At 45.2% G+C, this 143,054-nt stretch overlaps 5 protein-coding genes across 6 annotated transcripts; 1 reads left to right on the forward strand and 4 right to left on the reverse strand.

Moving 5' to 3' along the window:
• Positions 1-6,653: 6,653 nt before the first annotated feature.
• Positions 6,654-18,335, reverse strand: YPEL5 (yippee like 5). 2 transcript variants are annotated; one of them, XM_069850581.1, is made up of 3 exons: positions 18,243-18,335; positions 10,465-10,637; positions 6,654-8,807 (listed from the first exon to the last, which is right to left on the reverse strand). In XM_069850581.1, exons 2-3 carry the CDS (start codon positions 10,603-10,605, stop codon positions 8,583-8,585), a joined length of 366 nt encoding a protein of 121 aa, XP_069706682.1. In that variant the 5' UTR covers positions 10,606-10,637; positions 18,243-18,335; the 3' UTR covers positions 6,654-8,582. The 2 variants fall into 2 exon arrangements, with proteins under 2 accessions (XP_069706682.1, XP_069706683.1); XM_069850582.1 differs by having other exon boundaries at positions 18,237-18,286.
• Positions 18,336-43,538: 25,203 nt separating this feature from the next.
• LOC138717557 (ankyrin repeat domain-containing protein 9-like) lies at positions 43,539-45,554 on the forward strand. Its single transcript, XM_069851075.1, has one exon. The coding sequence runs from the start codon at positions 43,801-43,803 to the stop codon at positions 44,689-44,691; it is 891 nt and encodes a 296-aa protein (XP_069707176.1). The 5' UTR covers positions 43,539-43,800; the 3' UTR covers positions 44,692-45,554.
• A 9,927-nt stretch (positions 45,555-55,481) lies between these two features.
• On the reverse strand, positions 55,482-70,538 carry MATN3 (matrilin 3). The gene is made up of 8 exons (XM_069851616.1): positions 70,457-70,538; positions 67,744-68,313; positions 64,271-64,393; positions 63,634-63,756; positions 61,832-61,954; positions 60,383-60,505; positions 57,710-57,817; positions 55,482-56,512 (listed from the first exon to the last, which is right to left on the reverse strand). The coding sequence occupies exons 1-8, from the start codon at positions 70,536-70,538 to the stop codon at positions 56,457-56,459; spliced, it is 1,308 nt and encodes a 435-aa protein (XP_069707717.1). The 3' UTR covers positions 55,482-56,456.
• A 3,025-nt stretch (positions 70,539-73,563) lies between these two features.
• Positions 73,564-87,668, reverse strand: LAPTM4A (lysosomal protein transmembrane 4 alpha). Its single transcript, XM_069850583.1, has 7 exons — positions 87,518-87,668; positions 79,987-80,107; positions 77,751-77,827; positions 77,541-77,663; positions 76,254-76,349; positions 74,858-74,956; positions 73,564-74,348 (listed from the first exon to the last, which is right to left on the reverse strand). Exons 1-7 carry the CDS (start codon positions 87,614-87,616, stop codon positions 74,274-74,276), a joined length of 690 nt encoding a protein of 229 aa, XP_069706684.1. The 5' UTR covers positions 87,617-87,668; the 3' UTR covers positions 73,564-74,273.
• An 8,123-nt stretch (positions 87,669-95,791) lies between these two features.
• On the reverse strand, positions 95,792-119,926 carry LOC138717215 (protein LYRIC-like). Its single transcript, XM_069850584.1, has 11 exons — positions 119,903-119,926; positions 117,278-117,337; positions 115,664-115,754; positions 114,159-114,233; positions 112,047-112,262; positions 110,757-110,831; positions 109,096-109,194; positions 101,476-101,582; positions 100,672-100,791; positions 98,417-98,546; positions 95,792-97,954 (listed from the first exon to the last, which is right to left on the reverse strand). The coding sequence occupies exons 1-11, from the start codon at positions 119,909-119,911 to the stop codon at positions 97,899-97,901; spliced, it is 1,038 nt and encodes a 345-aa protein (XP_069706685.1). The 5' UTR covers positions 119,912-119,926; the 3' UTR covers positions 95,792-97,898.
• Between the last annotated feature and the right edge of the window lie 23,128 nt (positions 119,927-143,054).

The raw sequence follows: 143,054 nt of genomic DNA on the forward strand, positions 1-143,054 counted from the left end.
TATATATCCTTCAAGTCAGTCACAAACTCTCTTCCCCCTGCAATCCCATGGACCTCTGGTTCCACCAGGAATACTGGAACGCTTCAATCATGGATTACACCTGCACCTTTGTTGGGAAGGAGGGTCAAAGTTACTCTGTGAGGACAAACTACATCATCTTCATCAGCAGCTTTGAGCAACCAGGAGAATAACATGAGACTTTTGATGGGAAAAGCTTTTAAGGATGTATGTTTGTCCTGAGGCCCTGATACACTTCTTGGAGAAAGCTTCTCCCAGGAAGGGCAGGGTGCCCACCCCTCTCAGCAATAAGTTAGGCAGGGAGACCTGGACAGGCAGGACCACATCTCCAGGCTGCAGTCAAATACCCCTTTATACAAACTGTATGGAAGGGAGTACGCAGGGCAATCCACCCTCTCCAGCCGCAGCGTGCTTTTTCTATGGTTTCTCAGGCTGAGGGAGGAAAATAATGGCATCTTTATCAAAATCCACCAGTTACCAAAATCCACCAGTTACTATGATTTCATTTCTATTTGATACAATTCATTTATGTATAGACATTCTGTATGCATACAGAAATATAAATATGTATATATATTCCTACTCAAACCAAGCCTGTGGGGAATGAGTGGCTGCAGTGAAGTTAGCTGATGACAACAGGAAAAACAAACAGTGTAAAGGGGAGAAGAATCAGGTTCAAAGTCTTTCAAGCACTGATTATTTGGCAGCTGGTCAGAGCTGGAAAAGGTCACTGCACCAAGCCATTTCTAAGACAATGCTGTAAACAATTTTACTATGTTAAAAAATGGACAAAGCCATGAGCCTCTGCTATATTTCACACAACCATCTGTTTCAGACAAGAAAAGAATAGATGTAGATATTAAAGTACAATAAATGGAAAGGCAAAGAAGCAGTTTTCCATTCCTCTGTCAAAACAGATGCCCTCGTTGGCAGCTGGGTTCTCCTTTCTTTTCTTTTCTGGCAAGCTGAAGTTTCCATGCAAAAAGTGACTCCTGAATTAAGGCTGCCTGGCACTTTCCAGTACAGAGCCCTGTTTGCAGCTGGGTAGTTCTATTTACCAAGCATTAAACACTTTGGCTGAAGCTTTCCATGCTGGAGGTCTGTGTCAGGATAGGTTATTATGTTCCAAAATAATTCATCTAGAAACAGTTAGGCTTTTCTGAAAACAAGACTGAGGGGCTGTATATAATTTTGCCCATTTAAAACAGCGTCCAGTCCCTTTGTTAAGAAGTTTTCGTGACACAATAATTTGGATCAGAGCCCTGACATTTGTTAGGGCTGTCACAGCAGTGCCTGCCATTTGTTGGGAGAGGTGGGTGCTGCTTGTGTGTTTGACGTGTCCGTGTTCCAGCTCAGTTCCTCATCCGCACCAGGAACCAGCCCCAAGCAGAAAGGAAGAGCAGAGCCTTCCCCATTTCTGCTTTTCCTGTGCCCCCGTGCTCCCAGAGGAGAGCTGAGAATGGTAAGATCACCTCACTGGTGCCAGTGTTCTTCATGCCTCCCTGGCACCATGGAAGGAACAGGGGTAAAACCCCAATTTTGGAGGTAGTGCTGATGCACACAAGCCTCGCCTGCTCTTTGCATCACTCCCAGCAGTCTGCTGCGTGTGCTGTTTGCATGACAGCCCCGTGAACAAGGCCAGCAGGGCCTTTCTGTCACCCTGCACTGGTTCACCCTGCGGCCACAGCACCAGCACTGCTGTCACAGAGCAGGGGTGAGGAGCTGAGTCTGGCACCAGAGAGCTGCAGCTCCAATGCCGTGCTGGGAAGAACGAGGTCACCTGCTGAAAACCCAGCTGGGATGCCAGGAGCAGGGCAGGAAGGAGAGAGAGGAACAAATAGCAGCGTGGGGAGATGCAAGAGGTAAGAGCACAGAGTGTAGAAGGAGGAACAAAGCACAACAGGGCTGCAGAGAACAGGGGGAGGAGGGGCAGAAAAGGAGGAAACGGTAAAGGAGACAGGGATCAGCATCACCTTCCCCAAGACACTGGGAGCCACTGTTTAAGCATTGACACTACCTCTAAGCAACCACAAAACCTCTGGCAGAGCATCCTCAGCCTTCTCTGCCTGTGCCTTTCCCTTTCTCCCCCTGGCAGACTTCCACCAGCTTCTCCCTCAGCCTTTCAACATAAAAATACCAATGCTGCTGAGTGAATTTTATGGGGGAAATAGCTTTTGTGTTTATTTTTGGTTTCATACAAACACTAGAATGTTTTGTCCTCAATCTGCACTGGACTGAGTGTTCAAAGCTGTTGTTTCTCTGTGCCTCAGGTTTGTTTTGACAGGCAGATGAAGTTTCCAGAAGCCCTGAGCTTACCTGCAGCCTGAGAGCACAAAGGAAGCAAGGTGAGATAGACAGTAATCTAGCTCCAGCTGTTCCTCCCTTTCCAAGGAATGTGGCACGGGAATCATGGGTCACTTCTCTCCCCAACAGGGAACATGCACAAAGCAGGAACCTTCCCACTTCAGGAAGCTGGAAGCATGAGAGTTAGTTTCTCGGTGGAAAACGCCGAGTAGTTTTTACCTTCCCATCTCTTCCTCCTAAACTCTATATGGAGCAAGAAACTCACCAACTCCAGGCATAAGGTAGAAGAAAGAAAACCCAAACCAAACAATCCCACCCACAACCTAACCAGAACCAGCACATGAACCAAAAATCTCCTGCCCTGTGCTGAGACCTTACATCAGATGAAAATCTCTGAAGCCCAGGTCAGACATCTGCTCAGTCAGCCCTGATGAAACACTTTCCCTGGTTCCTGGTTAACAGAAGTCACAGCCTCAGAACTTAACCAGCAGCAGTTACTGCACCAAGTGCTTCCCAGTTCAAATCAGGAAGCAGCCAGCAATTATAAATGTATCTCTCTAAAGTACTTCCAGCTACAATAAGAAATCACACTAAGAATGCTCATCCCAAGAATGGGGGCTTACTGAGTACATCACTAAGATAATCCCTTCTCAACAGGGAGACACGGAATAGACAATCCATCAGCCCCTTCTGAGCTACAATGAATAATCCATCGTGCTGGTAGAGTGATACTGGAAGTGACCCTCTAATATTGCACTTCCTCAAAATCCATAAACTGTGCTAATTCTGCAGGGAAGGTGCCACAATCACTGCACTGACATGCAGTTATGGGTTTGTTTTTTTTTTGCATGCATTTCAATAGGTACATTTGTGAGTGCCAAATGAGCTAAGGTAGATTTGACTTTCCTCTGAAAGCAGAAAGATTGCCCTAAGGGAGCCAAAGCAATCTGCAGTTGAGGACATGGGCAGCTGCACTGTGAGGACTAAGCCATACTTGCACATGGATTTCCAGACCAAACCTCATAAAAAGGGTAGGATGGAGAGAAAGTTCTGGCTGAATAATAACAGCAGCCAGAGAGGCTGTTTCTGCACCCTGTCCGTGAGATGCACCCAGGTTCTCACCACCTCCCTTGGAGCATCCCACCTTCTGGAAAGTGCACGAGCAAAAATCTACCCCTGGAAAGAAACAAACATCCTCCTCTTCCTTCTGTACTCACCACGCAGTTGTGCTTACAATAACAGTCCACAAACTCTTCAAGGACACACTCAGCTGGTCCATAAGGACGGGTGAAGTAGCGGGGCAGTTTTTGGCTAAGCACCGTGCGTGCAGCCGTCCTGCTCAATGTTCCCCTGGCAAGGCTCGGGGCTCCTTGTCTCACCGACTCCACAGTGTGTCTGCTGTTAGTCTGCCAACAACTGCAGCAGGTTGTATGTGTAACCCAGTAAACTCCTCGCTTCAAACACTTGTCAATGTTTATAATCGTTAAACCAGACGATTCCAAAAGGACAAAGCAGAATCTCATATCTAAAACATCCCTGAATCCCAGAGGGAAAGGGCACTGGACTTTGGTAGCAGGCAAGCACGCACCTCTCTCATGGGCAGAGTCAAACCTAAGGTCTACACACCCTTCTCTCTCCTACCTATCCCTCAATCTCAGACACTTAGAGAATCAAATTAATGACATAGCTTTTTGTTCCTTCTCCTGCTTTTACTTCTACAAGAAATGCAAGTTTCTTATAGCGTTAAATGCTTCAGATAACGGGAACAAAAACAGAGCCTGCTCTAAAGGACAAACACTTTCCAGTGCCTCCACCCAAACAGGCCAGAAACTTCACCCTGGCTCTGCACTTTCCTCTGCTTACATTCCATCTCTGCCTCTGTTTATCGGGGAACCCGAGATCTTCCACAGTGCCCGAGTGATTTCCACTTTCCTCAACCCGACACAACTCAATGAAACAGTGCAAGCTGACTGCTGCTGTCTCTGACTGAGTTTGTGTGGTTAGGGTTAAGGCTTGAATCCCTCCTCATACACACACACAAACATTTTCCGTCCTCTTTTATCAGGGTGTCTCCTCCACAGACTGCCTCCCGTTATGGAGAGATCTTGGCCATCTCTTAGGCAAGTGTCAGCATTTATTTTTGCAGTAATAAGTCAAACAGGAACAGAGCTGCCCCTTCCAGCCAAGAGGAGACAGAGCAGCCTGTACTGAGCTGCAGGTATCTCAGATCCACGAGAGAGAAATGCCACATTTAGGAGGCACAGACTGCCATCTCACAGCCATCTCTTTTTTTAAAAAGAGAAGCTGCATCGCAAGCTTTAGCAGACAGCACCCACCAGAATATCAAATAGAAAGAGACATAGCATAGCAATGGAACGTAAATCTCCTGTGAACAGGATGAATGAGATGTTTACGTTGCCTCTGCCCCGAGCAGGATGCTCAGTCAAGCATCATTCCCAAATAACCTCTGCCTAGACTTGGGATGAGAGAGATGGTAACGTCATGGATACGCCGGTGGAAGCGCCCTTGCCTGCTGACAGCCTGGCACTCACCTAACTAGCAGTTTCACCAGCACCACAGAAACCTGCTCCAACGAGAACCACCTCATTAGCCAGCAAGAAAAGGCTGGAAGGCAAACGTGAGTCGTCCCCTTGTAATTTCCTGTACCTGTCAGAAATCCTTACCCCAGAATGAAGTACCCACGAGACCAGAACAACTCCACGCTGCCGAACTGAGGCTGGTCAGCCCTTGCAGAATGTCTTTGCCATGGAACAGTTGAGGAGATGGGCAGGAGCTTGTTTTCTTTGGCCATAGTATTTCAGATTTCCTGGAAGAAGGAAAAGGCTTATGGAATGACATTGACAATCAGGTCACACCACTCCCCATCACTCATAGTGATCTTTTTAAGCTATGGGGCACTTCTAACACCAGCTTTGGGGCACTTCTAACATCAGCTTTGGAAGAAAAGGGGCTCAAAACTGCTTAGTTCTTTAAAGTTTGGCAAAACCAGGGCCCAGATTGGAGACTGATCCTAATCAGTGTCCTGGTCAAACACAGCATTAAGTATTTCATCCCTGCCAGGCACTAGGGAGTTCACGCAGCCCTCAAGGGCTGCAGCAAAGTGCTTCAAGGAGGAGCCATCAACATGTACGAGGCTGAATTTGCCTGCAGAACATCAAGCTGATGTGGAAGAGAACATCAAGACAGCGATCCAAAGTCTGGTGTCTCAAAGTTGCAGTGGACTGGCTTAAGTCTCATAGGCTTTTAACAGCTTCACCTCAACAGTGTTTCTCACATCATAGACCTAGGGGAAAGGAATCTTTAATATCTCTGCCAAAACCAGGAGCTCTGAACATAGGTTTAGAGCCCCATTACACCACTGTAACAATCCACTCATCTCAACTCTTCAGCTACAGCTCATGAAGCTGCTAGCAGGAGGCTTCCCTCTAAAGTTCGCACACAAATTAAAAGGTCATCGAATTCCAGATAAACAAATTCCCAGTTCACCAATTCCTAAGCCACGCCAGCTTCACACTTCTTGCAGAAGCTGGAGTTTTGCATAGCTGCTTGCTGTCTTTTCAAAGACAGGGAAAGATGTTTGGCACCCTGAATTTCATTAAATAAGCAATGCCCTGGTTTCTTCCTCTCTTTAACAGGAGTAAATCTGAGGCTGTGGAGTGTCCAAGCGGTATGCATAAACCTTTACTTAGCCCCTTCCAAACCCAACAGTGCACTCTTGCTGCCTCTTCCGAGCAAGATGCTCATCAACAGCTTGTCACTGTACTGCAGGAACCACTGCAGGGAACAGAGACAGGTCATGTCATCCAGCAGAGAGAGTCCTGTCTCTCCTGGAGCACGTCCAGAAGAGCAACGAAGCTGGTGAAAGGGCTGGAGAATTTTTATGAGGAGCAGCTGAGGGAACTGGGCTTGTTTAACCTAGAGAAAAGGAGGCTGAGTGGAGACCCTATCGCTGTCTGCAACTACCTGAAAAGAGGTTGTAGTGAGGCGAGTGTTAGTCTCTTCTCCCAAGTGACAGGTGGCAGGACAAAAGAAAATGGCCTCAAGTTGCAACAGGGGAAGTTCAGTTTAGACATCAGGAAAAATTTCTTCAGCAAAAGGGTTCTCAGGCACTGGTAGGGGCTGCCCAGGGAGGTGGTTGAGTCCCCATCCCTCAAGGTATTCAAAAGATGGGTAGATACAGTGCTTAGGGACATGGTTTAGTAGCAGACAGGTGTGGTTGGACTCAATGATCTCAAAGGTCTTTTCCAACCTAGCAATTCTATGGTTCTATGACTCCGTGAAAATGACTCAAAAAGAATGCCAGATACCAATTCAGGACAAAACATACTTTATTGTACTGTAATGTCAGAAGTACAAGAAAAGTACTGCAGAGAACCATGCTAAGGGGGCCGTCTGGGGCGGTGAGGGACAGAAGTACAAGGTAACGGGGCACTACTGTACTCAGTGCAAAACCGATTCATCTGAGGCACAAGTACACTATTGTTTAAGCAGCTTGATTCAAGCACAGCTCTGGTATGTGATCTACTCTGTTTTCTTTCTACGTGACAATTCTATGGTAAAGCTACTTTTACATGAAACAGGCAGTAGATTCAAGTCAGGGGTGTCCAAATTGCCACTTGGCAACCAAAAAAACTTAAGAAATTAACACTCTGCATAGTCATCCTCCACATTTTAGTTTCCAATATGGAGCTGTGGCTAGCGAAGAAAAGTTATTCTGAACGGTAAGAGCACAGCCCTGTTTGGCTGGGTGTGGAGTTTTTCCCCCATTTTGTACATCTGTGGGTAACTTATTTTACGTTGACCACAATTTGCTTAGTAGGAAAAAAAACAAACCCCACAAACTCATATCTTTGATAAGGAATTATACATATCCAACATTCAAATAAATTTCAGCCCTTGAGATCTTAACTTATGGCTTAAGACACAATGAAAGTGTTTGGGCACCCTTGAGTTAAGTTAATGAAGAGCATTTTTGCTAACAAGGCAAGCAAGCTCACTGGTTTAAACAGAGCTGACCTCTACAAGAAAGCAGGAATCCCAAGTCACTTGTTACCACTAGGTTGACAGGTTCTGCTGCCTGCAAAGAGAGAAACGTAACATCACAAAGAAAAGGTTCAACAAAGTTGAAAGATAAAGGTTTCAACACCAGAAGCAGCATTTGAAAACAAGCTGTTTAAGTTAATCTTTTCAAGAGATGCGGATTGCATAACTCTAGGCACAAACACATGCTGGCAATCTTCTCATTTTACACAGCAGCTGTGTTTAGCATAGGAAGTTCTGGGTTTAAAGAAAGCTACTTGAAGAAGAATTAAGATTTGCAATTCCCTGTCTACTTAATGAGATTAGTAGAGAAACGAAAAAAAACATTACTACTGAAACAGTAGTTTCTCCAAAGATCCCTATCATTACAAACACAGCTTGATTTGTAAGCAACGCAAGACTAAACAGACAACTATTATTTTATATTATTACTATGCTTATAAGTTACATCCATTAAATAAAAAAAAAGCCAAGCGGTTTTGCCCTATTTCAAGAGTTTCCAATCAACACCAGTTTACATGGTGAATGGGACTTCACAAATAAACAAGGAATGGTGACAATCTCTGGGTCAAGAATGACAAGAAATAATGGGCTCTGTGCTACCAATCAACCTCAACAAGAATATGGCACATGGGCCAGCCCAAGCCGTACCAACACTGAACCTTTAGCACTCGGCACAAATCTGGATCTCTTCACTTTAGCTCGCAAATCAGGTGAAAAAACTGGGTAAAAAAAACCAACCCAAACCTAACTAAAAACTTAAGCCAAAAACTGGAATATACTTCTTAAAAAACATCGGTAGTTTTAAAATAACTTTATGCTGGCGTCAGTTTGTGCAAACTAAAAACTCATTGAATTTCTCTCTAACAGAAGACAAATCCCCCAAATATTTTCCTTTTAGCCCACTGCATCTGTAGGTACAACCTCAAATCTAACAGATGTAACTGCAAGAGAGAAAAAGTTACAGCATCTGCACAACATTCTTTCTACAAACAGCTGCTGGAGGGAAAGTAAAATATAAAAGGAATAAAGAAAGGAAGGTTCCATCTGAAATACTCTCACAATCTTTCCCACTCCGTAGTCCATGAATCCGACTCTGATGCTAAGGTGACAGTGTATGTAAGCAGATTTTTTTTTTTGTTGATTTTACTATTTTTGAGTTTCAATCAAAGAGAACCCGAGAAAAGGCTCAAGTCTCTTCAGGAATTGTCGGACGGAACATGCTCCTCAAATCCTTCACTCTCTCGGACCAACGCTCTTTCCAGGATAACACGGCCCTCCTTGTAGCGCTGGCTGTCTTCGGTGGCAAACTCATAGATCCAACCCAGTTTGCTGTTGCAGTTCTTGCAGCTCACGTCTCGAACCATGTGGCGCCCGGTGAGCATGACCCGATCCTGAACTTCGCTGTACTGCAGATTTACCACCTGGTACACACACAGGGGACAGGGAACAGAGAGGATTAGTCTGCCGAGAGCAAAGTTTGGTAACCATGTGCGTGACTATCAACATTTTGAAAGCAAAGAGCCTGGGGCATTCCAGATGAAAAGAAAACTACAGTATGGTAAGTTGACGGCTCTTCAGAATCTCCTGCTTCAAAGATGTGCTCCACAGGGATGCAGAACCCTCACTGTTGAATTGAGAGACATGAAATGCCATCACGAGATGTACGGGAGCACACAGCGCCATGTTCAGCTTTGGGTGAGAAATTCCTGCTGAACAGCTTGTAAACTAACTGACATTAACCCACTTGTAAGAGAGTAAGCTATTTCTAGCAACTGATGTGATCACTTATTCCCAGAAATCAGAACTGAAATATTGAGGTACTCCCTTAAAAATCTTGCGGTGCTTCTGAAACAATCAGCTAAGAAAAAGGAAAGCTCAGTGGCTGAGCATGCAGGCATTAAATATTCACCCTCTTTTGTGCGCTATCTCAACAGTTTAAAACATACTTTTAAGTTGTTTGGGCAGCAACGCCACAGAACCAGAATGTATAACTTGCTGAGAAGTTGATGTCAGAACTATGTCCAACCAGTTAATAGGTGGTATAGGCTAATATGTGCTAATAGGATCCTAAAAGATTTGCTGCACTGCGTTCTCAGCTTTCCACCTGTGTGCTGGCTGGCCCTACTCCTGCTGTGAGGCTTCTGACAGCAGAGATGTAAAAATCAAACTTCTGGGATCAAACCTCACTATGCAACACAAGAAAAATGCGAACCCCAGGATCCAGGGCTGACTGGATGAGAAGGAAACCAGACACACAGCTCTTCCATATAGTCCAAGGCTTATATAGGAATACTAGGAATGGGATTCAGGATACCAGAAATCCCAAGGCCAAGCAGAGTTCAGGGAAGACTTCTCTGATGCCATCACCAAGTCTGCCAACGGCCAAATGGCTTTCAAGAAAAATCCCAACCCCAAACACTCCACTAGGAACTTGGGGAGAAAGCAAAGGATGATCACTGTCTTTCAAAAAGGCTAATGGGCAAGTCTGTATGGGAAGGTTAATACATAATGCTACAATTCACTCAGAGTTATGGCTTTCATATTTCAATCTGCTAAATTAAATCAAATTTGATCAATTAAAAAAAAATATTAAACTAAGCCAGAGTATTATTGCCTATAAAAAGAGGTTGTGGTTACCTACAGCTGCCAAAAGACCATTAGCACAACTGCACTTTAGAAATGAAACAGAATATTATCTAGACTATTATTTTGACTGAGTGGAAGTGCAAACGCCTTTAAAACTCTTTGATAGACACAAGATACTCTCACAGTGAATTTGAGGTTTGTATTACAGAAGTTTCCAGAGTTAAAACTCCATGTGTTTTGGCACAATGCCTCTATACACACCATCTCCTTTATAGTCTTTTAGAATTGCAGATAAACCAATTCAGATAGCTTGCCATCAATAGTAAATGCCTATTTTGACCTCAAAGACAGTTGAACAGAACAAAATAATAGCTAAAATAATAATTACACAACATTTTAGCCGTGAAGTTTTTCAGTTTTGATGACAGATCCATATCCCACAATCTCATCTTTCAAAAGCAAAGGCTGTTATCACCTTGGCTTCTTACCAACCTTGTTAAAAAGAAAGGCCCTTCCTGTGGCCCCCGTGAAACGCGTGGAGATGAGCTCAGAGCGGTTGGTCAGAATCGTGTCGCAGTTTGCACAGGAGAAGAGGCGAGTGCCACCAATATGATCCAGAAAAATTCTTCCCATGTTGAGAACGTACGGAAGTTTATACTCAAGACCTGAGAGCAAAAAAGAAAGATCAGGTACACGTAAAAAACATACTCCAGCAAAAATAAATATAAACCCCCCATATATCAGGCAGAACGTTCTGCAAACCCTCTCAGCTAATGATCGCAGGGGTTTATTCTTCCACAGATGAGATATGGAACCTACAGACAGCATCCCTCCCTCCCCATCAAACCAAGCGCTTCCCCAAAGTGACTGCCTTACCAATAAGACGACACACCCAGATGCAAACTGATTGCATTAAATGAGCAGAACATTAACTGAAATCTTTAAAGCATAGCCTAGATGATTGCAGACCACTACTGGACCATACCATTCTCAAACTCAAAAGCCACTTCTTTCCCATTTTCTTTTCCTCTTTGATGCAACCCTGGAATTCCATTCTACCCTATTCCAAACGACTCACTCATCTTAGTCAGCACTGGCAATAAAGCACTGAGAAGTATACTGAGTCACCAAGACAATTACAGTTCAATTTTCCCAAGTCATCCCCCTTTTCAAAATACATATTTTGTCACTTCCCTCAGCTCTGCACGATTTTTAACATGCAACCACACACCACCACCATCCAGGATGCTTCAGGCTTCTCGTACAGCAGACTGGGCTACTGGATTTGACTCAACATTTACTGGCTTCATACACACGACACGGGAAAGGTTCAGATGCTATTTCACACAATAAACAACCCACCCAGTCTCTGCACCAGACACTTTTGATATAGAAATGTTTAAAACTCTCTAACCTGAATATAAAACATTGTGCTTTTCACCCCAGCTATTTCCAAAGCATCATCACTGAAATACCTGAGCAACTCCAGTGAGGAGGAGAAGGGAGCTTAGGAAGTTTATATCAGCAGATCTGCAGTACCCAATAAATACACCTCTCACTACTTGGGAAAATTAAAGTATCCCACCACCTTTATACTAATGAACACAAATTACTCACAGTTAAATAGCGAGTAGGCACAGCACATACCAGAGAACTGAAAGCTTACATCACGAAGGATGAGGTAACATGACAAAGGCATTGAATAATGAGGTTATTACCATCTCAACTGCAGAGTTTTTATGACTAAACACCTATAGTTAAAAAAGTTAAGCATACCTCCATTTATAGTTCAGGTGTGGAATGAGGAGAGAACATTGTCTGCCTGTGTCATGCACAACGACGCACAGTCAACCTGACACACCACGGCATTGAAGTTGTGTGGGTTTTACTTCTCAAAGCAGGAGACAGTGTGCCGCTTGCAGAGAAATTAATCAAACTTTCATCAAACTGAATATTCCATGTCAAACGCCTTTAAGAAGTGCAAATACCTAGATTAAACCCATTTCAAGTTTCAGGGGATCAGCTTCTTAAAGCTTACTCTGACATGCACAAAGCAAACGGACTAAAACACAAAATCTTAAATACCATTCTTACATGTACACATCATAAGTCACTGACAATGATTTTTTTTCAATTGCTTTATTTCACTGTGTTTTCTTACAATACATGGCAACAAAAATGGTTCCTGTATTGAACAGAGTGATTTCAGCACAAGTTCCTTACAGTCAAAATCACCATTAGATTTCTACATCCCATCCGAAGGATACATAAAAAAAATCAAAGCACAGGAATAACTTCTTCTGTAAACGTGATATGATACACATTTCCCTTCTTGAAAGGAAAAATAAAACAGGCCTTGAGTTTGACAGTCACATTTCCAAGCCTTAGCTGAGCGTAGGGGTATGACAGCTCATGACTGCCCTCAACACACAGGAAGCATTTTCCTCCGGTTTCCCTAAGCATCAGACATTTCTAACATTCCTTCATATTTCCTAGCAAGAGGGCAACAGGAAAAGTTAAAATATGAACAGTGACAGCATGAAGGAAAATCAGCAGACAATGAGCATGACTAAAGAGGTATCAGTCAAAGTCTCCAAGCAGCAGAAACCACAAACACAAGCAACAGAAGCAATTGTGACAGATATGCCCATAAGGCACTTGGATGATCCCCATATGCCAACCTTACTAATTTTGGATAGTGTTATTTTTGTATTGATTTATTGTAGACTAAAAACAATTCACCAATCATAAGTCATTGCAAGCACAGAATCAACATCCAAAGGGGTATTTCTTTCAGGGTAAACAAAGTGCTTACCCAGTCAGTATTTTTAGAAGCAAATACAAACTAGCTCCAAACCATCCCTCTCTCTTACCAGGAGTGACACAAACAGGAAGCCTGGTCAGTGACAAGAGCAGATCCATTACACAGACCAGCCTCATAAAGCATGCCATGTTGAAAAAGGTGCATCTGAACCCTCCCAATGCAAATACATCACCTATCCAAAACCATAATTCGTATCACTGCACCCAGAAATGGTGTAATCCAAAGCCACTAAAATCAAAACGTCCATACTGCAGAAAGTGCGAGCGCAGTAATCATTTCAACTAAAAGAGGAAAGGCTTATACTAGATATTGGCAAGAATTTTTTGCTGAGGGTGGTGAGGCCCTAGCGCAGGTTGCCCAGAGAAGTCACGGCTGCCCCATCCCTGGAAACATTCAAGGCCAGGTTGGGTGGGGCTTTGAGCAACCTGATCCAGTGAAAGGTGTCCCTGAGCATGGCAGGGGGTTGGACTGGATGGGCTTCATGGCCCCTTCCAACTCAAACCATCCTATGATTCTGCACAGCACAATATCATAAACAACTTCTCCAGAATACAGCATGTAAGAAAACAGGTATTCTTGAAATAAACACCTATACATCTAAAAATTTGGAAAATGGAATTCCACAAACCACACTGTAACAGTCAGCATGCTCTAGGGCTTGAGCGTGTTTTTTTAAGAAACTGCCCAAATAGTGTGATCCTACCAGAATGCCAAACATTCAAAACAGCCCCTGCACTGATCTGCCCCAGCAGACAGCAGTCAGACCACAGCCTCCTGCCGTCACCATCTCAGGGTTTGACTGCAATGGGGTTTCAACGAACTGGAAGAGTCCAGCTGAGGGTTTATGAAACCAGTTACCTTACAGTAGCCCTTATATTGCTCCTTATGGCAGTAACAAGTAGGAGAATAGTTACAAACTGACTGCTAGTACGGCAGCCTTCAACTGCCCCCTTTGGTCACGAATCTTCTAAATCAGCTAATAGGAACTTCTGCTTTTTCTCCTCATATAAGGCATGAGAAATTAATTTCAACTTGGAATCATTCCACATTCTCCCCTCCCTTTTCCCCTCCCCTGCAAGCTACGTAGACCAACTCGGGAGGTACTAGCTGTGGTTAAAGACCATTTTCTCTTTACGTAAGGATTCTGTATCCTGGAGGCTATACTCATTGTGCACTGGGGAAAAAGGAGTGGAAAAAAGCAATTCCTATCACTCTCTGGCTCACGCTCCTCACATACGGAAGCAGTGTGCACAAAGTAACCCAAAGGAACTGTGTAATTTTTTTTCCTATAGTTTTCACTTCCCACGTGAAAGGTGTGGGTGTCTATTTACGTTCACACATGCATAAATGATCTGAAAAAAGCCACTTATAGGCAACTTTCATAGGCAGTGGGAGGGCTCTCTCAAATGAGGAGAAGCCAAAGAATTGTGAAACATTAAGGCATATCTAAAGCTTAAGATGTTTGGACCAGAGAGAGGAAAACGCAAGAAGTGCACTTACCCACTTCTCATCCACACTTAAACACAGTGAAAATAATTTTCCGAGGTTGAGCACCAGTCAGCTTCCCTGCTGCTGTTCACAGCCCTGGAAAGGGACACTACCCTGTCATACTGGTCCCATCATGCTGCTAGCAGAGTTTTCAGAAGCAGTGAACAGGAATCTTCATTATTGACAAAACCAAACACTGTGCAAAGAACATAGATTTTTTTTTTTTGGCCCATGACTTCATCTTTAAAGTCAGCTACACATTCTTTGGTGGGTATGTGTCAGTGACAAAGCCCTAATGACCCTGATCTCGTGCAAACTACTGAACAGAAATCACAATACGAAATTAATGGCTGCATTTTAAAACGGCAGACTTACTTACCTTCACTAGTGGAATATAAATATCTACTACTTGTCAAACTTAGACAGTTTAGAAAGAAAGGCACTTGTGTAAACTGAGAGATGATACTGCTGTGCCATCAGTCAGCACCCTGACTACCACCACGACTCGCCTTCTCAAGATGACCTGCAGCAGAACAGAGCTTGTTCACATTACCTAGCTAGGACAGCTTGCCAAGAGCACGGTATTTTGACAGCACAAACCTTGACACAACCTCTCAGTCATAGTGTGAAACATTTCCTGTCTGCACGCTTCTCTCTGGAAAAACAAGAAAAGCGAGCTCTGTGGCTGGGCTGTACTGTGCAATCCCAAAGCGGTTGTGCCTCAAACATCCACCTCTCTTTCAGTGTTCATTGTGGCCACACTGAGCAGTAACTGTCAAAGCGCTGACTTTAAAAAGCTCAAACCTCATCATTCTGGAGCTGAATCCACTGGAAGCACTGCTTGGTTCGCATCTGTATCACCCGCATCTGCCTACCTTCAGAAGCAATAAAGAAAAAAGTAACACAAAGAATAATTTATTAAGTTCTTTAAAACTAACAGTCAGCGCTTTCTTGTCCCAGAGTGCATGTCTTGAAGACAGAAGGCCAGCAACAACTGGGAGAGCCAGCAGACACCTTCTATATACGCACTGGACTGTGGATATTCCAAGAGCCTCAGCACCATCTACTGCATCTCAGACCTACAACAGAAAACAGCTGCTGGTTAAAGGATAAAACATTCTGACAGCCTCCCTCTTGCCATTTCCCCAACTGAAAACATTTTCCTTTTTATGAGGAGCCAACAAGCACTCTCCCCGCCTTGAAAAAGGGCTGTGCACTCCCCTCAGGACAATAAGACATTCTCAAGATCTACTTACTCTGAAACCACGCTTGAACTTCATCTTCACATCTCAGGAACTGGGTGTAAGCTTCCTCTTCTCATATCAGAGATGGAGAAAAGAGGAAAAAGAACATTTAGCACAGCTACACAAGGCCATGCGTGAAAGAATCACTGGCTAAGCAAAATAAAACAGAACTTGCTCCTTACCTTCCCGGGTTTCCGCTGTTCACAGGTTTCAGCTGCTCTGGAAACACACAAATGGTCAGACTCTTCAGAGGTCTGAGATTCAGCCGCCTGTCACTGACTTCTGCAGTTGCTGCAGCAAGCAGGGCCCAGCCTCCGCCGGCACACAGAGTTCGTTATCAGAGAGCACATGCAGCCAAATGCGACGGCAGAAGATGAACGAGAACAGTGCTATCTGTGCTCCCTGGAGCCATCCAGCTTCAGCAGCCAGCTGCACACGGCAGGACAGCCGGACGATGGAGGAGGCTCTGGCACAGGAATGGCAGCCGCGTCCGACCCACTGCAAGGTGGGAACCTTGCAGGACAGAGCCACAGCTGTGCCAGTGACACCAAGGTAATGTCCTATCGCAGTGACACCAGGGGAATGGCCTGTGTCCAGGCAAGCTGAAAGCTTCATGTTGGGATGTTCGCATTTCAACACTATGCTGGGGTCTGCAAACACTAACACAGGGCGGTCTGGAATTTGCAGAGAGCAGAGCCGTACAGCTGGGTGCTGCTTTCCACCACCAGCCCCACATCTCGGCACCCTCCACAGTAACTTACACACTCACAATACTCTGGTAGAGAACACATAAAAGTACTAGTCTACAAACAGTATCAGACTCAGATTAATTTTCTTTCCCACTACGACATAAAGAGTCCAAAAGCAGCAACTATTCCTGTTTCCTCATTTCTTTTCCCTTCCCTAAGACAGGAAAGGGATCACCTTCTCCTCTCTCAATTCCTCAACTGTTTTTTAAGAGAGCTTTATTTCCTGGTTTGTGATAAACTTATTCTTACCCTAATGAAGTAGGTAAGACAACTTTTGCTTATTGATCCATTCTGCAACTTTCAGAAAGTGAAACTAATTCAGATTTTCTGTTTTCCTCACTTTAGTGCTCAAGTGACACAAATCTCCAGCTGAAGATGACACTGGCTTAATGTGTCGTAAACAAATAAAATTCAAAGAAATGAGTTTTAAGGAAATGGTGAAAAGACAACATCATCTGAACTCCCACACAAACTACATCAAAACAACTGGCAGTGAAGGTGCTACTGTGCTTAGCGCACTTCATTGAGACACTTTTACATGAACTAGGAAACAAGTTCATAAGGCAGATAAAGGCTCCAAAATTAAAGATGGTCTTGCTACCGAACATTGATGGTAAGCAGGCATTCCCTAAGCATATTTAACAAGTATTTCCAAGTTATGTCTTGCTTAAGGGAATTGCGTATTTCAGCAAGAGCTGAGCAACTCAGATTTCAACATAGGTCAAATGATAGTAAACAAACATGCACGAATGACCGTGCTGGGACAGCCCCGATGATGACTACCAACAGAGGGAATGCTCTCTCTCTTTCTCTCTCTCTATATGTATACATTTGTATGCATGGGTACAACTCTCAGTCTGTCAGGCAACAAGGAACAAATCTCATTGGCTTTTGTCAGCTACTGGGTTTTCAGGTTCCTTTTGCCTTGTCCTCACACACTTGGCAGTTATCGTTATTATCAAAACCCCTCTATAAACAATTAGCTCTGCGGTCTATACATTGAGTACTTCAACAGCTACGGAAGTGAAAGTAACAGATGACAGATGCCTCCAAATAATATTTCTGAAGATCAACATTAGAAAAAGAAAGTAACAGCTAAAAAGGAACAGCTGTTTGTCACCGACATTGGTTGAAATCAGCTGTCCCAAACGAATCTCTAGTTAAAAGCACTAATCTGAGTTACACTCACAGTGAATTTACCGCCAAAGAATCATAGAATCACCAGGTTGGAAAAGACCCACTGGATCATCGAGTCCAACCATTCCCATCAATCACTAACCCATGTCCCTCAGCACCTCATCCACCCGTCCCTTAAACCCCTCCAGGGAAGGTGACTCAACCCCCTCCCTGGGCAGCCTCTGCCAGCGCCCAATGACCCTTTCTGTGAAAAAATTTTTCCTTATGTTCAGCCTAAACCTCCCCTGGTGGAGCTTGAGGCCATTCCTTCTTGTCCTGTCCCCTGTCACTTGGGAGAAGAGCCCAGCTCCCTCCTCTCCACAACCTGCTTTCAGGTAGTTGCAGAGAGCAGTGAGGTCTCCCCTCATCTTCCTCTTCTCCATGACAGGAGCTCCCCCCTCCCTCCCCCGCCCTGCGCGCGCGCTCAGCCCCGCGCGCCCCCGCTGAGCGCGCGCCCAGAGCCGGGGTTGGGGGGGGCGGGGAGGGGGCGCGCGCACCGTCAACCGTCGGCGCCGCCTGAGGCGCAGGCGCCCGACAACAAACAAACGTCGATGGACCAGCTGACCGGAGGGCCCCGCCGCTCCACATCCCGCTCTGGGGCGGGACACGGGGCCTTCGCCCCCTCTGCGCGGGCCGCGGAGAAGCTGCCGCGGTGGCGGCGGGGAGCTCGGCGTCTGGGCCGCGGGGGAGCGCGGTGCGAGGCGCTGGCGCTTTGTGCCCTCCCCCCACCCTATCACCGCCATCTCACACCGCCCGGTGCCGCCGCTGGCGCTCGCCCCGCACGGTTACCTGGCGCAGGGCGGCGGCGGCGGCTCCGTGCCCGGTGTCTCCCCCCGCGACCCTGCACAGCCCCGACGCTCCGGCTCGGCGGCCCCGCCCCGCGCTGGTCGGCGCCGCTGCGGCCCCTAGGCCACGCCCACGACGTAGTAACAGCCAATCAGCGTCGCCTCCTCAAGCAGACCACGCCCACTACCCCGGCCCCGCGCCGTCAGCGCCGCTATAGCCACGCCCCCGCCGTGCCCACAGCCAATCAGCGTCGCCTCTGCCGTTAGGCCACGCCCATCTCTCCGCCCCTCTCCAATCGGCACCGCTGTGGCCACGCCCTCGTCGCCCCGACAGCCAATCAGCGCCGCCTCCGCAGTTAGGCCACGCCCAGCAACCCGCGCCACGCCCCCGCGGCGCCGCGCGCCAATCAGCGCGCGTTTGGTCACGCCCCCTCCGTAACGCTGACCAATCAGCGCCGCGTTAGCCACGCCCCTTCTGTGTCGAAGCCAATCAGCGCCGCCGTGGCCACGCCCCCCGTGCCCGCTCCATAAGGAGGATACTGAGGGGGTGGAGCTGGAGCAGGGAAGGGCAGCGAATCTGGGCAAGGGGCTGAGGGACCCGGGGTCTGCAGAAAAGGAGGTTGAGGGGAGACCTTATCCCTGCCTACAACTGCCTGGAAGGAGGTTGTGGTGAAGTGGGTGCTGGTCTCTTCTCCCAAGTGCTGAGAGGGAATGGCCTCAAGTTGCGCCAGGGGAGGTTCAGATTAGACAGCAGGAGAAATTCCCTCACAGAAAGGGCTCTTGGGCACTGGAACAGGCTGCCCAGGCAGGTGGTTGAGTCCCCATCCCTGCAGGGCTTTAAAAGACACATAGAGGAGGTGCTCAGGGACATGGTTTAGTCGTGGGCAGGTACAGTTGGACTCAGTGATCTCAAAGGTCTTTTCCAACCACACATTTCTGTGAAAAGCATGTGTTGGCTTTCAGAATATCCATTAAAATGCCAGCATTAAAGGCACTGCCTTTTGCAATTCACCGTTCATTCCATTACATGTTCTTCAAATCCTCCCACAACAATCACACTCCTTTGAAATACATCTGCCTTTTTTTTTCAATCGGTGTAAGGTTTACCAGGAGGCAGGGTACGAATCTCCTCATCGCTTTCTCATAATTTTCATCATTTTCATTGTGACATGATTCTGTGATGCCCAGGTTGACCGAGGTGAAACATGAGAGAAAAAAGGGATGAAGCGTTTGTGTTTCTTGGCTGTTGGCTGCAAGTGTTATCGGTTCCCTGCCAGTCTGAATGGCTCAGTGCTTGCACACAGACTGCATCCTTGGCAAATCGATAGCGGTCTTGGCAAAACACAATGAAAAAAAATCCTTTGGAGTTGTTGGTTATGAAAAAGAAAATGGAAAAGACATGAAAGGGTTGTTTTTTCCTTCTATTGGAACCAGCCATGCCATTTTAAGGATTGCCATTCCAATAATAGCATATCCATGTCAGATAAAGTGTATTTTTTGTGTACAGTGACTCCTGTGTCTCTCCGTGTGGTATCACCAAAGAAGCTGCAGGCACTCCAGGAAGGAATGAATTGGCAAAGGGACATCCCTGTGAATGTATGGCCAGCAGCTCATCCTCGTGCCCAGCTGTACTTCAGCTTGTGTCTTCTTGCATGGATTCCTTTCCTGTAACTGGATAGAGGAGCACACAACCGCTTGCGTGAGGGTAGACAGTCAGTGATGGGCCAACATCAATGTGTCAAGAACTGCTGTTTCCTTTGGGCAGACCTCCAAAACATCACGTCTCGTCAGTGTTGTCAGCTCTGGCCTCATCCTGCACAGAGCTAAGCATGGAGATTTCATAGAATCATAGAATCACCAGGTTGGAAAAGACACACTGAGTCCAACCATCGAGTCCAACCATTCCCATCAAACACTAAACCATGTCCCTCAGCGCCTCGTCCACCCGTCCCTTAAACACCTCCAGGGAAGGTGAATCAACCCCCTCCCTGGGCAGCCTGTTCCAGTGCCCAATGACCCTTTCTGTGAAATTTTTTTCCTAATGTCCAGCCTAAATCTCCCCTGGTGGAGCTTGAGGCCATTCCCTCTCATTCTGTCCCCTGTCCCTTGGGAGAAGAGCCCAGCTCCCTCCTCCCCACAACCTCCTTTCAGGTAGTTGTAGAGAGCAATGAGGTCTCCCCTCAGCCTCCTCTTCTCCAGGCTAAACACCCCCAGCTCTCTCAGCCGTTCCTCATAAGGCCTGTTCTCCAGCCCCTTCACCAGCTTCATGGCTCTTCTCTGGACTCGCTCCAGAGCCTCAACATCCTTGTGGTGAGGGGCCCAGGTCAGGTCTCATGGACCTGATCAAAAGCCTTGCTTTGATCATGCAGAGGAATTGGGAAGTGGCGGAGCAGCCTGTCAGACAGCAATCACCTCAGTTAATGGCATGGGGACAACCGAAACATAAAGAATATTAGAAGGAAGCCAGAAGCACTGTGCCTAGGGTCCCATTTTCCATCAGCAAATGGAGGAAATAACTGTTCTGACATGGCCTGTTTGTTGGCAGATTGACCTGATCTGCAGTTGTGCCTCGGTGAGCAACTGTGAGCTCAGTCCCTCATGGATCTGCTCAGTCTCATCACAGAGGCTGTATGAAGGTCCACGCCTTAATCGTCTTTGCAAAGCTCTCGTGGAGACCGCTGTAAGCAAAGCCAAAGCAAGAGGACAAAGAAAGGCAAAGCAGTGGTGGTCAGTGTCAGTGACTGGGTCTTATCCAGGCACCTGTGACCTGCATCCATATATCCCTGAGTGAGTCAGACAGTTCTTTTTGCCTCATTTTCCCTCTGTAAGTGGGGAGCACGATGCTACCTTCCTTACCGGGGGGCTGTGTGTTTGCCTGAGCGCTGTTCTCCAGCCCGAGCCTGTAGAGGGGACGTGTATTAAATCCCCAGCAACAGGAAGGGTGGCTGGACCAGTCAGAAAGAGAGCAAACTGGCCATGAGACAAGCAGGGACTGGATTACCCTGTTCTTGACAGATGGTGCCAGGGACTGATGTGTTTATTTCCCTCACCGAAGAGCTTAGTGGAGGGGGGACAGGGCGGGTGAGGCAGGAACACATATTGAAACGCAGCAGCGCGCTGTTGCAGCTCCACTGACAACCACCAAACATGCCAACAGCCATTCCCAATCGGGTTGTAAGGGGCACGCTTCCCATCCACTACAGGAACAGCAATATTGTGCCACATGGTGCTTTTAATTTTTAAAGCGACCTGGAAACATTCATTAATCCTCATCTGACACAGGGAAATGCAGTGCAGTCAGCAGTTTCTTCCTTTACTTCTTATGCCAGGATTTGGGAAGACCCTGAGTCTTTTCCATAGCTGGTTTGTATCACAAGAGCTCGCAAGAGCTCAGATGAGTCTGGAGGAGCTGGTCCTCTGTGCAGCACTGCTGAGCAGAAAGGGCTGTCTTAGGCCACAGAATCACAGAATGACCTGATTTGGAAGGGACTCTAAAGGATCATCAAGTCCAACTCCTGTTCCTGCATAGGACAACCCCAACATTCCCACCTTGTATCTGAGGGCATTGTCCAAATGTTCCTTGAATATTGTCACACTTGGTGCCATGCCTACTTCTCTGGGAAGCATTTTCCAGTGCTCCACCACCCTCTGGTGAAGAACCTTTTCCTAATTTCCAACCTAAATCTCCTCTGGCCCCCAGTCTGGATCTGAGTGAACCAGAGAAGGGAGATGCCTGCACCCAAGAGCCTCAGTAATGCTCACTTTTAATGTTTTCGCAACTAAATCAATTGCCCAGAGCTGTGAGCAATGCTACAGGAAGCACTTCAGAGAGATTAGGTAACTGAGGAATTAATCATAGTCTCAGGCAGAATTCTGCAGTGAAACTTGGGCACCAAAAGTTTGATCTAATTAAAGCGTCTGACAAACCTTCAGTGGACTTTAGTGGAACCAGGGTACCTCCCATGGAATTAGTGTTAGGGCTTTGGGGCTGCTTTTGTAGATCTCTCTATAAAGAGAAAATGTTATTGCTCAGTGTTTGTTTGTTTGTTTATTTGTTTGTTTTTCTCCTACTCGGTCTCCAGAACCACTGTTAACTTTCCAGTACACCTGCAGATTCCTGTGTCAAAGCTGATCCTACTAAACCAGGTGTGCCTGAGGTGGGACAGTGATCTAGCGGGAGTTTCCACTGCTGTTTCTCCCATGCCTAGGATTTCTGGCTGCAGAGAGGAGGCAGCTGAAGTAAAGAGCTAGACTCAGAGGCTGTGATCTCTCTGAGTGGCAGCCGGACTCAGATGCACCTCATACACCTTCTCAGCTTTGCCTCACATCAAAAACTGGGTTCCTCCCACTTGCTGCTCCTGGTTTTTTGACTGTGGCTATGGATGGCCTGTGTATTTCAGTGCAGATGGCCTCACCCACAGCTTTCATTCTCATAAAGTAAACCTACTGACATGAAAAAAACCCACTAATTATCTTTCCTTTTCCCTCACATGCTGACACCTCTTGGTTTTTGCTTACCTAAAAGCTGACATGGACACAAGTGTTGTTTACAGACAGTTTTTCAGATGATTGTGTTTTGCTAGGGGGAACTATCTATATGGTTAATCTCAGCATCAGAAGATGCCAGATTGAGGAGGAGGAGGTACCTCCATTCTCTCTCCTTAATGGCAGAGCAGGTTTCATTACCCTGTCACCACACAGAGTAGCTGTTGGCCACATTTTAGAAGTGTTTAAGTGCAAAACCCCAAAGCACCCATGAGCCATTTCAAAGAAGGAACTTAATGTCCAGAGGGGGACTCGGAAATTATGTGCCGTTATTAAGGTGTCAGGAACGGAGACAGTAGGCAGACCTGATGCCAGGGAATCTATAACAGTCTCCTGCAACAGCTAAGAGTCATAATTGCAAACAGCACAGCTCAGGGAGGCTGGCAGAGGGACACAAATCACCCTGCAGACAGTGGCTGCTGCAGTGAGCAGGACTCACTGCCGTGCCCTAGCGAAGAAAGCAAGGTTACCAAGTAGGATGGTGGCAATGCAAATGTTAAAATGAGTCAGGGATCTTGCAGGGGTTTTGCGTGGCTAACCCTTCTTTGTTCAGTCTTCTGCAGTGAAGGACAATTACTGCAGTCAGCTACGTGCTCGTGCTTTCCTCTGCTGCTGTCTCACGGTTTCTGTACGGTGGTAGTGCTCTCATCTTTTGCTTGGGGGAGATCTTATTGGGTGTCCAACACAGGGATGACAACAACCATCTGATTACACAACTTGTTCGCTCAGAGCCTTGGTGTGACACATGTCTGTGGGCGACGATGCGAGATGGCAGTGCTCCACTGACCTAGCTGAACGGGGCAGGCGGTGACCCAGCTGCCAGCGCCCCTGTATTTCACTGTAGGTGATTTCAAGTGAGCTTTCATCCTCAGCTGAGGAGGTAAAGCTGGAACCATTCCTTTGGCACAGAAAAGCATCGCAACGGCTGCCTGCCAGGAGAGGAGAGAAACGTTTTGGGGGAGAACAGCACGTGGACTTGATCAAACAGTCTGGGCTGCCTCTATTGTTTGTGAGCACGCTGAGAACAAAGACAGATTGGGCTAGAAAGGGCCCCACACAGAGACATTCAGAGCATGTACAGAACAGGACACTTGAATGGTGACACTGGATCACCAGTTTTTGTTATAATCAGAGGAATCTGCTAGCTTAGGAATATATGTACACACACACACACCTGGGGCCCAGATGAATTCCCATAGCTGTTTCTTTCCAGTTGCACTTACCGAGAGGTGGAACTGTTCCATTACAATTGTACTTCACAGATGTGAGGGTGAGGAAAAATCTTTGTAGCGCTGTCAGTCTTTCACTGGCAATTCCCAGACCTCTGGGTGGGGTTTCCTAGCTACAGTGTCCAGCTTTGGAACTGATTTGGGATTGCTATCAGTCTTTTAACAAACCACCCTCTGCTCAGAATGCACGCTGTCAGGTGTCCAAGGTGAGCCTGTGTACAGGAAGAGAGACAGCGCTGCTCCAGGCTTACTGCTCTCTTTGTTCATAGATATCTACCCAAAGACAGCTGCCGAAGGTGCTGAGCTCTGAGGAAGCAGAGAGCTAGAGGCAAGCAAAGCCTGGGGGAAGAAACGAGTGGCCAACATAAAAAGAAGAGATGTTGATACCGAAAATGCCAGTAAATAAACTGTCTGAGACTCGTTTTAGAAAGCAAGCATCCTTTATCGGGCTTGGGCATCATGAGGAGTGACATCCATCAATCATGTGCAACAAGACAGAAGCTGGTTACAGAATATATTTCTTACTTACATGCATAAATATACATTTTCCTAAGAAATCTTATGAATATTCTATTACTTTCCAAGTTCTAATTTTAATGTTATTATGAACTTGACAACCATCAAAACTCTTGCTAATTTGGAGCTATGGAGCCAGCTCTCTGCTTGACCTTGTATTTGGGATAAGGAAAGGCTGCAGCCGCGGTGATTACAGAAGAAGAGACATCTGTTCAGCACAGATCACACTCAACACAAGACGTTCTTATCTCCAAAGAATGAACAGTGTCTGGAAAAACACTGTTTGAAAGAAAGCATGCTATCAGAGGGACATTCTTTCTAACTTTCAAAAAAATACAATTGCTCAGATGAAACTTAATTCTATTTTAGCTTAAATAAAAAATATTTCCATTTTTGTAATAGTAACTACTTCTTCTGTCAACAGAATATGGAAGGAAAGAGGACATGGAAACCTACCCAATGAGTAAACTCATCCATAACTCTGAAACAGTGGGGGAGAGGCTTGTTTTGTGATCTTCCTGACAACCTATTGATACTTGGTTGTACTCAAACGCTCCTGTGAGGGCAGAGTGCATGTAAGACCAGGGGGAGAGCTCAGCAGATGTGTACTCATGTTTAAAAGCAGGTTCCAGGATGGGAAAACCTCGAGGAGGCAGACTTCAAATCTGGTTTCTGTCCAGTAGGGTAACAGGTGTGTGGCATCACCTCCTTAAGGGCACAGTGTGCTTCAACAAGTGAAGCTTGTGAAAGGAGCCTGCACCTGGTGAAAGAGAAAATGCCTCGCTACCTTCTTCAAGTGCTTTAGAGGTCTGAGTAGGCTGCTGGCTCAGAGCAGCTGTACAGCTGAATAAACAGTAACATACTTGCTTCTGGGACAAACCAGGACAGATGATGCGTGGTTCCTTCTAAGCATTCCTGAGACCGCCATAGAAGTGAAAAAGGATTTGTTTCCTTCCCACGTATTAACAAAAAGCTGGAAGTTATCTGCAGGTCTTGCATCTGAGCATATTGTGATGAGACTTTGTCCCGCACAGCATCACAAAGATTTTGAAGTGCATTGCTAAGCTGGGTAAGCAGTGCAATCCTTGCTGCACAGAGTATAAAAGAAGCAAAGCAAGTTATCTGGAACCCTTTGTCCTGCCAGAGGGGGAATGGCAGGACTGGGCCAGAGTGCAAGGAAAAGAGTCTTCCATTTCTTGTGCTCTGCAGGCTCCAGTTTGGCTGGGAGCCCAGGGGAAGGATGCTTGGAGGCTTCATATGGGCAGTTGGGAGAGTTTTGCTTGCAAGGAACTTGCTTGGTGGGGTAGCCTGAGTCACTCATAAGCCGGTGAAATAGGTGAAAACAAGAAGAGTAGCAGCACTACAGTTTGAATTCAGGTGGGTCAGAGAACTCTAAACTGCACACAGGTAAGCAGCCCATAACACACCCAATCCAATTCTCCTACTTCACTGGGACTGCACATGCACATTGTCCTCACTTGGCAGAGGTGAGCAAGCTTTCTTCCTAGATCTGCAGGACATGATGCAAAGGGGATGTGGCCTTCACAGCTGATTATGTATCAACAAGTAGATCTCATCAGCAGAGAGCAGAGCTGCAGCAGTCACAGCTTGGCATGGGAGTCAAACACCCAACAGGACATGGGTGGAGGACATAGCAGGTCCTGGAAGAAGAGCGCACTCTGTGCTTTGCCTGGATGCAGAGCAGTAACAAAGCAAACAAAACCAGCCATTTACCAATAAAACATGAAAGGGTGTTCCATCATTACTAGTGATTAGTCAAGCTTCTAGTCATCTGCTACTGTGACAGCTAATTATTATTATTACAGTGTTTAGACGGATTTTAACAAGGCATCATGTAGGTGCCTCACTCCCATTCATTTCAGGGAAGCTTAGGCAGCAGGATTTAGCTCATAGTCCAGCCTCGGCCTGGAATGTGGGCAGCTGGATGAGCTGATCTTCCCTTCGAGAAACAAATATGCTTTCACAGGTGCTCTTTTAAAATCTAGACTGGCTTGAAAAGTCTCAGTAGACTCAACTAACTAACCGGTCAAGCGCTTATTTCAGCAAGAGAATCATCTCTGATCTCATTCCAGTCCCTCGCAGATTTGTTGCCCAAATAGTCATGCCTGGCCGTTTCTAATTCGCTTTCAGGAGATCCAATTTTAGATAGCTGAGAACAAACTAAATCAGGAGCAGCACATCACAGGGGCTGGGATGCTGTTAAACATGATACTTGATTGACCTGTGTTTTCTTCTTTTCCCATCTCCCCAGCACCCATACAGTAGTGATCTCAGAGCCCTTCTGTGCTTTTCCTCCCCTGCCAGATAAAACCTTATCATCAAACCTACCAGGGTTTGGGGTTTGTCTGGGTGTTCTTTTTCTTTTCTTGCTGCTTCAAACTGAGAAGCAAACTCAGGACCTTAGAGAGTGCAAACATTGTGACAGCTTGTGAGCAAAGGGCAACAGCTTCTCCAGGTTGAGAGAGTCCTGAGCAAATGTGCTTCTCTTTGGAAGATTTCTCGTGGGTAGCTCCCAAAGGAACAGAACGGGGGAGTACTCCTTCCCCCAGAATACCAGGCAAACAAGGTATATCCAGTGATGCTTACACACAAAAAAAGGGAGCTGATGAAACAAGTGGGACAACTCAGGACTAGGGGCAGAAGAGCAAAATAACAGAGCCAAGAGATGGATTAAAAATAGGTCAAAATCTCTCTGAAACAGCAGGAAAAGCTTTGCCTGGCAATTTCACTCCAGCACCAGATACAAAACTGCAAGCGGAATTGAACCATGTGCCAGGCAGGTGAGTTTTCTATGTCTGTTTATCACCCCCAGTTTTTGAAGGCACCATTAATGGCTGTGGATGATGTATGAAGCACCATGCTCCTGCCTACACCCCTGACTGCTGGGACAGTGATGCACATTACGTTGCCATACAGCCGCCCTGGGGCAGCCCACATGCTTGTGCCAGCTCACAGCTACTAACAGTTGTCATTTGCTGCTGAAAAATGAGTGTGGTGGAGCTTGGTCAGGGCCAGGGATGTGCGTGTGTGTGTGCAATGAGTCACTGCTACACCCGTGAGCAAACACAGTTAGGCTAGAACAAGAGGTGGTTGCTAGATGATCAGTTTAAGTTAATCAAGACTTCATTATTTTGGGGGCTCTTATTCTGGGTAACTGGGGAGGTTTTCTTTTGTGTGGCATAGCTCTGTTGAGATGATTGACTCATCCCACTTGAGCACAAATGATTCTTAGCCCTCTCTCAGCTATCAAATGATTGCTACACAGCTTGTGTGTTTGATCGCTTCCTCAGTGCTGTGACCCACACTCACAGCCTGATCTTCCATTCCCATGTAGGCCATGGTGAGCTCCACTCTGCATTAGCCGGTGAGCACAGAAGTCCAGGTAATTATAGAGTCATGGAATGGTTTAGGTTGAAAAGGACCTTAAAGCCCAGCCAGTTCCAACCCCTACCACGGGCAGGGGCACCTTCCACTGGATCAGGCTGCTCAAAGCCCCATCCAACCTGGCCTTGAACACCTCCAGGGATGGGGCAGCCACAGCTTCCCTGGGCAACCTGTTCCAGTGCCTCACCACCCTCATTGTGAAGAATTTCTTCCTAATGTCTAGTCTAAATCTTCCCCCTTCTAATTTAAAGCCACTTCCCCCTCATCCTGTCACTACATGCCCTTCTAAAAAGTCCCTCCCCAGCTTTCATGTAGCCTCCTTCAGGTACTAGAAGGCTGCTACAAGATGTCCCCACAGCTTTCTCTTCTCCAGGCTGAACAACCCCTACTCTCTCAGCTTGTTCTCATAGCAGAGATGCTCCATCCCTTGGATCATCTTTGTGGCCCCCTCTGGACCCGTTCCAACAGTTCTATATCTTTCTTATGTTGGGGATTCCAGAACTGGACACAATACTCCAGGTGAGGTCTGGGACGAAGCTGAGTCATGTCATTTAAACTGAAACCTAGAGAAATTTGTCTTGATGCCACTGCTTAAAGTAAGCAAACTGAGCCAGCCTGAGAAAAGGCTGAGGCATCGTGTTAAGACAGGAGACCACCTTATAAAAGAAGCCTTTTATGCGTATCTCACTGTAATATCATGACCCAGGGATTTTCTTACCTCAAACAAAACAGCATTCGGGAATTTCTTACAGATCTCTCCTCCTCACTGTGCACAGTTCTGCACTGCTTTGCTTTCTGTGGGGTCATTTCAGCCTGGGCTGAGCTATACAGTCCCTCCTCTCTAGGAGAGCGGTGTAGAATTATAGACACTCAACATGAGACAGAGCAATTTAGAAAGCAGTTTTTGGCTCATGACAGCAGCTCTCAAACTGAGACCCACAGCATCGAGGAATTCTTTCCTGCCATCTGAGCAGGACTCAGCTTTCCAGCTAACATTGATCTTTGTCCTCATTTCTGGAAACCAGGACATGCCAACTGGAAAGGCAAATGTGGGATATAATTTCCTGATATTACCCTCCTGTTAGCTTTACCTGTAACTGCTGGAGCTGTAGCGAGCCAGAGCTGTGGCTGGGGAGGGAAGAGGGCATCATCTGTGCTATGATCAGCAGGAAAGGGGGTCTCCACAAGGCACAGGAATGAGTCTGTGCCAGGAAAAGGCTGGCAGAACACAGGGGCTTTGCTGTGGGTCCTCCAAGCAAACCACCCTTAGTGCTCTGCATGGTGGCAGAAACCCCTCACAACTGTTTTTTCTCTATACAAACTCAGTAGTAAAGCAGAAGGGAGGTAAAGGAGTGGGTTACATCCAAGCGAAGAAGTCAGGGAGTACACAGCAGCATATACAGTGATGTGGAGAGTAGCTGCAGTTTATATCTCCTGTCTCCTGAGTTCACTGTGGCTGCAGGCTCCTGGAACCTGCACTTTGTCAGGCATCGAGGAAAGCAATCCCAGGCTTCATCAATAGACATTTTAGCCTTTAGACCAGGCTGAGGAATGGGTTAACCTGTTCCCATGGGAGCAGTCTGCAGGCTGGGGTTTGAAGGCAGCAGGGCTGTACCAGATGCCAGGGAACCGATTAACTCACCGTGTGCCCCCAGACCAGGAGGGGCTGTGCATAATTGGTACCTTATTTTAGCAGGGAACCGTTTTTAGAATGGGGTTTGTAATTAAGAGCTTAGATTAAATCCTTCTGGATTTGGAAAAGAGAAGCAGAGCAAACATATGGGACTGCCTGGTACCATCATGGTCTGGGCTTTATCCTTCCTTAAGCTGAAGGAAGAAAACCTTGAGGAAACCAGACATCTCTGTCACAGAATTATCCTGATTTTGGTAGAGGCAAACAGCAGCTTTTCCTGCCCCAAAACAGCGTGAATATTGATAGTGCTTATTTTTAAAAGGAGTGAATCACAGATACTTATTTTTATTTAAAGCTGAATTGTTTTCTGGAGGATTTAAGTCTTCCTTGACAGTGTTTTTAACATGAAATGCCACAAAGCAGGGCTGTCACATAGCAGTCAGAGGATAATACTGACAAGAAGAGAGAGAGGAGCCGGCTATTCTCCGTGGGCTGTTTGGATGGGAAGAAGCAGGAAACAATCTCCAGAGGTCACCTCTGTTGCTAGGCAGGATCTGCTAATACAAGCAGGGAAGGAAAATTAGCCTGAGAAAATAATTTCAGCCTTAATAATTCAGCCTGGCACTGACATTGAGGCACAGGTTTAATTTTCAGATGCCGTTTCTTATTGTGGATGCATCCTTCCCCCCCTTTTTTTTTTCTCCTAGCTCAATTTGCTTTGAGTGGGGAATGGTTTTCAACCCACGCTTGTGATTGATGTCTGGAATCATCATTTGTGCTGGTGGCCCCATCATGATCCCACCAGTGAAACTAAACCACCTGGAATATTCAGGGCAAAAGGCTTTGTGTGGCCAACCCTCCAGGGAGAGAGTGCCGTCCAGTTAATTGGCAGAACATGTTGGTGGGAATGATTGCCAGTTCCATCTGAGGGGAGCAAGCCCAGCTGCATGCTAGAATTTCTGCTACCTGTGCAGTGGAAAACTCTCTTTTGGTCCTCTCAGAGGAGCTAAAAATATTCGCTTTGAAAAACACAGAGGGATCCTGGTTTGGAATGGGGAAGCGAAGAAGCAAAGGAATCTGGGACCTACATGAAGGACACACTGTATGCAAAGTGTTTTCTGTGACAGTCGTTTGCAGGGTTCCGAAGATCATCATCATCTGTCCCATAAGTAATTATCTGAGTGGATTAATCACTGCTGGCTCTTTAATTCAGTTTCCAATAAGAGACTCTGATCTCCAGTCCTACCAAAGCTGCTTGGGGCATGCTGGCCAAAAAAAGGGTCTGTGAGGACAACGTGGCTCTTGCCTTCTGGGGAAGGAGCAGAAGAATATTGAGTGGCATTCCGGTGGGATGGGAGGAGAGCTGTCTGTTCACGTTTGCCTTGGGCTGTTTAGTGCTTGCATTTGGTGCACTGAGAGGCTCCTGGGATCAAGTTAAAGTGTGAAATCTGAGCTTTTTTGGAAAAAAACCTAAAATGTTTCCAACTTCTTGGGTGATGGTGTCCCGATATCAAACAATGGTGGCTTGCATTGGGCTAATGAGGTGGATCTGACATTGCCAGCTCAAACGTTGCTGCTGCAGAGCAGATCAGGTGCCTGCCGGACATGAAAATGTGAGGCTGCCAGCTTGAGGGTTCCTCTTTTCTGAAGTCCCTCCAAATGCAATGAAATACACTGGCACAGTTAATCAGCGTTGATTCCCTGAACAGGATTTAGAGACAAGAGCTGAGCGTGCTGCATTTGCTAGCCATATGCTGGGATATTTTCTTTCAGATCAGGCTCCAACAGTAGCTTGTATTTGCAGGCATAGAAATAGAAACAACACAGACTGGGAGTAAACACCATTCAAGAAGCACATTGAGATCTAGCATCCTTTATTTCAAAGACAGAAGAAAAAGGAAGGAGAAAGAAGAGAATGAGATAAGGGCAGCTCACACCTGAGGCTGTGTGATGAGCCCCAGGTCTCACTGGCGTCCCAGCAAAGAGGAGTTTAAAGGCAGGATTTGAAGGAGGATAATGTGCAGATGTTTATAGAATCATAGAATCATAGAATCATAGAATAACCAGATTGGAAGAGACCCACCGGATCATCGAGTCCAACCATTCCTATCAAATAGGGAAGATGAAATGGTGGCTGTAGAGGGAAATACTCCATGGAGCTGACTGGTTGCTAAACCCCACCATCAAATGACTTCTGATGAATAATATAGTCTGGGGTTATGCCAGAGTTTGCATTGCTTCTACAGGCTCGCAGGATAGAAATAATGAACCAAGCTGCCCTATCCCTTCAGCGCGGCACAAGGCTGCTCCTGTCAGTCCCAATGAGGATGAGCTACTTGCTGCTGCACTCCAGTTCCTCAGCTCAGCCCTCCAAAACCCACTCTGTGCAAGGCTGGAAAGCAGCAGTGCTGGGGACAGGGACAACTATGGAGCCTCCGGGCCAAGTACCCGTCTGAGTCACTGCAGGGAGCAGGCAGCCAGGATGCTGCGTACAGCGAGCAAGGAAAGCAGCTGTGTCGAAGGGCCCTCTTCAAACCTGGATTCCTTGCTGTTACACAAGTTGTGCAGAAATTCATAACTCTTAAGGCTGAGATGAGTGTTTTCGAAAGGGAGGCTCCAAAATGTGTTCCCTGCCTGCCTTGGCTACCTCTCTCTTCCAGCATCTGCCACCCACAGTAATCCCCTCTCCCTTTCCATCTCCAACAGAGTCCCCTTCACTTTACAGGCTGCTGTGAACCTGGGAGCTTTCTCTGCCTGCAGCCCTTGTCTCACTGTTCAACTCTGCTCCAAAGGCTGAGTTCTGGTGGTGCTTCTGTGGGGTTTAGGGACCAGGAGGAGCTGACACCCACAAGGAAGCCCACGCTGGTTAGAATCAATGGGATATTCATTTAGGTTGCTCTCTTTGTGACATTTTGTAGGGATATTGTGATGAGTGTTTGTTGCATAATTAAGTATCATATCACATACCTTATCAATATTTACTATTAAGAAAAACCTGTGGTGTTTGTAACAGGTATACAGTGCTTGGCTACAGCATAACCCACGGTGTATTCTGGCTGCAGCTGAGTTACCTTCTCTCAGAGGCGATCCCTCTGCGTGATGGAGAAGCAGAGCAACTGCGATCTCCAGAACTGGTGTCAGGAAGAGGTGAGGAGGGAGGGAAAGAGGAGAGGAGGAGGCCCACCACATGATGGGATATGCCTTGAGCAGAGTTCTGCACAATGCAGCTGGGATTAGTTGGGGAGAGCAGCTCAGTTCCATAGCTGGGGTGGTGGGATGGTAATGTTCTGTAGAGCTCACATGGCTTTGAAGCTAAAACAGACACGGGCTGTAGGAAGCAGTCGCTGTGCATGTGCAAATCCATATTTGCCATTGTCCAAGAAGGACGGTTTGGTCTGGTTTTCCAAGGAAACAAAGCTCACATTCTCACACTGCTTGTCTATCTGTTTCCCCGTCGGTTGTTCCCCAGCAAACCTGGAACCCCTTGGCCCAGGATGGACAAAACCGACAGCGGGACAGCGGGCGCTTCCCTCTGCGGAGAGCCAAGGGAAGGCTGGGATAATGCAGCTCTTTAATCAAGGAAGGCAGCAGCCAACTTGACGTGAACACTAGCTGGCCTGTCAGCCCAGCTTGGCTCTGGGTCCCCCATGGCTTGTGCCCTGCCACAGCGGCTGGGTGAGCTGCCAGGGGCACTGACTGTGCCAGGTGGGAAGTTTCCTTCCTAAGCACTTCACTAAGCAGCTTAACCCTGCAAGATGACCTCTGAAAAGCTTGAGCTCTCTAAGAAAATGTCTTACAGCTATTTTGTGTTTGGGTGATTAAAAGTATCCTGGTAAGAGATTAAATATTATTTAGTTCTGGGCCCCTCAGCACAAGAAGGATGTTGAGGCTCTGGAGCGAGTCCAGAGAAGAGCAACAAAGCTGGTGAAGGGGCTGGAGAACAGGCCTTATGAGGAACGGCTGAGAGAGCTGGGGGTGTTTATCCTGGAGAAGAGGAGGCTGAGGGGAGACCTCATTGCTCTCTACAACTACCTGAAAGGAGGTTGTGGAGAGGAGGGAGCTGGGCTCTTCTCCCAAGTGATGGGGGACAGGACGAGAGGGAATGGCCTCAAGCTCCACCAGGGGAGGTTTAGGCTGGACATTAGGAAAAAAATTTTCACAGAAAGGGTCATTGGGCACTGGAACAGGCTGCCCAGGGAGGGGGTTGAGTCCCCTTCCCTGGAGGTGTTTAAGGGAGGGGTGAATGAGGTGCTGAGGGACATGGTTTAGTGATTGATGGGAATGGTTGGACTCGATGATCCGATGGGTCTTTTCCAACCTGGTGATTCTATGATTCTATGATTCTATAACCCTAAGTTTCTCAAGAATATGCGTTTTTACCTGACAGTGTTTTAATAAACCTTTGAGGCATGTCTTTCAGCAAAGCAATCACAGTTGTTATTATGAACACGTTACTACGAACATGTTATTAGGAACATACACCCTTAAAAGTCTGTCTGTCTCACCTCACACTGTCAGACGAGCAGGCTTAGCTTCAGGTGGCTGCATGGATTGCTTTAGATCTGTTCATGTGGTGACTGGGATAAAGGGGTCTTAGCTGTGAACATCATTCAGCCTTTAGGAAGTTCCTGCTCACTCATTTGTTACCCTCAGACAGGTGCCCAGTGATGGGCAGACTGCAGCCTGCCTGGCCAACAAGCCATAAATAAAGAGGAGCCTGCAGCTACAGCAGCCTCTGCTCTGCTGCAGATAAATATTTGCCCGTGCAAGTTCAGGGAGGGCAGCTTGCGTTCAAACGGCTGACCACAGATCCCCACAGCAATGGAAACGCTTTGGAAGCACCAGCTGCCACAGGGTGTTAAGACCCCCAGGAAAAGAAGCCCCATTCATTTTCCCAGTGACCTGCTGTTTACCTGGGAAGCCAGTATTTGATACCAGAGACTCAGGAAAGGCAAGTGGAGAAGCCAGCGCAGGACATCGCCAACCTCCACCTCCTACACTGAAGCAGGAGCGAGTGCTCCCAGATCATCCCAAGCGTATTCTAAATAGCTCAAATGGCAAAGATTCCGAGTCTGCCCAGGCAAATCTAATGTTTGTGATACATTTCCTCTCTAGCCTGTGTTCCGTTCTCATTCTCTGATCCGCAGCCTCCCTGACCTGCATCCAGCCTTTAACTTCGATTACAGCTGGACACGTTCTCAGGAGCTGCTCTCCCATGTTACAGTGACTTTCCTGAGCTGTAAATCTGACAGCCTCGGTGGCTCTGTATATCCACCTTCCCTCATACATTCAGGATGGGGATCGCTCCCGATTCCAGCTCTTTACAGGTTTCTGAAATCAAGCGTAGGGAGGGCGTTCATGCAGTTGCAGCTGGATGTCTGGTACCAGCTTCTTCTCTTAAACCCTCCCCAGGTACCCGGGGTTCTTCTGACACTGCGTGGGACAGGATGATAGGATGTATGGTTTGACTGTGCACAGCAGCTCTCTGGTGAGTTTGTTTGTTTGTCTCGGAATAAGGCAGAGCTTTCTGAGTTTAGGTAGCAACATCGAAGCCCATCTAAGAGGCTACTTCAAAACACAGTCTGTTGAGGCAGATTTGGCAGCGAGGGTGTGGGTCGCTTGGGTAGGATGCAATGCAGAGAGGGCAGGGAGCAGGGCACTGAGGAGGAAAAGCGTGACTACACTCCTCCACCATCATCATTCCCTGTTTTGCAAACTCCTCTGTCAGCAGCACCAACCCAAATTTCTTACCTTTGCCTCTATGGCCTCTTGTGGCCTCTTCTCATGCAGTCCAGATGTCTCCAATTAGCCAGTCTCATTGACTGGATGTCCTTTCCACCCTGTACCAGGCAGCAGAGTAGCTCCTCCATTTAAACACTGTGACCTTTAAGGCTATCCTATAAATTCCTTCCTAAAATTCTGTTGTCATAAGCTCTGTGGAAAACTCTGTGGGTGCTAGACCGATGGCATGCACCAAACATGCAGCCAAGCACGTAACAGCTCTGAGCCACAACTTTGAGCGTGGCTGACCTGTGAGGTCGCATCTCTGCTATCTTCTGTCTCACATGGGGCCAGGTTGCTGGCATGTGGTCCACCTTTCTCTCCCCTCCTTGTACAGTGGGGGCCTCAGTACAAAACTGGGCTCTGAGATGAGGTGCAGGTGATAAACGAGTTAGTGGGAGCGAAACAGGCAATGAGGATCAGTCCTTTGCAGGCTCTCAAAGCTTTGTTAACACAGCTTCAGTATTGTTCCTTATGGAACAATCCTGCTTCATCAAGATGACTACCAGACTTTTCCCATCTCTAATTACGATGTAGTTTTATAAAACGGATGCGTTTTCATGTCATCTGGAAACATAAACCAGGGAGGTTAGGGGGTGAGGCTTCTGGATTTAGAGCATCCATTTAGTGGACAGATAAATGCATTGGCTGAGCACCAGCACATTTGTCATAGGGCTGCTACACCTGCATCATTTTCTGGACTGGTTATAAGCTGTTGGTTAATGGGCTAGAATTAGATTTGTACAGAACTCTGTGCCGATGCTTCTCTTGGAAAGCATTTTGAACAGCCTGCCTGTCCAGAAGATGAGATGTAATGTTCCCGTGCTGTCTCAGCGATTGCTCCTCAAGCAGCAGGGCTGCAGCTGTAGCCTCTGGCTCCCCCATCAAGGTTTCTGTGGTAGCACAGAGAGCTGTAATGAAGAGAAATGGCACATTAACTTAGAAGCAGGCTCATAGCCCTCAGATCAGAGAATCACGGCGCGTTAAGGAAAGCTACCATTTGATCTAGAGCAGGGCCGCCTGGCCTGTGAAACCTCAGGTCCAAAATCATCACGTTTTCGAAGTCTGGGTGCCCACTGTTTGGCTTGGGCTCATCTGTCACTAGATGAATCCAAATCAAGAATAATACCAAGGGAAGCGCCTCACAGCAGGATCAAAGAGCTATCCGAAACAATATCAATACTGGGTGATATAAAACCCAACTGGACAAAACACTTGGTATTGAATATGCCTAAAGCTATCCTGCAGGATACCCTGGGGAGGGTGTTCATGCAGTTGCAGCTGGATGTCTGGTACCAGCTTCTTCTCTTAAACCCTCCCCAGGTACCTGGGGTTCTTCTGACACTGTGTGGGACAGGATGATAGGCTGTATGGTTTGACACGGCACAGCAGCTCTCTGTTTGTAGGGTTTGTTTTCCTCTATGAAGCTGCCTAGCCGCTTTATGAACCTCTGTAAAGTTCTGCATCTACAGTCTCCCGCAGCAAGGAGTGTCACAGATTCCTTGCCCCATGAGTAGAAACACTTCCTCTGCTCGTGGAGAGCTTGCCAAGTGTTTGTTTCATTCTGTGATTTCGTACAAGAAAGCCCAGTGAACCGTTGTGCAGCTTTTATCCTCCTCCTGCCCTTCGTGACTGTGTAGATCGCTACAGAAGTGAGAACAAAAGAGAGGACAAAAATACGTAAGCCAGACCAATGCTATATTCTCGTTTCTGTTCCCTGCAGCGCATCACTGCTCATGCTTCATTGGAGTGTCAGCTTTACAGATTGTCTCCTGTCTCCTGATCCCTCCTTCTTCATCTTTACAGCACTCCACCAGTAAACAGCAGCAAGGAATGACTGGGGCTGTAAACAACCATTTTCCTACTCATTTATCTGTGTTCTGGCAATTGCTTAATGGAAAACACAGGATTTACTGGCACACTTCAGACAGTGCTGTCCACCAGTTTAATTCCTTACCTCTGAAAGATGGGCTAACACGATTTCCCTCTGCATTCCTCCAGGTCACAGAGTTAGGAACAGCCACAGGCAGAGGTGCTATCGAGCTCCCCAGCTGGATGATCATCTGAATTTCATTAGAGTCATGAATAGTGCTGCTGCTGAAGGTGTGGGGGGGGGACCAGCTTAATCTGCTAAAGAGCTGCAAAAGAGAGCAGTAATTCTTTCTGAACAATCGCTTTGGCTTCTCGCTCTGCTAGTCGGGTGTTTGTGTTTTTGAGGACAGTCAGTAGGCATCCTTGAGCAACAGTTTTGATGTCTGGTTGATATACATTGTTTACGTGATTTAAAAGCCACCGATCTTGCAGGGAGTTTGACTTTGAGCAAAGAACAGGGCCTGAAGGGAAGGAGGTAACCTGCAGGTTAGGAACAACCAGCTGAGCCTTAGCAAAGCTCACCCTGATTTCCAGAGGAGCTTTGCTTGAACAAGGCATTCAGGCTGGGTCTGAGGGAGTGATACACTTCTAAGTCATCTATTTGAATCCGACACAGGCAGGGAGCCTCCAAGTCCTAAAAATCTTCTTCTCATTCAAGACCTGTTAGAAAAAAAGCTGGTCATTCCACATGAGTGGGAAAACCAACGTGTAATATGGCCAGTGATGTCCTACTAACACTGAAACAAAGGTCTCCCACTCTTCACCTTCTTGACTCAGTTACCCTCAGTCTGTCACTCACTGAGAACAGCGATTGTCCTGGGAAAAAGAGACAATGGTGCAGAAAGGACAAGCAGCCTCTGGATGGGAGGTAGGAATTGTCACGGGGCTGGCAGTGACCCTTGCCAGGGACTTTTCCCATGCCTGTTAGCCTATTCCAAAGCAAACTAGGCTGCACATTTTTTGGCCATGAGGTTAAGAGTGATCTCTGTTTAATCCAGCACAGAGGCGTGCTGGCAGGGAGGCAGCTTGACTGCAGGTCCATCTCACATGGACAAAAGCTCCTAAAGCTGCACATGGAGATGGCCACAGCCCTGCAACAGGAAAGCAGCTGGAGAAAGAAGGAGGAAGCATCCAGGAATCCTTGATCTGAGCCCATGTTGCTGTTGGGTTGTGCTTGGCTACGGCTTAGAAGAACCAGCTGCTTGTGCAATAGGTGAATTCCAGGGGAGCTGCATCTCGACTTGGGTTCCTTGATGCCTCTGAGGAGGCTTTCCCCCTAAAATTATTGAATGGCACCACCTTGTGGGTGCTGGAAGTGATGAGAGTTTTCCAGCTTGTTCCATCAGTTGACCTTGCAGGGGGACGTTTGAACAGTGAGGCAGGCAAAGGCTGATCCATCTCTCACGCTGCTTGTCACAGAGCAGGCAGCCATCAAGAACTGGTTTGCTGCCAGATGACAAGCAGATTGTAGCACTTAGTGGCTGATTTTCACGGCTGAAATGATTTTGCCTTTGCTAGTGGTCTTACTGGAAAGCCGTAACCAGATGAAACAATCAAAACACTGAAATACGTGTTAAAGGTCACCCGTCCCGCGTGCAACGTCTTCCCTCTTTATGAGATGTGAAGTGCATGTGTCAGCCACTCCATGCATCCCAGAATTCACTGAGCTCATGGAATAAGGTGAAAGGAAAAGGAGACACGTGAAAGTAAAAGAAAGAGACTCTTAAACAGAATCTAGGCAGGTGGGCAGATAAGTTCATCCACTGCTGTTGCCCGAGGCAAGAAGTGCAAACAGACAGAAATGCTTAAACTGCCAATTAAATTTTTCAAGCCTGTTTCTCAAACTCGGTTTCAGTTTTGGTTTTCCAGCATTTCCCACCCAGCATGTGCCCACCAGGGCCTCCCCAGGCACCGGTCCATGGAGAGGCCACGCTGGGTGCAGGGCCACATGGAGAACTTTGCGCAGAACAAAGCAGCCACAGTCTCATAATCCACCAAGTGAGGGCAATGTTAGGAAAAAGGGTGAGGAAAGCCTGGCAAGGGGGTTAGAGAGTTTCCTGAGACCCACCGGATCATCAAGTCCAACCATTCCCATCAATCACTAAACCATGTCCCTCAGCACCTCGTCCACTCGTGCCTTAAACACCTCCAGGGAAGGCGACTCAACCCCCTCCCTGGGCAGCCTGTTCCTTTCTGTGAAAAATTTTTTCCTTTATGTCCAGCCTGAACCTCCCCTGGTGGAGCTTGAAGCCATTCCTTCTTGTCCTGTTTCACACTTTCTTATCCCTGACTCCAGAACTTGGTGTTTGTTCACCTAGTGCTGGGGAAGATCAAGGAGATACTGATGTGCTGGTAGGAAAATACTGTCCCTACCTCTTGTCTGAATCCAAGGTAACTATCAAACTATTGGAGGGTGTCCAGAGGAGGCCACAAAGTTGGTGAAGGGTCTAGAGGGGAAGTCGTATGAGGAGCGGCTGAAGTCACTTTGTCTGTTCACCCTGGGGAAGAGGAGACTGAGGAGAGAATTCATCATGGTCTACAGTTTCAATTCATCATGGTCTACAGTTTCCTGACAAGGGGAGGAGGAGGAGCAGACATTGATTTCTTCTCTCTGGTGACCAATGACAGGGGACCCGAGGGGATGGCAGGAAGATGTACCAGGGAAGGACTAGGTTTGATATTAGGAAAAGGTTCTTCACCCAGAGGGTTGTGGAGCGCTGGAACAAGGTTCCGGAGGGAAGCAGTCACAGTGCCAAGACTGACAATATTCCAGAAGCATTTGGACAATGCCCTCAGCCACATGACATGAATATTGGGGCTGTCCTATGCAGGGATAGGAGTTGCACTCGATGATCCTTGTGGGTCCCTTCCAACTCAGGACATTCTGTGATTCTGTGAACTGGAGAGACCTGTAGCATTTTAAAAAAATATAATGACATGGAAAGGAAAGAAATGTTGGTTCCTTATGTTGTTTGGGGGAATCCCTAACTCTGTTTCTAGCTCGGTTTCTACTTTGTGAGGTGAGGGCTAGACAGCAATTCTTCAGTCTTGTGAAGAGCTGCATGGCAAAAATCACAATGACTCTGAAGTACCAACATACTTAAGGCAGGGAACCAGATTTGTTTCTGGCCCTGATATATGTTTATAGCAATTTTTTTACAGTTTTAGCCCCACAGGGCTGGGGGAGAGGGCAGCTCTTGCTGTGGGGCAGGCTTGCTGATAACAATCCCCTTCTCCTGCAGGAGCCGTGCCCATCGCAAGGACAATGCCTCTGGCTGATGCAAAGAAGCCCTCACTTTCCCAGATGCAGAAGGTAATGCATATCACCCATCTGTAATAGCTTAATGCATTTTATTTTATGATGCAGCAGCACACTCAATATTTCCACCTATTTATATGGTGGTTTTAGGGCTGGATTTGACAGGCTTCAATGTAAACATGGCATTGCTGGCACACAGACAGCTTGGGTTTGGCATTGCTTTTACAGCATCTTTACAGAGAATGAGGCGATGTGTGACTCGTGTAAATTCAGGTTTTTTTCAGTGTGAGCAGATGCGGCCCCTCTGTGTAAGCTGAGAACTGTTGGGATTTTAGTTGCAAACCTCTGAGCCAACGGTTTCAGATCTGGGTTAAGTTGGATGCCTGTCTCTGTGATAGATGGCCTCATTTTGAGAAGGACTGAGTCCTGATGATCGAAGCTGGCTGGGAGAATGAAGTTCTGTTTCACAAAGAGGATCCTGTTTTCAGGATACTTTCAGACCCCAGATCATGATCTAAATTGCTGAATTTAAACGTCATTCAGAGGTGAACAACATTTTGTCTTGCCAACATCAAGACTGTAGGAAACCCCAGCTGCTGCTGGTGCTTTGCCAGGCTGCTGGAACAACGAGGAGTCCTGGCTCTGTTGTCACCTGCCTGACAGAGCTGTGGGACAGCAGGAGGGACTGCTGGCAGGGACCCTTAGTGCGTAGTCCCCGAGTGCTCCAGTAGTCAGGGAACACACCAGCCTGTGAACCCATGGTCTGTCCTTGGGACTCAGCACGGCAAGGTTGTGCTAGGGAATCCTTGGGCTCCACGGCAGCCAGGAAGGTGGAAGGACCACCAAGAGGCCATAAAAGAAACTCTATTCTTCATCCCTTCTGGTGTCAGACCCCACCAGAGGCTCTTCTGGAGCTCTTCAGAGGAGTACTATTTCTGTAAAAACATTCCCGTCTTCCCACTGGAGGCTCCAGAGCTTTGAACATCCAGCTGTGATCTTACCGTGCCCCCAATCCAGCCGACAGGGAGAGCTGTCGAATTCCTGCTACTGTCAAGCCTGGATTTTGGATTCCCTGACCACAACTTGGTGCAGAAATGCTAAGCCAGGGACAGGGAGAGGGGAGAAATCACGTTCAGTGTGCAAGGTGAACGTCCACTGCAGCGAGTGCTGCTGAGCAGAGGGGAGCCTGCAGTCTGTGGAGTATCTCTTCTCTGCAAATTATCTCATTTTCCAATAAGAAAAGGCAGCCATGCTGATAAACCACAATAATAATTCCTGGTAATCCATCCACTGTGGAGCAAATCCTCATTGCCCAGCTTCGTATGGTCATTAAACCATCCAGAAGGAAACACCTGACCAGCAGGCTCTGGATTCATTATATGTGGTAGTAGAAGCAATTTGTCACTGTCTGAGCCATCTCAAGCACCCTCTTCAGGGAAGCCACTACTCCAATACAATTCCTTAAAGAAAGCATTAGCGATGATGAAGTCCAGAAGAATCTTACTTGGGCAAATACAGTTCTTGGGTATTTCTTGTTTGATGGCAAGATACGCTGGATTATGTACTTCACAGAGATGCCAATTTACTGCAATCTGTTGATTTATAAGGTGCACCGATGTCCCCTTCCTCAAACACAAGCTGCTATAAAGGGTGCTTGGTTCATTTCTCTTCTGTGAATTTAATTTTCATCAAATCATGAAATGGTTTGGGTTAGACCCCAAGGTTCATCCAGTTCCAACTCCCTGCCATGGGCAGGGACATCTCCCACTGGATCAGGTTGCTCAAAGGCTCATCCAACCTGGCCTTGAACACCTCCAGGGATGGGGCAGCCACCATTTCTCTGGGCAGACAGTGCCTGTGCCTTGTAGTGTAGAATTTCTGCCTTATATCTAATCTAAACCCCCCCTCTTTCAGTTTAAAGCTGCTACCTCTTATCATTTTACTATGTGTCCCTGTAAAAAGCCTGTCCCCAGCTTTCCTGCAGCCCCTTTCGGTACTGGAAAGCTGCTCTAAGGTCTCCTTGAAGCCTTCTCTTCTCCAGGCTGAATAACCCAAACTCTCTCAGCCTGCCCTCATATGAGAGGTGCTCCAGCCCTCAGATCATCTTTGCAGCCTCCTCTGGGCCTGTTCCAACAACTCCATCTCCTTCCTATGCTGAGCATTCCAGAGCTGGGTGCAGGGCTCCAGGTGGAGTCTCACCTGTCCGAGCAGAGGGGCAGAATTCCCTCGCATGCCCTGCTGGTCCCACTGCTTTGGATGCAGCCCAGGATATAGTTGGCTTTTTGGGCTGTGAGCACACATTGCCAGGTCAGGTCCTTCTGCCTCCTCCTCCTTGAGCCTGCAGACTTTGCTCCTGTGTGTCCTGCCGGGGTGTTGCACGAGTCCGACTGCTTCATCCCACATCCCCCATTGCCGCTAGCTCTGACCTCAGTCCTGGAGCCACACCTGAGCTTAGGCAAACCCCTCCATCTGCCGATGGGGTCTGGCCACTAACCTGGTGTTTGTGTACCTGCTGTGCAGCAGAGAGGCTCTTCAGGTGCCTCCTTGCCAAAGGCGGGTGTTTAAACCAGGCAGAATGCTTTATAGCTCTGAACAGGGTTACACCACATCCCAGTTGACACTTCCCTCTGCAGAGATTAATGCTGGGACCTTAACCATCGCTAATGCCTTACAGACAATCCATTAACTTCAGTGTCTCCTACGTGGCCAGCCATACCATTATTTATAAAACAGGGATCCCTTCCTAGTGCTACGACTGCTAACCCATGATTTCCCAAGCATGAAATCGTGTGTGTTATCAGCTGTGGAGCGTTTTACACTGCTACCCATTTTCCCCTGTATAATGAGCTGCTTGTGTGTGTGTGACACACAGAACCCAGACAAATATTGCTGCTGCGCTTGCTGCAGTGTCTGGGCTGGTCTGGTTAGACACGAAATGCAGACAGGAATCTGCTTCACCTCTCAAGCTTATTTTAGTCTCTCCCTGCCTTCCCTCTCGCTGCGTGTGTATGAAATCACTGGCAGCCTGACAGCGTTCCAGTAACCTGTGCCACGCGTGGAGCAGGAGGTGCTCCCCGAGCATCGGCTTGCATGGCACGGGTTAACGGAGCCTGTGGGATTGTGCTTACCTAAACAAACCCACTGCAGTGAGGGGAAAAACAATGGATGGGTGGAGATGAGCAGCCTGTGCAGTACAGCCAGTGCGGGTCCGGCAGCAATGACAGCCTGAAGGTTGCGGCAGCGTCGGGATCTGCATTCCGAGTGCACAGATCTTACAGTCTGGAGCGATTTTTGCGGGGAGCTGCTCTTTATTTGCTGAGCCATGGCCAGTAACCAAGCCAGCCTGCAGGATGATCAGAGCAGGCACTGCAAATTCTTATCCTACATGTTCTACCAGGCTGTGCGAGATCACAAGCCTGTGTGGATGCTGGAAGACATGAGAACTATGGAGTATTTTTACTGGGAGGAGAATGCCAGCTTAAGGACCTACTCACCTTCAGAAGCCCTTCTCTATGCAGTGGTGCATAACCACCTGCCTTACGCTCAGTATCTGCTGTCTCATTTTCCCGAGGAGGCTCTCAAGGTGCCTGGGGAGCACTTCTGCTACTGCCCATCCTCTGCTCCTCACCTGGCCATGGCGGTCACGTACGACAGGAGAGATATCTTAGGGCTTATCATCAAAATTTCACACAAGCTTCCCAGCTTGAACTCCTACATCAACAGGACTGGCTGCTTTCATCTGGAAGATGGGAAAACCCCCCTGCACCTTGCCTGTGAGCTGCTGAGGTCGGAGACTGTCCTCATCCTCCTCGGGAACGGAGCTTCTCCCAGGATAGAGGACAGTAAAGGGCTTACCCCACTGGATGTCATCCTGGAGCAGATGTGGGACTCCAAAGTCAACGTGGCATCAAAGAAGCTCTGCCTCGACTACCTCTTGCTCTTCATGCCCAACCCACAGTTTAAGATGCGGAAAGTTCTGCAGGAGCACCCGGACCACTGGACGGCTTTGCTGGGGGAAGACAAGTTCAACAGCCTGGTGGGGAACACGCCTGCTTCTTTATACCTGCAAGCTATGCAAACTATTCTCCAGACTCTCCCCCCATCCCACTTCCCTAGGAGCATCCAGGAACTCCCCATACCTCAGGCACTAAAGCCCTTGCCATCCTATGGCAAAAAGCTACCGACAAAAAACATGGTAAATGTTTTTCCTTGACTTTATTTGCTGGGTCTTGGATTTTCAAAGGCAACGTAAGGGGGCCAGTCACCCACCACCCTCTGCGTTTCTGTGTGATCTCAGTACTTGACTACCAGGCTGTGCTGGAAAATCCAATGTTTTATGACAAGATTTTAAATGTCTTTTTTAACTGATTGCAGGCACTTTTACAGGCAAAAGCCTCCCTGTTTTCCGTGTTGTTGTGCATGTGAAGGGTTAACTGTAGTTGAGATGTGTTATGTTTGGTTTCTTGGCTGTTGCTGGGGTCCATGTTTCTGAATTTCTCAATGTGATAACCCTGACGTGTGTAAGGCACTGGGGTGAAAAAGAACAATGTGCCTGGTGGGATTTGTAAACGGTGTCACCGTGAGACTGTGTTCTGCTGGAGCGCGAAGGAACACCGTCCTGTTCCAACAGGGTTCTGACACCACATTTCCTTTCTTACAATGTAGCAGCATCCTATAACACCCAAAACACCCGTGGCTGATGCTGTGGGGATGCAGAGCAGCTCTGCAGGGCACCTGATTTTACTAAGGAGGTCACAGCGTGAGGGCAAGAGTTCAGAGAGCGACGGTGAGTGTGAATTCCTGGGGGAGCTGGGATAGAGATGGGCAGCACAGCTCTTGGGAAGCATCTCTCCTCACCCGGGAGGGAGGGAGTTAAAGGTAATCCCAGCCCTGATACCTCTATGGACAGTGTGCAATGGGGAAGGAACCATTGTCCTTGCTATCCAGGAAAATAAAAGGAAATCAGAGCAGGGCAGGTGGAAGCCTTGTCCTCCATAAGTGACATTACTTCCCCTTAACCTGTGTTCTAGGGCTGAATGTGTCCCACAGGAGACATAGCTCACTAACTTGATTTCTTCATGTGTCTCAGAGCCACCTGTGTTTCATAGAATTATAGAATCATTAGTAGAGAGGAGGGTGCTGGCCTCTTCTCCCAAGTGACAGGGGACAGGACAAGAGGGAATGGCCTCAAGCTCCGCCAGGGGAGGTTTAGGCTAGACGTTAGGAAAAAATTCTTTACAGAAAGGGTCATTGGGCACTGGCAGAGGCTGCCCAGGGAGGTGGTTGAGTCACCTTCCCTGGAGGTGTTTAAGGCACGGGTGGACGAGGTGCTGAGGGACATGGTTTAGTGTTTGATCGGAATGGTTGGACTCGATGATCCGGTGGGTCTCTTCCAACCTGGTTATTCTGTGATTCCGTGAATCATAGAATCATAGAATCATAGAATCATAGAATCATAGAATCATAGAACCACTAGGTTGGAAAAGACCCACTGGATCATTGCTGCTTACCCTGTGCTGGGGTCTGATGTTCTGCTGTGAAAGGCTGTCACTCCTTGTCTGTTATAGTGTTTCTGCACCCAGGTGAAGACAGAGGGGCCGATCCTGGGAAACACAAACGGCTCCCACTGAGTGCCCTGGGAGGCAGGGGGTGTTTGCACAATGTGGGGCTGAGGCAGTCCTGCTCCCTGGGAACTCCGTGCCTCGCTGCCCAGGCAGAGCTCTGGTTGGACTCCATGATCCGGTGGGTCTCTTCCAACCTGGTTGTTCTGTGATTCTGTGATGTTCAAGGCACTGGTCTTGCGCTCCTGGCCATGCTCAGCACCACTGGCAAGATCCCAGTGCCCTTATCTTGGACCCAAGCGATCTCCTCCCTCTGTAAGAATGTCCCTCTGCCCTGCCGGAGCAGCGTAGCCCGTTTCCCAGGTCCATACTGAACAGGAGGGAAGAAATCATAGAATCATAGAATAGTTTGTGTTGGAAGGGACCTTAAAGATCATCTAGTTCCAACCCCCTGCCATGGGCAGGGACATCCCACTGGATCAGGCTGCCCAAGACCCATCCCACCTGGCCCTGAACACTTCCAGGGATGGGGCAGCCACAGCTTCCCTGGACAACCTTTTCCAGGACCTCACCACTCTCATCGTGAAGAAATTCCTCCTTATGCCTAGTCTAAATCTGCCCCTCTCCAGTCTATACCCATTGCCTCTGGTCCTATCACTGCAAACCTTTGCAAAAAGTCCCTCCCCAGCTTTCTTGTAGAACCCCTTGAGGTACTGGAAGGTCACTATGAGGTCTCCTCAGAGCCTTCTCTTCTCCACTCATCTCTTGCCAAACCCTGTGGGGCACAAACCCCGTTTCACAAGCTTCTGGCTAAGAAAGGGTGTGCATTCCCAGCTCAGCTAGTTTCTCTGTACAAAAATGGTTTGTGTCTCATCTGGCTAATTCCCTGCCTATGCCGAGGCAGCCGTGCTGGAGCTGAGCCCTTTTCCCATCAGCGCAGGGAGCACTTCCGCTTGGATTCCCTGCGCGCAGGGCACCTCCCGTGTGCCAGGTAGAGAATTCCTGCAGGGCTGCACAGTGTGGCAGGCACAGACAGCCGGCCATCCCTTTTTTAGACAGGAGGATGCTCCTCTCAAACAGCCCTTTCTGCATGTCATGGAAGAACCTGGGTGAAGATGCAGGATTGCTTGTGAGATGGATTGGGAAGCAGGCCACGAAGGTGTTAACCCTTCTCTTGGAATCCCACATCCCTGCTGATGCACCGTCCTTCCACCCAGGTGCCTGAGAACTTGTCTTTGCCCTGTCTGTGTCTGTTCCTCGTCCTTGTGGGATGTGGGGGTGCGTGAATGGCAGCAGAGAAATTCAGGGTCAGTGTAGGGTGAGGGTTTTGCGGAGAGGCTGCAGCTCAGAGGGCTCTGGCATGGCTCAGGAAGGAGAGCAGAGCCCGTGGCAGATTCGCTTTGCAAGCAGTGGCTGAGCTGCTTCTGCCAAGCCCTGCAGGCTTCCCCCAGCCCTACAGCCCCCAGAAACCCAGAGCCAGAGGACAGAGCAGGCACTCGCTGCTCAGGGCTGATGAGAGCAACTTCACCAAGCGTGGCCCCTGTGGTACCTAGATTTAGACTAGAATCCAAGTCCGGAGGAGCAGGATTGGGCTGGTCCCCAGCAGCAATGCGGCATCTCATCTGGCTGTCAGTGGGCGAGAGGCGGAAGATGCTGGTGATGGATATTAATAGAATAGTAATTAGGCCCTGGGAGCACGGATCCTGGAGAAGGAGGGAAGGGAAATCATCATTTGTTACTCCACTGGCTCGAAACCAGGAGAGTTTTGGTGCTATAAGGAGTTTCAGAAAGGAGGGGAGGGAGGGGAAGGCTGTTCTCACAGATCTAAGGAGGCAGCGCTTTCTATTGAGGTAGGGGCTGTGCCCAGGGGTCCAGAGCAACCCACAGGGGCGAGGGAGCCTGAAGCAGTGCAGGGATCTCTGATTTACTCTAAGGGGTCATGGATGATGGCCAAGGCCGGGGCTCAGGCGCTTGGGGCTCGGTGAGTGGCTTTGTGGCCGGCAGTGATGCTCGTGTGCGCGCGCTTGTCTGTGCGGGAGGCTGCCCTCCATCCACCAGCCCAGGCAGAGGCAGATTCCTGCCAACTGCTCAAGAAACTCAAGCTCTGGGGCAGGCTGGGTACCACAGCTTGGATGAAAGCCGCTGCCCACCATGCAAAAACTCTGCTGTGCTCGGCCCAGAGTGCAACAGGCAGCTGCCCACACTGGAAAGATCACTCCACAGTGATCCCATTCCTCCTTTCCCTGGTTTTAACAAGAGATCAAGCACCAGCTGGCCAGCCCTCCCCTGCTGAGCTGCTGTCTGACCTCCACGCGTGGTCCTTCTGGGCCAGAATTTAGAGCCATTGACATTGTGGTGACGACTCTTTCCATCACCTGCGGTGATGGGAGTACAGAATGGGGCGTCCTTCTGCTGGAGTGCAGGAATCTTCTCCCTAAACCTGGTTTGCTCATCCTGGGGTGGCCTACCTGTTAGTTTGAGATCCGCTTTGTCTTCCCGCTCCGTGCAGTGATGTGGCATCAGACACAGCCAAATCTACCTCATCCCCCTCCTATGTTGGGGTTTTGTCTCCATTCTGCCCAAACCAGGTCATCAGCAAACGTAAACTCAAAATATTGTCCACACCTCCTGACTGTCCGTACTCTTGGAACAACCCCCTGCTTGCAAGACAAGTGCGTGGTGACTTTGTTAATCAAAAAGGGTGCTGGGTGGTGATGTTCACACTTTGCGTATGCACAGACTGGGTAAGCGCAGCCGAGGTCTTTATTGCTGAACCTGGGAAAAGAATTAAAAGCAAGAGAGAAAGGGGAGAGGACAGAGTTGTTGCTGATCTTGGGATTACAGGAGGATTCTGCAAGTTGCATGTTTTTATTTTTGAGAAGCAGCACTATAATGACCTGAGCTGGGGAGAGGGGTGTGACCCCAGTTCCGATGGATATCGCGGCAGTGAGGACGGCGTCCAGCTTAGCACAGAGGTGTGTGTGCAGACGTGTCGATCTGCATCTCTGCCTGCCCTCTCCTGGTTAGACCCATCACAGTCTCACAGTCCCCATACACGTCAGCGATCCATGCCTTAAGACAACAGCCTTTTCCTGACACGTGTCCTAAGCTCTGTGCTTCTGACAAGGAAGGACATCCCTGCTCTGCTCTTGGGAGGGATGTTTTACCCTTGAACATCTACCACAAAGCTTCTGCTCACCAGCAACCACAACCACCCAGCGAAGTGTTTGTGAGAGCAGCCAGATCTCATTCTCAAACCCATTTTTTAAAATAAAATCTATTAAACCTACATCTTTGTCTTTCTTTTCTCTGGGCTGCCAGCAAAATTCAGCCACCCATGACCTAACGCCACACTTCTGCCTGTTTCTGCAGCACCATTAGTGGGAGGACAGGGCAGATTCTGACCTCGTTACTACTCCTTACACCAGACATGATGCTTTCTAAGTCAATCACATCACTCCTGATGTTTGTGGGTCTAAAGGAAAACAGAAGCTGTTTGTGCACTTGCATTCTCCAAAGCTCCGTAACTCTGACTTCAGCAGATAAATAAATGTAGCGCTTAATCCCCAACGTTTTCTATATTTTCGTACTTTGAGTGTATATAGGCACCCATTTCCATCTAATGCTGATGAGCGTTCCCGTGTTCCGATGGTTTTTTGGGAATCAGCGTGACAGTGACAACTGCTGGTCACTAAAACTGAATGTTGCCCTGCCCAAGGCCAAATGAATGTTCGTTGTAGGATACGACTTTCTTACAGAGCCATACTTTTGTAATTTAGGTTTCTCTTTTTTTAGGGGGGGAAAAAGAAATCTTCCATATAATTGTGTTTGTACATTACTCGCTGCATGATTAAAGATACAAGGATTGTAACGTACTGGGAATAAAATGTATATACGTCCCCTGATATAATTGGGTTTATTAGCTGTGAAAATCATTTAATCTGGTTGTATTACTGTAATAAACTTGAAGTATAAACTTGATGTGTCTTTTATTAGCCCATTGGTCAAAACCATCCACCAGCAGCTACTGCATTTGCTTTGGCTCATCATGATGTTTGGTGATTTCACTCTGAGCCATTGCATCCCAAAATTGTGGATGTAAATTGTCTGGCTTGTTTGCTTCCACCTTTCTTGTGTTTGAGAATGAGAAGCTGTTAATGATTTAGCTGGCAGCCCTGGCAGTTGGGGCACAGGCGAGCAGCTCTGGCCACGGAGAGAACCACGGGCTGATGCCCCCTCCAAGCTGGTACCACATTTCTACTGCTGTAGGTGGTTGTAGCCCACGCAGCAGCAGGCAGCAAGACAGGTATTTAAATAGAAATTTAAAGGGTCTATTCCCTGTGTGGAGGAAGCACTGTCAGAAGCAGATGATGCAGCGACTGAAATCCTGCCCACCCCTCAGTTGGTGAGCGTGTATCCCTGAGTGAGTCACCCACACGCAGCTGACGGGTTCAGCGCATCCCACTCAACTCCACGTCTGCCTGGCCAGAACGGCAGCAAAGCCTTCATGGAGCTCACATCCACCTGGCCAGAACGGCAGCAAAGCCTTCATGGAGCTCACAACATATTTTGCTGCACCACTGTGGTCAGTTTGCGATGTGGATGACAACGTGCAGCTGTTGGGATCCAGCTCCCACCGTTATCCCCAGCACTTGGGAAGCCACACGGAAGCCAAGAAGCCAGGTTTCTCTGGGGGCAACTCCCAAAGGCCACCTGAGTTGGAAAATCAATGGTGGTTTTCCAGACTAGGTCCCAGTTCAGCCCTAGTAAAGCATCTCCTCGTGTTGCTGCGGGTCTCCTGCGAAGCAGCGGTTCATTGCTCGCGGGAAGGGTTTTGATGAATCTGGTGAACACACAGAGCGAGTGAACCATGTTCTGAACACCAGCTATGCCACCCACACCATCAGATTCCCCTGCAGAGCTGCAAGGAGGAGGAATGATTCATGCAGAATTGCCAGACTCACGAAAGAAACTCTGGGAGGAAAAAAGGGAAGAAGAGAATTGGGAGGGGCAGCACGGCAAGATCCCTCTGGGAAGCAGCTCCTACAGTTAAACAGAAATAAGGAAAATAGTGTGGAGAATCCCAAACTGCAGTACAAGCTATGAGATGAACAGGAACCACCCCCTGCCACCTTTCCACAGAAAGGGTCATTGGGCACTGGAACAGGCTGCCCAGGGAGGTTGTTGAGTCACCTTCCCTGGAGGTGTTTAAGGGATGGGTGGACAAGGTGCTGAGGGACATGGTTTAGTGATTGATAGGAATGGTTGGACTCGATGATCCGGTGGGTCTTTTCCAACCTGGTGATTCTATGATGCTATGATTCTCCTGGAGCTCAGCTTCTGAATCGCAGACATCATGTTCTGGTCTCAAACCGAGCCAGAATAATGCCCTCACCATCCTCTTTCCAGCTGATGTCCAGCTCTAAAGGTCTCGTCTCACATGCGGAGAGGTCGTCATGAAGTCTCCAAACTGGTGTAATTGGTTTGGAGACACGGGTTCACCTCGCTGCTGCCTGCCCTCCCCCCACCCCAGCTCTCCACCGCGTGAGCCCCAGCAAAGCTGGGTGATGGTGCTGCTGCACCAGTGCTGCTGCATGGGAGCTCTGGGAATGGGAATGAGTGAGCAACCAGGCAGTACACGTTGCTCCTTTCCAAGGGTGCTTTTCATTTCAACAGCCGGAGATCTGTGATGCAAACTGAACAGGAGAGATCTCCACAAACGCTGAACCAACCTCCTCCCTCCCAGGCACCTAAGTCACAGCTGCCTCCTCAGGCAAGGCTGGTAAGCTTCTGCCAGAGCTTCTGGAACAGGAGAGGAGGTTGACAAACATTAGGAAAGGAAATAATCACTAGAGCTGACAGGATATTGATGTTTCTGTTCCACCAAAGATGGCAATATTGCAAAACATCCTTTGATTCTGATTCAGAATGAAGACTCAGAATATCAAAACTGGCACAAACTCTGTTTTGCAAAGAAAACTGACCCAGATCCACCAAAATGTTTCTTAAAGAACAGCAAAACTATGATCATGTTGTAATATTCTGCATTTTTTTTTAATATTTTATCATATATGCAGTGTGCTGCTCCTGCAGGCAGAGGACTCAGAGATGGTGGGGCTATGAGACCCCTTTTGGAATCATAGAATCATAGAATCACCAGGTTGGAAAAGACCTGGTCCTGGTTACCCGGATCATCGAGTCCAACCATTCCCATCAATCACTAACCCATGTCCCTCAGCACCTCATTCACCCCTCCCTTAAACCCCTCCAGGGAAGGTGACTCAACCCCCTCCCTGGGCAGCCTGTTCCGGTGCACAATGACCCTTTCTGTGAAAAATTTTTTCCTAATGTTCAGCCTAAATCTCCCCTGGCGGAGCTTGAGGCCATTCCCTCTTGTCCTGTCCCCTGTCACTTGGGAGAAGAGCCCAGCTCCCTCCTCTCTACAACCTCCTTTCAGGTAGTTGTAGAGAGCAATGAGGTCTCCCCTCAGCCTCCTCAATAAAAAAAAAAAAATAATAACGCTTCCTTGCGAGGAGGAAGAGGAGGCTGGTGGGACTGACAGGATGTGGAGGAAGGGATTCCCACTCAGCAGCCAGGGATGGAGTCTGCCTGTGAGCATGATCATCTCCTGCAGAATTCCCAGGGATGACACCATCGGGAGCAAGGAAAGGCACTGCCAACACCTTTCAAATAGCTCCCTAGACACTGGGGGCAAGTCTGGTAGTCTAAAGTCTCAGCTAACAAAAATTGGGAGAGCTTTCTGGAGCTCTCGCCCTTTGATCTGGGGCTCTGCACCTTTATTTTCAACTCCTCTCAGCCTCAAGGCTAATCAGCAGAGCCAGCAAACCAATAACAAATTGGTTCAAAGTCAGCTTTATATTCAAAGCTTAAAATAAAGCATCTGTATATATCCCAGAAGCCTTCACAACCTCCTGTTTTATTAGCATCTCTAAAATAACTTCTCTTTCCTGACTCTAATTCCAGCCAGAAGCACTCAGATAATCCTCCTAGGACTGTTACGTGTATTTCCAATCAAGCAATATATAAGCACTGGCTGTGAGGTGCTTTTTGTTCTTAAGGAAATTATTTCTTCATTAAGCATAAAACAAGTCTTTTTTTTTTATTCTTGCTTTATCTGAAAGCCGTTGTGCCCCCTTCACATATGGTTTAAGCACTGAACTATGTATACAAGTCCAACCAGTTCCCCTTTCTGTAAAGGCACTTGCGTCCTGGTCAAAGTCAGCCTCATGAAAAAACAATGAGTGGCACCGAACAGCAGCGAGAGGGACCAGCTCCAGAGAGATGACCTATAGAATCATAGAATCCCCAGGCTGGAAGAGACCCACCGGATCATCGAGTCCAACCATTCCCATCAATCACTAAACCATGTCCCTCAGCACCTCGTCCACCCGTCCCTTAAACCCCTCCAGGGAAGGGGACTCAACCCCCTCCCTGGGCAGCCTCTGCCAGTGCCCAATGACCCTTTCCATGAAAATTTTTTTCCTAATGTCCAGCCTGAATCTCACCTGGCGGAGCTTGAGGCCACTTGCTAGTGTTCTGAGCTGACTCACTAGGACGCCTTCTGGTGTGGTACGAGCGGACGTTGTGAGCCTTGGACACCCCTGGAACTCTGGGATGAAACCTCACATCAGTGTGATAAGCCAGTGGCATTCCCTTCATCCTTCTCTAAGCCGGGTTAGAAGGAGATAGCTGGACAGTGGAACAGTTTCAGAGAGTGAGATCTGGTAGCAGTTCACAATAACTAATGTAGAGACATGGTAGAACTGGTAACAGACTATGTAATTAGTACAGTTAGTGAACTGCTAACCTATAACAATGGTCGAAAGACCAGTGTTGCATCATGTAAGCCTACAGCAGTGCTCACCTTGCACTGGGTCACTGGGAAACAGATCATGTATTCCAGTGGGATCTGCAGTCCTGCGTGTTTCTTCCAGAAATAGGTGTGTGGAATAGCTGGTGATAACAGAGGTGGGGATGGTGTGTTCAGCTGTGTAGTTCAATGCAGACATCACCTAGTTCAGCGAAGAGATGATGGGAGCAGAATGGACTCAAAGCCCTGAGGTTTCATTCTCTGTGTATCACACCATGCTCAGTAAGTCATTTATCTTCTCCCTTTCCATTACAGAGTGGGGTTTTTTTGTAGCAGCACAAGGAAGAAATGCCTGGTTGCAGTTCCCTCAACAAGCCCATTGGCATTGTGTACATTTGCTATGGTGGTTTTATGACATCTGTCTCAAAGGGAAATAGGTTTTGGAGAGGTATTCAAAGGAAAACGAGGTAATATTTGTCATTGTGCATGGCTCCAGGGACAGAGACAGCTCTGCTCCAAAGGCAATTTCACTGCCAGGTCAGAAACGAATGTCATCTGTGTCCTGGCAGCACAAGAAACATGAAGAGGGCAGTGACAAACAAGTCATACTTGTGCTCCGAGCCAGCACTGCTGCTGGAACAGAGGGGAAAACAGCAAAGTCAGTGTCAGAAATGGATAAGCAGGCACTGTGGGAAACAGAAAATAAAGGTTCAGTGGGAAATCAAGGGTGAGGAGGCAAAAGTAGGTGTTAATGATAGTGTCGCTGTGCAAGGCATGAGGCTGAGTGGGAAGCTGTGCTCTGGGCTGGCTGAAGTGTCAGAGAAGCCAGAAAGGAGGATAACGTCAGATGAAGAGTGGGCAAGGGCATGATCTGTCTTAGAAACATTGCAGCAGAATCATCATTGGTGTTTTATTTATTGGTATTGTGCAACCCCAACTATTCTGGGATGCTGCGATGCTTTAGACATAGCCTAATGTATAGAAGAGCATGGAGGGCAACTGGAGCTGCCTGGCTACTTCCCTGAAGCACAAGGGACACGGTCAGCATCTCAGTTACAAAAACAGGGAGAACAACAGGAGGCAGCCAAAGAGAAAGATCAGGATTTAATTTGTGTGCTGCTCTGTTAGCTAGGGACGTGGGGGTGGTAATTTTGCCAAAGCAGAGAAGAAGTGAGAGAAATGGATGCAGGGTGGTGAGTCAGATGTGTGAGCTGGTGGCTGCACAGCTGGCATTGAAGCTGCAGGCAGGGTGAGGATGATGTGAAGCTCCAAGGGCTGTTGCTTGTGGGGCTTCACAGCTCAGATCCCATCAGAACACACAGTTCAACAGCCCTGAGTCATCACAAACCTGCACAAGCACATCAGAGGCAGAGAAGAGAGTGGGAGAGCAGTGGCCAGATATGGAGCTGCAGGAATACTCCTTGGGCAGAAAGTGATGCACAACAGCACATAAAGCAAGGAGTACCAGCTACCAATACAGATTTTGTGTAGTTATATGGCAAAGTTCTACAAAATAAGTTGGATTTTTCAACTAGAATAAAAATAAAATAATAATCATAGTTTTGACTCCATCTTCAAATTTATTTGAATACAGTTTCTAAAGCATTTGGATGATTATAACTCCCAAGTGTGCAAAAGAGTGGATTCTTTTAACAATAAAATTAGCTTGTGCGTTTTACCCTACAAGCCAAACTGACACAAATAGTCTCAGTAAAGTCCATGGAATGACAACAGGAATGACTGACTAATAACAAGTAAATCTTGCAGGATAAAAACCTTAAATTGGAGGATGTCTTTCATCCTTCTGAGTGTTAACCAACATTATTCATACTTGAAATTACTATTAAACTTTTTATCTCTACTGACAAGGACCTGTGGGTTTTGAAATCAAGTGTTTCTTTTTCCAGCAATGTGACGATGGCAGGGGAGTTGGAATTAGGTGATCTTTAAGGTCCCTTCCAACTCAAACTATTCTATGACTTGGGGGTGGTATCCTGTTTAATGATGTGGATTTACTTCATTTGTGCCTCCTTTATCTTTTGAGTTCTTGTTTCCTTGTTTTTTATTAAGCATTTTATTCATAACGTATTTCCATTAAGTTGTATGCAAAAAAACTTCCAACATCAGCATGCTGATCATACTTTATTTTATTAAAATAAGTTACAAGACCCCAAATTACTTTCCCATTTAATGGACAGATGACATAGGCATATTTTTGACTCTGCCTTGCCATTTCACAGCTTTGTATAATGTGATATACTGTATCCATCCATTTTTTTCCGCATTTACTTTTAAATACAAGAAAAAAATGTAGATACTGCAGAAATGCAGTACCTGCTGTGCTACTTCTAGTACAAACTGAAGCACAGTGGGTTAAGGGAACTTTATAGTTATAAAGTGACTGTACATGAAAATCCTCAATCACTGTATTTTCATGACTGTTGCCTCCCTGAAGTCTTCTTGATATTTGCCAATAATAACAAACCAACTGCTGTTTTGTAAGCTGTGCAACAAAATAAAGCTTGCTAAGCACAGTAAAAAGGATTGCTTCTGAAGGATTATTCTAGAATCAAGTAGAATGATAGCTCAGACAACCTGCTGTCTGCTTTGATACGCCTCCAGCTTCTCCGACACTTCATCTAGTGCTCAGTGGTTAAGGACAATGTAATAGATGACCATAAGGTTTGCTTTAGTTATAACCTTTCACATTGCTTCATCTTCAACAAACGGTCTGTTTGCTATATAAGGTCAATGCATGCTTGAACCAGAGACTTCAAAACATGTAAATGTCTCTGATTTTAGAGATCTATCAAGGTCTGGCCACATCCCAACTGATCTCAACAACCCTAACTTCGTAGAAGGAGTTGGACCAAGTGACATTCAGGGCTTAAGAGCAGCAGGTGACTGTCTCCACTGCTTTTTCCAGGTTGTCTTGAAAGTATTCTAGGGATACAAATTCCACACCTTGCTTCCAAAGAAAACCTCTATTCTGTGCAATAAAGTATAATCCTAACTTAAAATCGTCACATTTTCTTGCTTAATATTAGCTCTTTCAGGCAGATGGGTTGTTCTCTGAAGGGTGTGATACTATTGAGTTTAATTATCTTGGTGCTCAGTTTTAAATGAAATCCCCTGGTATTATACATTATAAACCAAGGAAAATCAGAATCTTCCCTTCACATTTCCCAGGCAAGTAAACTGAATTCCATGCACAAGGCAAGAAGAGGGATTTAGACCTTATAAAAATAACTTTGAATCTATTCAAGAACTTGGAAAGTCTTGTGTCCTTGGCAGAAGTTTCCATATGGCTTTCAGAAACTTCGGTGATATGAAAAATTCATTTATCTTAATGAGTTAACATATAAGACTTACTAATCTCCTGCTGTGTTCTCCTTTGATTAATGATAAATAGCCCACTCTTCCTTGATTTTGAAGCCCCTGGCAAATTCCAGTGCCCATTTTGCATGTCTTGAATATTTTGGGACATATACACACACAAATAAGAGGAGGGTTCAAAACCGAGCATTTGCTGTAACAGCAGAAGTAATCTGGAAGAATTACAAACAGAAGAGTGCTTGATGTGCAACATAGCATATATAATTTAGTTGATGTGAGTATGTGCATTTTATCTGTTATTGTGATACTAAAGCCCTTCAATGAAGTGTGAAAGCATAATGCTATTTGCAACAATAAAGATTTTGCTCCATAACATTTCTAACATTAACAGGAAAATACTTTCTGTTGTGAGGTGTGTTCCTTCCCTGGCTGACATCAAAGCAGCTCCCTCTGAAATACCAGTAAAGAGCTGAATGCAGAAAATCACGTAAGAAAAAGGATATGTTTCACCGACAGAGCTTCAAGGCGTGAGGTGACTGAGTCCTGCAAGGCAGCTATTGCTTCACATTTACAGGATTCTTCAGTTGTCACGAGACTGCTTGTTATGGCTCCTAAGAAAGAAAACAGCATTTACAGTGTTTATGACAATGACCAAACATTTAAATCCCAGAAAACTCTTAGTTTGTAACACTAACAATATGCATGCACAGGGAGTATCATTTTTGATCCATCAAGAGGTGTGAAAAAGTCCATTCCAATGTCCCATGAGTATCAATGGATGGAATAACATTCAAATAAGTCCAAATGAGTTAAAAAGCTCGTGGGAAGACACAATAATATTAATAGAAGAGCCAGTTAGTATGACAGAGAAGTCCTCAATCTCTTAAGAAAGTGAAAGCTAGGATTGCCATACTCCACAGTGGTTCCATGGAATTGTTCCTTGGCCTTACCCTCAGTTTTTTAGACGTACAGGGGACCAGCCTTAGTTGTCCTCAAGAATTCCTTTTTCTCCATAACCCAGCAGAAAGCCAGGGATGATCACAAAGAGCTCGGAGAGGTGATAATTTCGTTGTGGTATAATAACGTCAGGCATCAGCTGCAAGGGTCTAGGACAACTTCCCATGGTGAGCTCTCCATGGGGACAGCTCTCCATGGGAACACATCTAACCCTGAGCCTAGGCCTGCCCCTAACTCTAACGGCTCCTCTCAGAGAGCCGTCCCATGGAGAGTTGTCCCTTCCCACAGCTGGTAGCAGAGTTCATAGCTACAGGAAAGGCAATTGAACCTCACCTATTCCATAAAGAAAATAGGCGGACAGCACCACTTGCTGTAGGTTAAGAACAAACATATCATCAGCTACTGAAGCACAAGTACTGCAGTGAGATTACATCTGAGACCAGAAGAGTAAGCTTCCAAAGGCAGAATCTTCTTAAAGAGGTCCTACAATTATTAAATATGCTTTGAACAAGTTATCAAGAGGTATTACTTGTATGTAAGACCTGTGCCTTGATTCGTGTGTTTTTATGTTGCTTGCAAAGGCAATGACAGCAGATCATTCAATTATTTCTTCTGTAGATACACAGATGCACAGCTGAGCAAATGATGTGGGTATTATAACAGTGAGATGATAGAAATATTAAACCTAGATACAACTTCTCTTTTTGTCTGAATAATTTTACTGTTGGGTTTTTTTGTGTCTATCAATCATGCCATTGGTATTTCCATTTTACAGGGAAACTGCAAAATCTATGAACAGATTCATTTCTAGCAGCGCAGAAATGCATTTGTCTTAGAGCCAATGTTGAAACTGCTGTCTCCTTGATTCCACTGAACCTGTATTTGTTCAGCTCCCTTATTTGGAACGTTCCACCAGCTTTATGGTCAATGTACAATGACGAGCTGTTCAAGAGTCAGCTGGAGGAAGGCCAGTTCAAAATATCACACCAACACGGTTGGTTTCCAACCAACTGCTAGTTGATTTTTTATGTTTGCATTTAAATTCTCCAATGACAGATACAGATCCTCCTTGGATTATGTCTGTTTTAACAAAATTTCTGTTCCAACCAACTTTGGCAACTGCCCGAGAGAACCATGAAGTCTTCTACAGTCCTTCTGTGAAATTTAGAGCCTTCCAGTATTTGATATTCAAAATTGTGGACACTCTCTTGCCACTGGGATGCCCAACAAGCCATACAAACAATGGCAGAGCTGTGTTTTTACACTGCATTTGTGTTTAAGTCCAGACCTACAGAAAATTACTATTTTTGTAGATGGTGTTTGGTTATATCCACCTATTTTATAACTTTGCTTTTACATAGGGTCCTTAGCTGCTTGACAGAATAGCAAGTTATTCCTGCTCTGAACCATAGATCACACTAGGTACCTCTTGAGGTCATTTCCAGTCCAACTTTACCTATAGAATCATAGAATAACCAGGTTGGAAGAGACCCACCAGATCATCGAGTCCAACCATTCCTATGATTCTATGTCAAATGGTGCAGGCATTCTGCCAACAGTTGATGCCATTATTGTCCATCCAAAGGGAAAACAGTGAGTTCAAGCCTGCCCCACACCAGTTCTGTTCCCCTCTGGTCTCTCACCATCCTCCAAATGCTTGTATGCAACTGAGTCCCAGAGACAGATGCCCCAGAATCCTGCTTTGCCAATCCTCCCATTTATTCCCATTTCATAAGGAAATACGAATTATAACCAATTATTTCTTTTTAAATGCAGTGAAGCCCTTACATGTGGGGTGATAGGTAAGAGTCAACTGTAGTTTTGAATACAATAACTGCTGTAACAAAACAAGAAGGATCAAACTAGCTCCAAGCATTAGTGCAAATGGGCAGAAAAGAAAGAAAAGGGATTATACGTTCAGGGAGTTTATGAGTTGTTGGTTTTTCTTTTAAATACAGTGAAGGCCTTAGTTATAAGAATATAAAGACCAAATGGCAAACAGTTACTATCATCGTTGCGTAGAAAGTGCTCTATATATCTGAACATTGCTGGAACGGGAAAAGGCAAAGTGACACAGAACTCTCTTATAACACTGGAATGCATACGAAAGTTTCTCAAACAGGCCCAAATAAATGAACCTGCTAACAATGAGAGTTTTTCAATCTACATGCTTAGCTGGGAAGGGTATGGGGGGATTGGGAATCGCAATCTGCTCTTACTTGAGCAAGTCTTCTTGTCTGGATTCAGGGTGTAGCCTTGGTAGCAGTCACAGGTGTAGAACAGATCATCCCTCACGCAGACCTGCTCACAGTCGTGCTTTCCAGGAGCACACACGTCGACAGCTGATGAAGGCATTTGAGAAGAGTATTAATCAATACCCAAACTTCAGTTGAATCCATGTTAGTAATTCCCATTTGCAAACATTTGGATTCAAGCCAGGGCTTTTATATTGCATGTCAACACACTGTTGGTCACGGTAGGGTATACATAGGGTGATTTTATCTGGCTATCGGCATCACAAAATTAATAGGATTTTTGGAATACTGGTGATACTTTTTTTGCACTTGTAACAGAAGGAACTGAACTAGCAGTGACCCAGTTATGAAATAATCATCCAAAGGAATATCAAATAATAACAGATAACAAATATCTGGATTTTAAATGAGTATTTGGCATTATTTCAGCTCTAATTGAGTTGGATAAGACACTGTTTTATGGAATGAGAAGACCATAAACAGAAGAGCATGCATGGCTGCAAATAGAGAGAGAGATGTGGCACCCACTGCCAGTTACAAAGTGGGCACTTGATGTGTGAGGCTGATATTTTCTGCCAAATTTCACACATCAACTCTGAAAGGCCAAGCTGAGAAGGAGTTCCTATATTTGGATATCTTTGCAACAAGGAGGTTCAGTAAGGACCAAAGAAAGGAGGGAAAGGAAGGGAAGGGATTAATATTTAGGAAGGGATTAATATATATTAATTAAATGTATTATAATATAATAATATATATTATCTACAAATTAATATGCATTCTCTATCATTTTATATACATAAATATGTATTATATAAAAGTACACATCCTTATTATATATATAAATATACATCCTTAAGTATCAGCTATGTCTATGCTATTATTCTTCACAAGAGACCAGAGCTGGGAAAGAAGATTTCCCACCATCCTCTAGAGCCCTAAGGCTGGAGTACTTTTAAGGTCCAAACACATCTGCCAGAAAGAGCAGTCACAGTCATGATGACACATACTGTAATCTCTCTTCCAGCACAGTCCTTGCTCTTCTTCATCTCATTCCCTTGTGCTGCTTTGCTGAAGAGTTTCCTGGCATAGATAGTACACATCACATATTCCCACCCAATATATTATCCATCCTCTCTCTCAGGTGGATGTGGCAATTCATGTACCATAAGTGTGAATTGCTCAGGAAAATGCCAAATGGCATTTTAATTGTACCACTTAAAATCTTCACACAACTGTAGAAGAGTCACGGGGCTCAAATTGTTACTGGACACGTGAAAAAATAAAGTTGCACTCTGTTTTCTGTTGTACAGAAAATCTTGGGTAATTTATTAGAAAAAAATAACACAAATTAACCTGATTTTTAAAAGCTACTTGCTTTTAGCTAAACACAATATTTCCTTCATCAGGTCTTACCTGAGCACGTCTTCTTATCTGGATTCAGAGTGTATCCTTTGAAGCAGTCACAGCTGTAGGATCCATCATTACTCACACAGACCTGTGCACAATCGTGCCTTCCAGGTGCACACACGTCCATGGCTGTGGTGAACCATGTTTTAGAGAAGAAACCTATTAATTCCTCCTCCCAGACACTCAAGCTTTTAAATGCTTCAGCATTTATGAATATAATTTAATTGGGATTCCAATTAGGATTCAGTCAGTGCCCTATTAAATTATCACATTGTGCTACAGACAACTGAATTCAGTTACTAATTATTTAATGGAGGATGCAGATACTAGGACTGCAAGATATTATTATATCACATTGCCCCTCAGTACAAAAAGGATGTTGAGGTGCTGGAACACGTCCAGAGGAGGGAAATGTAGCTGGTGAGGAGTGTGGAGCACTGCTCTTATGAGGAGTGGCTGAGGAAACTAGGGTTGTTTAACCTAGAGAAAAGGAGGATGAGAGGAGAACGTATCACTGTCTACAGCTCCCTGAAAGGAGGCTGTAAGGAGGGTGTTGGTGTCTTCTCCCAACTAACAAGTGATAGGACAAGAGGAAATGGCCTCACGTTGCACCAGGGGAGATTTAGACTGGATATTAGAAAACATTTATTTACTGAAAGAGTGGTGAAGCACTGGAACAGCCTGCCCAGGGAAGCGGTGGAGTCACCATCCCTGAAGGTGTTCAAAACCTGCGTAGATGTGGCACTTTGGGACATGGTTTAATAGGCATGGTGGTGCTGGGCTGACAGCTGGATCTGATGACCTTAGAGGTCTTTTCCAACCTTAATGATTCTATCTCACAAAATTCTGATTTTCATCAGCAAGTCTAGCAGCTCTGAATATGCCCAGTAAGAAGGAAGATGAAACACCACACTGAGATGAGCAATAACCTCTCACGTGTCAAGGCAGAGGAAGTTGTTTCTTGCAACATTAACAGTCACTATGGTGAATTCAAATTTAACTTCATACTTCCATCCATGAACTGAAAGCAGGCACAAAACCCAGGCATGATAAGTATAAACATTATTAAGTGGCAGAGAGCTATAAAGCCTGGTGAGAGCAAAAGCAAACAAAAAAACAGGAGCATGAGAAGACTATGTTCTCTGTTCAGAAATACGAAGAGCGAAACCTTTGGTGAGAAGAATGCTTCTGTGCTGTCAAAGGAAAGGATGCGCTTACAAGTTATAAAAGGCTACTCTAAGCCTGGTGCTGTTCAAAACTTCTGGGTTTAAAGAAACAACTCCAGAGAAATATTTGGAGAAAAAATATTTTATAATACTTTTGAGTGTGAGAATTCAAGAAGCTGCTGCTGGTATAAGACCGCAGTTGCTATATTATAGAACCCTGCACAGCTTGGAAGCATAAGCAGCAAGCTGTAAAAAATACAGTTTTGACAGAAGAGGTAGAAAAAGCTCAGGAAAACCATCAGGTTTTAAGTTCTCAATGGACAAGTGGCACACACTCTCCAGTGGAGACGCAGTGCATCTCTGGAACATGTTCATCCTCTCGCAGGACCTAAGAGATGTTTATGAATTACTCTGAAGACCATAAAGTGGTAGGTAAGTGGCAAATTGCATTTTTGTAATCAACACTTTTAAAGAAAAATGCAATTTTACTGTTACTGCAGCCACAGGGAAAGTGTGCAGGTGAACATTTTGAGAGCTGATGTCTGTAAGCAATTTTTCAATTAGAAACAAAGAAGGTAACTCACAGAAGACACGTCCATGTCTACATGAGTTTCCTATATTAAAGTAGCCTTTAATTCTTACCCGAGCAAGTCTTCTTATCTGGATTCAGAACGTAGCCTTCGTAGCATTCACAGACATAGGATCCGTTGTTACTCACACAGATCTGATCACACTCATGCCTTCCAGGTTCACACATGTCCACAGCTGCAAGACCCATGTTAGAGAAACAATTAATCGATAACAAAAAGTAGCTTGGACTGGAGTGCATATTCACATTTTCAAACATTTTTCTATTTGGAATGAGCTCTGAATTGGCAATAAGAACTGAAGGAATTAGAGTGAATGGTAGGAGAAAATATCTATACAGTGTCTACATCGGAAGATTTTTTTTTTGGTGTCTGGCCCTAATGAATAATTCTGGAGCAGTATTAAAAGGATGGTGATGGAATCAAACTACTTCTCACCATTACCTGCAGCAGTTTTGTTTATTTATTATTTATTATCAAATTTATTATTATTGAAGGAGGTACAGATCATAGAATCATTAAGGCTGGAAAAGGCCTCTAAGCTTATCCAGTCCAACTGTCAGCCCAGCACCACGACACCTGCTAAACCATGTCCTGTAGTGCCGCATCTGCTCACTGTTCCAACAGCACATAATTAGCTTCTCAAATCCAACCATGGTGGTAGTTGACCACATTTACCAAAGGAGTAATACCTGAACAGGTTCTCTTATCTGGATTGAGAGTGTAGCCTGCGTTGCAATCACAAAGGTAGGATCCGCCGTCACTCACACAGATTTGCTCGCAGTCATGAGTCCCAAGCGCACACACATTCACAGCTACAAAGGGATTTACAGAAAAGGCATTTCAGTCATCTCAAAGGAAAGAAAGAGCCATTAATAATTTATGCTTACAAAAAAAGTACACCTTGCACTGTCTGCTGGGTTAGTAGTAGTGAATATCAAGGCTGTGTCACTGTCACAAAAAGCTACAAGCATCTTTTGCTTCATTCTGTAGCCAGAAGAGGTCACAAATGACACTGGAACAACCACACTGAAGTTATTCACCACCTGAGGTGGCAGAAAGACAAGATGAATTGAAAAGAGTGCAACAGGGAGAGAATTTAAGCATTTTAACATTAAACTCAAAAAGAGAACTCAGCATGAAGCCTTCAGGCTTGCTGCATCCAGTCCCTTTCTATTACAACCAACCAGTTTAAATAATCCCAAAATGTATCAGGCACTGCCTGGCAGTTTAATAACTTCTGCTCACTGACATACAACCTGATCTATGAGTTCCTGCTGCATTGTAAAAGAAACCCGTCATGTAAATAGAAATGTATTGGAAAACACAATGAAACACAATACAATACAATACAATACAATACAATACAATACAATAAAATAAAATAAAATAAAATAAAATAAAATAAAATAAAATGGAGAAAGTGTCAAGACCAAAAGGAAGAGAAAAATGATTCAGAAGCACTAGGATAACAGGGGATGATGACAATGTCAGCATAATGATGGTCCAGATGAAAGAAACCCCCCAGTGCAAGAAGGGTATGTGAGGGCTGTAGCAGCCTTGATCCATCAGGTTTAAAAAGTCAAGACCACAAGAGGATAATGGAGGAAAGTTACTACAGTCAAGTGGCTTTACAGGCATGTAAACCTCCTAACTGAAGAGTGGTACAGAAATAACATCCACACCTCAGAGAACTGAGAAGCTGAAACTGCAAACTACAAAGTGAGACTCAGTTTTCATGGACTGGCTATTTATCCAGAAGACAGTCAGCTTATCTTATGAATGAAGGAAAGAAAGAAGAAGGAAAGAAAGAAGAAGGAAAGAAAAAAGAAAGAAAGAAAAAAAGAAGGAAAGAAAGGAAGAGAAAATGAAAGGGAGAAAAATGGGAAGACAAGTCTGTTATTACCTGAGACTTTACTTGGGTGAGTAGTTCAAATGTGGATATTGACTACTGGTAAAATCAAACTCAAAAGCAAAAGTGGTCAGGTAAGATATGAGAAGTAAGATTCCTTGCATGTCCTCAGTTATTTCTCAATGTAAAGCAACACTGCACATTTTCTAAAACGTGGAAGATTTAGATGTCCCCTAGTAAGGCTGCTACAAAGGGTGCCTTGTCTTTTCATTGGTAAAAACAAATCTCAAACCAAGACAGTGTCTTTTCATTCTGATACACCCTCGGGAGTAAGAAAATTCATCTCTGTGTCTTAGGAACAAAATCTGCGGGTGATAGTTTCAAATATAACTGAGAAGCTCAGATTCAAATGGTCAGATTTTTGTGGTAGGAAAGTCAAGCTTCCACTGACTTGGACATGAATTCAAGGCTAAGATTTTCCTTCTCCAGGATGGTTTCATGTTGAATGATGCTCTCAATGCATCAAGAACTTGATCTTAGCCAACTATTTTGCCCATGAACATTGGTTTTCTTGTTTTCAGTTCACCCTATAAGCAAATTTATTTGACTTGGCCAAAGCAAAGAAAATCCTAACTGTCACTGGTGAGTCTAAATTTCTGACCAAAAACCAGTGTAGAGCTGGAAAAGAATCAGTTTACCCACACTGTCTTACAAGACCCTCTTAGATTCATTTGGTTTGTCAGAACTTTTAGGAAAACAATTCCCTTTACCCCATTTTTGTCCGTTAACCCCACAGATTCTGCCTAGCTACGTATAGGCAACTCACTAGGAGGTGCGTGTGTGTTCATCCTCCAGCTTAGTAGGGGTGTAATTCTTATGTTTCAGCACAATAAACAGTACATTTACTCTTGAGAACAAGAGATTTTTCTTTGGTGCTGTGAAAGGACTTGCTTTGGCGTGAACATAGGTGGGAACTTAGTGGTATGTTCACAGCACACATACCTGCCCAGCTAGGTGGGCAGTTATGCCCATTTCCAGCTGCCAGGGAGAGGATGTGGTCACATCAGCAACACAACATGATGTCAAGCCAAACCTGAAGGCATTTCCTATGTTAATTATTGAGAAAAGCGTCCTGCCTGTAGATGGTCCTACACCTTTATTTCATACCTAGGAAAAGAGGTCTATTCACTCTAAAGGTGTTCAAAAGGTATGGTGGTAATCTTTAAATAAGGCTCTGAAATAACAAAGTAACACATTGCCAACCAAGTTCTCAAGGCAATGGCTGTTATTTTAGTTCTTTTACAATGTTCCTTACACCTGATTCTACCCAGTACTTGCTGGAGACTTATCTTACAAGTAATTTCCCTAGGAATTTACTAGAAAAATCTACTTTGTACAAGTTGTTTAATTGTCAAAAAGTCATAGTTTGATTTTTGTGAGTAGGAATGTGTCATCACTATCTACAGACAGTCAAAAAAGTGACCTTTTGTTTATGTAAATGACAATAGTAACGCACACTGGTCTAGCATCGTTACTGGAGTTTTAGCCCAAACCAAGTATACATAGAATCATAGAATCACAGAATCACCAGGTTGGAAAAGACCCACTGGATCATCGAGTCCAATCATTCCTATCAATCACTAAACCACGTCCCTCAGCTACATCCAGCATTTTTCCAAGACCAGATCTGAAAGAGCACAGCTAATTGTTCCTTGTCTAAATCAAGTTGCAGAGAAATACAGAAAAGTGCAAGTCTGGCACACTGAAAATGCCCATCAATGCCTGCAGAATGAAAGCCCATCCTGAGATGACCTGCTGTTGTGTTCGGGCACTTTATCCTGCACCAAAGTCCTCAAGTCCTCATGGTGGCTCACCGCCATGCTGATTTTCCTACTCTGAATCTACAAGGAGCACTTCAGAACCGCATTTCCACCCTTCTTGCTTCCCAGACAGGTGGGAAAAGAAATGAGCAGGCTAGGTGTGCACTCTCGACAAGTGAGTAAATCTATATAGCTGAATCCTGAGCAGATTGCCATGCTTTCTCTTGCACTAAACTGGATCACGTGCACAAGGAGATCCACTGAAATCAGGCCTGTTACTTGCATGGCAAGGTCACTATTCAAAATGAAAGCTCATTACTTGGCCTCCACTGAATAAAAGGGTTGGCTTGTTTGTGCAACGAGTGGCAAAGGAAATATTTGAACGCAATACATAACACTTCTCAAAAAGAAAAACTTCTTTCTTAGGGAGTTGAACCACAGTAGGAGCCAAAAGGAGCCAAATTACACTGTCTTCTTGGACTGACCACCTTACCACAGAAGGTCTCTCTGAATTTGGATGTCAGCTTTTCGATCACACCGTAGGTCTCCACATAAAAGACGTGTTCATCCAGGGGTTCGCTGGCCATTACCCTCAGGGACTGCATGTCTGCCCGGCCTACTCCAACTGCATAGATCTCAATGCCAGCTGTCCGAGCGCTTGCTGCCACATCTTGAACCTGATCTTGTGGTCGCCCATCTGTCACAACGATGACCACCTTGGGGATATTGAAGGTTGCTGGCCGGGTGCCCATTTCTTCAGTGAAGACTTCATCCACGGCAGTTTGGATGGCAAGGCCGGTCATTGTGCCAGCAGACAAGGGCTCGATGTGAGATACAGCCTCCTTCATAGATGCTTTATCAAAGTAGGTCCGGAGGGGAAACTCTACTTTGACGGTACTGGCATAATTCACGACTGCCACACGGGTTGTTCTTTCGCCGATGTCCAGAGTATCAATCATTTTTGACAAGAAGACTTTAACTTTCTCAAACTCTTCTGGTCGGACACTACGGGAACTGTCTATAATGAAGACGAGGTCTAGGGGCCGGTTCTTGCAGGCAGCATCTGTCAAGAAGGAAGAAAACCACTTCAGTTACCTCCTACACAGGACTGGAGCTCTCATCCCAGGGCAGTGAGAGCTGTCATAGCAAACTACTCCTACCAGATAAATGTTGGCTCGCTTGATTCTTTAGGCATAGGCTTGAAATTATAGTGAGCAACACATTAAACATCATTAAATATTAATTTTGACAATCAATAAATAACTGAAGCATTGAAAGACAGGTCCACATTTGAGCCACAAAATGTCTAACTACCTTTGAAACAAAGAGGTGCAGTTCACATATTACAGCCAACACGGCAGCGTAGCAATGATATAGAAATGTATTTTCATTATTTTCACAAAGATAAAGCCTGAATTACATTTTTATAAACTACAGAAATAAAATGGTAAAAAACCCTGGCTAGACTACATAGCAAACAGATCATAACCATTTTTTTTAGAACAGTAACAATATAGACTGCTGGTTTTAAATATTTCTTGTATGTAATTCACAGTCCAAAGTATATAATAAGAAGAACCTTCAGCAAAAAGATGAAAGTGATGCCATGATAAAAGCTTCTTTAGAAATTGTTACTGTTTAAAGGCTTCTAGAGCAGAGAAATAGATCAACTTCTTATTTATGAAGTAATTTTACAGGTAAAAATGAACATTTACACTCTAAAATTCCTCACTGACAGACAAATCCAAACAGAACAGCCATACCTCTGATCAAGACAAGCATCACTTGTGTTGAGGTCTCCCCTCAGCCTCTTTTTCCCCAGGCTGAAGATCCCTGGTCCCTCAGCCTCTTTTTCTCCAGGCTAAAGAACCCTGGGTCCCTCAGCCTCCCTCTCTCTCAGTTCATGATCCCCAGGTAGCTCAGCCTCCTTCTCTCCAGACTGAAGAACCCTGTGTCCCTCAGCCTCCTTCTCTCCAGGGTGAAGAACCCCGGTCCTCAGCCTCCTCTCTAGACTGAAGATCCCACGTCCTTCAGCCTCCTCTGCTCCAGGCTGAAGATCCCGGTGCCTCCTTCTCTCCAGGCTGAAGATCCTGGTGCCTCCTTCTCTCCAAACAGAAGATCCCCAGGTCCCTCAGCATCCTTCTCTCTAGACTGAAGATCCCTGGTCTCTCAGCCTCCTTTGCTCCTGGCTGAAGATCCAGGTGCCTCCATCTCTCCAGACTGCAGACCCCAGTCCCTCAGCATCCCCCTCTCCCGGCTGCAGAACCCTTGGTCCCTCAGCCTCTTTTATTCCAGGGTAAAGAACCCCGTGTCCCTCAGCCTCCTTCTCTCCAAACTGAAGATCCCGTGTCCCTCAGCCTCTTTTTCTCCTGGCTGAAGATCCCTCATTCCCCAGCCTCCTTTGCCCCAGGCTGAAGATCCCGGTGCCTTCTTCTCTCCAAACTGAAGAACCCCTGGTCCCTCAGCCTCTTTTTCTCCAGGCTGAAGAACCCTGAGTCCCTCAGCCTCCTTCTCTCCAGGCTGAAGATCCCGGGTCCCTCAGTCTCCTTCTCTCCAAACTGAAGATTCCCAGGTCCCTCAGCATCTTTCTTTCTAGACTGAAGATCCCTGGTCTCTCAGCCTCCTTCTCTACAGGCTGAAGATCCCAGTGCCTCCTTCTCTCCAGGCTGAAGATCCCGGGTCCCTCAGTCTCCTTCTCTACAGGCTGAAGATCCCAGTGCCTCCTTCTCTCCAGGCTGAAGAACCCCTGGTCCCTCAGCCTCCTTCTCTCCAAACTGAAGATCCCTGGGTCCCTCAGCCTCTTTTCCTCCAAACCGAAGATCCCAGGTCCCTCAGCCTCCTTCTCTCCAAACTGAAGATCCCTGGGTCCCTCAGCCTCCTTCTCTCCCGGTTCGCGATCCCCAGGTCCCTCAGCCTCCTTCTCTCCAAACTGAAGATCCCTGGTCCCTCAGCCTCCTTCTCTCCATGCTGAAGATCCCCAGGTCCCTCAGCCTCCTTCTCTCCAAACTGAAGAACCCCTGGTCCCTCAGCCTCCTTCTCTCCAGGCTGAAGATCCCAGGTCCCTCAGCCTCCTTCTCTCCAAACTGAAGATCCCTGGTCCCTCAGCCTCCTGTCCAGGGTAGAGAACCCCGTGTCCCCTAGCCTCCTCCTCCCCCGGTTCAGGACCCCGGTCCCCCAGCCCGTTCCCCCCGCGGTGCCGGCGGTACCTGCCCCGGGGCCGAGGCTGCGGGCGAGCCCCGGCGGCGGCGGCAGCAGCAGCAGCAGCGGCAGCAGGAGCGGCGGCTGCATCGTGTCGGGTCCGCGGCCGGCGGGGGCGCTGGGCCCATGGCGGCCAAACCCGCCCCACGGCCGCTTTAAAGGAGGAGGGGAGCCCGCCAGCCCCCCCGTCTCCGCCCCGCGGGGACAGGGAAAAGCTGCGAGGGCTGCATGGAACGGTTTGTGTTGGGAAGGGCCGAGGCTGACGAGGAGGGGATGAAGGAACTGCGGTCGTTTAGAATCGTAGAATCACCAGGTTAGAAAAGACCCACCGGATCATCGAGTCCAACCATCCCCATCAATCACTAACCCATGTCCCTCAGCGCCTCATCCACCCGTGCCTTAAACACCTCCAGGGAAGGGGACTTAACCCCCTCCCCTGGGCAGCCTCTGCCAGTGCCCAGTGACCCTTTATGTGAAATTTTTTCCTAATGTCCAGCCTGAACCTCCCCTGGCGGAGCTTGAGGCCATTCCCTCTCGTCCTGTCCCCTGTCCCTTGGGAGAAGAGCCCAGCTCCCTCCTCTCCACAACCTCCTTTCAGGTAGTTGTAGAGAGCAATGAGGTCTCCCCTCAGCCTCCTCTTCTCCAGGCTAAACACCCCCAGCTCTCTCAGCCGTTCCTCATAAGGCCTGTTCTCCAGCCCCCTCACCAGCTTTGTTGCTCTTCTCTGGACTCGCTCCAGAGCCTCAACATCCTTCTTGTGGTGAGGGGCCCAGAACTGAACACAGGATTCGAGGAGCGGTCTCACCAGTGCCGAGTACAGAGGGAGAAGAACCTCCCTGGACCTGCTGGTCACACTGTTTCTGATCCAAGCCAAGATGCCATTGGCCTTCTTGGCCACCTGGGCCACTGCTGGCTCCTGTTCAGTCGCTGTCAACCAACACCCCCAGGTCCCTCTCCTCCAGGCAGCTTTCCAGCCAGACTTCTCCTAGTCTGTAGCTGCTCAGGGTTGTTGTGCCCCAAGTGCAGGACCCGGCATTTGGCCTTGTTAAACCTCATCCCATTGGTCTCAGCCCAGCGGTCCAGCCTGTTCAGATCCCTTTGCAGAGCCTCCCGACCCTCCAGCAGATGGAGGAGGCTGAAGGGAGACCTTATTGCTGTCTACAACTGCCAGAAAGGAGGGGGTAGAGGGGAATGGTCTCTTCTCCCAAGTGACAGGCAATAGAATAAGAGGGAGTGGCCTTGAACTGCACCAGGGGTGGTTCAAATTGGATGTCAGGAAAAATTTCTTCACCAAAAGGGTCCTCAAGCACTGGAACAACTGCCCAGAGAGGTGGTGGCGTCCCCACCCCTGGAGGGATTTAAGACTCGGGCAGATGAAACGCTTAGGGATGTGGTTTAGAATCACAGAATAGTTTGGGTTGGAAGATGATCACCCTGCCATAGGCAGGGACACCTCCCACTAGATCAGGTTGCCCAAGGCCCCATCCTTAGTAGTGGACACGTACTGTCTGGCCCTATGAGCTCAAAGGTCTTTTCCAACCTAGCGATTCTATGACCTTAGAAGTCATCGAGTTCCAGCATGCTGCAAAGTAAGGGCACGATCCAAACCTCAGAACCCCATGAGCTGAAACGCAAACTCACTCCTCCTCCCTCCCCTGGAGTGATTTGATCCAGGTCCACTAACTTCGAGCCTCAAGGCTTTATCTTCAGGGCAGCGTTTGCAAAGAAAGGGATAAAAAGCTCACAGTGCAATCACCAAGGCACAGAGACCTGCCTTCCTTGTGGGCAAGCCTAACTGGGGGCGTTTTGTCTGCTTCCTGGCACTGCAAATACTGCCACTTCCCGCAGGAAGCTGCAGCAAGGTTTAATGCAAAGTTTCTTTAATAAGAAATTGCCTTCCTGGTTGTCAAACCAAACCGAGCTCATTTTGTCTACTCCTTGGCATTGCAAATCCCACCTGTTCCATGTGAAGCAGCCGGAAGCTTTAACAGAACACAGTTCAGGCCACAAATCCACTAAGATCCCCAGCGATCTTTCGGAAGACACCTTTACCACACCTGCAGTTGGACTGCAGGACTGTCCTTTCCCCCTTCATCTCCACAGGGAACAATAAGTTCCGATTTAGAACAGGACCCCCCGCAGCCTCACACCTCACCCTCAGCACAGTCCCAAGCAGGTATTCCCTCACCTCAGCAAGTATTATCGTGACTGCAGAGCAGAAGAGGCCACGATCACACATTCACTAGTCCTGCAGACAAAATCAGGGAAGATGGAACACCTTCCATTCCAATGCCACGGGAGAGAAGTTCAGTGGAGTAAAACAGCTTTTGTCTCCTAGAGGGGGCTGCAGCTCCAAGCATGAACTTCACGCAGTGCCTACTGCTGCCAAATACTGGATCCCAGCCAGGGTCTACTAGTTGTAGATGCAGTTCTTACACCACCGCAGCTGAAGGTGCCCACACCCATGACAACTTTGATAAAGAGAAAACTGAAGAACCTATTACCAATAGCAGGATCATTTTTAAACATGTTGGGGGGCAGGTGGACGACAGGAAGGAGGTATGTACTTGAATAGATGGGATAATCAACAACCTGTATGGTATAGAAATTTGAATCCTTTTCCCCAAAGTTTAATCCCGGATCCCTTTTACCTTCCAAAGCAGAAAGCCATTTGTTCTTCAGATACATTATCTTTTACCTCTCACTACAGAGGAGGAATGGTAGAAAGTCGTTCGTACTTTTTTTGTTTTGATTGAGGGTTTTTTTTTTGAAGAACAGGTCTGAAGTTATGGCACTTGTCCAACAACTTGGGATGTTTTCCAATGTAAATCATGTTGTAGTCCTACAGGGGGTCTGTCCTGCTTTTAATGCCTGAGCTCATCAGATTTGCCCCAAGGGCTAGAAGCCTCCAGCAACCAGACAATTAAAGGACAACACATTAAACATTAAAAGGAATCCATGTTCTCCACCCACAGAAGAACTTTAAGCTGAAGAACACAGATCAACCTCTGGATGACCTGTAGGAAGCCAGATTTCACTAAGCTGCACATAGTGTGGGACAACCTGCTGTACGCTGAATCACTTTAAACCCAAACAAATCACCCAAGACTACTGGTAAACGTTTCTTAAAAGATTTAATTAAGTATCATTTATCACAAAGAAGAAAATACATATAAGATTAGAAGCATGCAACCATCTTCAACATTTCTATTAATCTTTTCTTGCATTCACAGCACATTGTAAGACAACTCCTGTGCCATCCTCACTTCTTCCTGAAGAGTACTATGTGTTGAGACATAGGATAACCAAAACAAACCACAATAAAGATAAGATAACGTATGAGAAAAGTGCAAAGTAAAAAAAGTCACGTATATACCACATTCAAAACCCCTCCCCCTCAAAAAAATCAATAAAGGCAAACTGTTGTTTTGCTGCATGATCAGATTGTCTTTATGAACTACTTTACAAAAAAATTAATATAAATTAAGGGCACAATCCTGCAGACACTTATAATTGCAGCTAACTTCAACCATAGGTTGGCTCAGTCGGTATTATTAAAAGCCACAAGTTAGTCACATGCATAAGTTCTTGCAGTATAAGGCCCTAAGGCAATAAAATGTTTAAGAGCATTAAGGAGAACAAAAATTAAAGCAAACAAAATCACTCCCAAATGTGTTTTGCTTAGTAAGTTTATATCAAACGTATTTTAAACAGAACAGTTTGCTCCTAAAGCCCTGAATATTTCTATTACTTAAGCAGTTTTGCAAGATTAAAAGACAAAACCCCCAGGAAGCTGGTACAGATGTTTAATTAACACGAATCGCTTCAGGCAGGTATGTAGGGAGGTGGAGGTTCCTTCTCAGGCATCTTCACTGCCATTTCATAGGTTGGCAGAACATACTAAAAAGAAGAAAGACATTTTGAAGAGATTAATGCAGAAGGTTTAGAGAAAAAAACCACCCAGAACAAACTCATACGTCCCCAATCAGCAACTAAATCCTCTATTGCAGGCAAGTGATTTTAAGAAGAACTTGCTGCTGTTTCTAGAGAGTTTGTGAGGAAGTGAAAGAAGGTGCAGCAGCAGTTTGCTGCCCTGCCAAACCCGACCCTAGGACACTCATGCCGCCCCATCATCTCTTGGTTTTGCAGAGCAGCAAGGAAAGCTTTGACTGGTGCAATTAGAAAGCTTCACACTGCTACAAGAAAAACATTCAAATGCTTTTCTCTATAAAACCTCCTATTTTATGCAGTATAAAAATGTATCAACAATAACCCACAGTATCATTAGCCACTAACTTTTTTAATCTTTCCAGTCTTTGTTTAGAAAGCTTGTAAAGACATGGATATGGTGGTTTTCTCCCTCAAAATTAAACGATGCCAGTTCATTTTATCTCAAAAAGAAGTTTTACCTGTGGAGGAGCTTCAAAAGCAGGGTACACAGCTATCTCTGGCAAATTTCTGTTGAGAATGTATTTGTAGCAGTTCCATACACAGTTAATAAGATATGCCTGAAAGAAGAGATTTCTCTTTTTAACGATCGCATGTGCATTAGTCGATTCAGAAATCAGATGTTGGATTACATTCATATGACAAAAAGAAGCATAAATCAACTTAGTTAACACGTATCTGAGGAACAGTTGCTATTTCACAGATTTAGCTACGTGCCTCTGTGGATCCCCATTGGGCTTTGCTATCACAGTCACTCGGTATGAGCCACACAGGTTTTAGCAAAAGAATCCACAGATCCATTCAACTAATCTGCTACCTGCCACAGCGCTGCTAATCAAATTAATCCTTAACTGGCTTATGCTTCTGTGGATCTCAGCCCAAACGGGACAGGAGGAGGAGAGGCCAACAGCACAACCCCATCCCTCCTGAGTTTGCATTCCCATTTGTCCAACTACCTGTGCAAAGGAGAGGGCATGGACACGTAACAGGTGTAGGCAAGGAAATAGCCTGGACTTGATTTTTTCTTAATTAAACTGCGTAATAAAAATCTCTCTGAATTTTTCATTGGCAAATTAGCACATGGTAATACCCAAGATACTAAATTTCTCAATCAATGCAAAAATATCACCTCCAGTATTTGGCTTCCACTCCCCCGAGTCAGACATTCCTCTTGTGGAAAGCATAGAGAATGAATAAAACACTTTTTCTTTACTTCATTTTTTTTCTTAAATTCAGTCCAAATCAAATAAAGGAATATTGTCACAGCCAATGTATGTGATCAACTCCTTTCTCTAATATGCTTCGCCTGCACAAGTTTTTGTAATTCAAATGAATGCCTCTGTACTTAGATATTCAAAAAGAAAAAAACTGGTCATAACACCCTTCAGTAGGAAGAAATATGTATCTGAGTTAACCTATGCATTTCCTCCTTCCAAAACACGCACCTTGGCTTGTTAGGCACAGCGAGAGACTTTACAATTTTTACTTACAAAACTTGTATACAGTAACTCAATCTTGGTTTATTACAAGCTTAATTACAAATATTAAATTTATCTCCACGTATGCAAAAAGATGGTATTTGAAGTCTGTGCATTCCTACTTCCTACTCAGGAGGGGCAGAGCTGCATAAACATGCCCCACTGCATACAAACAAGTTAGTTGAAGACACCAGTACACAAAATATAAGACTTCAGTCACACCGTAATCGACCATTCTCACAATTCTGCTCACAGAAGTTCTTTATTCAGCATTAAGAAGCCAGCTGAGTTCTCAATTCAGCATTGAAGTTTAAATGAAATTGATGGCCCTTTAATATAGTGACTCTTGTAACAGACAAGTGCTTAAGCTTTAACTTACCTTTAAAATGATAAATAAGGCAAAGAACACCAGAACAATGAACAAGAGACAGCTGGAGTCCAAGGAAAGCAGATCATCTTTGTAAGGGAAATCCGGCTAGTTAAAAAAAAACAGGGAAGGGAGGGAAGGGGAGAATATAAGCAACAAATACTGCACAATTACAGATGTAACAATTATATCCAAGCTTCACAGAAAATTAAGAATTCCTGGGTAAACTAGCTCCCTAGAAACAACAAAAAGTTCAATTTCTCATTAGTTTCTTCTTTATCCTCCCACAAAGCACACTATTTATCTTGCCTCTGTCCTGCAGGAACAGATCACTACAGAAAAGTGTTATGTATACAGAAGCCTTATACTGTCCATGTTACGTCCCCAGTTAAGACTGATACCCATGAAATTTCCTTTTTAAACAGCTGCAGCATAGCATTTGTACTTAGTGTCCTGTACGTGATAACTTTTAATGACTTAGCATTATTACCTCCTGTCAGTCCAACCAGTAACACACACATGCACAGAGCAGAGGAAAAATGTTGCCCCCAAACTTCAGAAGAGCCAAAACAGAGCTTCTGCAAATTTCAGACTCTTCTTTCCCTGACCACAGTGATAAAATCTCCCTCCAACACCAATCCATTTTTTATCTCTGTTTTTAAAAGGACGTTGTTTTAAACATCTGCTTGAACAGATCTAAACACCAGCCACAAAGAGCTTGTGATCCCGTTAACTGACAAATGCACTCCATCCACTAAGTCTTCTCGAACTTAAAATACGGGCAGTGCTAATGATGTCGTTACAGTCTCCTTCGAAGATATTGTTTCAAAATGAGGAGAAACATATAGAGTCTAAAAGGAACCCTCAGAATCTCAGATTCCATCCCAAAACACTGTAGGACCCTACCTCATATAAATCCTCACCTATACTCTTCTTTCCCTTCACCAAACAAATAAGGGTCAACACATTTTTAATCTGCAGTAGCAAACCTGCCACAGAATCACATGCTTAAAGGGTTTGGAACATCTTTGTTTCAAGTGCAAATGTAGTAGAGACAGTTTAGACCTACAACTCCCACCACAATTCTTCATTTTCTCTCCGTGGCTCTCCTTTTTAGGGAGCACTGACACCTTCAGCCCTTCCACTTCTGATAAGCTCTCCATCACATAACCACGTAACACCCTGGCAATCGTCCCCTATGGCTGGCACAGTCAGAATTCCTTTCTTATGCACGGGAAGGTAACTACAGCTCATTCACTTGTCCAATTCAACCAAAGTTTAATTTGAACAAACACTTACCAACTGATCCAGGTAATCCTTGATTCTGGGCAGGTAGGTTAGAGAACTGATGGCAACCAAACAACTGAGCACAAAGTCAAAGAGTTGGTAACAGAAAAATGGGATCAGCCAACCTACACGATGCTAAGAAGAAAAAAAAGCAGCAGCCTGTAAGGTATCTAATGAAAAATTCAAGCAGCAACTTTAAAACCACAGACTAAACATACTTACAGCAATCGCGCCATACACCATCATTGCACTGATTGTGAACATGAGGAGGGAGATAGCAAACAGAACACAGGCATTTTCTGCATTAAAAGAAAAACAATAAACATGAGTCATTTCCTGACGTTGTCACACTGCGGCTGACAGGTACCCAAGCTCTATCCATTCCTATGATCTCTTCTAAGCCATTTCATCTGTGTAAACAGGCAGCAGAATTGAGTAACTCTGATCTCTGCTCACAGGAAAGATCCACTTCAAGAAAACTAGTAGGCATTTGGAAAAATCCCTCTGCCTGAATACAGCTCAGACATACCAATTAGAAGCCTGACACAGCTTGATAGTAATGCAACATAATGATCCTGATTTGCAATATATGTCAGTGCTAGAAGTATGTGAGTGATTAACATTACAACTGGAAAGAATTTTAAGCGAAGCTAGCACAGTGCCAACCTTTAGACTTTAAAATGGTTTGATTACGTAATTTGGTCATTGGCAGTGGGAGTAGCTCTGCTCTGTCAGTAACTCTAAGGAAAATAGGAAATCACTGTGTGGAAGGTGTCCCATTATTTACAAGAAAAGGCAGCTGAACAGAAGCCAAATGGTAGCGGAATCCAGGACAGTCATGGAAACCAAACGATAAAAATTCTTCTTGTGCATCACAGTTAGTGATGACAGAAGCACAGCTGCTTTCCAAAGTTAGATTATAGTGGTTCTACTCCAACAAGCACAGTTTACATTTTTAAACACAGAGAAAGAAACCAACTTGAGTCTAGAGGTGTGGCAAGTTAATGTTTTTAGCAACACTGAAGCCAAACTGTTGTGGTTCCGGTGCCTGGAGCAGATGATCTGAGAATCGCAACTTTCTACTCTGCAACCGATTTGAAACCATAAGTTGCAGAAGCACTTTCATACCTAATTCAGCAGAAGATAATAATATCTATGTACAGAGATGCACTGCATTGATCAGAGAGCCCCAAGTACTCAGCAGCAACCAACCCAACCAAGTGTGGGTTATTTCTGAGGAATTGTTACTCACAATACCCACAAGCACAATCAGATTTGTAATATCCCTTCACACACGCAAACCCTCTAGCCCATATTCCAACATGGGTAACAACAATCATAACAGCATGTGATAGTCACTTTACACTGAAGAGTGGAGAAAGCACCTTTAGAATTATCCCTCAGTCATATGAGCTTAAGGCTACCAAGTACAACATTTGCTACAAAACACATGGCATTTTACAGATACCTGCTGTAATTTTAATTATTATCTAGATTTTATTAAGTATTTGGTCCTTGTTCTCACTCTTATTTCATTACTAAGAAGCTTGAGTTACTGACACAAGTCAGAACTGACAGATCTTCAACTTTGGGCATAAACAACTAATTTGAAGACTAAACCAAAACTCTCAAAGTCTGGATTTGCGCTGTACTGCTTATCTTTGCTCCAGACTGGACCTGTCCCTCCCTAACTTTTAGTGTAATGTAACAGACTGAGATGAGACACATTAAGAGGGCCAAATCGAACATGCTTTTGCACATTTGAAAACAAGAAAAACAAAGCATGTGCACGAGTTTACATGTCATACTAGAGTTAAGAAACTTGGTCACTACAGACAATAGTTTGATACTCATTACACTTGTACACATCATAAGCTTAATCTGTAACAACAGAGAGGAAAGTTGGTTTAATTCTGCTCATGATGCGTTCTGTACATCAAACTACTTAGATTAATACTTTGGCTTCATTCAAGACTTAGCATCCAAATTCTTCCTCTTTTCTTAGAAAGATGGCATGGTTTTCTTCTTAGTAAACTTATACACAATACCTGTAAGCTCTTTCCTTAATCTAGGAGGATCACCACTTTAAAAATAGTTTTCTACTTTTTTTGTTTTATTGACACAGCAGAGGTTAGCAAGTGTTTATGGAGAAAGTGAATTAGTGATGTTCCACACATATTTCAACAGTCAAAGCATTAGAAGGGCAAGAAATCTTTAGAAATCTTACAGTTTAAGACGCTTAAAGAGTAATATAAAGTAAAAAAAAAAAAACGTTCCATATAAGGAGGCTTTTTTATTCTTGTAGAAGACCTCAATCCCAGAATAATTAAAGAAACATTCAGGAAACAAGACAACTGTATTTAAAAGCTGAATGCATGCATTACACACTAGCGTAAGGCAAATACACCTCGGCTCTACATGCTCTTTTTTCTAATCAGACACAGAGTTATACACCTACCAGCCATTCTCTCAGAAGCATAGTAATTTCCGATGACTTCATACTGGATATCAACAGTTGGCACTATATTTGGATGAGTCACTTCTACTGTCAACAAGATGCCCATCAGCAAGTTCACCACCTGAGAAAGATCACAGTTACCTAAAGGTTATTTACACTGCTACAGCCATGATCTTTTAAAGACACACTAATAAATATTTTATTTTAGTTAGAAATAAAATCTTTGCTTTGTCTATGCAGAATTAAAAAACAACCTAAGAAAAAAAAGAACACAACTTAAATTTCAACCTAATTTAAGCTACTAAAACACTGGACACTTGATAGTTTTCAAGAATCACAAGTAAATAACTTTGCACTTAAGAAGATGGATAGGGGTTGTAGGGATTAAATTACATAGTTGAACTGATGTTGCATGATAAATGTATAGATTTGTGAAATGAAAGAATGGAAACAGTTAAAAGAGGCCAGGAAGGAAAAGGTACAGTAATAGACACAATGAGGAACAGTACTGGGGGCAAGCAGTACAAAGGGATGCGAATGCATCACACAGTAAATACGGAGCCTATGAGACAAAATTTCCACTACAGCTCTAATTCTCAAACGCAGCTTGGTTCTTCGTTTCTCCCATGTTAGTTTTAATACAAGCCGGGGAGAACCACCTCCCCCCCACTTCCTACGTCATTTATTAACACCGCATTAATCCTTATCAGAAAGGCTACGCAAACATAGGTGAAGCTGAAAAAAAAAATCTCACACAAAGATTGAACAGCAAAACTGTATGATTCAGCAGTGGCTACATGCTTCCCAGTCCTCCTCCGCACTTACACTGCCATTAACAGACTTGTCTTTCCACATTTTGGTATGTACCAGAAATGCTTTCAGTAACACTAAGGGCTCAAAGAGTTAGAAGTACTTAAACCTCTGCAAAACTGCCTTCACAGCATTAATAGCCTATTCAAGATTTACAGGGGCATAGTTTCTGTTATTAATATCTGGAAAGACGGGCCAAAGTAGACACTGCGTAACAAAAAAGTCATGACAGTATTTTGAAACTGCAGTTGTTTTCCAACCAGCGTTCAGTACGGTCACCACCACCAGCAGGATCTTTTACAATCAAAAGAAAAAGAAGCTAACTGGTTTGCAGTTTCTCACAACTTAAGAATATTTGCCAGATATTTCTTCTTTTACTGGCTTGGTTCCAGGAGTCAATTATAGTAATAGGGGCAAATCTACACACAATTACTGAAGTTTTCAGTAAGGAAAAAAGCTTTCAAACATTTAAAAGGCATTTCTGGCTTATAAACACACAGTTCCTACAAGCTTCTTTTTTTTAAAAAAAAGGGTTTGTTTGAGTTTTGTTCTTTTTCCTAAGGTTTAGGGATATCGTAGTGACAAGCTTGGTAATCTCTCTACTGAAAAGGACCCTTCAGTGAGATCACAGCTGATTGTTTTGTAGGAACACTAACCTGCCGTTGTGTATTATGCAAACTTCACAGGAATTCCAGCTACTTTCAGCCACTTTATCCTCCATTTTATGTCTTGAAACAAAAATACAACAAGTACAGCTGGCAGTAAAGAACTAAGTTTAGACACCAGTATATTTAGTTTTGAAATGCACATATTTTCCCTCCTTGCAAGACATTTCCTACAGGGCAAACTCAAGTCCTCACCTGCCACTTGTCCAAAACTTTTATTTTGCTTCAGCACTGTTCAAAAGCATGAAATACTGTACTGTCTCATCACTTCTGTTTCATCCTTCTCTGCTCTGGCTTTCTGCTCTCAATGTACTTGCAAGTCTTCTATCTCCTCTCTAAGTGAGCCAGAGATATCAACCTATATTTTTCAAAATAAGTTCCTGCCCTATACTTGTTTTAAAAAGCCTATGAAAAGGTTCAGATCTTTGGCAGTTGAAATACTGATTTCTACTTCATAAAACACAAGGAGACATTTTCAATTCTAGCTAAATCATTTACTGTTTATATACAGTCATAGCTTTAACTGAAAGATAAAGTCCAGGATGAAAGACATTATTACTTCAATACTGAGTTTCACTGCCATGATAGGCTATCTGCCTCGAGATAGAGTAAGCAGCACTTGAATTAATAAAGTACGGAAGAACTTGAATGCCTGGGAACTGTGAGACTGTGACCCTATATTTGTCACTTTCTCAATTTTCCTCCTATCCATGGTTCTATTTACCATAGAAATGTTCTTAGCAATTTCACTAGCTACTGAGCACAGCTGAAAGTATGGAGTTTTATTTTGTCAACCTGAAACGGCATGCAATGAAAACAGGAAATTAAGAGTCATTCAAAATCCAATCTATTAGGATCAGTGAGACAGAATAAAAATAACAACTTTAAAAAATCCCAGATAACAACAAACCCAAACCTCTGTCAATTAACATCCCTGAACTTCCAATACTCTATTACTGCTATTTGTGAATCCTATTACAGCACTAAGCAACTCAACATATTCAACATTTGGATTTCAATTAAGAGGTACCAGCAACAATTAGCGGCCCTTTTAAGCACAAAACCAGAGCTTATATTTTAACTGCTACCATTAAGCTTGATAACAGCAACACCAAAGGCTTGTCTCAACTTCATAGTCAGTGTGACTACCAGCAAGAGAATCGTTCGGATTGCAAGGCGTAAAAGAATATACTCAGCAGAAACAAAATATGTTCACAAATGGTCTACATTGAGGAGTCAGAAAAAAATGTAGCACAGGTCAGTGTAACCTGAAGATTAAAATCACTACCCCTCAAATACACCCACCAAATCTTGACAAGCCAGCAGTCAGTGGATAGTGCAGCATTCTGAGATAATACCTCAGAAATCCCACGTCCCCATCCTCAGCTTTTTTTTGTTAGGAAGTAAAACAAACAATAAAATCAATTACAAAATGCATGTTGAAATTCTTATTCGAAAGATATTTCTGTTAAGATGAAAATACTTCAGTTTTGTATTAGTTCAAGAAGTATATTTTACTCTTATAACTTACATCATTGAGTGTAATGGAAGTTTGGTGTAGCTCTATAAAAATTAAAAATCCAATAGTGAGTAAAGTCAGCATCTATTACAAACTGGTAACAGAAATATCAGCTCCCCATATGATCAGAACTCAAAAGACTGGGACTACAACAAGCATTAGCTTTTTAATTAGTGAGCTTTATCTCTATGGTACACATTTAATGCTTAATCATGAAAGTGCTTTCACTCTCCAGAGGCCTGAACGCGAAGGCTACATTTACCCCAAGCACTCCGAATGACTAAACGTCTTGGACAGAACCAGGAATTCCTACTTATGATTTGCTTATTTCCTTTTATGAGTACCAAAGAAGAGGGAAATTGCCTTGCAGTGCTACACTTCCTCTCATTTGTGCAATATTTTTCCTTAAATGTGTCCCTGACGAAACAAACCAAGATAGGGGGTTGACTTTTTTTAATCATTATTTTACTGAAATAATAAAAAATGAAAAAGAATAATTTTAAATTAGCACTGTCAAGGTTAGACCGAGACCAGTTACCTTCTTTCATTTCTGGAAGTGTTGTTCACTGAACAAAAGACTCCAGAGTTCACCCTGACCCTCCTGCTAACCAGTAGCAATTGCATCATTTTGACTCCGTTGCTGAAGTTTGCTGCCAGAATGAGAAAGCCCCTCCCTCCAAAACAATGCTCTTACTTTTAGACTGTTTATTGAACTCTGATCTGATTTTTGCCAGGGCTGCGTTCACATTTCCCGTTTCTGGAAAGTGTTGCACCCAATAAGAAAGCTTACAGGAAGAAACAAACTTCAAAGCCACGCACTTGCAATTATGGAGCTAGGAATAGGAGGTTTCTTTTTCCTTCGTATACAGAACAGTAGTGGGTGTTGCAGACTAAACCAAACTATATTAGTCCTGGAACTCAAGCATGAATCTGCTAGAAATCTTCTTAACTCATCTTTTCGCAAATACAGTTTTATCTATTTATCGAAAACAGCGGTAGAACACGGAGCACGCCTGAAAGACGCAGTTTGATCACACAGCATCAACAGCAGACATTTTAGAAGAGAATGTCCTTGCTCTTTCTAGACTCGCAGAAGTACAGGGCAGCGATAGAACTGTTGTAGTGAGGAGACGAGTTGATTAGATGCACAATTAAAAGTATACAAATAATAAGCAAGGAAAACGTCTAATTAGTTACATAAGACAAATGCACATCTTAAATAGCCCAAACTCTTATCTTACTGAAACATCTGGAGTAGATTGCTACCAGACTCCATTTTATGTTTGGTATCAAATTCCTTCAGGCTTGCACAGCACGAGAACACAGTGTATCCAGTAAATACAAGCTGACCAAGATTTTCAGGAACACAAAGCTATTGTTGAACTCCCCCACTAAAAAGCTACCTCCCTTGCAAGAAAAAAAAAAAATATCAAAAAGTTCTTACCGTTTGTCCCACAGTAACTTACAAGCATAAACTATTAAATTGGTTTAGAAATACTTATCAGAAGCTAGAGTCTGAAAGACTGAAGTTAGTGACATGCTTAAACGGTGTGTTAATTAATAGCATATCTAAATAAGCTGACATACCCTAGGCTGTTTAATTTATTTTTCTTTTTAACTTATCTTTCTGCTGACAAACATTAATTTTCACTGTCTGAATTGTAGTTTACTTTCAAGAGGAATGAATTATAGCTGAATTTAGACTTAAAGCAGTAGGCAAGACCACCTAAGAGTCCAGGGCAACGCCCTATTTCACCTCAAAGGGCTATCAGACTTACAGGAGTTATCACCTTTTCCCAGCTGACAGCTGGGAAAGGCTGGATAAACTCTTTTCAATGTGCAGATTAACAAAGTGTTTGATAGAGTTTATAGAAAAACGGAGCTATGAAGTACTTTGCATGCACGCTGCTACCCTGAATTCAACTATATTTTTCCCCCGAGTCCGTTACAGTTATGAGAGATCAAAGGGACACTTTGCTTCAGGCCCCACGCCACCTCTGAAGCCACCTCTGAAGCCACCAGCGTACTTTTCAACGTCCATAAGCATTAGATATTTCAACAGAATCAGAAAGGAGGAGGAAGTGCTGCATCCAGGCAATAAGATGAAACAGCATGTGAAGCAGAAACTGGAAGTACTGCTGAGTCTGTGGCCTGGGAAAGCACAACCCTGCCCACTGCCTCCACCAAGCTCCTGGGTTTCTAGATACTCAGACCAACAGGAAACAAAAGTAGGAAAGGCAGCGCAGCGCATTTGTTTCGTAACAAGGATGAGTGTCTCCTTACTGTTAACAATTTATTATGTACCAAAAACATTCCTCATCCCCTTCCCTTAGCATAGGGTAAGATTTCTGCAAGTTTTTTCAGATTTTCAGAACAAGTCTGATGTTCCATACTACAGCGGACCTCACTTTTCTATTTTACTTCAAATAATAGCAGAACTCGATGAACACCAAGACATTTTTTCAAATTTCTTTTTTAAAAAGAAAAAATGTTCCTTTCCTAGAGTTTTGTTACACTTCCCATCCCCTATCTTGCTTTTTCTTCCATTCCTCTCTCCTGCCATTTTAATGTTGCCTGTATATTTTATTTTGTCAATGGAAGAACCAATACCACAACAAAAAAAAAAAAAGGGAACTTCTCATACTTGCTGAAGATAAACTAGAAACTCTCCAAATTTAAATGCCCATGCCCATAAAAGCAGTTTCCGTGCATGGATTCTTCATATCAAGATGTAAGAATGCAGAACTCTCCATTTACACAATCTTGTGAAGGAGAACACAGGCTTTGGTTACATCTTCAGGAGAACAGAAAAGCTATGATGCAATGTTTTTAAATCATTATCATATTTTTCTGCCCACGAGGGTAAGAGGAAGGAAATCAATAAAGAGGAACTAATTTCTCCCTTGCGGAAACTAAGAGAAGTTAAGGCTCCAAGCCTTAACTTGCCCATGCTTGTTTTTATGTTTCTACTTTGGTTGAAAACTAGAGTTTTACGATAAATACTAAATCTTTAATACTTCAGCTTCACCACCACAGCTCTCTCACAGAGAAAAAGCACCCATCAGTCAGCAAGCAAGAGGTGTTTTGGAAACTAAGCCTGTTCCTATCACTCGTCAAACACTGCGTTGAGAAGGCAGAGTACCACGTACTTCCTTTTTCAAAAGCTCTTCATAACGAGCATGGCTTCTGCTTGTTGAAGACCCTCACCTTCCCACCAGACGTTACATGTCGCTCTGGAGAACCGCATGTTATCATCCTATCCTCCACGCATATCTTCCTCCAGTTTACTCAAACAGAATCACTGAATGACCCGGGTTGGAAAGGACACACAAGGATCACCAAGTCCAACTCCTGTCCCTGCACAGGACAGCCCCAACATTCACACCAGGTGTCTGAGGGCATGGTCCAAATGCTTCTTGAATACTGTCAGGCTTGGCGTCATGACTGCTTCCCCGGGGAGCTGTTCCAGGGTTCCACCACCCTCTGGGTGAAGAAACTTTTCCTAATGTCCAACCTAATCCTCCTCTGGCACATGTTCTTGCCATCCTCTCTAGGCCTCCCACTGGTCACCAGAAAGAAGAGATCATTATCATCTTCTCTTTTACCAAAGACACACTCAGTACTGTTTGAAACTTATTAAAGACCCTACACCTCTCATCTAAGAAAATGAAACAGGAATAGTGACAACCCCTTGGAGGCTGAGCTCAAAATGCCCTGAATTTTTCCCTCATTTTACTTTTTTTAACCACAACAAGGGAGGCTGCGATGGGACAAATGGCTTTGGCAAGCCCAAGGTGGACCCCAGGAAACTCATACAGTGCCCCTGAGCTGGCCCAGGGCACAAAGCACGATGTCAGCTGCCTCCTGAAGGGGGGGAAAAGGAGGAGCGAGGGGAAAGGGGTGAAAAGGAAGGAGCGAGGGGAAGTGGGGGGCTAAAGGAAGGAGCGAGGGGAAGGGGGGGAAAGGAAGGAGCGAGGGGAAGGGGGGGGAAAGGAAGGAGCGAGGGGAAGGGGGGGGAAAGGAAGGAGCGAGGGGAAGGGGGGGGAAAGGAAGGAGCGAGGGGAAGGGGGGGGAAAGGAAGGAGCGGGCAAGGGGGAAAAAAAGGAGCGAGGGGAAGGGGGAAAAAGGAAGGAGGGGCAAGGGGGAAAAGGAAGGATGGGGAAGGGGGAAAGGGGAAAAGGGGGAGGAAAAGAAGGAGGGGAGGGGAAGGAAGGAAGGAGGGAAAAGAAGGAGGCGGAGAGGGAAGGAGGACAAAGGAGGAGAAGGAAGAAAGGAGGAAAAAGGAGGGAGAGAGGGAAGGAGGAAAAAGGAGGGAGAGAGGGAAGGAGGAAAAAGGAGGGAGAGACGGAAGGAGGAAAAAGGAGGGAGAGACGGAAGGAGGAAAAAGGAGGGAGAGACGGAAGGAGGAAAAAGGAGGGGAGAGGGAAGGAGGAAAAAGAAGGAGGGGAAGGAAAGGAGGAAAAAGAAGGAGGGGAAGGAAAGGAGGAAAAAGAAGGGGGGGGGAGGAAGAGACCCCGCCGGCCGCCGCCGCTCTCACCATGTACCAGGTGCCCAGGACGATGGTGCCGGTGCGCACATGGCAGCAGCCGCAGCACCGTGTGCTGTAGAAGCGATCCCGGCCGCGCTTGAACGTCATGGCGGAGGCCGCGCGGCCGCTCGCGCTCCGGCCGCTTCCCCCTGCGCCCCCGGCCCCGCCCCCTGCTGACGTCACAGCCTTGTTGCCGTGGCAACGCGTGACTGACAGCGCCGCCCACCAATCGCCGCCCGCCCTGCGCGCAAAGGCCGCGCTCACCGGCGGCGGGGGCGGGCCTGAGGGGCGGGGTCTGCGAGGGGGCGGGGCTTAAGAAGGCGGGGTCTGTGGAGGGGCGGGGCTGAGCCTGCCATGTCCGAGAGGCAGGGGGCAGAGGGGCAGGGGTACAGAGCCACCTGATCGTGTGGTCACAGCATCATAGGGACAGAGAGAAGGAATCGCAGAACCTCAGAATCATCCTCAGAGAAGAGCAACCAAGCTGGTGAAGGGGCTGGAGAACAGGTCTTACGAGGAGCGGCTGAGAGAGCTGGGGGTGTTTAGCCTGGAGAAGAGGAGGCTGAGGGGAGACCTCATTGCTCTCTACAACTACCTGAAAGGAGGTTGTAGAGAGGAGGGAGCTGGCCTCTTCTCCCAAGGGACAGGGGACAGGACGAGAGGGAATGGCCTCAAGCTCCGCCAGGGGAGGTTCAGGCTGGACATTAGGAAAAAAATTTTCACAGAAAGGGTCATTGGGCACTGGCAGAGGCTGCCCAGGGAGGTGGTTGACTTGCCTTCCCTGGAGGTGTTTAAGGCACAGGTGGACGAGGTGCTGAGGGACATGGTTTAGTGATTGATAGGAATGGTTGGACTCGATGATCCGGTGGGTCTCTTCCAACCTGGTGATTCTATGATTCTATGATCTGATCATAGGGTCACAGCATCACAGAATCGTAGAACCAGAGTCGTAGAATCGTAGCATCACAAAATCATAGAACCACAGAATCATAGAACCGTGGAATCATAGTCACAGAATCACAGAGTATCATAGAATTGGAGCATTGAGTTAGTCACAGAATCATAGAATCACAGAGTCACAGTCTCACACACTTAAAGAGTCATATCATAGAATTAGAGTCAGAGCATCATGGAATCCTAGAATCATAGAATCACCAGGTTGGAAAAGACCCACCGGATCATTGAGAATCACAGAATCATAGAATCACAGAATCACAGAGTCATAGAATCTCAGAATCATAGAATCACGGAATTACAGATTCATAGAATATCAGAATCATAGAATCAGGGGATCACATGGAATGGGGGTTGGAACTGGATGATCTTTAAGGTCCCTTCCATCCCAGACTATCCCATGGTACTATAACACTTCTCCTATGAAGAGAGGCTGAGAGAGCTGGGCTTGTTCCACCTGGAGAAGAGAAGACTCCAAGAAGACTTTACTGCGTCCTTCCAATGGTTAACGGGGGCTTATAAGAAAAATTGGGAAAAACTTTTTAGCAGGGCTTGTAGCAATAGGACAAGAGATAATGTTTTTAAAGTAAAAGAGGAGACGTTTAGACTAGGTATTAGGAAGAAATATTTTACACTAAGGGTGGTGAAGCATTTGCAGCTGTTTCCCAGAGCGGTGGTAGATGCTCCATCCCTGGAAACATTCAGCTTCAGGCTGGATGGGGCTCTGAGCAGCCTGATCTAGTTGAAGATGTCCCTGCTCGCTGCAGGGGGGTTGGACTACATGACCTTCATGGCCCTTTCCAACCCAAACCATTCTGTGAGTCTTAATAGAGCCCAAAGTGGCCTGCTTTGAAGTACTGCCAACATCCCGCGGCTTTCGCTGACAGCAGCCAGTGCTGTGCAGGGTTTAATTCCCTTAATCCCTTTTGCTATTCTTCTGCATTAATTCCTTGGATTAAATTATTAGTTGTGTGTTACATGCTAAAAGGATACGTGGTAAGAGAGTAAACAGAAGAGGTGGGTTTTAATCCACAGAGATACTTCACTTTTTTGTTAGTCAGTCCCAGTTTGTGAGTAGGTGATGATATATTTCATTAGTCCCACTGAAAGCTGCAGGTGCTGCCAGGTTCATGTGTTAATTAGAAGTAATGTGTATAAATCCAGGTGCTGCCGTCACAATGTGTATGTGCTAAGAGGTTGCTCCACCACCTGGACACAAGGGCTCCTGTTCCCATATGGACAAGACCTATAAACTTCTTCTGACCCAAGGACAGCCGGTGGGTTTTGTAAACCTGAGCTGGTGATACAGATATGCACACAGTTTATTTTAACCCTGGCACAGCTGCAAATATTTCCTTTTTGGTTGTGTACAACCAATCTGAAACACTCCTAGAACCATAAATATTTGTTGTAAATATATACACCAAGATGCATGTCATATGTCAGTATCAATATTGAGTTTTTTTCACTCTGACCAATGAGAAGTTAGTGAAGGTGACTGTACTTGTCCTTTTGATATATTTCAGACCCTACAATTAACACGTTTTATTGTTTTAGCTCCTTAGTCTATTTTTAAACATGAGCTGTTGCTGAGTTGTTTGAAATTATTTACTTAAAGTATTTAAAAGTGACCTTTTTATTTTAAATCCCCTGTGTTCCATACTTAGTGTTTTTCTTCCTTAGGGCATGTTTCATTTTTGAATAAACATGTTGTAAGCGCTGCTAAGACTGCTGTCATGATTGTGTTATAAACTACTGTTTGTTTCTTTAGCGCTCCTAATGTTCTCAGTCCTTTGCACAGATGCTTAATTATCAGCGGTTCATAGAATCATAGAATCACAGAATAACCAGGTTGGAAGAGACCCATCAGATCATCGAATCCAATCATTCCTATCAAAATTCGATTCAATGTAGCAAAACCGGACTAATTTTAATCAATATACATGCATGCATAGAAATAAATAGAAAAGGAATGTGCATTTTGGTGTAACCAGTCATTTAAAAAATCCCGTTTTCTCACGGATGGCATGTTGGGAAACCTAAGCCAACTGTTTCTGCAGCATGAGAGCCTGAATTGATTACATTGTTCCTGCGGAGTTGAGAGAGGCTCTCCTCCTTGTTGGTCTGTCCTTGTGTGAAAGAGGAATTCACAGAACTGGAGTGAGTCAAAAGAAAAAGCAGGACCCTCTTGCCTGAGTCAGGGAATCTACCTGGAAACACCTAGTTTCTATTCTCAATTCAAATTGTTTGTGAGGGCAAGTGTCCCACCTAAGATCTTGCAGTTGGACACTTTGCTTTCACTGGCAGATCTCATGTCAGGCTCAGATCGTCAGGGCTATTTTTTGAGATGAAAGAAATCTTAATTAAGTGTTCATATCTTTGTCAGCCAGGCTCAGAATAAAAATCCATGTGATTCCCTTGAGCTTCACTGCTTGTTATACCCTGCAGACAACAAAGAGATGAGAATGATCGCGTTGTTTCCTGTACTTCGGGGAAGAGAGAATAGGTTAATGATTTTAGTCCTACCCTTTGAGAAAGATGTCAGTTCTTCCATACCATAAGCAGCCCAGAGGACCTCAGGCAAGACACTTCCTTCTCTCCAAGCCTTAATTTTTGCTAGTTCAGAGAGGCTAAATATATTAAAAATCTTGAAAGGCTTAGCTTATAGCCATGGCAGCCAGAGCAAAACCTCAGAGAGGCAGGGAGTACTGGTGATAGACGTTTCTTCCCAAATAGCAAAAAGACCTTGACATTGCGGGAGCAAATCTTCCACAATGGTAAGAGCAGAAAGTCCTATGAAAATCCTCTGCAAGTCAGAAGAAGCTTCAAAAGAATGATTCGGACTCCCTCACCAGCATGTCACCTAACTCCTTCCCTCTCAGCAGGTAGGGAAGGAAGGAGTTTTGTTATCGTGGTGTTTCTCATTAGCCAAACTAGTTAGTGCTTTCAAATTCCCTGTCTAGACAGGAGATTTGAATTTCTGTCTTGAGAGGACCTAGCAATGTTTTACCAAACCCAAATTACTTTTGAATAATCTTATTTGAAAATCATATGTGTGATAGCAGGATCAGGTAAATGAGAGGCCAGGTTGCATTCTCCTTCAGCTTCTTCAAAAAATTAAGTTCAACACCTGCAGGATGTCAAACCAATACAGCACCAAGACTGTTCTTTTGCTGATTTCTCTATTTCCACAGTCTCTCCCTTCTGCACCATTCTTCAGCCTATCCTAAAAGATGGTTTAGAGTGACACTGTAATCATTACTTCTCTATATGTAATGTACTGTTGCCAGGTTGGTTATGAAAGATGAGATGCTGTTGTGCTTCAGCATTTGCTCTATGTGTGTGAGGGGAAACTACAGACCGTGGGCTGCTAATTGTACATAACCTCCACAGGCAGAGTTCATGTCGCTTTATAATGAAAATGCTGTTGTGTTTGGGGGTGGGAAAACTGAGATGAACTGACTTGACCTGGTTATTATGCTTTATTTGGTTATTATGATCCCAAAGATCAGCAAAAGTGATAGGGACATCAAGTAAGCCCCTGTCCAGTGACTTCTTTGCCAGGGAATACAAGGATATTTTGGAGCTCTTCTATCCCCAATGGAAAGTGCTTGACTATGAGGGCAGTAACAACCTACTTCTATAACTTTTTTTTTGTTACTTTACTCTGTGTGTGTCTGCTACTCTACATTATAGAATAAAAAAAATAAAAAATAAAAGAGGAAAGCTGACTTTGCTTCTTGGACTTGGTTGTTTTCCACACCAACCAACCATTTTAAAATTAAAACCAAACCAGCAAAATTTTTCAACATCCCAGAGAAATGAATGTCTTTACTTAGATATTGCAGTACAGAACACCAGATCCCTTCAACAGTGTTTAGAAAAATCAGTGAAACTGGTGCAGAAGATGTCAAAAATATCTGGGCTGAGAGCATGGATTGGCTTTTTTTTTTTTTTAGTAAAAGCAAGGCATTAGCATATTAATGAGGGGGAAAAAGAACCCTAAAATAAATTATTAAAGAGGGAAACTTTCCTACTGGTGACTCACAACAGTGAAATCCTAGATATCCTGAAGTCAGTATTAATGAATTTTGCCAGCCTTTTTCTCCCAGATGGATTCTGCTAAAAGAAAACATGCTAATCCGGAGATTTGGTGGCTTCCTGTAAAAGAGATAAGAAAGCAATAAGAATACATCAGGATGAGTTCTGTGGTTACCGGCTTTTACTTTTGTTTATTGAACTAATCAGCTTCACTTTGGGATTCCTACTGTAAAGTTCCAAGCATCTGTACTTTTTGTTGTAGTTGATTGCTGTTAACAATTTGAGTTATCTTTTACCAGCAAGAGTCAATTTAATTCATTTCCAAGTCTTTTAACTTGTAACAGATGGATCAGAAAGTCAGGGTTAGAAAAGCAGTTGCAAACATGACAGCATGACGTAAAGCTTTTATGGGCAAAAGCCTGTGTCTCTGGGTTACTTGCTGTATGCTCAGATTTTTTCAAATATCAAACACTGAATAAAAATTCTTGTATTCATTTAGAAATCTGCCAAAATAAAAGAGCAATGGTTCATTTATATCAACCTTTGTACAGCTGAGGAGCTATAAAAATGTCTAAAAATAACATAATTTAAAATGGTGCTTGCAGTTTCAGATATCTTGGTACTTTCACATTTCTAGCGGGCAGTGGGAACAGGAAATGTCCTGAACTTGCTGGCAGTCTCCCCCTCCAGCTCTCAGTCCAGATTTGTCTCTCCATAAACCTTGGCAGGGTGAACAGGAGGAACACGAGGACCTGAACAGGACCCACTAAGGCAAGTAGGAGGAGTTACCTTCTGGTAAGTGTTTTCTTTACACATTGGTTCTTTGAATGGGTTTGAAGTTTGGGAGGTCGAGCCAAGATTTCCAGAAGGAACACAGGGGCATGCAGCTGGTGCTTGATTAAATAATTTATTATGTGTCTCGGTAACTTACAGTACTCAGGACCACCGTGAAAGGAATAGAGTTCATGGATACAGAAACACAAGTTGGACATAAAATAGTTTACCAAGTTTCTAGTGGTCTCTTGATGGGACAGTGCAAGGATCAGTTGTTGTTACAGTGGCTTTTTTTCCCAAGAAGACACAGGGAGTTTGTTTCTGGGACCACTGCATTACAGTGTCCTTGCAGTATGGGAGGATGCTTCCTTTGCAGACGAGAACATCTTCAGAGCTGAACATCAAATATGGCACATACTGGAATGTTTAATTTCCCTTGAAAAGACCCCTGGATCTGGTTCAGTACGATCACAGAAGAAGGACAAGATCTCCTATATCTGATCTTTGTAGCCCATGACTTAAAACCCCTCTCTTCTCACAAAAAGCCAGCTATCCTTAGAAAATTTCCAGTATTATGGAACAGGGCTGTGTTGTTAGCATTGTTAGCATAGTAAATATGTTATTTTCTGCCAAGCAATTAGCATGTCGACCTGATATTTGGCTCATGCCGATATGTCAGCTCTGCCACTGATCTGCAGATTGGGTGGAACCTTGATAATTATAGATAATTACAATGATCTATTATAGATAATTATGGAATAGCAGGCCAAATTCCTCTCTGCAGTTGCCCCACTTAACCCTGATGGTGTTAACACCATGGTTTGAGTGTGAAGCAAACCTTCAGCCTCTGCATTTGCATCTTGCAGTCTGCTTGTGAGTAAACACAACTTTGTAGGTCAGGAGTTCATCAGTTACAGCATCGACCACATCTTAATGCTTGAGATACTCACAGAGCCATTGCTCACGGTTATGGCCCTGTTATTAGGGATGCAGGCAATCTTCCACCTTCAAAAGCTTCCCACAAGAAAGAGCACCTTGACAAAAATAGAGCAGACTGTGTTTAGGAGAAAGTTGGAACTTAAAGCAGTGTATTTCATCATTTGCAGCTGCTGCTGTAACAACTAATTGCTTGCTTCTAACCAGATCATAGTTGTTTTCCCAGCCACACTTCATCCCACCTCCCGTGCCACGGCTGCACCAGAGGCTTCATTTGCAGCCACTGGGCCATCTGCAGGTGCAGGGAGAGCTTTTGGCTGTTCCTGAGGCATGTGCCACTCAAGCGACTAATAAATTGCTTAGGGAAAAGGCAGAGGGAGCCAGCTGGATCTGGCCCATGACTGGCAAGTAGACTACATGGCGTTCATGAATGAGCAAAGAGAGGCTCCTCTAGATTTACCCTTCTAAAGGATGAGTTACACAGAGAATAAAGCCGTTCAGCTATAGCAGAAGCAATGCTACAACCTCCTGGGAGGGATGTTGAATCTCCTGTCTGAGGACTTAGCTACTCTCCAGCTGGTAGGATCAGAGAAGAGGAGAATAAGCTTATCAAGTATGGTCGTTTAACACTTCCCGTGCCAGAAGCGCCATAGTAGGCTGATGATTTGCCCAGAATGGTTAATTCTCACAGAAGAGAAGGGGAGACACATCTTAAAAGCATAATAACCAGGGAGTAGCCTGAACACGCAGTGATGATGGGAAGGGTAATTTCATAAGGAGCTCAGAGGTCTACCTTGCAAGGGTGCTGGCCATCTGCAAAGACCATTTCTTAAGCTGAGTGATGGTTTTTCAACCTCTGGGGACTAGGAAGCGAAAGAATGAAAGTTAGCAGCAGGTGGAGAGTGCTTTGTGTTATGGTTTGGTTGGGTTTTTCAGCTGAGTCTATTCACTGAGGAACCAGACCCTCTGCATCCTTTTCCATCCCTGGGAGCCCGCGTAGCAGCAGCGCTGGGGGTTGTGGCACCAAAAGGCACTCAGCACCACCACAGCTATATTGACCAAATGGTACCCAACATGCCCTTCCAAAATTCTCACAGCAATGATATCGATACAGCAGATGAATCCCACAAACAGTTTGCCCTGAAGAGAGCTTTGCAATTATTTAGCAAAGCCTACAATCCACAGTATTTAGTTGTAGGAAGGTGTTTTCTTTGCCTGCATTAGGATGTGGTATTAAATGAGATGCTGCTATAAACTACTGAGCTGCTACTGATGTCAGCAGAGTGGTACTGATGAATTTGGCAGAAAAACTGTGTAATATAATTTGCTGCCGCTTGTCATCAGCACCACAGTCAACTTGTCAGTGTTACAAGTCCTGATTGTTCTTTTATCAGCAATAGAAGAATGTCATGAGGATTTCCTAAACATAAAAGGGTTCAGATGAAGGAAGTCTCTTAAAAATCATTTACAGTACCTTGAAGAAGCTTGAAGATGAAATGGGTTTAGCCCAAACCATATGCTTGTACTCACACACGTACAAACTAATTAAATAAAACGGCTCATGAGTGCTGAGCTTTGGGCAAAAGTTTTGATTTTTTATTATTAAAACAATGAACATTTGAAATACTGTAACACGTTGAACTAAAACATAATTACATAGACATCAAAAAGTTTACAAGCAGATATAGAGAAAAAAGCAGAAGAAATCTAGAGTTTACCAATCTTGTGAGCTTCTCTTAGTCTCCTTCATTCTTTTTTTGGGAGGGAGGATGACAGAGGTTATCTTCAATGCTAAACAAAGACCTGAGGCAACAACCTGGCCCCAGTGAGGGCGATGTTTTCTACTGGCTTCAGAGACAGCAGGACTTCACTCCTTACCCACACACTCATTAACACATCTTCTAAATCCTTGAACTTGTTGTACTTGTTTCTTCAGTGAAGCCATGTATTGTCTCATTGTGCATCTGCTCCAGACCAGTTACTTTCCAGATAAAAGCCTTTTGGTCTAGTCAGTCTGTTTATCAACTGGCTATATTTCCCCTGCCCTGAGACACAAACACCAATTCGTGCAGATTCCAGACAGCGGGCTGCTGAGTGGCATCAGTTAAGCTTACCTCTCACCTGTCTGTCTGAAATAATCCTGCTGTGCTAATTTTCTGGGCACACTCTACAGTTACCCCAAAAATCACAGCACAAGAGAAATGCCCTTTAGCATAGAGTAGCTAAACTCCAAATGCAAATACATTGCTGCAATTGCTTCTCTGAAGGGTGCAGCTGCTTTGAGAGCTATGCAACAGATGAAGGCTATCGGGTAAAAGTGTTGAGCTGCAGGTAAGGCTCAGTTGAACCAGGATCAAGGACTGGGTGGCTCAATGATGCAAACAGAAGTGCTGCTGTAGCAGTGTAAAGCCATTGACACCCCTGGTTACTCAGTGTTCTCTGTGAAATGAGTTTTACAGCATCATCCCAATGCTTATGAACACATATACATTTAACATGCATTAGTAAGATAATCTTTCCATACCATCTCCAAAGACAAAATGCAGATGGAGATTTAAGAATCATTTTCTCATCCTTTGAGGCAGCACTTCTGAGATGGGTCCGGTGGAGGCACAGTCTCAGGGCCGTCTAAGAAGCCCTCACAGCTACCACCAGAGCTGCAGCTCCTCTAGGGATAAAGGGCTCCAGCTTTTAGTGGTGTCAGCTCAGTGCTATTTATAAACCACAGTATTAAATCGTAACACGTTCCCTCCTCCATACTATAGGCCCTCTGACAACAAGAAATACGCACTCTTCAGTAAATACTAAAATGACATTTTAAAAAATTTCATTCACAAATGTAGTTTATATCAGAATATTTAAATAACAAAATGTTAAAAACTTCCAAACATCAGATTAAGAAAAATTATTTCAAAAAGTTACTTCAGTCTACTATAAGTACAAATGCAACATGCTTTGGACATATAGACTTTAAACTTTAGCCCACCATGAAATCTGAGGAGAAAAAAAGGACTCAGACCATCTTTCCAAAAGAAGTTTAAAACCTCCTCCAGAAATTTTCCCTTGTGGAGAAAGCTAGCCTGACAAAGGGTGAAAAGTATAAATATGTCAGGGTATGAGGCAAAAGTCTGACTGTAGCAGCCAACAAGGATTTAAAAGAGTTAGGAGGTTTGAGAAAGATCCATGTTATTCTCCCTGTCTCTGAACAGTGCTTCCTTCTGTACATTAGAAGCCTGTTGATGAACACCTCTGCAAAAATGCCAGAGACCAGACCAAGCTGGTGGACCTGCCATAAAACTAAAGTACAATCATGGTCAGGTACGACCCGACCGTCTCTACAATGGCAAATAACATTACAAGTTGACAAACGACATGACAGTGAAGAACCGAAAGGACTTAATGCAACCAGTCAAAATCCATTCAACAGCCTTTAATCAAGGGCAGCAGTTTGTAATGAACAGCCGCTCTGTTTCAATGCCACCTCCTGTGCACAGTGTGCTCATTCTCTCCGCTCTGTCACACACTCACTCTCTCTGGCTCACTGCTCCTCTTCTCCTCTTCCTCTCACTGGGAGGTCTCCTAGAGCCTCTCTACTTTGGGCTCAGCGCGGCATCGCAGAAAGCAGAATCCTTGCAGCTCATCGGCATGCCTGCCCCGTTGAGTTGTCACTGGCAGCTGCACAGCTCCCTCAAGTCTCTTTCTTCATTTTCTTCCTCTTCCTCCTCTCCTTTTTTCCAGGTACACCTGCCGTAGAAACAACAGGGGCCAGTGCACAAACCTTCCATGTGCAATCAAATACCTGGGAACTGCTGGCGTTTCTTCTGAAGAAGGTTATTTTGAGGTTCTTAGACATGTTTTACAAGGGCCACCTACTCAGAAGGGTAATCCAGACTCACAGGGAGGGCTCTGAATGTCTTTAGTGGGCTCTGAGTCACATGTACATTTGCTTCTGTTTCACGTTTTAATGTGCTGTGCAAAAATTACTCCCACTAAATGCAACAGCACTTTTGTTCATTAACTCTGGCAGGAGCAGGAACAGGTATTTGTCACAGAAAAAAATATAACAGAGTCTCTCTAAGAATTAACACATGCACCTAAAGGAAAAGCATTTTGCATATTCACTTAAAATTGCATTTGTGAACACCTCTTAGATTATGCATTGTTCTAAAACAAAATTCATCAGATGTTCAAAAAACAGTCACTTACTGTTATTGGGTGAATTATTATCAACGTCCAAGGATTTTTTGAAGGAAGCACAGACTGCATCACTGCTATGTTTTGTAGATATCAAGTCCCTCGGGCCTTCTTCCAGTCTTGTTTTCAAACCTTGCTGGGGCTTAATTGAAACAATATGCTTCACTAAGCACATGAGTTAAACGAAGCATATGCGAGTACAAAATATGAGAGAAAATGTCATTATTGGAGGGAATTGGGGTATTTAAATAAACTGCAGGACAAATTACTATTTAAATGGTTAGAATATTCTGGCATGTCATCTATCTAGCTCCTGTTAATTTGTTTTAGAAGGGTTTAAAGTACCGAAATCGGCTTTCATTACCATCTTTCCTCTTGTTTTTCCTCATGAATAGCAGAACAGCAAAATATATTGAGGTCAAAATACTGCAACTGTATAGTAAGACTGAAGACTGAGACGTGCCCCACGATTGCTAAATGACCACAGTCCACAGAAATCCTGGAGGCAGCACAGGGAGCATGACGAACAACTTTGTGTATCTGGCTTCATAAGTAATTTCATTTTTCCATGTCTGTCTCCAAAGGATGGATTTGTACATCAGCAGACACCAGCATTTGGGGCTGACCTGTAGCACAAACCCCTTCTGGCCCATCACAAAAATTCCAGAAGAAACTGTTGTCTTGAGGAGTCTGAACAGCACTGTTAAGTTTATTCATTAAGGTATCCACAAAGCTAAAGCAACTAATTGGATGTGCCAGAGAGAGAGAGAGTGGCCTGCCAGCACTCGGATAACTAATGGTCTGTCCTAATGACCATGTGGATTGTGGTCAGCCAGTTAGTTAAAAGCTTTTCCCTTAAAATGGGAGCATCAGGAGTTCAAGGAGCAAAATTGTCCCAAGAATCAGGAGAGAGCACAGTGGGTGTGAGGGGAAGACAAATGATACTACACAGCTGTATGAATCCAGAGCAACATATTCAGTGACAAGAGACTGAATAACAATTTGGACATTTTGGGGTTCTGCACCTCCCTTTCTTATTTCACTGAGCAGCAAGGACATTATAGGCAAGGACTGGTCCAAACCCCAGTCAACGTTCTGTTCCTTTGTATTTTCCATCCCAAGTGAGCTGACATTTTCCACAGCTTTTCTCTGTTGCACTGTTTTTCTCTCAATAAGCTCTTCACTGGTATAAGACTGGTCTCTCTTTATCTTCACTGGCTTTTGGGGACCACCTTTGCATTGCTGTTCATATCTCCAGATGACCTTATGCTACAGATAAAACATAGCCCGGTTGTACACTAAACTTGGATTGCATTTGTCTGAGCAAGCATTTTTAATTCCACGATTAAAGCCATCTGCTCCTCTCTGCATCGCAAAATCAAACTGTTTAGTAAATTTGTTAGGGAATACCGTGTTGCAAAAAAACCCAGTCACGGGGCTCACCCTTCCTTTATGGGAGGGCAGGGAGAAAGGAGAGGGGAAAGGAGGGGAGGGGAGGGGAGGGGAGGGGAGGGGAGGGGAGGGGAGGGGAGGGGAGGGGAGGGGAGGGGAGGGGAGGAGGGGGGGAGGGGAGGGGAGGGGAGGGGAGGGGAGGGGAGGGGGGGGAGGGGAGGGGAGGGGAGGGGAGGGGAGGGGAGGGGAGGGGAGGGGAGGGGAGGGGAGGGGAGGGAGAGGAGAGGAGGGGAGGGGAGAGGAGGAGAGGAGAGGAGAGGAGAGGAGAGGAGAGGAGAGGAGAGGAGAGGAGAGGAGAGGAGAGGAGAGGAGAGGAGAGGAGAGGAGAGGAGAGGAGAGGAGAGGAGAGAGGAGAGGAGAGGAGAGGAGAGGAGAGGAGAGGAGAGGAGAGGAGAGGAGAGGAGAGGAGAGGAGAGGAGAGGAGAGGAGAGGAGAGGAGAGGAGAGGAGAGGAGAGGAGAGAGGAGAGAGGAGAGGAGAGGAGAGAGGAGGAGAGAGGAGAGGAGAGGAGAGGAGAGGAGAGGAGAGGAGAGGAGAGGAGAGGAGAGGAGAGGAGAGGAGAGGAGAGGAGGAAAAGACCTCCCCTCGAAGAGAAGAGAAGAGAAGAGAAGAGAAGAGAAGAGAAGAGAAGGAGAAGAGAAGAGAAGAGAAGAGAAGAGAAGAGAAGAGAAGAGAAGAGAAGAGAAGAGAAGAGGAAGCCAGAAGATGGAGAGGAAGAAAAGCCCTCCCCTCCTTAGATCCCATCATCCTAATGAGAAGACATCCCCCTCTGCTCTTGGAAAACCAAACACTACTCTGGGAATAAAAAATACTCACATGCCTCGGTCCCACTCCACGCCTTGTTTCCTTCACTTCAATGCTCTTCTTTTTCCGCTGTGTTTTGCTTTCAAATCCAGAAAGGCAGAAATGAAAGCCTGCTTTGCCTTTTGTCAAGTCCTGAAAGCACAAGATTTTATAAGAGGAGGCCTGGGATGGCTGTTTCATGTTTTTTTCTGGAAAACTGATTACCCCCAGGAGTGTGCTCTGATATTGCACAAGCAGAGCGTCTCTCTGCATGGGGCATGCACCTAAGTTTACAACAGCTGTTTGTAAAAAGCTCAGGATGCTCTTCCCACCACTGCCAAAGAGGGACATTTCCCTGGGCTTCTAGAGAACATTTAAACAGCAAGCTTTCTGCTGTTGCCTCTCTGTGACTGTACCCCTACCAGCGAACACTCTCACTTGAATAAATACATCCCAGCCACCTGGGATGGTGTGAGGGATGGTGTCAGCTCTGGATTCTACACCCTTTTTGAGCCCCAGGTATTCAGGAAGGTCGGCAGCAGTAGAAAGAGTTCATTCATGGAGGGTGGCAAACAACCGATGTTTGCTGCTCAGGACAGCAATGCCATCCGGATGATGAACCCCAAGAACCAGCCAGTTCCCGTAACCCATCTCACACATCTTGCAAGTGTGTTCTGCAGCTCCAGCTATCTCGGATAGGTCAGGAGAGTGACCACGCGTGAGAAAGCCCCCAAGACTGGAGGAGCCCATCTCTAGGGCTGGACTGGATACACTAGTCTGGCTAAGACTGACCCCAGTGGAACAGGTCGTCCTCAGTCACCAACACTACTGCCTCACCTTCTGTTTCTCGTCCCCTCTCTCGTGCTCCTCATCTCCTGTCCAATTTCCCCACTCTTCTGTGGGAGCCTTCCAGTCAGAGTCTAGGTCAATCGCTGAAGGATCGTCTATTAGGACAAGCATATGAATGAGTTATATTCTAATCCATCCTATTTCCCAGGCTCATACTAGCAACAGAAACACTACAAAGTATATTGTCATCTTCCCGCTTGCCAATGGGATGTCTGAGTGTGCATGTATGCACATGCATCTGAAATATATTTTAAAAAGTCTACACTCCTAGCTAATTCCAAATTACTGACTGCACTCTTCAGGATAGGAAGAAAACTATAGAAAGGCAGAAAAACATACAGGAACAAAAGCCTTTCCAGCCTGTGCTTCAATAAAACAACCCTTACAAAACTAATAGCATGGTTTGGCAAACATTTTCGTTTAATTTCAGGGAGAAAGATTCAGGCATATCCAGAAACAGTGGCAGAGACAGCGGGCTCTTCCACTCACTGCAACAAACCATCCTCAGGGCAATTATTTGTGTGGAAGAATAATCTTAGCAAAGGATTTGTGCATTTGTTAATGCTCTCACTGACTTTTCTTCTCTGTAAAAAAAAAAAAATAGTACCAAGTGCATTTTTTACTTCATCTCCTCCCATTTGCTTTTTTTGAATGTAAGCCAGAAAGGCACCAACATGACATAAATTTCCAAAGCTCTCTAACATGCACCTCTAAATATGCATGAAATAGATAACACCTACCCTGTATCAATTCTGATCATTTCATGGGGGCTAGGCAGAAAACTTTTGAAACTCTTTTAGGTTTCTGTATCTGCCAGCATCTGGTACCTTCAAAAATCTGGCCACAAGCCCTCAGCTGCCTCTCCGCAAAGGCAAATGATCCTCAGGCGAGAAGGCAAAACAGACGAGTCTTAATTATTTGCTCAAACTGAATGAGATGCAAAAAAGCAGATAAATCAGCATAAAATGTTGAAAGGACTACTTGATTATTTTTTAATGGTTTGAATGCAACAATCTTAATCTTATCCTAACAGGGAGAAAGCCTTTCAAAACACAACATATAATAATAACTCTTAGCTGATCACATATCTTAAAACAAAAACAAATATAAAAAAAACCCAGGCTGGATGGAAAAACTTCTAGTTGAAGCAGGGCCAAACCCAAAATTATGCTGGGGATGATAAATGAAAGCTGTTTCCCAAAAATTTGCTCTGTCCAGTTTGCTGCCAAATGTTACGAACATGATTATAAACATTGCTTAAGTTTCTCAGTTTAAAGTCCATGCCCTCTATAAAGACAGTATTTCTTTCCTTCTTCAAAGGGTACAGGAAGAAATATTTTCTAATGTATTCCCCCAAAATTCCAGCCTAAGTATTTTAGGTAAATAAATGCATCTCTGTTTGAGAGATGCACAATATACGCATGTTCTGTACTCCAGAACAAATGGAGTATTGTGTCTAGTTCTGGAATTCCCAAGATAAGAAGGATATGGAACTCTTGGAAAAGGTCCAGAGGAGGCCACAAAGATGATCAGAGGGCTGGAGCATCTCTGCTACGAGGACAGGCTGAGAGAATTGGGACTGTTCAGCCTGAAGAAGAGAAGGCTCCAGGGAGACCTTATAGGAGCCTTCCAGTACCTGAAGGGGCTACAGGAAAGCTGGAGAGGGACTTTTTACAAGGTCATGGAGTGATGGGACAAGGGGAAATGGCTTTAAATTGGAGGGGGGAAGATTTAGATTGGACATTAGGAAGAAATTCTTCATGATGAGGTTGGAGAGGCACTGGAACAGGCTGCCCAAGGAAGTTGTGGCTGCCCCATCCCTGGAAGCGTTCATGCTTCATCCTCGCCACACAGGTAGGCATGAAGCTCAGCCAGGTGGCGTGACTCAGGGAGGTGATTGAGTCACCTTCCCTGGAGGTGTTTAAGGCACAAGTGGACGAGGTGCTGAGGGACATGGTTTAGTGTTTGATAGGAATGGTTGGACTCGATGATCCGGTGGGTCTCTTCCTACCTGGTGATTCTATGATTCTATGACTCTACCTCATCTCAGATTTTCTCTTCCCAAAGCATTATATCCCAGGGGGAGTTAAAATCAACTCTAAGTGCAATATAAGATTCTTTACAATCTACTGGATTTTATGGGAAAATAGGATTAAATGTACTTGTCCTAGAGCTCTGGTTTAAAACCTCTCCTGTTGTGTAGCGTATTTTCCTTCTATCTACAGTGACATTGTCTGGAATGGGTTTAAACTTGGAATAGTCTCTAATAAGTCTCTAATATTTTTAAATCATCAGCTGGTCCTCTTTGGGTCACAACTTCTCTCATAGGCTAAAACTCGTCAGTAATTCCTTCAGTAGGAGCAAACCATAAGCACAAAAAGGAAAGTGCTGTGCAGCAGGACATAATCCTGCTTCCTTGGTGGGTTTAGCACTAATGCAGGTGACCTTTCCCAGCGCATCTACGGACCAACATCTCCATAGTTCCTGCTGTTCATTTTTACAAAAGTAGTGCTGTTAAATGCCATTTTTCAATTAGATTCTTGCATGCAGCCCACCTCAGTCCCCCAGAAACTGCACCCAGCCAGGCGTTCCCTGCTAGCAGCAAACGTGTCCCAATTCAGCATGCATTTCAGTGCCAGGGTGGTTTCCAAATAGCCCATGGAATGAAGACATTTCAAGATCCCGCAAGGTGCTACTTTGAAGGTGTCTGCAAAAACCAGGGAGGATACCAGCACTTCTGCAGACAGAAAGTCCATCCCAGGCACCTTTGGTCACCAGCTGCCTGGGCAATGTCAGGGAAGAGCCAGCTGCACCCTGGGAGGTGTCAGGGAGCAGACAAACAGCAGAAGGTCTGGTCAAAGAGGGTAGTCATCAGGTTCCCTATGCCAGCTGACAGAGAGGGTAGAGTACATTACTGTATGAGCTGAACCTAATTATCTGTTGTAGGTTTGGATCCTATGCTACCGGCATCTTTTTTTTTTGGCATGGTCTCCTCCAGTATGGTCAGCAGAAACCTAAGAGAGAGCAGCCCTTCATCTGGCAGGGCAAAATCCGCAGTGGATTGTGGATTGTCTATGAGGCTGAGTCCTGCAGCTGCTGTAGAAAACCCATCCTTTTGCAAAGGGCGTGTGTCACGAGCAAGGTCCTAATCCAAATCCTCACTGAGCCCTCAGCTGTAGACCAAGAGGAATCCATTCAGTGCAAATGGACAGGTGATTTCCAGTCTAAAGCTTGTATTTATGTCTTACAGGTCAAAATTAATGCTACCAACAGCTGGGTGTAGGAGTCCCTCATTTGACACCTTCCTCTAGCCTAATTCACTAGATGAAAACATATCAAACAAATTCCAGACTGAAGACTTCTTTTAATTGAAAGAAGGTGCTTATTCCCACGAAAGAAAGGAATTAAAATTCATTTTAACCCCAGGACAGAAGGAAGGATGAGAGTCAGGAGACATGGGAGTTTTCTGAAGGTTCCAGGGAAGATCTGCCTTGGCAATCAAGAAGGATTCATTGGGAAGATGCCAAGTCACAGGTAAAAAAGCAGCACTCATGTTCATGAGATGCACTTCATTTGTGAAGCAGAATGTGGGTCTTCTGAGACTGGCATGTGCTGCTGCTGAAATACAAGTACATTGCACTCAGAAGCAGATGCATGGGATAAAATTAGTATTTGGTTGCCTTGGAACCAGACACAAGTGCTCTAAAACAACCCAGCCAACTGCATTGAGCAGGTTCCACATTTTGTAACAGCAAAACCAGCCACAGCCTACAATGTGTTTTGTGGAACAGCTAATCATAAGTACATAAACGTCACCAAAGGGCAGTGGCAGACGTGTGGTATAGGTGCACAAAGCCAGTATTGGGAAACACGTGCGAGCAGTAAAGCTGTTGAGGTACAGCACAAGAGGCAGAGCAAGAGGATCCAGAATAACTCTGCAGAACAAGCAAGAAAGGTGCCTGGAGAAACTAGAGCAGTTCCCGGGTTCAAAAGTAAAGTGAATTGTGCCAGAAGCAGAAGAGATCCACCTTCCTTTCTTTTCTCTTCATGGCAGGGATGAGAAGTGTGCAAACACTAATAATGAGCAGGGAAAAATGGAGATGAAATAAGTTGCCCACCTTAGGGCCCACTTTCCTCATGGAAGAGTCCTGGCCACCTCAGTCTCCTGGTGGGACTGTAGAGACTGCAGCCATTGGTGCTAACCATGTGGCTTCAGCTGCAAGACAATGAATACCTTGGCTAATGAAGGCTTGTATTGCTAAGGATTAATTGTTTGAATATGCAGAGACAATGACTGAAGACAGAATGAGGATTACAGAATTACTGAGGCTGGAAGGAGCCTCTGGGGTTCTAGTCTTATACTGCTGCTCACAGCACGCTCAGCTACAGCAGGTTTCTCAGGGATATAACCATCTAGGTTTTGAATATCTCCAAGGGTGGAGACTCCACAATCTTTCTGGGCAACCTTCTGCTGCCTAACCACCCTCACCATTAAACAAAAGCTTTTTCTTATGTATAAGTGGAATTTCCCGTATTTTGTTTCATACCCATTGTCTACTGCACACTCTTGGGGCTGACCAGAGGCAACCAGTCCATCAGGTGTTCATCCACATGGATGGATTCTGCTGGATCCACTCCAGTGCATCCATGCCCATCTTGTACCGCAGAGCCGAGAAATCATAGAATCGTAGAATCATAGAATAACCAGGTTGGAAGAGACCCACCGGATCATCAAGTCCAACCATTCCTATCAAACACTAAACCATGTCCCTTAGCACCTCATCCACCCGTGCCTTAAACACCTCCAGGGAAGGTGACTCAACCCCCTCCCTGGGCAGCCTCTGCCAGTGCCCAATGAAATCAGCACAGAACTCCAGATGTGACGATGATTAGGAATTAACCATCATAAACATTTATCATTAGTGAATGCCAACCTCTCAGTGTGTTAATTTGAAACCAGCAGTTTATCCATCTTTTAAACACTCCCATGTCACTGTCAGTGCTCAGTTCCCTAACTTCCTCTCTTCTTCTGGGGTTGTTTAGCCTGGAGAAGAGGAGGCTGAGGGGAGACCTCATTGCTCTCTACAACTACCTGAAAGGAGGTTGTGGAGAGGAGGGAGCTGGGCTCTTCTCCCAAGTGACAGGGGACAGGACGAGAGGGAATGGCCTCAAGCTCCGCCAGGGGAGGTTTAGGCTGGACATTAGGAAAAAATTCTTCACAGAAAGGGTCATTGGGCACTGGCAGAGGCTGCCCAGGGAGGGGGTTGATTCACCTTCCCTGGAGGGGTTTAAGGCATGGGTGGACGAGGTGCTGAGGGATATGGTTTAGTGTTTGATGGGAATGGTTGGACTCGATGATCCGGTGGGTCTCTTCCAACCTGGTTATTCTGTGATTCTGTGATTCTGTGGTTCTTTATCTATAAATGCTTTCAGTTGTGACAGCACTTAAGCCTCAAACCTTTTGTGAGTTAGGCTGTTATTATTACTAGTGCTTCACAAAAAGATAAGCCCTGATGTGGAGCGGGGGGCTGGCCAAGGCTGCTCCGTGAGCCGGGGCAGAGGCAGGAGTCCAGCACCCAGCTCCTTCTTCTGCATCAGCCCATCACGGAACAAAGAGACTCATTAAATGTACCGATCTAGATTTGATAAAGTGACCGCAGCTCATATTCAGGTTATGAATGGCATTTTTTTTTTTTTTGGTAGTTCACAGGCCTACAAGATCTAACAGGCCTTGTTTAACTGTCAAAGAGCTCATTTTGCCTGCAGCACAGACCTTAATGCCAACCATTACCTCATCTAAATTCAGGGAATACATGCTCGTGACACTCCCCTCTGCATCAATATCAAGGCTGATGCTTCAAAGCGAAAAAAAAGTACTGCTGCTAAGAAGCAAGATGTAAAGCAGGCAGAAATCCCTTCATTTCTGCTTTCAATCAAAATTCATCTGCTTCCACATTTGCAAGAGCGAGCTGCTGAATTTGCTCCTAATCTGTTCTGCTCTCAGATCCGAAAGAAGAGAAGCTCTGCCCGGGTTTGCAACTGTGGATCAAAGCCGGAGCGTGCCAAGTGTGACATTTGCTGAGTGCAATGCAAGGGAACCTACGGTGCCTCCCTCCTTCCCGCGCGGGCGAGTCTGGGCTCCAAGAGCCCGGCGCTCACCAGCTGCACCGTGGGGCTGAACAAACACCGCACGGAGGGAGGGGAGCGCTTGAGGCTGAGTTTTTTGTTTGGTTTTGTTTTTTATAAAGCAAACTGTGCAATTTCTAAAAGCCTCTGATGGCCATGCTGATGCGTCTCTGGATCTCAAGGCAGAGAAGCAAGATGACCGCAGTCTTTTCTCCTCAATGCATTCAACCACTGAGTAGTGGCAAGTAGTTAAGGTGATCAGAGCAGCCAGAGCAAGAAGGGATCTGCTTGGCTTGTCACACATCAGCCCTGCAAGAGCAGGGTAAGGCCTCCTAACAACAGGGTATAAATAGATACTTCACTCGATCCTGACTAAAAGTTCAAGAGCAAAGGCCATCTAACATCCACACTTTTCATGCCAAATTATTCCAGCCACTCAGGACTCATTCTGGCCTTTTGAGCAAATTTTACGTGTTAAAAAAACCCCAACAACAGTAACAGTCACAAAAAAAAATGAAATCCTGATTGCCACAGTCCACGGGAGTTGGATTCTGCACCTGGGGCTGGGTATCACAGATGAAATTTTAAGTTTTGGCAAAGACACCCCATGCTCTAGCAGCACCCTGTGCTTCCCGTGGCTCTTCCCTGGCCACCTCACAGAGCCCAGGCTGGGGGCTGCCTGGAATGGGACCCCCCAGCTCCACCTTCCCCACCCGACAGTGACAGGAAGGGGAGCACAATGCTTTGGTTTACAAAAACCAAACCCAGCTTGGAATTAATTTTGCAAATTTAGTAATGTGAGAGGATTGCTAACACGTGTTTTTATTTGAAGGACAGAGACCACATTGTTGCCCCTGGCTCAGGAAGTCCCTGACCCCGCTCTCTGCTGGGTGTGGGGAGGGATATGGCAGGGATTGCCCTGTGCTTGCCTTATATCTGTGCTTATCTGCTGACAGCTCTGGGAGGGAGGACACTGGGCTATAGGAGCATTCTGACAGCCTCCCCGCAGCTGGCCTTGCTGCCTGGAAGCTCTAATTACAGTGCCATAGAATCATAGAATGGTTTAGGCTGGAAGGGACCTTAAATATCGGCCAGTTCCAACATCTCCCACTAGACCAGGCGGCTCAAGACCCCATCCAACCTCATCTTGAAGACTACAACTTCCCTGAGCAACCTGTTCCAGTGTTTCACTCTTTGTATGTACATGCTGAATAAGACTGCACCCACTGCATTCCTTTTTTGTCACTTTCTAAGTAAAAACATAAATAAATTGCACGTTCTCACCCTTCTCAAGGGTCCCTGAGCTTGCAGCAGCTTTGGGCACCTGCCCAAAACCAGACCCAAACTGAATTTCTCCGCTACCCCTGCCAGCCTTGTGCCAGGTGGGAGCTGAACCCTGAGTTTTGAAGCTTAGAAAACAGACTGAAAGGGGTATTAGCATTACTACACTTGTCTTTCAGTAGAAAATGAGCAGAGACGTACCCTGCCCCTGCCACGCATCGTCCGCAGGGAGGAAAGTCAAGCTGGTGTGCCAACAGCATCTGGAAGGACTGTCCTCAGATGATTTACTCTTCATGTTAGCTGCATACAGGAAAATCATCTTTTTTTTAAAATAAAAAACAAAAAAAAAACCCCAAATCTAAAAGATAATCACATAGGTATATTCACATTATTAAAACCAATTAATCATGCCTTTATCTGCTCACTGTGTCACGGTGCCTGGATGTTATGCAACTTAAGCCACACATTAATCTATGCTGCTCATCACAGTGGATTTATTAATGAAGGCTGGATGAGGACACTACATGCATTAATTGTTAAAAACAACCCACTCAGGAATGGCTACACTAACAGCATTCAGAGATGTGACCTTCTGACATCTCTGTTGGGGATGTAAGAAGGAGCTGTAGTTCCTGCAGAACAAAAGCTGCATCCAATATATACAGCTCCAGCTCCTACTGACTTCAGTGAGAAAGCTTCTGCTCATTCTAACAGAAATCCATAATTACCATATTAATTACTGCAAGGAACTGAGGGAAAAAGAAGAGTTAAAGTTTTTCTGATTATTATTTTCAACAACTGAAGCAGCCCATAGGATTCCTGTCTCCCTGAATGACTTCCCTTAGCCCTTTGCTAAGGCCGGTAAATAACAGACCCGTGTTTTCTTAATTCCTGTCTCACCCAACAGATTTTTTTCATCCCTCTGATATTTCCTTTCTCCTAAAGAACTCCTTTGTTTATGTAGTTTTGCTTGATTTTTTTGCTGCACAGATGCAGATGTTAACAAATATTTCTCACTGTCGAGTACTTGTACATTAGGAACTGCTTCAATCCACTGATGTAGTGTTGGAAAATAGATGATAAAATATGGCATGTATTTTATTGACTACCCTGCCTGGATTTAGAAGTGAATTTCAGCATCCTGGCTTACAGTGCACACGCTGTTTTGTGAGCAGATGTCTATCTATATGTATCTGTGCTTTCCTGTAGCATCTATAAAAGATGCAGGACCAGAATTTGCATTCAGCAGCCGCTTGTACCTCCAGGCAAATTTGAGTTTCTGTTAGGCAGAGAATGTATGAAACAGAAGCGCTCAGAGACAGGCAGTGAGAAGGACTGACAGCTGCAGAGAAGCAAAGTCAAAGCCAGAAACAAGGCTCAACTTAAAGCAAAACTAGGAGATGCTCCATCCTCCTCAAAGCCATGCACGGAGAGGCTCAAGCTGAAAGTCCCTACCTGTGCTAGGCATCCTCTAGCAGGGCTTCTCAAACCTGGGCGTTTGGTCCCTCCCTAGATCTGAAATTTACTGAATTTGTTGGTCATCAGAACGTAACAGAAATCTTCTGTGTGAGTAAACCTAACAGAGAAAGAATTTGCTGGGGAGGCAATTTTGGTTTTATTTATTCCAAGATGAGACGTGAGTTTGGAAAGTGCTCAATGAAATGTTCTGATGTCACTCTTTAAAATACTAGTAGTGTTGGACTAGTGATGTGAGCAAGGTCTACAAGGGAGAGTGACTAATGAAAAGCCGCTGCTCCAAGGGAAAAGACCCACATCTCAGCAGTGAGAGTACTTTTAGGCCAAGCATCTAAGAAAGTGGTGGAAGAATTCAGATAGAAGAATCCCAAAGAGATACCACTCACCTAACTCCCCTGACAGCTCTGGTAATGTCCCAAAGGTCACAGGACAGGATTTTACTTCTGCAATGTCCCATGTTCCTGCATTTAAAAAGCAAACAAGCAGTAAACTAAAATGCAGTGTCACATTCACAGCTGATGTCTGCATTTTCTACCTGACACTCCCAATCTCATTACAGCTTTTCCATGTTCTCTCTACCCCAAGCCTGAGCCATTGCTGTTGCTGGAGAAGAATCAAGCAAGGAGACATCATCTTCTGTGGACAGAGTTCAGCCCTGTTGTCATGTACACCACCTCAGCCTTCAAAGTCCACGTTCCACCAGCACAGCACTCTTTTGGACTTAATCGAATTCCTCACTCATCTGAACTGATGATCCCTTTACACACAACTGGCAGAAGTTCCTATCACGCATCAGTTTGGAATTTGGCTTTTTTGAAAGCATTAGAGTAAAAAATGCTACTAATGTCCTCCTCCAATCAACCGTGTACTTTGCAAAAGTGGAGAAGGTAACTCATGTAAGGGCATCCTAAGACCATTTTCTGAATCACCAGAGTACTGGGTTTCTGCTGCTGAAGGTGAGGCATCATGCAGCCTTATATACCAATCAGTTCAGCCATCAAGCTCAATTAGTCAGTGAGATTGAAAACCAAATGCTCTTGAAAATTAATTGCAAAGCATTATTAAGCAGTTTAACCTTTAATTTGTAATTTCCCACCCCATCAAGAAGTCAGGAAGATAAATATAAAAGAGAGATATAAAGGTCCAATTACCAACTAGTTATTAATTATTGGTTTTGTTTTAGAATCTACAGTATCACCCACAGTAGCTCTAAAAGACCTTGTTTGGACACCAAAAAGGGGTGAACCGGTTGAGAAGAAAATGGGCGAACTGGCACGAGAAGCACAGCAGTGACGTGAACAGACCACATCCAACTCTCAAATACCCAGAGTGATTTAAGAATATCCTGCCTCATATTGCTTTGAAACACAAGGACAGACCCAGAAGGAAGCCTAACTCTTATCATCCGTGAGCACTCTCGGAACGAAAGGCTTTGATTGCAAAATAACCAGACACTGAATACCTGTGGGTGGAAAACAATTTGCACCCAACAAGTAATCTGCAACACACAAGAAAGTTTTGCCATGAAGACTTGTCTTTTCACATTGCTGGAAACTAAATGACTGCTAGCAAGGTTCAGAGGGGGTGGACAGGACAAATGTCAGTAGGGCTGTACTCTGCTGGCCACAGTAATTCATGAAGCTTTCCATCTGCAACGTTTGAATGTCGACACTCACCTATGTTGGAGAAAACATCCTCTTCTGACTGGGAGGGTGCCGATTCTTCCTGTACTGCTCCTGAGACCTTCAATGCAGTCCCATACTCTGCCTTGGCAAGGAGAGAACCTTTTCCACCACCGCTGGTTTCCTCTCTGAGTGACCACACTGCTCCCTTCTCATCCCAGTCAAAGGCTGGCTCAGCTGCTGAGCTACCCAGAGTTGGTCTGCTAGGAACTTCTTGGGAATAAATGTTATCACAGGGTCATCGTTATTTTTAATTACAATGAAGAATTTGTACAGAGGAAACAACAGAGCAAAGCCTGATCTAAAGTCATCAGATGTAATGGCTGTATTGAAGTGACATTATTTACAGATACGATGGCAGTAAAGCAGAGCCCGTGGGATGGGCCACTGAAGCAGCAAATGTGAAGGCCATGTGAGAAGAAAGGCACCACAAAGTCCAGCAATGAGTCCCACAGGAGATAATGCTGCACCGCAGAGGCCTTGAGCATCCCTCCTTGACTCCAAGAGTAGCTCAAGGCCTTCAGAGTCCAGCTGGAAACCCAGAGCAGTAAAGGGACAGAGAGAGAACAGCAAGACCTGCCAGGAAAATGAAAGCAAACCTCCTGGATGTGGTTAGTTCAAGGCTGCTAGAGACATCATCGACAGGCCTACGGATATTGTAAATAATGATAATTAACTCCAACATCTTTTGTTCCAAAGGACTCCTAAAGCATTTTATGACTTCAGCCTTCAGAATGGCAACGCGTTTTCCTGGGGCCCTGGTGAGGAGGGGGACCACTGCTGACATCATCCCCACCTTCACACACCCTCATGCTGCTGCTTCTTTCCTCCTAGGGAACAGCACTTGGCTGGATCAGGGCTCCCTCACTGCTCTGTAAAAGTCCACACTAAACAGGACCACCATGATCTTGATAGGAATGGTTGCACTCAATGATCCAATGGGTCTTTTCCAACCTGGTGATTCTTTGATTCTATGATCACCTGGTTCAGCCAGGTACACACCCCAGGCTCCAGGACTGCGCCAAGGACTTCTGGAGCTTCAACTGTGACTTGGTCTGCTGAGCTCCCTTCTCCTGGGTCAGTAAAGCATTTGATGCCTGCACGGGCTTAGTGTTGAACACTATGTTCTACACGTGCAGCTGGCACCACTGATGCCAACAGACCACTTAGATAAGAAAGTTAAATGAGGACCCATCTACTTTGCTGGAGAGCAAGTAGGAACCTCAGCACCTTAAGCCCTTAGAGACTGTCATGCAGATATTTCACTTCCGATAATCCAAGAGTTAAAAATCCAAACTCTTGATATTTAATTCTATAAAATCCAAATGATAAGGTACTCCCAAAATGTCTATATATTTTTTAGATTAAAATTTTCTGTTCACTTGCTGTTCAATTTCAGTTGAGCATCCGAAAGCACTTTAAGATAGTCTTATTGCAGGCAGTGCACAAACACCCACATTTATCCTGCTATGTCTCCCAAACTTATATCTTAGCTTCTAAATTACTCTACTATATTAAACTTACAGTTTTTTTCCATTATATTGATCATTTTATCACATGTAGTTAAAACATTTGCAAATCCCTTTGTTCCATGACCTACTTTCATATAGTGGTTATAATAACATAATTAATAGAAATGTATAGAGGCATAAGGGCATGGCAGACACTTTGAAATCCCCTGAGGACGTATGCGGAGTGAGCATAAAGCATTGTTTCATTTTATCTCATTAGGATAAGAGTATATCCCTATTTTATAGTTGTTTACTCTGGACAGGCCTGCGTTAAAGAACATGTTTGGAACTGAGCAAATTGCACAGGCTTTTATACACCCATTATAAGAAACCTTCTTCTGTCAAGTGACACTAAAGCAACAAATCCACACTGCACCAAGCCTTCAGCGTATCTAAACAGACATTTGCTTTCAAATTCCTGTGGGTGAAAGCCTGGAGTAAAAGACAAGTTTCCGAGTAAGAGCTCCCAAAGCTGTCTTTTCCTAAGTAAACACTCTGAATGAGTGTAAAGATTTTGCTGCCAAACAGCAAGCCTATGGGAAATGAGAAGGGGTGACAAGCCCAGCCGGATCATCTGCATAAACTGAGCATGTACATTTACCTTTTTGCTTCAGCCTTTCCTTCCTTAAGTGTCTCTTCTCTCGGCTGCTGATCTTGGTCTGCCAAACTCCTACAACACAGAATAAAGTTCATTTGAAGCTAGCAAGAAACTTCCTTTACTGCTTTTATTGCTTAGCAGAAAAGTAAATAACTGTCGGATAGTTTGTGATGCTGTAAAAGTCGCATCAGGGCTGCAAGTGCTGCCCTTGTCTTGTGCAGCATCAGCCTTTGCTGTCTCTGCAGAAACAAATTACATAAGAAATCCCCACGACAAACCTGTCTGTCATGTGTCCTGACTCATGTAACTGCACGTATTGCTCTGTGCTTTGTGTCAGCCTGCTGTGACAGCCCTTTCCCGGGGGCGAGATGTCACAGCAAAGCATCAACCACTTTGTACGTCTGACGGGAGGGAGAAGTTTGTGAAAACCTTAACTGTCAAACAAGCCTTCAATTTCCTGGCTTTCTCTAGCTCTGAACATACCCTAAGAGTTGTTCTGCGATGTGGAGACCCTCTACCACGCCGCTGATTTTCACATGCATCTATTTGCATCGACAGGGCCATGTTCTGCCTCCATTCATGCTCTCCATGACCAAGAAGAAGGGGAGGGATTGGCTCAAGCATTTAACAAAGGAAAAAACACAGTCCCTGCCTTTCACCAAGACAAATTCTTTATTTCTCTGAAGCATCCCTGAATAACGTGTGAAACAGCTCAGCTGGTTCATCCATTAAAAAAACTAAACATACGTTTGAAGAAAGCCTCTCCTGTTTCCCCCTCTCCTCTGCTCCTGACACCAGGACCTACGGGGAGGACCTCAGTCCCAGGGCAGGGAGGGCTTCTCTTGCTCTCACCACCACACTAATCACCTTATAATCTTTTAAGCCTGGAAAAGCTTAGATTGTGTTGTTTTCAATATGACTCTTGATGGGGGAGGTGGAGAGGGACTCATGGGATGCAACGTATTTGCCAGTGAAATTCTAGCTCCATGAGCTTTGCTAGCCTCTGCCACATTTCTCAGCTTGTAACCAAAGGAAGATCTTGGCTCTGTTTACAGGCGTGCTAGAAACTGGCTGTACATTACACCAGCACCTTTACCAGCCTCAGTCAGGGGCACAACAAAGCACTGCCTGGGACTACCAGAGCTTCAGCTTCATGTCCACATGGCAGAGCCCGCAGGATTAGAGTAAGAGCATGAAGACAGGACCCCGCTACCCACTGGACCTCTGGCCACTTCAGAGATGCTTCCTTGTGCAGATTTTCCATCTCTGTGAATGCAGTAAGGACCTAAAGAGGTGTGGCAGGGAGGCATATGGTCCCTCTCAACGTAGTTACCCATAGGTGAGGAGCAGGTGATAGAAATAGCTCTCACACTGGCCATTTTTCCCAATAAGAGCACTGGAATCATATAGAAGACGAGAAGACGTCCCTTTTGAAATATTTCATCCCACATTACTACTTGTTAATATAAACCAGATAACAGAAGAACCAGATCTTTCGTTACCTTCCTCCTCTTGCAGTTTGTCTTTTTCTGCAGAAAGCAGATCTTTTGGTACCTCCTTGTCTGAGCACTGGGCTTTCCTCTTCTTCTTAGGCTACAGCAGACAGGAGATACATGGCAGAAAGATAAAATGGATATTTGTTACCTTTCATCATGATAGAAAAAAAGGTCAGGGCAATAGTTTTGAAATGGAGACACATGATCGCACTCAGAGAGAGCATTAGGTCACTGGAGTGGCTGCAAAAGTCTTCCCGAGCAGATTTATTGCACACTCCAAACAAATGCACACGATAGCTTTTGGCCTACAAAATCCGACGTATCTGCTAGGTTAGAAAGCCCACATTTTAATTCAGGCACTTGCTCTATAATAAGATTCGCATTCATAATTCCTAAGTCCTAATTTTTTTGCTATAAAGGAGGAAAATCTAAAATTATTTACTCCCTTTACCATCAGCAATGCTCAAATCAACAGTAAGGTCTCTGACTGTGCGTAACCAGAAAAAAAACCATGTAACAGTCTATTTTTAATAAACGTGTAGTTTACACTAGTCTGAAAGGGCACAGTAGTGGCCAAGGCCACTGATGAAACAGCAGAGCTAACCTCAAGCCTTTTTTTTCAAATGTTTTAGTTTTAACACAGCAGTTCTTGACTTTTCCAGGGTGGGATACCCCTGCCAGGAACACGCCTCCTGCCCAGGCTGGAGAGCTACTTCTTACTTGGAAGTGCCTGTAAAGCACAGACTCAATAAAAGTGCTCAATTCCCATGAAAAAAACCCTTGCCGAGACTGAAGGAAATGTCCTTGCCCAGACAAAAAGGAAATGTCTACAGGTTTGGGGAAGAGTGGCTGGAAAGCTGCCTGGTAGAAAAGGACCTGAGGGTGCTGGTGGACATCTGGCTGAACATGAGCCATCAGTGTGTCTAGGAGGCCAACAGCATCCTGGCTTGTGTCAGAAACAGCATGGACAGCAGGACCAGGGAACATCTTTCCCCTGAATTCAGCATCAGTTGGAACTGTGGCTGTTTAGCCTAGAGAAAAGGAGGCCTTATCACTGTCTACAACTGCCTAAAAAGAGGTTGTAGTGAAGTGGATGCTGGTCTGTTCTCCCAAGTAACAAGTGATAGGACGAGAGGAGATGGCCTCAAGTTGTGCCGGGGAGGTTCAGATTAGAAGTCAGGAAACATTTCTTTACTGAAAGGGTTATCGGGCTACCTAGGGAAGTGGTTATGCCACCATCCCTGGAGGTATTTAAAAGAGAGGTGCTCAGAGATATAGTTTAGTAGTGGACAGGTACTGTTGGACTCCATGACCTCAAAGATCTTTCCCAAGCAAATAATTCTATGATTTCTGTCATAGTCAGAGCTGGAACTGGAATGTGAGATCCCAGCTCCCATTTTTGGGCTTGGACTATGAGACCATCCCACATACAGGGGCAGCAACAAGCACCACGGTGTGACTGTGCCAGAGAGTTACTTGGTCTTATGCCCTTAAGTCACCTTTTAAATGCTCCAACAACAGGAACAATTTGTCTTTAAATAGAACTACCAAAATGCAAAAATTCTTAAAACAGATATCTCTTGAAAGACAATATATGAACTCTTTAGCTCTTGCTGGTACCTTGAGGAGCTTCTTCTCTCTGATGTTGACTGATGTTATAAGCTGGCCATTCACTGGAACCTAGAAGATGGACAATAAAAAATGCATTATGGAATATATATGTGTGTGTTGGTGTATGTGCAAATAAACATATGAATACAATTATTTCAATACCTTCCTATAACCTCAAATACAAATCTGGGCTAAAATTTGTGGCCTTGTTCTGATTTGAGTTAGTTTATTCCAAATTAATTAGTGTTATCTAAGCCCTTGTGAATGTAAATCCAGAAACAGATTTATTCCAAAGCAAATGTATTTGTGGTTTATCTTAAGATTCGCCTATGATCAAAGTTGTTTTCACATAGGGTAAGCCTGTCTTAAAATAGCAACTTAGGCAGGAGAAGGCTTATTTTAATTTTTGTTTACTGGTTGAGGTGGCTTTTGTTCTGGCTTTTGTTCCCCCTGGAGTCTAGCTGGCCAACTAAAACAATAGTTTCCATCCTTCCTAGATCCTGTAAAGTAAACCATGAAAGTTTAAGGAGTTTCCAAATTGCAGTTTGGTTAAAGTCTTGTCTGTGTCAGAATTCTTTTCCAACCTAGCGATTTTGTGATTCTGTGAAAGCTTAAAGTATGGAGGGAGCCTGACTCCAGCTGTCACCACCATCCCTAACCCATCGTTCCCCTCTGCCTGAAGTGAGGGGGACCAGGAGCCCTGATGCCTGGCAGGTGAAGGTAGTCCTGCAGGGAGCAAAACCTCCAGCTGCAGCCCAGGGCTGTTCCATGAGCATCAGGGCACCCTCTCACAAGCTGGTGATGAAGAGGCTTCAGGTGCCTGCAGTCCTCTTGGGGAAGGGCAGACTTCTGATGATTTTCCACTGCCTCCTCCTGCTCCCCACCCTCACAGCTCTGTCCCTGAGAGGCTATGGCAGACTTTAACCACACAGATGCTGGAAGACAAAACCTGCTCTGATTCAGCTGCAGAGGAGTGGTATCCACTCTGCACCCTCACAGATGGGTGAAGAATAATAGACAATTAATGAAGAACAGAGATAGAAACCAGCAATCTCCATTAAACACTGTGCGGTAAATCAGAACAGGTAAAACCTGGGATTTTTTTAAAGAAAAAGGCTCACTGGGTGGCCGCATCCCTTTAGGTGACCAGGACACCATCCTAGATGTGCAAGGGGACACCTCCCCAGATGCGAGAGGCAAAGGCTTGGAGCCACCTTGTGATGGGTGAGATTACAGCACTCAGGTGGAGACACTGGGACATAAGGAAACTCTTTGGTATAGAGCAACAAGATTTGTGTGTTATCCCAAAGGCACTCCAAAGCATCATTAGGACGTGAGGCAACTTCCTCCAAGAGATGAATCGGAGTTATTTCTTAAACACCAAGAAAATAGTCTCTGATGACGTTTGCAATGATTAGTGACCAGCAAATAAAATCCTGTGCGTGATTGTCCATGCCTCTCCCCAGCAAACCCAGTGGGGCTGCAGCCCTTCACCCTGGTAATATTTAGTTCTTTGGTATTTTGAAGACATTTTAGAGATATTTTTCGATATTAGAGATATTTATTTAGAGATAGTCTCAGACAGGTCTGATTTGAGGTGCATGTTAAAGAAAGCAGGACAGGCACCAGCACATCAGCAAATGCTTCACCCTCGGAGGTGCTTGCTTGGAAACGCGGACCAGTTACAAGCTTGTGGCGTACGAGGATGTAGCATGGACCCAGCAGGATAGTGTTCAACCATCATTCATAGGAGGAGCCCCAAAACTGCAGATTTTGCCACATACCACTCTGAACATACAGGCAACACCAGTTCTGGGTCTTCCAGTAAAATATCACAGAAACAGGAGCCAAAATCCTTCACAGATTACATCAGTAATTCTACCTTCTTCAGATTACAAGCTTAAACCAAGTGGTCCATGTATCTTTTGTCTCCATGAGCTGTCAGTTGGTATATTTGCAATTATATTTTTCTGAACATTCACTAGCAAAATACTGACTTGTGTTAAAACCCAGCACCGTTCTGTAGTAGCAAGGCCATTGTTGTTTTTCCCCACAGGATCATCTCTCTTCTGAGACTCACAGGTTCACTTGCTAGAGGTACCCCATAAACCCCACCACAAACCAGACCATTTGTCCTATCCTACACTTCTCAAGGAAAAAATCCCACCGTGCCTGCAGCAAGGAGGAAGGCAGCTTCTCAAATAGGATGGGAGACATAAAATACAAAATTAGGGAATACTGGTGAAAATTTGAACCATTTAGATAGGGAAGACCTTGAGCTCACATGATTATTTCTTTATCAGCATATGCTTCTGTCCAATTAAATGTCTGAAAATAAAAATAGATTACGTCTTAGTGAAAAACAATCCCTATGCAATATAAAATGTTACACGGGGGTGGGAGGGGGTGCTGTTTTCCACTTATATGAGGCAGGACTTCAGAAAAACTGAATTCTGTAGCATGAATACACGAAGGGATAACTGGGGGATGCCACAGAACATCTAAGTGCAATAATCCTCTTGAATCTCAACAAACCTTGGTGATTTCCCACTTCTCATAATGAAATCTTCACTGTTTCCTAAAGACTTTGAGAATGGTCTTCCCAAATGAAGGCACTTTCAGCAAGACTCTCACCATCAGCATTAGAAATAGCAGCACCCACTTAAGAGGCAAAGAGGAGGATGGTGTCTTGTCTTCTTTCAGATGCACACAGAGGAGTAAAGACATCTCACCTCCTGTTCACTTCTCTTTACATCAAGATGCTTCTGCAAGCATGAGGAACTATGTGCAGAAACAAGGAGGTGTCAAGATTGAGGACCAGCAACTGTCTTCCTCCTCCAGGCTGCCATAAACAAACACAGCCCGAGGCTGTTCTGAGCCCTCACAGAGGCAAGCAGAACTCCAGAGGGAAAATGTTGAGTGAAACAAAGAATTAAGGAAGATGCAAACTATATTGGCTTTGACAGACTCATCTCAGCTGGGGCAGGATCACGTTCCTGGACCTTCTCTCCATATAAATGATAGCAAGCAAGCAGCTGAAAAAAATGGCAGAACTTTGTTTTACTGCTATATACTTTTAGCAGACAAGCACAACGTTCCTACTTAAATGATAGTTCAGCTGCTAAGCAAAAATCCCACTCTCTCCATCACTGACTAAGAGGTTACAAATATACTGTTGACAGCCATTCACTACATTTCAGGGTTTTTCATGCAGACTGACTGGCTCTCCAGCCCTAAATACCCGCCTGGGACTCCACAACCTTGTTACATCCTCCCTGATGAGCAGGTGAGTGAAAGAAAAACACCAAAGCTGACCACTAGCTGTTGATCAACAAATAACCCACCCCTCATCCTTCAAACCTGAAGTATCTGTTGCTTCTCCATCATCCCTCAGTACAGCAGCAACTCCCTTCCTTTCATCACTAAGTATTTTTTACTGAGTTCAACTTCCTTTCAGTGGAAAGGTATTATTCTAGCTTGACCTTTTGTACTAAATCCTGCCTTTATCCAATCCCTTTTCAGGCAGCAAGAAGGCTTTATGGCTGAGGAGCCCCACCCTACCCTATTCTTCCCCTTCCAAGCCCTTAGGATACCGGATTAGTCATGCCTTTTTATCATAGGTTCAGCCATTCTGAAAAGGGAAAAGGAATTTTCATGATTTTATTGCAGTTAACCTAATGGACTCATTAAAAAGAAATTAATTTTGTTGGGGTAATTTTTTTGCTTAATGAAAAATGGGGTTTGTACAGGGAGAACACATCTAAACCCCTCTCATTAAGTGACTATATGAAGTCATCATTGCAATTCCAAATACATTAAGTACACGCAGAGAAACAGAATCCGGACTTTTAGTGGAATCAGACTTCACATATTAATTTCTACTTACATTCTGTGGAACAATAGAAAGATTATTTTTAGTTCATGGCCATTTGGTTCGTGAGCCAGTGGAACAGGATTTCCACCACCCCCCCCCACCCTCCTGCCTTTTTTTTTCCTTTTTATGTAACCCGAGGTTATATTTCTGTTGATTGCTCTGAAACTTTTATTCTCTTGAGCTAGTGTTTAATTTATTTCATGCTGTTATTACAGTTCCACATGAAGGCACAAAATAAGAATGCAAAATGATAGGTTTTCAGGTGTTAAAAATACAGGATTTAGTTATTTATATATAAAACATGCATTCAAAGCCATAAAACCGCACCCCTAGACACCTACCTTTATCCTTTTCAATAGTTTTGTAAGAGTAGTCATTTTTTTTCAAAATCAAACACCTTTGTAAGTGTCTACAGACGAGGAAATCTGCTTTCAAATCTCAGTGCCAACCAGCGGTTAAAGGATTAATTAAAAATTACATGAACATTAGCTTCAGGTTCACTAACTGCCCTTTGTCCCGCTTGGGAAGGTGCTTAAAATTGCTTTCCTTAAGAAGGCATGTAAAGGTTTCCCCAGTAGAGGGATACAAGGACAAAATAAACTCAGCGCAGGAAACCCAAGGGGTTTATATGCTTCACACACTGGAAATCAGGGAATTCATTTAAGAACATGAATAAAGATTCAGAAAATTGTTTTCTGCTCCCACTTTCAGAAAACTCAAATTAAGTGGATTTGACACTGGAAATGAAAGGAAGCAAAACTGCCCCATTCTGGCAGGGGGTCTGTGAACACAAAACCATTTCCAGATTTAAGAAATACTTCAATTAAATTGTTTCCTAGTGCTCATTTCCAGTGCAAAAACTGGGTTTTTTTCACCTTATGTTACACCACAAGATAAATGTGGTGGACTTGGGCCAAAAGGCTACACTAGTACAACAAAAGCAACATCAATGTGCACTAAATTAAAAAAAAAAAAGGAGGGGTGGAGGAGAGAAGTAAAGGACTTTTTAATCATTGCATTGAAGAACCTCCCTGAAACATGGAAACACGGTTTTACTACTGAACAACATATCACTACACTCTTTGCTTTCTCAGTAAACCTTCAACAAGCTGAAAACTGAGCAGTAAATCTTCATCTCTCTCCCAGTATCCTCTGGAATATCTGGTCTTTGCCCCCTACACTACGTAGGATGAGTTGGATATTTGCAATACCCCTTGCAGCCTACTGTTTGCTCTCAGATAGGTTCTTCAGTTGATAGGAATGGTTGGACTCGATGATCCGGTGGGTCTCTTCCAACCTGGTTATTCTGTGATTCTGTGATTCTCTCCTGTGCATGGAAACACAGGCTCAGCCACAGGGTAAGCAAACCAGAGCTCTGCTGCCAGCCAACAGCTTGCATCCCTCATCAGCAGACAATGAGCAATCTGCATGACAAACGCGTTGAGAAATAAAGCAGCACACTGAGTTTCATTAATTCTGAAGCAGATTTTCATAAATGGAAGCAGACATCCTGGCCAGGCTGGCTTTGCCACATGCTCCTGTGCCGATGATGGACTTCAGCCTGCGAGACTTATTTTCCAAACCAATGGGAACCAGGTGAACATGAAAGGACAAGCCCGCATTTGTCAGAGGAGAAAGGATGGGGTTTAGGCAGAGCAAGAGTCCACTAGGGAGACAGGAAGGCACCAGCTTCAAAGAAAATTAGTCCTTCAGTCCAAATAGCTAGAGAAAGGATAGCACAATGGCAATTTCCTCTAAGGGAAGCCACAAAAACAAACTCACAACACTACACACATGTACCTGCAAAGGAGTGAGGAAATATAGCAGGATCTTGTTTTGTGACCAATATTATAGGTGTTGATCACCTTATTATTAACAGCTATTATTGATATGCATTAATGCAAAGTTTGCCCCAACAAAATCACTTCGGACCAATATGTTCCCTGTGGGAAAGAAGAGTCTGTTGGAAGGGAAAATCACATGAGAAACATGCACAATGAACAGATAGAATTACCTGGGAAATGCACACTGGGAATATCTGAAACTGTCTGCTTTGTTTAAGGCACCTGGCAGAGGAAAGAAAGAGGTGGTGCTCCCATCAAGTGGATGCACCAAGAACCTCAGGAAAAGGATCTGAGCCATTGAGACAGAAAAGCTGTTTCTCTACACATATTCCCAGGAATGAAGCTGCCCATCAGAATCCCTTGAGCTAACAAATACAGGCAGCAGGAGGCAGAACTGCAGTTGTAGCCATTCATATCCAAAGGAAATTCCAAGAGAAAAATCAGAGAAGCAGCCCTAAGATGCTGCTGCCTACGTTACGTATACGAGAGACCAGCCCTAAACAGGGGGAGCTGACAGGTACCTGCCTCAGCTCAGCTGCTCTTCCCGTCTGATGAGACGTCTGGGAAAAAGGTTTCCCCAGTGTGAGTGAAATGAAAGCACTGTTGCAAGGAGGGATGAAGAAATCAGTTTCCTGGGATTTGCTATTCTAATTAATTAGAGCAGTGTTACAAGGGATCAAGGCTCCATTTTAAGGAGGCAGTTATCAAATGCCAGCACCTTCCAGGATATTTATGAAATCAATTCTCATCCAAGACAGCTATATGAAAATAGTTGTGTTGCGCTGGCATGAAGAATATGGGATAACCAGAAAATGTAGGAAAAAAGGTCTGTCCGTGTACCACTGGGACTGGGGGGGATTTATCTTTTGTTCTGGAGCTCTTAAGGAACCCCTGTAAGAGGCAAAAAGTATTTCCAGTTTATAAACACACTTCTGGAAAGTGAAAAGCTTTCTTTTGGGATATATCAGATAATACAGAGAGTTGGAGTTGTTTAGCCTAGAGAAGAGAAGGCTCTGGGGAGACCTTAGAGCAGCCTTCCAGTACCTGAAGGGGCTACAGGAAAGCTGGGGAGGGGCTCTTGATCAGGGAGTGCAGGGATAGGATGGGGGGGAACGGTTTTGAGCTAACAGAGGGCAGATTTAGATTTGACATCAGGAAGAAATTCTTCAGCATGAGAGTGGTGAGGCACTGGCCCAGGTTGCTCTGAGAAGTAATGGGTGCCCCATCCCTGGAGGTGTTCAAGACCAGGTTGGATGGGGCTTTGAGCAGCCTGATCCAGTGGGAGGTGTCCCTGCCCATGGCAGCGGGTTGGAACTGGATGATATTTAAGGTCCCTTCAGACCCAAACCATTCTCTGACTCTATGAATACACATTTTTTTAAGTTGCCTAAGAAAGATAGTGTCGCTGCATTTGTGCAAAAAACTGTGCTTTTGAGCTGGCCGAGGTGGAAAAACATTGAATAAACACAAACCCCAAAACTCAACAGCTCTCGTGATCAGATTGGTTGACTTCCAGCATGTCTTGTTAGCAGTTTCCTAAAAGACTCTTTATTAGGGAAAAGGCCATCCTGAAAAAGACTCAACACCCTCCAGCATCATTCCTAGAGATTTTTATGTGACAACAGCCAGAATGTACCTTGTTATGTGTGATGCATCGTGAGGTCACGTGCAAAATGTGCTTTTATGATTGTGTTGAAGCCATGCATCCATTTGAACAAAGTTTGTTCAACAGATTCACTTCACATGGGCTGGGGAAGCATTTCAAACTGGATATTGAGGAGCATGGCTTGCTCTGAGACTAGTGAACTCTCCATCCTGCTACTCTGCTATACGCAAAGTTAACAAGTAGTGAAATGAAAGGTCTGAATGCCACACTGGCATTGGGAGAGACTAACGTAGTCGTGCACTATTGCATTTTAGAGACTCAGACATGGCAAGAGTTTAGATGGAGGTTCCTGGGAGGGCTGGGAATAAGCCCTGCTGAGGGAATGCTGCCCCCTCCAGCAAAGGCACGCTGGGCAGGCACTGCCTATTGCTGTGGGGGATAAGGGCACGCAGAGGAAAGGAGATGGTCCTACATCAGAGGAACTGCAGCCCTGCGAGAGCAGATTTCACGGGAAGGTAGTCTCACAGCCCACCCATGGGGCAGCAGCTGGGAATCACCAGTAAACACACATTCCCAAACTGAAAAAAAAAAAATAATTAACTGCCTAGTTTCTTTTAATTAAGATCTTGACTTATCCACCACTCCAGGATATGCAGATGTTTGGCTGCTGGGATGTATCAACACACCTGAGCACTGGAGGCAATTCGTCTCTTGGCTTCGTACCTCAGCAGGCAGCAGAGAGGAGCTCCTAGCCTTCAATGCTTATGGCATTGGCCGTGTCTAGGAGTGGAAGACTTTGCTGTTAATGATATCTCCAATGCTGCCTTGGTAGGGATTTTCATCAGTGATTTGCGGCGTATCAAAGGTGTTCTGCTGTTCTGGCATTCTTGCATCAGCCAAGTGCCAAAGCAGCATGCAGCGTTTTACACTTACGTAAGGAGATAAAGTTTTTGCCTCAAGGATATGATGTTCTAAAGACAGAGATAACATGATGGGAAATGACAAGGAGCAGTGGAGAAGGGGGAGGTAGGGGAAAGAAAACAAAAGAAACAAATAGAGAAGAGAAAGGGCAGGGTACGTCTTGGGAGGACAAGCCTGATTTTTTCATTTCAGCACGTAAGATGTTTTCCCCAGGTTATCTTTCTATAGGATCTTTTAAGTTATTTTTCTTGATCATCCTTTTCTCATTCTCCACCTCCTTAGGACCGTGTTTTGCCTCCTCTGCATTTACAGAATAATCAGTGGGTTTGATGTAGCGGGTGATGCTACTCTCTGTAAATACGACTGCTAGAGTCCAGCCCCCAAAGAGCAGAAATCGGCTCAGTGCAGCGAAAGATGAGATTAAAGATAGAAGCTGCAGATGACTGTAAACAAATTTATCCCTTCAGTTTATCTCTTTCTCCTCTTCTTTGGTTTCTGTTATTCAGGCCTGTGAGCTACAGCATCTCAGACCAGGAAATACTTATCCAAATCAGCATCTCCAGCTTGAACTAATAACTCTGCTGCTGTTACTCCTCCTGCCTCGGACAAGGTGTCCGTCCACCCCTTTCTGTTCCGTGCCACCTCCAATAACTGGTCTGCAAAACTGTGATTTGTTCTGCACCCAAGTCAAGTTACGCAGTATTGATGATTATAAAGCTATAATGAAATTGTTACTGAAATCCCTCTTCATCCCTTGAAATGGGCAGTTCTGTTTGGATTGCTTTTGTTCTTTTTTTCTGGGACTGTCGGGTCAAGATTCTGCTCTCACTGATGAAAGAGAAAATACCCCAACATGGAACAGCCTGTTAAAATAGAACTATAATACAAGTAAAAGTTAAAACTTCCATGACAAAACAATGAATCTCTGAAAACTAGCGTTATGATGGAAAGCCTGGTAGAATTGTAGAATTGTATTAATGAAGAATAAACCCAGTTATTTTATAGCCTCACCCCTGCAAATTAAGTTTGTCTGCCTCACAAATGAAACCTAGGAGGCAGCAGTAACAGAAAAATATGTTCAGAGATGTTCGGTGTATAAATTCTACGTACATACTTACTGATGCTCAGTATGTTCTCCCGAGAGCTTTACTTTCCATTTTGCAGTAGCTTCATTGAAACTGTTTTCTGTAATTTGTGCTGAGATTTTCCCCTCCAGACACTTTACAGCAAGGCAGTGAGACACAATAATAGTGTCATATGGAAACTCCATTGCAGTGCATAGTAACGAACTCACAACATTTATTCAACAAAGTGGCCACAGTCATCAGCTCACAGCTACTACCACTAATTAATGCAATAATGAGGCTTTGATTCAAAGGAAATATACATAATTAGTATATTGTATCAGCACAGTGGCAGAGATATACATAGGTTCTCTTTGTTAGCATGATGTATATTAACTGGAGTGTTCTTAAATCCCTGCAAACCAGATAAAGCCCATATGGAGTTATGGTGTTAGACAAGAGCGGCAGAAGAAAGGTCAATACCAGCAATCTCAGACCAGGTGCTCTGGAAACCTGCTGCCTCGCACTGTAGTCTTGATGCCACCACAGGGCTCAGAGGGGAATGTGGAGCCTCCTGTTACCTGAATCACCCCAAGAGAGGTGTGGGATGCAGCATCTCTAGGCTGGACAGGTTGCCCTGGCATGCAGGATTGAATGGGATGCAATAGGGTGGGGTAGGATGGCTGTAGCCCAGCGGGGCTGGGAGCAAGGACTACATCCCATCCTGCTCTGTTATGTAGGATGCAATGGGATGGGATAGGATGGCTGTAGCTCATTGGGGCTGGGAGCAGAGGCTGGATCCCGAGTTGCCCAGGTGTGTAGGATGCAATGGGATGTGGTAGGATGGGATAGGATGGCTGCAGCTCATTGGGGCTGGAAACAGGAGCTGGATCCCAGGTTGCCCAGGAGTGTAGGATGCAATGGGATGTGGTAGGATGGGATAGGATGGCTGTAGCTCATCAGGGCTGGAAACAGGGGCTGGATCCCAGGTTGCCCAGGAGTGTAGGATGCAATGGGATACGATAGGATGGGATAGGATGGCTGTAGCTCATCAGGGCTGGAAACAGGGGGTGCATCTCATATTGCCCAGGAGTGTAGGATGCAATGGGATGCGGTAGGATGGGATAGGATGGCTGCAACTCATTGGGGCTGGAAACAGGGGCTGGATCCCAGGTTGCCCAGGAGTGTAGGATGCAATGGGATGTGGTGAGATGGGATAGGATGGCTGTAGCTCATCAGGGCTGGAAACAGGGGGTGCATCTCAGATTGCCCAGGAGTGTAGGATGCAATGGGATGTGGTGAGATGGGATAGGATGGCTGCAGCTCATTGGGGCTGGAAACAGGGGCTGGACCCCAGGTTGCCCGGGCGTGCAGGATGCGATGGGATGCGGTAGGATGGGATGACTGTAGCCCATTGGGGCTGGGAGCAGGGGCTGCATCCCCGGGTGCCCGGTGGGACCACAGAGCACAAGGCAGGCACGAGGAAAAGCCTCAGGAGAGGAGAAAGAGGAAGGATGCTCCTCCGGGGGAAACCCTGGTGGCGTGGGGGGGGGGGGGGGTTGGGGGGCGAGCAGAGAGCCAGCCCCCGCTCCCCGTCGCCCTTACCTGCGCTGCGAGCCTTTGTTCCCCGTGCTGCATCGCGCCGGTCCCCGCCGGAGCATCCCCGTCTCCATCCTCCTCCTCCTCCTCCTGCATCCCTCGAGCCGCTCGGCGCGGGGGCCGCGGTCCAGCCCGGCCCCTCCGCAGCAGGGCGAGCAGCGCCGCGGCCCCCAGCGCCAGGGCCGGCCACAGCAGGGCCAGCAGCCTCCCCGGCAGCTCGCCAGCCCCCGGGGCCAGCCGGCCCGGCAGCTCCCCCCCGGCCCCCGGCACCAGCCGGCCCGCCGGCCCCTGCATGGCCGGGGCGGCAGGGATGCTCCGCTCCGCTCGCGGTGCCGCAGCCGGCGGGGAGGGAGGGAGGGGAAAAGTTGGGGGGGGGGGGGGTGGGGGGGGGTGGCACGTGATGGTAGCGAAAATGCCGGGGAATAAACTCTCCGAGGCTCGTCTGGGAGTTTTAGAAAGCGAGCATCCTTCCTCAGGCCCGGGCAAGGAGCTGGGGACACGGTGTGTTTCCCACTCGCGTGCGGATGGATAAATTCTTCCAGGAATCTTATGCGTATTCTGTTACTTTCCAAGGACCGATTTGAATATGATTTAATATTATTATGAACTTCTCAACAGGCAAAACTCCTGCTCATTTGGAGCTGGCTCCAGCTCTCTGCTGACCTCACATCTGAGACAAGACTCCAAACAGAGGTGCATTTTTCTTTGTTTCGGGTTGGAAAAGAACTTTGAGGTCATCAAGCCAAACCATACCTGCCCATCACTAAAACATACCCCTGAGCACCTCATCTACCCATCTTTTTAACATCTCCAGGGATGGGGACTCCACCACCTCTCTGGGCAGCCGTTCCAGTGCCTAAGAACTCTTAAGGTGAAGAAATTTTTCATGATGTCCAGCCCGAATCTTTCCTGGTGCAATGTGGGAACACTGCCTCTCATCCTGTCCCCTGTCACCTGAGAGAAGAGACCAACAACCTCCTCTCTACAACCTACTTTCATGCAGCTGTAGACAGTGATAAGGTCTCCCCTCAGCCTCCTTTTCTCCAGGCTAAACACCCCCAGCTCCCTCACAGCTGGTTCTTGTAAGACTTCTTCTCCAGTCCCCTCACCAGCTTTGTTGCTGGTGATCACAGAAGAAGACACATCTGTTCAGCCCAGGTCATACCTCACACAAGACTTCATCTCCAGAGAATGAACGGTGTCTGGAAAAACACTGTCTGAAAGAATCATAGAATCACTAGGTTAGAAAAGATCCACCGGATCATCGAGTCCAACCATTCCCATCAATCACTAAACCATGTCCCTCAGCACCTCGTCCACCTGTGCCTTAAACCCCTCCAGGGAAGGTGACTCAACCACCTCCCTGGGCAGCCTCTGCCGGTGCCCAATGACCCTTTCTGTGAAAATTTTTTCCTAATGTCCAGTCTGAACCTCCCCTTTCGGAGCTTGAGGCCATTCCCTCTTGTCCTGTCCCCTGTCACTTGGGAGAAGAGCCCAGCTCCCTCCTCTCCACAACCTCCTTTCAGGTAGTTGTAGAGAGCAATGAGGTCTCCCCCGAGCCTCCTCTGTTATCAGAGGGATATTCTGTCTAACTCTCAAAAAATACAATTACTTAGATGAAACTTGACTCTGCTTAAGCTTAAATCAAAAATATTATACTTTTTGTAATAGTAACTACTTTTTGTATGACATGAACACACCTGTGCTCCTGGGAGTCTTGTTGTAAAGGGTTTGGCCATGAGGTTGTGGGGTGCATGGAGGGAGGGACCCCACGCCGCATAGGGGTTATTCCAAGGTGGAGAAGGAGTTAATGCGTGGAACGAACCTTTACCATGGGAGAATGGAACATTAAATGTGGATACAATGTGTTTCAAAGCACCACAGCTGTGAGATGTTGGTGGATGAGGAGCTCAAGGCGATCTGACAACGTGTACCTGCAGCCCAGAATGCAAACTGCATCCCGGGTTGCATCAGAAGAATTGTTAGCTAGAAATTGCCCCTCTACTCCGCTCTCGTGAGACCTTATCTGGAGTCCTGTGTCCAGTTCTGGGGTCCGCAGCACAGGAAGGATGTGGATCTGTTGGAGCAAGTCCAGATGAGGTCGCAAAGATGACCTGAGGGCTGAAGCACCTTCTGTACAAGGACAGACTGAGAGAGGTGGGTTAGTTAGTTCATCCTGGAGAAGAGAAGGCTCTGGGAAGACCTCAGAGCAGCCTTCTAGTACTTAAAGGGGGGGCCTAGAGGAAAGGTGGGGTTCTTTATCAAGGAGTGCAGGGAGAGGATGTGGGGTAATGATTTTAAGCTGAAAGAGGGGAGATTTGGATTAGACATTAGGAAGAAATTTTTCACAATGAGGGTGGTGAGGCACTGGTACAGGTTGCCTAGAGAAGTAACGGATGCCCCATCCCTGGAGGTGTACAAGGCCACGTTGGTTGGGGCTTTAAGTAACCAGATCCAGTAAGAGGTTGGAACTGGAAGATCTTTAAGGTCACTTCCAACACACACCATTCTATTATTCTATGATCAGCATTAACTTGAGAGCAGATGTTTGGTCAAGGACTGGGATATGCAGGGAAGTTTTCAAGCGATGCATTTTTGCAAATTTCTCCCGTCTAGACAGAAGAGGTTTTTGGAAGTGCCATCTGTTCCCAAGCATGGTTACAAATACATCATTATCCAGCAACATCCCTGTGGTGATGAGAAGAACTGCCTGCGTAATGCTGCACGAGATGTGCTCTCGTCTAGTGCTGCTGATCCTCAGAGAAGTAACAGTTTATCACCACTAGCTGAATGCTAAGCACAGTGCTTCAAACCACAAACCTCTCTGCTTTGCTAGATGGAAAATTTCTCCACCCACCTGATGAGTAAGTGCAGGTGATGCTCTTGGGAAGTCTTCTTTTCAGAGTGGTAGAGATTCTTTTAACAAGATGTATTTTATCTTGGCTGATCCAGAGGGACAACCTGTAAGAAATAAAGAGTGAATAGCCATGAAGGGAAGGAACAAGCCCCTGGTTCAGAAATGTGTCTCAGCATGGCCCTGCCTCGCACCTGGCACAAACTCAGTGAGACTCACCAAGGGTAGTGAGCATCACTACAAGGAAGGGAGTGGGAAGGAGTGATCAAGCATTAGAACAGGCTACCCAGGGAAGCAGTGGGGTTTCCTTCTCTGGAGTTGTTTAAAAAAAGCATAGACAAGGCACTTTGTGACATGGTTTAGTAGGCTCAGTGGTGTTGGGCTGAAGGTTGGACTGGATGAACTTAGAAGTCTTTTCCAACCTTAATGATTCTATGTTCTATGATTCTAAGTAAAGCCTATTTGACTAGAACAGCATAAAAAGTCATATTGATTGTAAACCCAGTGCAGAGAAGGGGTTGGTAAGGTTCCTCTGTCTTAGCTTTATTATACAGCCAGTGGGACTGCCCTCTCGTGTGTGGATCCAGGCACTGGATCTCAAACCCAAGCACATACCTGTGCAAGAGGCAACAATGGGGAAGGCTCATTATCCACTCTTTCATTGGATTACCAAATCTTCAGGGATGAAGGATTTATTATTCCTGTGTCCTGGGCCTAATTCCAGTTCATCCTGGAATTCTGATTCATCCTGAATTCCAGTTCATCAGCTGGGTTTTGATGACAATAGTAGTCAAGTACAAGAAGATGTCATAGCACTCTGGAAATTTCCAGACAAAAGACAGGGAGATTGTCAATGAAATGGTGTGCTGAGTGGCTTTATGGGAAAAGGAAGGTTTAAGGGAGAGAGAAATGCTTAATACGTAGGAGAGCGTTGCAGGGGATATGATGGCACTTTGGATGCTGTGGTTGGGGTGGGAAGCTTCCATTTAAACATCGATCACAGAGATTGTCTGCCTTCTGTCTGCCAGGCTCATCCTGCCTGTCTTCTACACTTCAGCATTTGTGGTCTTGTGGTCTGAAACCTCAGAATTTGCAGTGTTTCTGTTCCTAGCCCCAATACTGATTTCTTATGAGAATGTGCCTACCTTGTACTTATCTGAAAGCCTGAGGTGGCAAGTGAGTAGTTACGTGCAAATGTCAAAGTCAGTGGGGCTTCCCCTGGAGTTAGAAGATGGCAGTTATGTGATTAGTTTCATGACATTTTAATCTGATGCTTGTCTTAGATATTTTTTCCCTGCCTTGATTTCTCTGTTTGTAAAATGAAGATGCATCTCTCCAGATCCGAGATGTTTAAAAGCATAGACTCTATACCTCAGACCATATATAAATATCACTGCTTTCAGCTCATCTAAATTAGTTTGCTTTTCCTTTTTCTAGGGAAACACAAGCTGAAAAACATTTCAGGACTTGGCATTACTTAATTGATACTGCTTTGCAGTATTCCTTTCTATTTCTTTTTTTTTTTTTTTACTCCACAAAAGAAAGGCAATTACTGTGTCTGGTTTGAAATGGCCTTATTTTCAAAGATAGGTATCACCATATTAGATCTTTTTCTGATATTTATACAAGCTTATTTAACAGCATATCACTTACAGCATTGATCTATGAAAATAGCACAAATTGTCATGATGTCACGGTATATGGAGAGCCTGAAATTTTATTGCAAGCCTGAGAAGATATTTTTCTATTTATGTGTGGCATAAACAAACTGCAGATGTCTGGTGGGGACTCGTTCACCATTCAGACTCAGAAAGCAAGTACAATAATCAGGAGCTGGAAACGTCTGTTTGTTGCAGATCAAAATGTAGTTGATGTACAATGACAAAATAGCGCTGTTGCTAGCGCTCGATGGGCTGTATTCGAACCTGTCTGCTTCTGCACGCAGTCAGTCACTTGAGGGGCTGCAATGATGAAGGTAGGCTTTGGGAGTGTCTCTGGGGAAAACATCCAGCCTTATTGATGCTTAAAGGTTTCATAAAAACAGTTTGATTTTGACAAAATCAGATCGTAATCAGAGAAAAAAAAAACAAAAGCAAAACCCCCCAAATTTTTCTGCAAAAATTAGGGAACAAAATAGAATCATTGAATGTCCTGGGTTGGAAAGAACCCACAAGGATCATGGACTCCAGCTGCCGCCCCTGCACAGGACAACCCCAACATTCATACCAGGTGTCTGAGGGCATGGTCCAAATGCTTCTGGAATATTGCCATGACTGCTTCTCTGGGAAGCTGCTCCAGTGCTTCACCACGCTCTGAGTGAAGAACCTTTTCCTAACATCCAACCTAACCCTCCCCTGGCGCATCCTCCTGCCATTCCCTTGGGTCCTATCATTGGTCACCAGAGAGAAGAGACCAGCGCCTGCTCCTACTGCCCTTGTGAGGAAGCAGGAAACTGCAATGAGGTCCTCCCTCAGTCTCATCTTCCTCAGGATGAACAGACCAAGTGACTTCAGCTGCTTTTCATACAGCTTCCCCTCTAAACCCTTCATGAACTTCACAGCCCTCCTCTGGGCACCCTCCAGTAGCTTGATATCCTTTTTATGCTGTGGCACCCAAACCTGCACACTGTAGCTTTTTACAGAAATTATAAGATTTGATGTATTAGCAGTTGATGTAAGGACCTACCACAGAAGATGAGAGAAGCATCCTACCATGACACTGAATATCTGCAGCCTTGCTTGTGCTTAATCAACAGCCACAGATGTGACAGAAAAATTAGTAATTTTATGCAATTCAGAGAGGTAAAACCAATATTTTAAACTGCCTCAGCAAAGACACCTTCTGAGGGGTAGCAAGAAAACCTCTTGACAGTGCTTAATACTCTTTAATCTGCTTCCCTGCCAGTTCAGAAAGCTGTAGCTGGAGCAGGCAGGTGAATTTTGTTTCTAACTGCTGCTCAGAAAACCTTGAGTAGGAGGAGAAAATGACGTGTCCCTTCCCTACTACAGCAAGAGGTGCTTACCACGTTGTTCAGAACAGACCCTTTTCATAAAACTACACGGCTTCATCCTCCACTCATAGAATCATAGAATCACAGAATCACCAGTTTGGAAGAGACCCACCGGATCATCGAGTCCGACCATTCCCATCAATCACTAAACTATGCAAGACTATGGGAATTTGAGGTGACTGCATGGAAAACAATGAGCTTTTGCACCGGTTTAAGCAACATGGAGCAGCTCTCCTTTCAGTAGCTGCTTTCCGAGCCCTCGGCTGGGAGTTGTTTCTGGCAAGCACGGTGCGGACACGGGGCTGAGGATGTTTGGACGTGACCGAGATCAAAGCGCGGGTCTCCGTTTCAGGCATTCATGCGTAATGAAACCCAGAGCAAGGACGTGTCCCCCAGGCAGCGACTCCTGCCGTGGGGCCCTGCTCCCAGCTCTGACCCTCTTGCTCTGCTGTAATGAAGCTAATTTACAGGCTGAGATGATGTCATAACCCGTGGCTTATTTATGGGCTCAAAGGGTTGTTTGCATCGACTCCTGAGATTCTTCTGCTGATGTGCAGATGCAATCGTAGCTTTTGCCATTATTTCTCCTCTCTGAAGCCCTGGTGCACTAGTGACTTTTCCTGGACACGTGAAGCTGATGAACCACAGAGCTTGTTTAACTTATCGGTGAGGAAACGGAGGCACATGCTAGCTGCGTGCCCTGGCAAAACTGTGTCAATAACCAGTAATGAGACAGGAATGTTCCATCTACTCAGGCTTTTCAACTCTTTGTACGGCTGCCCACGTGGCCAGGTATTTGCCATTAAATAAGATGATTAATTCCTTGACAAGTTGATATCTGGCCTAGCGGTCTGGCATTTCCTTTCAGCATCTGTGGCTGCTTTGAGGAATGCAGCTTTATAGATTTTTTACTAATTATCTAATAGCTTTTCAATCTCTTGTTTCAGTGCGTGGAGCTGGTGTTAATTAATAACAGATCTTCGGCATACCATTCTGAACTGATTCCCCTAGTAAATATGTTTAACACTTGCCTTGGTTTCCTGTACATGATTCATTCAGGTGGTAAGTGATCCATCTTTGTTTGCTGTCAAAGTCTTTGAGTTGGAAGAGGACTTTAATCATGTTACGTGTTTTTTTTCTGAATAGGAAGAAGAAATGGAGTCAAATAAGCACGGAATAGTAATGCAGTGAAAGACAAAACATGGCCTCGGCTTCTTGCACCCACAAAAAGTTGTGCAAGTTTCAATTTCCCTTTCATTTTCATAAAGAACATACTGGAAACATCTATTCAACCGAAGACGTGAAAACAAAGAAACAAAAACATCTTGAAAGGAGGAAAGAAGGCACTTTCCCAGCTTATGCGTTAATTAAGACCAGTCAAAGAAAACTGCTTCAAAAGGAAGGAGGAAGCCAGCGGTCAGCACGGCTGCAACTGCTTTTAATAGGCTATAGCAACGACATGCATGGTAGACAAAGTCAAAGCAGGCATTAATGCAATAATGTCAGTTCAAAGGGCGCAGCGAAAAAGTTGGAGGCAAAAATGAAGTTACTGAATAGTAAAATTGTTTCCCTAGCAGATCTGTAAGCAACAGTATGGGACAAAGGAACTCGTTTAGCAGAACACAATCATCTTGAGAGCTATAAACACTGCTGGTTTAAAGATAAAATCAAAGGCTTTGATAGCAAAGCAGAGGCAGACATAAAATTATGCGTAGTTGCATTTTCTGAAGGTGAAGAAGTTTGCAACCCTGTCGAACAAATCAGAAAAAAAACTGTTAAGTGCCTCAGGTCACTCTTTCACCCCTCGCACCCACTCTTCCCCAGATGAAAGCCTGTGCAGAGCTGCATGAATACGCAGCAGCACTGGTGTGTGTTCTGCACGTCCCATCAGCAGTGGAGATCTGGGAATCCTGCAGGAGAATTTATTTACTTCCCCTCTACAAAAGAAAGCTGAGTGCAGCCTACAACGCACTGTTATAAATATTTTACACAATAAAAGAATGGATTTGTCTGGCAGCAGAAGACAGGACTGTTATTATGTTCTTTGCATATATATTTGTTCTCAGTGCTGTTCAGCCTGTCCCTCTGATCCAGCTGGCTGGGAAACCAGCTGGTAATTTTCTATTTCTTTTCAGAGGCAGTTCGAGTTCTTGCTGTAGATCCTTCCTAGGTCCCTTCATCAGAGATCAGCAGCACACATGCATTTTTTCAAGATAATGATGACTACAAGGCAGTCTCCTAAAATCAAGATAAGTGTCTGTCCTTGCTTTATTACAAACTGGCGAACTACACAGTGAACACAGATTAAATTAGTCATGACACACCATTTATTGCTATCAAACCAGCATTCAGAGATGCAGTTGATACTCTGCAGGGAAACTGTCATTACCCTCAAGGAGGCCTTAATGTCAAAAACGTATAAATATGAACCCATAAAAAGGTAAAAGTGTGGCTTACACTACAGTGTTCAGACAATATCATACTCTCATGTGATCTAGGTATCAAAGGTCACAAAGTTCCCCCAGATATGCTCTGTATCTGAAGAGGATTTTCCACCTGGATACACAAAGGTCTGAAAAATGCACCACATCCAGCACATCCTTAGGGTTTTTTCTCATGCTTAGTCATCCTCCATGTGAAAAAAAACATACATCTTGGTGTTAACTTAGTGTTATCTAGTTTCAGTGTCCCACCAGTGATTTCGGTGACTTTTTCTGAAAGACGTATCCTCGTAGATGCTGCATTTTTCCTGAGAAAGTGCTTCACTGTCACAAGTACGTTGCCTCTTCAACTCACTTCTAGTACATAACAGATACTGAATCTCTCTATAGTTCTCACCAAGAAGCATTTCTATCAGGTCTCATGCTATTTTTGGAGGCTCATAGTTTGCATATCCCCTTGACATCCTTTTTCTGCATAGTCTCATGGAGAGGTAATATTCAGCCTTTTGAACCTATTCACTTGACCTAGCATATATATCGTGGGATTGTTTAAGCTCTGTTTTCCACACCAATGCATTAAGGGCTCTAGTGGAGCTGCCTGCTCCTGTCTTTCCTGCTTCTTAGCCAGTTTGCTAGTTTCTATTAAAAATATTTATTGGATTTCTGGAATAAATGGCATCTACAAACTAGCAGGACTTGTTGGTTACGAGCAGGTCAGTGCCTTGTACTGGATTTTTTCCTCTGCAAAGGTGAAATAATGTTTCTACAGCACTTAGTCTGTCTTGTCAGCTCAGACTAATCTCATCACAACACTGAGAAGAAGTTGTTGTTTAATCTTTTTGTGATTAGCAGGGAATCTAGAGCACTTACAGATAGATCTTTATGAAGATACTGAAGAGATTTATGGTGGTTGCGTAAGCTGGTAGCCTTGTTCAGCATGACAGTATTAGCAAGAGAAAACCCTGATGCATTCTTGTTGCTTTCAGATGGTCTGTCCTATCATATCTGCATATCAGGTGTGGTCAGTGGATCAAAATTTGCTTCTGCACTGTTTGCAGCATCGCTTTCTGTAATGAAAGATTATTATAAATGCATTTGATTTCTTATTTTCCTGACTTGCCTTCTGAGGGTAAAGTAGCTTACAGAGTCTCTATTTCCATGGTGCCCTGTAGGTACGTGTCTTTTCTCCCCACGGTACAGATGCAACTGTTTGCTCAGACCTGGTTTGTGTTTAGTGTTTTCATGCTGGAGGCAGAGAAATTGTGAGTTCACCTGTAAAAGACCACAGCCAAGTACCCAGAGCTGGCCAGGAAAGCAGGGGCAAATCACCTCAGCCTGGGGAGTCAGACCTGAGACTTATGGGGCTGTTGCTCCTGAGATGTAACCTGGTCGTAGATGATTTATTGCTTTGATTTTCTTCCTTTAATCCCAGGTATCCTGCTACCCGAAGAAGGTCATCCTTCTCGGGCATTACTGTTGAGACTAGACCCCAAAAGCCAGACATTGCTGACTGCTGTGGTCTTTTCAACCCACAGAAATGAGTTCTCTGTCCCTAAATGTCCTGTGAGTGAACCCTGGATGCCCAGGGAGCTCACTGGTCTTCGTGTAAGACAAAATGCATCCTAGTTTCTTCAAAGGAGACGAAACAGCAAAGGGCTGAGTCTCCTCCATGGTCAGTAGTTGCCTGGGATGTGAGTTTTAGCAGACAGGTTTCTTTCATTGAAGGCTCTATCCTGTAAGCAGACAGCGTGAAGGCCTGGAGTCATCACGAAGAAGCTTTTGGATCTGGCTCTGCAGGAGAAATGTCTACTAATGACTAAGCCCTGAGGTTTTTCAGACCGCTGTTTTGTCTGGATTCCAGGCTCACATCCCTGAGCTGTGCCCTGAGGATCCAGCCAGATTCAGGTCAACCTGCAAGATTTGTTGGGGTTGCTGCTCCTCTGCTCACCTTGCCCCCAAAATAGAGACTTTGGGGATGAACGAAACATATTTTCTTTCCTTCTGTAACCCAGAGTGCCACGATTTCACCATAAGGCATGTGAAAAAGCAAGCAATGATGGCAATGTTTTCCCACTTTATAATTGCCATGGCAACTACATTGTAACTTAGACTGCCAACATTTAATTTTTAGTGTTGTCTTTCTTAAAGCATGGCGTGATTTATCATTCAAAGCCATCCCACCACTCTGTTGTCACATCCCCCTGCCAGCCATGCCATACAACAACATTTTGTTGCAGCGGTGCTATTGGAGACTTACATGCATAGGGCTACTTGTTCCTGCACATTTCTTCCTAAATTATACAGCGTTTTGGAAGGGAGACCTGTGTTTGGCAAGTGGCTTTCAGAAGGGAGTAACTTGTAGCCTTCTGAGCCTCTGTAGGAGTGTGTGTTTAAGCCAGGCTCAAGTCCTTTAGCTGTTCCCTATACTCCAGGTTCCTTAGAATCATAGAATAACCAGGTTGGAAGAGACCCACCGGATCATCGAGTCCGACCATTCCCATCAATCACTAAACCATGTCCCTCAGCACCTCATCCACGCGTGCCTTAAAACACCTCCAGGGAAGGTGACTCAACCCCCTCCCTGGGCAGCCTGTTCCAGTGCCCAATGACCCTTTCTGTGAAGAATTTTTTCCTAATGTTCAGCCTAAACCTCCCCTGGCAGAGCTTGAGGCCATTCCCTCTTGTCCTGTCCCCTGTCACTTGGGAGAAGAGGCCAGCACCCTCCTCTCCACAACCTCCTTTCAGGTAGTTGTAGAGAGCAATGAGGTCTCCCCTCAGCCTCCTCTTCTCCAGGCTAAACAACCCCAGCTCTCCCAGCCATCCCTTACATGTAATAGTTTCCTAAGTTTAGAATATTGAGCTTAAATTCACTGCACAGAGCATCTCCAGAGGTGAGATGACTCTTTTCTCAGCTATCGATAACTGTGCTACCCACAGCTTCCTGTGGTCTTTAGATACCATGCAAAACATGCAATTAAACCCATGCAAAGCAGGAAATTAAAATCTGATTACCCAGCATGGATCAGAGGCAGACTCAAGGCCTCTCTCCCATCACTGCTTGTTCTTGCTGGAGCCCTCATGGTCGAAAAGTCGTAGCTAATTCTGCCTCTTGCTTTCAGCCCTCCTGTTTCATTTGTAGTCCTGCTGTTGATCAAGGCCTGCTCGGAAAGCTCCTGAAGTCAGGGGAACTGGGAAAGGTCTTCAGCATCACATAACCTCTTAACAGCTCTCCTCCAATTAGCCTCAGGTTACAGGCGGTGCTGAGGGAGGCATCTCCCATAGGAAAAGGAGCTGGAGCGGGTGGCACGTCCTGTGGGAAAAGCTCAAGCCTTGAAAGGAAATGCTGGTCATCGTTATGTCAAGGGTCTCTGCTGACACTTCATCATGTTTCTATCTGAAAATGAATCATTTGCTGTTACGAGCAAGCTCTAAGATGATTAAATGAAGCAGAGGAAATACAGCAATATTAGCCACGTTTTCAGTCTGCAAAAGGGATTTCTTTTTATGTTTTTGATATTTTCCATTCTACTTCTCAGCTAGAAACACAACCTTCTGGTTTGCATGCCACTTGGGGGTCATGTTCACTGCCTGGTTCTGCCAGGTAATTCTAGCCAAGACATTTTATGTCAGGAGTTAGTGGCTTCACTTTCACGTCCTTCATCTGCTTGTCTTCTCAAATCAGTGTTCCCTAAACTCATGGGCTACAAAAGGCAAGACGTTTTTCAGGCTCTCCCTGTGAGCCTCAGTTTTAACTTCTGAATTTCTGAGTCGCATTGGAGCAGACTCCCATGAGCCAAGCGCTAGCGTGGCCAGCAGGGTGATGTTTCAATGCAGGAGCTGCTGATGTTAGGATAGACACATAAAGCCTCTGGTGTCATGCCAGCAGTAAGTATTAATGGTTCTTATGGATCTGGAAGTTATTCCTGCTGTAGAGAGAAAAATGAGCCTTAAAAACTGCCTAAATCCTGAAGCAGGCCAGAGTTTAAGGCATATGTCTCTTAGTATTTCTAACCAGCTTGTTTAAACAGCGTATCGTGGGGTATTTTGACCTTTCTTGGTCTGATACTTAGGCGTATACTGCCCCCTCATCATGCAGTCTAGATGCCAAAGATGTCAGATCCTACAGCTCTCGTTAACTGTTAATGTATTTCCATGTCTAAGATATAAAACATTTTATTTTCTAACAAATTCAGTATACAAATATGCTAGAGATGTGAGACTGTCGGATGTAATTGTAACAGAAACCAGCAGTAGGATTAAAACATTCCAGGTCAATTGTGTCTCTTGAAATATGACTTTTTTCCCCTGGAGAACCCACCTGTATACCAACCACCTGATTTTCTGAGTGCAGGGAGCACAGAGTGCATGTTCTGTAGTGACTGCCAGGAAGATGCCCCTTATTTAAATTTTTATATTGAAAATACGTTTGGAATGATTTCTCTGACAAGTCCTTCCAGGCAGACCTTTGAGCCCAGAAATGCTCCAGCTGAGGATGTGGGTTACCCTTGTGAGGAGTCTGACTACCCAAACGCGCAGTCGTTTTCAGTTTTCCCAAAGTGATGTTGCTTTTATGTTGTCAGACAAGAGATACTTGTGGTTAGCAGTATAATGCAGTTTCGATAATAAATATCTCTACTGTTCAGTCTAGTTTTTAATAGCTCTGTGATCCCAGTAGCATATAAACAATGGGAACTAAAGTATAATATAAAGCAGTGGTGAGAATTCATTCCTTGTTCTTGATCCTCCTATTCTCGTGCACAAGCAGCCACTCTGAGATTCCGATCGACAAATGAGGAGATACTTCAGCAAGCCCCAAGAATAGAAATTACTACTTTATTTCAATTCTCAGCACCTAACTTTCACTCATTTATCACACTGCTGACCAAAACTATCACTGCTGAGTTAGCACTGAGGGAAGGACACTCGGATGTGGTGGAGATGGCACCAATCTAAGTCCCGGCTGAGGTAACACTCACCTCAGCAGAGGATTTATTGCAAGAATTAAAGTAATTTTGAGTTTGCTAGTACTTTTTTACTGGGAATTCAGCATGCTCTGAGGGTCCAGTCCTGCTGTGTGCTGGCTGTGGCCAAGCTCTGATAAAAACACCAGTGGAGGATGTTTGGTGCCACATGATTCATTGCCAGTTAAAGCTATTAGAGCTTGCTCCAAAAGCACAAACATGAGGTCTACACAGGAGGGTGAGATGCTGCTCTGAGATATTGCACTTGTCCTCCTTACTGTACCAGCTCTGCACACTGTTTACCCCAATCCACTCTGCCTTCCAACAGGATCAGTTAGGTGATTTGTAGCACTGTGGTGGTGTGTCTGGTGTTCCCAGATCAAGAAATTACTTGTTTGGTACTAGCCAAGAGGCGCTTTTGTGCAGATAGTACTGCATTAGCCTTAGGGACCAGGCATCTGATGCCATCAGTACATGGTTCTGTATGAAAACTAACAAATGAGGGGCTGGGGCATCACAGGCTGTTAAGATGCCACAGCAAGACTCTGGAAATAACTCTTTTCAAGATCAGACTTCAAATGCAGAGCATTGTCCACAACCACAGACTGGTTGCCCAGCACGGCCCTAAATCAGATGAAAATTTTGGAGTCCTGAGCACAGGGCCTACGAGAATCAATCTGTGGGGTTAGAAATGCAGCTGGAATAACTGTGTTATTAACTCACACACCGGCATGGCTTCCAGACAAAAGCAGGCAGGGATAATGCAATCCAGAGGTCTATATTTCCAATCACCTCAGGAAAACACTTAGTGAAAAATGGAATTTATTGAGTCTCAGGGATGGCAGTAACCCAACAACGAGGATCAGGTGACAGACTAAACCATAGGAGATCCTGAGACATGTCTTGGTTTGAAGGCACTTTTTGAGATCCAGCATCCTGCAGGATGCTCCCCATTTCCCTTGAGAAGCTGTGGTGTCCTTTGCTCTTCTTTTCGTGGGGTCAGCCTCCAGCAGAGCTCTTCCCTTCCCACTCAACTCACCTGGAGCTACAGCCTCGCTGCTCAGCAATTGCAATGGCACCTAGAGCTGGATGAGGCTCTGGCAGAGGTTTTCTAGTGAAGTCACGGATGCCCTATTCCTGGAGGTGTTCAAGGCCAGAATGGATGAGGGTTTGAGCAACCTGATCCAATGGAGGGTTTCCCTGCCCATGGCAGTGGGGTCAGAACTTGATTATCTTCAAGTTCTCTTCCAACCCAAAGTATTCTATGATTCTATGCTGGGAAGCTGAAATTGTCTACTCCTTAGTTGCCTGTGCATCTTCTTTGCTCATGGAACTGAGGAACAAAAAGGAGTTCAAATTTTCTGTAAAAACATTGCAGAATGTGGCCCTGCATCCTATACCACCTTTGATAAAATTACTTTGAACAGCAGGGAGAAAGACAGACCCTGACATGTCCATGACAGTGGATTAAACAGTCCTGGGAGTGTTGAATCCTCTGGCATGGGCCAGCAGACGGAGTCACTCTACGACATCTGTCCCTCTCATGGGAACAAATCTCAGTCGTGCCCGGACAGACTGTCCAAGCTGGTGGTTGCAGACTGTGCAGACTCAG

Source organism: Phaenicophaeus curvirostris, chromosome 2 (genome assembly GCF_032191515.1).
Source record: "Phaenicophaeus curvirostris isolate KB17595 chromosome 2, BPBGC_Pcur_1.0, whole genome shotgun sequence".
Classification (NCBI taxonomy): Eukaryota; Metazoa; Chordata; class Aves; order Cuculiformes; family Cuculidae; genus Phaenicophaeus; species Phaenicophaeus curvirostris.

Excerpts from the sequence above, each read along its gene's own strand:
- YPEL5 (XM_069850581.1), bottom strand. The coding sequence starts at position 10,605 with ATGGGAAGAATTTTTCTGGATCATATTGGTGGCACTCGCCTCTTCTCC. Across the intron at positions 8,808-10,464 it reads GGGCCTTTCTTTTTAACAAG|GTGGTAAATCTGCAGTACAG; the intron begins GTTGGTAAGAAG and ends TGTGTGTACCAG.
- LOC138717557 (XM_069851075.1), top strand. The coding sequence starts at position 43,801 with ATGGCCAGTAACCAAGCCAGCCTGCAGGATGATCAGAGCAGGCACTGC.
- MATN3 (XM_069851616.1), bottom strand. The coding sequence starts at position 70,538 with ATGCAGCCGCCGCTCCTGCTGCCGCTGCTGCTGCTGCTGCCGCCGCCG. Across the intron at positions 64,394-67,743 it reads ATTCAGAGAGACCTTCTGTG|CTGTGAATGTGTGTGCGCTT; the intron begins GTAAGGTGGTCA and ends ATCCCTTTGTAG. Across the intron at positions 56,513-57,709 it reads TGAAGCTCTGTCGGTGAAAC|TAGATGAAGTGTCGGAGAAG; the intron begins ATATCCTTTTTC and ends ACCACTGAGCAC.
- LAPTM4A (XM_069850583.1), bottom strand. The coding sequence starts at position 87,616 with ATGACGTTCAAGCGCGGCCGGGATCGCTTCTACAGCACACGGTGCTGC. Across the intron at positions 80,108-87,517 it reads TCCTGGGCACCTGGTACATG|GTGGTGAACTTGCTGATGGG; the intron begins GTGAGAGCGGCG and ends GATCTTTCTCAG. Across the intron at positions 77,664-77,750 it reads TGGTGTATGGCGCGATTGCT|CATCGTGTAGGTTGGCTGAT; the intron begins GTAAGTATGTTT and ends TTTTCTTCTTAG.
- LOC138717215 (XM_069850584.1), bottom strand. Across the intron at positions 109,195-110,756 it reads AGAGCTGTCAGGGGAGTTAG|CTAACATGAAGAGTAAATCA; the intron begins GTGAGTGGTATC and ends TCCTGTATGCAG. Across the intron at positions 97,955-98,416 it reads TAATAATTCACCCAATAACA|GTGTACCTGGAAAAAAGGAG; the intron begins GTAAGTGACTGT and ends TTTCTACGGCAG.